This window comes from Salvia splendens, chromosome 18 (genome assembly GCF_004379255.2).
Source record: "Salvia splendens isolate huo1 chromosome 18, SspV2, whole genome shotgun sequence".
NCBI lineage: Eukaryota > Viridiplantae > Streptophyta > Magnoliopsida > Lamiales > Lamiaceae > Salvia > Salvia splendens.
The window spans coordinates 20,403,802-20,547,980 of NC_056049.1; the positions used below are offsets into that span (position 1 = coordinate 20,403,802).

The 144,179-nt window shown below is 38.6% G+C and overlaps 9 protein-coding genes, 1 non-coding gene and 1 pseudogene across 15 annotated transcripts; 3 read left to right on the forward strand and 8 right to left on the reverse strand.

Moving 5' to 3' along the window:
* Positions 1-6,841: 6,841 nt before the first annotated feature.
* LOC121777918 (protein ENHANCED DISEASE RESISTANCE 4-like) lies at positions 6,842-12,396 on the reverse strand. Of its 2 annotated transcripts, XM_042175250.1 has the most exons (6): positions 11,614-12,396; positions 9,260-11,468; positions 9,128-9,188; positions 8,809-9,032; positions 8,482-8,583; positions 6,842-7,270 (listed from the first exon to the last, which is right to left on the reverse strand). In XM_042175250.1, the coding sequence occupies exons 1-5, from the start codon at positions 11,726-11,728 to the stop codon at positions 8,529-8,531; spliced, it is 2,664 nt and encodes an 887-aa protein (XP_042031184.1). In that variant the 5' UTR covers positions 11,729-12,396; the 3' UTR covers positions 6,842-7,270; positions 8,482-8,528. The 2 variants fall into 2 exon arrangements, with proteins under 2 accessions (XP_042031184.1, XP_042031183.1); XM_042175249.1 differs by lacking the exon at positions 6,842-7,270 and having other exon boundaries at positions 8,228-8,583.
* A 9,361-nt stretch (positions 12,397-21,757) lies between these two features.
* On the reverse strand, positions 21,758-23,586 carry LOC121776882 (protein FAR1-RELATED SEQUENCE 5-like). Its single transcript, XM_042174035.1, has 3 exons — positions 23,379-23,586; positions 22,079-22,810; positions 21,758-21,876 (listed from the first exon to the last, which is right to left on the reverse strand). The coding sequence occupies exons 1-3, from the start codon at positions 23,584-23,586 to the stop codon at positions 21,758-21,760; spliced, it is 1,059 nt and encodes a 352-aa protein (XP_042029969.1).
* A 20,972-nt stretch (positions 23,587-44,558) lies between these two features.
* On the forward strand, positions 44,559-44,657 carry LOC121778020. Its single transcript, XR_006045593.1, has one exon. It is a non-coding gene; the product is annotated as a U6 spliceosomal RNA (small nuclear RNA).
* Positions 44,658-45,820: 1,163 nt separating this feature from the next.
* Positions 45,821-49,568, reverse strand: LOC121777678 (jasmonoyl--L-amino acid synthetase JAR4-like). Of its 2 annotated transcripts, none has more exons than XM_042175016.1 (5): positions 49,206-49,568; positions 48,321-48,639; positions 48,127-48,228; positions 47,168-47,961; positions 45,821-46,461 (listed from the first exon to the last, which is right to left on the reverse strand). In XM_042175016.1, the coding sequence occupies exons 2-5, from the start codon at positions 48,614-48,616 to the stop codon at positions 45,923-45,925; spliced, it is 1,731 nt and encodes a 576-aa protein (XP_042030950.1). In that variant the 5' UTR covers positions 48,617-48,639; positions 49,206-49,568; the 3' UTR covers positions 45,821-45,922. The 2 variants fall into 2 exon arrangements, with proteins under 2 accessions (XP_042030950.1, XP_042030951.1); XM_042175017.1 differs by lacking the exon at positions 49,206-49,568 and adding an exon at positions 48,720-48,740.
* A 5,726-nt stretch (positions 49,569-55,294) lies between these two features.
* On the reverse strand, positions 55,295-57,508 carry LOC121776565 (light-sensor Protein kinase-like). The gene is made up of 2 exons (XM_042173755.1): positions 55,614-57,508; positions 55,295-55,530 (listed from the first exon to the last, which is right to left on the reverse strand). The coding sequence occupies exons 1-2, from the start codon at positions 57,382-57,384 to the stop codon at positions 55,406-55,408; spliced, it is 1,896 nt and encodes a 631-aa protein (XP_042029689.1). The 5' UTR covers positions 57,385-57,508; the 3' UTR covers positions 55,295-55,405.
* Positions 57,509-58,345: 837 nt separating this feature from the next.
* On the forward strand, positions 58,346-72,618 carry LOC121776883 (annotated as a pseudogene).
* Positions 72,619-84,868: 12,250 nt separating this feature from the next.
* On the reverse strand, positions 84,869-85,760 carry LOC121776562 (pathogenesis-related genes transcriptional activator PTI6-like). Its single transcript, XM_042173752.1, has one exon. It carries the CDS (start codon positions 85,701-85,703, stop codon positions 84,906-84,908), a length of 798 nt encoding a protein of 265 aa, XP_042029686.1. The 5' UTR covers positions 85,704-85,760; the 3' UTR covers positions 84,869-84,905.
* A 6,467-nt stretch (positions 85,761-92,227) lies between these two features.
* LOC121777731 (ubiquitin-conjugating enzyme E2 28-like) lies at positions 92,228-94,960 on the reverse strand. The gene is made up of 4 exons (XM_042175077.1): positions 94,804-94,960; positions 93,773-93,900; positions 93,134-93,238; positions 92,228-92,631 (listed from the first exon to the last, which is right to left on the reverse strand). Exons 1-4 carry the CDS (start codon positions 94,871-94,873, stop codon positions 92,488-92,490), a joined length of 447 nt encoding a protein of 148 aa, XP_042031011.1. The 5' UTR covers positions 94,874-94,960; the 3' UTR covers positions 92,228-92,487.
* A 7,103-nt stretch (positions 94,961-102,063) lies between these two features.
* On the reverse strand, positions 102,064-105,542 carry LOC121775918 (putative glucose-6-phosphate 1-epimerase). 2 transcript variants are annotated; one of them, XM_042173009.1, is made up of 9 exons: positions 104,675-105,542; positions 104,461-104,572; positions 104,282-104,356; positions 103,487-103,543; positions 103,225-103,388; positions 102,984-103,118; positions 102,783-102,885; positions 102,590-102,689; positions 102,064-102,505 (listed from the first exon to the last, which is right to left on the reverse strand). In XM_042173009.1, the coding sequence occupies exons 2-9, from the start codon at positions 104,569-104,571 to the stop codon at positions 102,297-102,299; spliced, it is 954 nt and encodes a 317-aa protein (XP_042028943.1). In that variant the 5' UTR covers position 104,572; positions 104,675-105,542; the 3' UTR covers positions 102,064-102,296. The 2 variants fall into 2 exon arrangements, with proteins under 2 accessions (XP_042028943.1, XP_042028942.1); XM_042173008.1 differs by having other exon boundaries at positions 104,461-105,542.
* An 8,653-nt stretch (positions 105,543-114,195) lies between these two features.
* LOC121777460 (common plant regulatory factor 1-like) lies at positions 114,196-118,691 on the reverse strand. 3 transcript variants are annotated; one of them, XM_042174726.1, is made up of 12 exons: positions 118,497-118,691; positions 116,978-117,078; positions 116,803-116,847; positions 116,604-116,699; positions 116,424-116,504; positions 116,073-116,236; positions 115,864-115,912; positions 115,706-115,754; positions 115,351-115,553; positions 115,193-115,270; positions 114,964-115,089; positions 114,196-114,880 (listed from the first exon to the last, which is right to left on the reverse strand). In XM_042174726.1, exons 1-12 carry the CDS (start codon positions 118,573-118,575, stop codon positions 114,656-114,658), a joined length of 1,296 nt encoding a protein of 431 aa, XP_042030660.1. In that variant the 5' UTR covers positions 118,576-118,691; the 3' UTR covers positions 114,196-114,655. The 3 variants fall into 3 exon arrangements, with proteins under 3 accessions (XP_042030660.1, XP_042030659.1, XP_042030661.1); XM_042174725.1 differs by having other exon boundaries at positions 115,351-115,556; positions 118,497-118,690; XM_042174727.1 differs by having other exon boundaries at positions 115,351-115,556; positions 116,978-117,115; positions 118,497-118,653.
* Positions 118,692-138,638: 19,947 nt separating this feature from the next.
* Positions 138,639-141,268, forward strand: LOC121775877 (GDSL esterase/lipase At4g01130-like). The gene is made up of 5 exons (XM_042172956.1): positions 138,639-139,451; positions 139,815-140,027; positions 140,105-140,262; positions 140,341-140,611; positions 140,688-141,268. The coding sequence occupies exons 1-5, from the start codon at positions 139,211-139,213 to the stop codon at positions 140,954-140,956; spliced, it is 1,152 nt and encodes a 383-aa protein (XP_042028890.1). The 5' UTR covers positions 138,639-139,210; the 3' UTR covers positions 140,957-141,268.
* The last annotated feature ends 2,911 nt before the right edge of the window (positions 141,269-144,179 follow it).

The following is a 144,179-nucleotide window of genomic DNA, read 5'->3' on the forward strand; positions in this document are numbered from 1 at the left end:
ACGCCCAACTCGCCGATTGTGCGAGTGGGCGTCGATTTAGGCTATTTTTAATTATTTTATTTTAAAAAAATCTGAATAAAAAATAAATAAATTTTGACCATTTTTTTACCGTTTCTTTTACATTTTTTTAATTTTTTTTCTTTTTTTACCACATTCATCTATAAATAACACTACACACACAATTTCCCCATTATTTTAAATTATGTCTTTTTTATTTTTTTAGGATTTTAATTATGTTTTTTTTATTTTCTTAGGATTTTAATTATGTATTTTTTTTTAAGATTTTAAATTGTAATTTTCTTTTATTTAATGAAGTGCGTTTTTATTAATTGAATTTGTTGGAAATAAAAATAAAAAATGAAATTGAATGAATAGTTAAAAGATAAAATGATTAAGAGATTGATACATGCAGGTTAAGAGATGGGATAAAAAATGCAGTGGGGGCTATGAACCGTGAACGGATGAGAGAACGACTCAATTCAGCATCACAGCAATTGAAGCAATCAATGTGATAGAACCTTGTTCTATCGGGATTGAGCACACACGTTTGTAACAAGAACAAAAGGAAGATAAACCCTAGTTGAGGTGCTAGGGGGCGATTTCCGCCAGAACCGGAATGAGAACAAGTTTATACTTTATTTCTCAATGATTCAAAATACTAGAGAATTCTATAATTTATAGAATTCTAAACCCTAAACATATCTTGCTAATCAAGAAAGATAATTAAAATAAAAGATTACAAAAGATATTGAAAATAAATAAAGATAAGTAACTAAAATAAAAGATACGCTAAAATATTCTAGATGATCTTCGACGAGATTCACAAGATCGAGGGCCCTATCAACTCTCCCGCCGTTGATAACCACCTTGCCCTCAAGGTGGGTGATGAAATAAGAGCACGAGTGTCTCGTCCAAGGTGAAAGTACTCTCAAAATCTCCAGGATCAAAAATACGAACTCTTTTCATCGCACCAAAGTAGGACACTAATTCTCTTCCGTCATAGCTATCATTGTACCCAATAAGGATCTCCTTCCAACCGAATTGCTTGACAATTGTTGCATCAACGAAGTAACCACCCACAATCGTCTCTGGATAATCATAGAAAACGTTCTCTGATCCATCCTTTGTGCTAGCCACCTCTCTCACCAATGCATCAACTCCTTTAAGAGCTACTAACTTCCTTATAAAACCACGAGAATCACTCCAATAAGAACACGAGTGACTCCTTCTCAAGGTGGATGTACTCTGAAAATCTCCTGGGTCGAAAACACGCACTCCTTTCTTCTCGCCAAACTGAAGAAGTTCACGTCCCCATCGTGTTGAAGCAGTAGAGAGAGTCGACGACATCGGCCATGTTAAGTAAATATCAGAATGCCTCCAGAATGCTCCTGGGTCTCGGCCTGAATAAGACAAGGATACTTCGTGACCCAATCTGGACTTGCGTGCACATCCGACGGAGTTCACAGCTGACTCGCGGCTTTTGCGCGTGTTTGGAGCAGCGACAGCGGCTGAAGTTACTCGCAACAGTGACTGCTGATCCGTGACAGCAGTGCTGATCCGTGACAGCAGCGAGTCCACGGCAGAAGCATTAGCAGCACGGCTGGAGCAGGTCGTTCGGTCAGGCGGCAAACCTATAGTAATGTTTCTGCCCAAATGCAACGTATCATCGCACGACAGAAATGAGTGGGTATCAGCAGCGAAAGCTTCAGTTAAATTATAAGATATATTATGCCCCGCTACACCCACACGTTGTTTTCCTAGAGCAGCTGCTGCATCGTCCTTTCCATAATCATTTTCATGAAACCTCTTGTTACATCCCGCCTCCATAGTCTTGTAAACCATCAAATCCTCAAGATTCGGTGGAATAGAGGATGCGTAAGCATGCTTCCTGTACTCCTCCATATTCTGTCGAGCCATCTTTTCATCAAGAAAAATGCTAGAGTCCAATATGCAATATGCACCTACATAAACTGGTTCACTCGTAGCAGTCGTTGAATTCTCAATAATATAGGGGATCCCAAGATTGACCTGATCAAATACACAAGAACCTGCCTCCTCAAAGAATGCCGAAGCAAATACCTCCTCGGTAATAGTTTCCGAATTCTCATAGCAATTTATTGTATCAAAACCAATTCCATTAGAAATAATATTGTTGGTCGAATCCCTAGTTGGAGGCTGATCAACCAACTGATCATCATCAACAACATGTGAAACCTCATCCTCTAATTCGGGAGCAAAGTGGGTAGTCTCCACACCTACGTTATATGCTTCCGAAATCGTATCACACGAGACATCATCAACGCTGCAGAAAGGAGGAGCTGCATCAGTTATTGAAGAATCCAACATGACTTCTTTCGGTGCATCAACAATAGGCTCACAGTGATGGACATCGTCCACCATATGTGAATCACCCTCAAGTAACTCCGGAGTAAAACGATGATAGACCGCCACCAAGAAATCCTCCCACGAACCATCAATGTCAGTTTTTTGATAATTATGAAACCAATCGGTCGCCGGCGGATCGAACAAGTATTTCGTAAGATAAAGACGATCATCGAGCGGAGTGTAGTGGTGGTTGTAATACTCTTGGACCTTACAGATCCAATCCAGGGCCTTCTCTCCGTCGAAACGTGGTGGTTCGAGGCGGAGGCGTGGTAGGGCATGGGGGTTGATACCACGCGGTGCTTTTGTGACCGACGGCGGAAGAAACCAGCCCCGCTGAGGTGCCGCGACCGGCTGTTGGTCCGGAGGCCGAGTATGCCACAGCTGATGTGGAGGTGAGCGCCCGGCAAGGCCGTCCAGAGCCTCCTCGGTCATCGTTTGCTGATCGAAATAGGCCGTCACGGCTTTATCTCGAGAGTTGATCATTTGGCGTAATTCCAAGATCATCTCATCGATGGTTGGGTGGTGTTGTCGTGATTCCTTGAGAAAAGACATGGAAAATATGATTGCTTTTCCAACAAGAACTACTCCCAGACAAAGAATAAATTCTGGGGTTTTGAGAAAAAACCCTAATTTGCCGTGAATTTTGAGAGAATAGTTTGGGAAAAATTTTGGAGAGAGATTGGTGAGTTGAGTATTGAGGGAGAAGAGCTCTCAACGAGAGCACCAATTGATAGAACCTTGTTCTATCGGGATTGAGCACACACGTTTGTAACAAGAACAAAAGGAAGATAAACCCTAGTTGAGGTGCTAGGGGGCGATTTCCGCCAGAACCGGAATGAGAACAAGTTTATACTTTATTTCTCAATGATTCAAAATACTAGAGAATTCTATAATTTATAGAATTCTAAACCCTAAACATATCTTGCTAATCAAGAAAGATAATTAAAATAAAAGATTACAAAAGATATTGAAAATAAATAAAGATAAGTAACTAAAATAAAAGATATGCTAAAATATTCTAGATGATCTTCGACGAGATTCACAAGATCGAGGGCCCTATCACAATGCTGTAAAGAATTTAATAGCATTAAATTATTGTGAGGAAATCGACCTCATCTCTTTATCTCTCATTTATTTAAAGTGTCATCGACGGAGTAATATTTTTTTTCCGTTTTTGGCTTTTGGCAATCAAATAACCCCCCCATTCCATTTTAGTAGTAATTCATTTTTTTTAATATGGAATTTTTAAAAATTGGTGCTTGAAGATTAATGAAATTAAAATAAAGTATGAAATAAAATAAAATAATAGAGAAGAAAATAGACGAGAAAATAAAGTTTTTATCAAGATAAAATAGAAAAAATAAATTATATAGCTTGGGATGATCAAAATAGAATACTGTTCATTGAGATGGTCCCACCAACTTTTTGGGATGAGACATTGAGAGTATACAGTTCATTTTGGGATGAGACATTGAGAGTAAACAGTTCATTTTTCCAGTTCTATAGATTTAGATGGTCCCACCAACTATTTTTTACTTATCTGGAATACCCACTTTATTATATGCCCTATAAGACCATCCACAATAGGAATAACCCAGTAATAGCTCAGCCATAGTTCAGCCATAGCCTAGCCACTGCCACATCATCAGCATTAAAAATCCTCCTGCCACATCATCAAAACAAGCAAATAGCCCAGCAATAGCCCAGCCATAGCCTAGCCACGTAATATCCACATCACTATTAACAAATATATACAAAATGAAATAATTAACAATCACACAATATACGGAATTAAATTTACGACACAAAAATAAGAAAATTCACTAATATTAATAAAATTTAAAAAGTACATTAATTAAAAAAAACTACATAATTAAAAAAAACTAACGGCGGTCAATCCTCCGCGCCCATAACTCTTCAATTAAATCATTTTGGAGTCGAATATGAGCCGTCGTTTGGCGCATGTCGGCATGTGCTTGTAGGAGGCCGGCTTCATCGTGAGGTACCCCACTCCGTACGTTGGGGGCGGCCACGCCGTGGCTTGGACCGGCTTCATTATCGTCGTTGACCCAATTGGTCAGTTCGCCACCTTCATCTTCGACAATCATGTTGTGCATGATAATACAGGCGTACATTATATCAGCAATGCATTGGACATTCCACAAACGCGTTGGACCCTTAATTGCCGCCCATCGAGACTGGAGCACACCAAATGCGCGCTCCACGTCCTTGCGCGCCGACTCCTGCCGTGCCGCAAAGTAGGCCTTCTTCTCATCTCCTGGGCATCAGATCGTCTTCACAAAGACGGGCCACCTAGGGTATATCTCATCCGCCAAGTAGTAGCCAATATCATATTGGTTGCCGTTGGCGACAAAACTGATGGCCGGACCGACGCCCTGGCACTGCTCGTTGAAAAGTGGCGACGAGTTGAGGACGTTGAGGTCGTTGTTCGAACCAGCTATCCCAAAATACGCGTGCCAAATCCAAAGCCGGTAATCAGCTACGGCCTCCAGGATCATCGTGGGATTCTTTCCCTTGTAGCCGGACGTGTAGAACCCCTTCCAGGCTGCGGGACAGTTCTTCCACTCCTAATGCATACAATCTATGCTGCCTAACATACCTGGGAACCCATGCTGACTCCCGTGCATCCGCAACAGATCTTGGCAGTCTTCGGGGGTAGGCGTTCGGAGATACTGATCACCGAATACTTCTATCACTCCCAGACAGAAATTCTTCAGACATTGCAGGGCAGTCGTCTCACCGATGTGGAGATACTCGTCCCACATGTCTGTCGCGCCTCCGTAGGCCAACTGTCGGATTGCCGCAGTGCACTTTTGAATAGGTGTGTGGCCGGGTCTGCCAGCCGCATCGTGCCTGAAGCGGAAATACAGATATCGAGACTCCAATGCGTTGACAATACGCATAAACAGGTCCCTGCTCATCCTAAAACGATGCCTGAAAAGGTTGGCGTTGAACCGAGGCTCCTGTGCGAAGTAGTCTTCGTATAGGCGCTGATGTGCAGCTACGTGATCACACTGCGGCGGTGGACCACTGGGGGAGGTCGAGGTATCGCCGGCTGCAAGGCCCTTTCCATCCATTGGTTTATCGCGTTGGTCGTATAGGCGTCCAACGCTTCGGCCATTCGACGTTCGTACTCCTCAGCATCCCCTCCGCTACCACCACTACCACCACCAGCGTTACTCATTTCGCGTTGTTGCTCTTGTACAGAAATTAAGATAGAGAGAGTACTCGTTAAAACAAGTGGTGCGAATGAAAATGACGAGCAAAGCGCGTATATATAGTGTTTCGAAAAAAAAATTTAAATTTCGCGCTAGGCGGTGCGCTGGGCGATCCGGGCGCTGCAATAGCGCCGAGCGGATCGCCCAGCGCACCGCCCAGCGCCACGCGACCGCCCAGCGCTGCGCGGTTTCTCTCTCCATTCGGCCGCTGGGCGACTGCAATAGACCGCCCAGCGAACCGCCCAGCGCCGGCGCTCGGCTGGGTGGTCGGCTGGGCGGCATTGTGGATGGTCTAATTAGAGAATAAAGAGTTGGGAAAAAGTATAATTTTCTGATTCCCCTAATATTATTATAAACTAATTCAGGAATAAAGAGGGGAAAGTAATCCATTTTCTGAATCCACCCTCTCATCTCTGTTTGTCTTGTTCCTTAAAGCATGGCCACTTACACATTTTTTTTACTTTTGTTTCTACTTAATTTCCTTTTTCTTCTATCAGTTTCTCACCAAAGTAGTGGCAATTTAGCCTTTTGATGAGACCACTAGTCGAAAATGATCATACAACGTCCTGTGGAATTTTGATGCCAAATCTAGTAAGTCAAGATAAAATGCTCCTCAAAATGAGGTGTGTTCAATATAATTCAATGCAATGTAGTATATAATTGTGGTAGTATATTGCTTTGTTGTCACACTTATTTTGAAATTTTCTCAAAATTTTGCAGGCCATCCAATGCAATGTTGTTCATGAGGCCTAATTGTTCCATTTGTTCTATTTCAAGTCCTCTAACATCTTTTAATTATAAATATATACTTCAATCTTCGCCATCAGCCCATTATGATAATGGTACACACAAACACAAGTAAACAACCGATTGTAAAATTAAATAAAAATATAAACAATCGCGAAATATATATTAGTTGGATTATTCGCTCTATTTGAGGTATACAGAGTATATAAAAAACCCTAAAATATATAAATAACTCATTCAAAAAAATATTTACAAATAAATCATAAAAATTGTCAAATTCTGATCTGTTTCATATTTTTTATACAAAATAAATAATAAAGTTTGAAATTTTCTCAATTCTATCACATTCTTCTCTTTCCCAGCAAATTATACTCCCTCTGTCCCAGCGTGTTAGACTCGTATACCATTTTGGGGTGTCCCAACATACTTGACCACTTTCTATTTATGGTAAAAAATTAAAGAATTTAAGTAACACCCTTATTACAATTAGGATTAAAATATTGTTAATTAATCCAATGTTAATTGAATGGAAATCGGTACCCAACCCACCAACATCATTTCATTTTTATGTCTTCTCTCTCTTCCAGACTCAAACCCTCATTCTCTCTCCACGCCTCTTCCAAAAAAAACCTAGATCTAACATTTTCTCTCAAACTCACGCATCCATGGCTTCCAACGACGAAATATGTGAGCCTAATCCAAGCGATGATGGGTGGGTTAACCCCCGACGCCCCCTTACTCGCTCGCCGTGGTGGTCTGCTGGCAGTGGCGGTGGCGGAGGAAAATCACTCGTCGTGGTGCAAGGAAAGAGGAAAGCTCAAAGTTTTTCAACCTCCTGCCCCCCGTTGTGCCGTCTGTTGAGTCCGCCGAGAAAGCTCCGGTTGCCGACGCCACCACCCCTGCCGTAAAGAAGTTCAAGAGCGGTCAGCTGAAATTAAAAGATCTGAAAGCTGTGTTTTGAAAATTTCAATTAGGCGCTAAATGTGAATCAAAGTGAATCAAAATTTCAATTTAGTTTTGATCTTTTCCTAGTCATTGATTATTTTAATGTTTGCAATACATATTGTTTGAAATATGCTCAATTTGAACTTGACGTCGTATTTAGCATTCATTAAATATGGATACTTTTAATATGAGTAAAGTTAATTAGAAATATGCTTTGAAATATCAGTAAGTTAAATGCATGCATACAAAAAATTAATTATTCCATTTATTTTAAATTTAAAAATAAAAATACAACATATTACCTAATCTACTTTATTACCAACTTCATTTACACCACTAAACACCACCTCCTAAATTCCTGTGCCCAAAAGAAATGAGTCTAATACTCTGGGACGGAGGGAGTACAATAATCTGGCAATTGATTTAAATCATATGGATAAACGAGGTTTAAAATTTAATTAGATTTTGTTTTTTTTTAATCCAAAGTGATTCTATCCTTTTAAACTCAACTTCGTAAACGACGACTCCTTTCTCTGTCTTGTTGGGCAAAATAGTTTAAGCAATGACTATCCTTTTTTGTTTTGTTTATCTCCATTTAATTTCCTATTTCTTTTTAAATTTATCACCAAAGTAGTGGCTACTAAAGAGAATAAAACGCACTATTTTCCTACTCTTTTAGTACATTTTATAGGAGTGGATTGCCCAACTACGAAATCTCTATAAGATAATGCTCAATAATTTAACAATCATTATAAATTACAACTTTTTTTCTTCTGTCCCAACAAGTAAAAAGTTAAACACACATCCCATTCAATCATTATGAACTGCAAGATAAATGGAGTATAAGAAATTCAAACACTTCATACAATTGCTTGTTCCTTTTCCCATGATTCAAAATAATTCTTATGCACTTGATCAATTCTTTTTTTTAAACAAGGAAACAAAATAAAATCAATCTTTTACATTTACAAGGTAAGAAACTAAAAGGGAAAGGGATATTACATACAACATCAAAAACTCTTGCAAGACTGCCAAAATACACATTTCTTGCATGTTAACCAATCACTCAAACATAAACAGCAACAGCATGAACTATGTTTCTCAATCTTAACCTTTTCTCAATCAAAACAAGTTTTTTTAAAAAAAAGACAATGGTAGTCCGTACCAGAGGCGAGCGATCGAGCATTTGATGAGTCCACAACTCGAAAACGATCATGCAACGACCTGTGGAATTTTCATGCCAAATCCGCGCTTCACCCTCTCCATGCTGTCGAAGTTATCAAGTTAGTAAAGATAAATGCACCTTAAAATGAAATGGATGTAAATATGTAATATAGTATAATTCATTGCAATGTAGCATCAAATCTAGAGAATTTAGTGATATTTAGAGGGTTGGCTGAAAGAATTGCAATTATCTCGAACGGACATCAAGTGATTATCATGCACGAGTCATCAACATACGAAGCCAATAATACAATATATGTATACTCACGTTGGAGCAAGTTTTCCGAGGCTTTCCAACTCCTCGCCAGTGTCCTCGTCCAGGACTCTGCCGGATATCTCTACAATGTAGGATCTATCTGTCTCCCTCGGGAGACCTCTGCCTACCAGCAGATTAAGATCTTTGTGGTTCAGCTCTCTGCCATTAACATATATTTGTGTGTTCCCACCTGCACAATGCTCTGGCATAGGGTAGTTGAACTCTTCAATAAACGGCTGCAACAACACGACCACACCAGTTGGTTAAACGAGGAAGAATTAGGCGTTCGAGTTGATCTTTTCCACAACAAAAATGGTAAAAAAAATCTTACAGGAATTATGCCAAGGCAAGACCCTCCAATAGCACCCCAGAATCCAGCTCTATAATCGTACCTAAATCGTCGTACAGACTTAATTAGTTGGATGCAATATATGAAGGGAGACGAGTGTAAGAGAAGGCATACCAATAATGGCCGGGTTGGATCGGTCCAGCTATTTTTTCTGCTTTTTTGATCAACCGGTCTGGTATTAGATGGCCGTTGACAGTCACGCTAGCAGATTCTTCGGGTCGATGTGGATCCTTGAAGCTCCCCATAATGCCAGCAAAGAATGAGCCAGCTCCTCTACCGCCCCTGCTCGCTCCACTCGATTCAAAGGTAGACCCCGTGTTGGAGAACTCGTTCGATGATATATCTATCTCAGTAGCTGTGGACTCTTTCCTCAAAATCTGCTTAGCGCCCGTCTTGCTTGGTAAAGATCTGTCAACAACACCGCGTTCAGAGCGCCCGCTCCTGTTTCCTTCGCCAGATTCCTTCACCACACGATGCTTGTTCGAATGGGAATCGGAGAATTCATTACTGTCTAAGTAAGGCTGCTCAAAGTAATCTTGAAGAGTGGAGCCTGTAGGAGGTTGAGGCCCTTTATCAGCTGCTGAGGAGAAGTCTTGTGCTTCTTCCTCGGCATCAGAAGCGTACGCGGATGTAGAATGACGAAGCCTGGTCTCGATAGGCTTGCTATCTCTCCCCGGACGAGACACTTCTCTATCCATGGAGTGGAAATCGTAACCGGAGCTATCATAATCCTCAGATGAAAAGGCTGTCCTAGTTTGGCTCGGATGAGTGTCGCCTCGTCTTGAAGGCACACCACGGGTGTTGGTAGTTGTTGGTCTTGAAGGCACAGCACAAGCGTTGTCAGCTTTTGGAGGGCCGTTCTTGGCCTCCATGTCGAGTGAGACGATCAAGTTCTTGCCCGAAACGACGAAAGCAATGAGAGAAGAGCACGCCCCACATCTGAGCCTCTTCCTGCTGCTATTCTTGCTCACGGCTTTCATAGGCAGCATTAACACCTCGAAACAACTGTTGCACGTCAATAAAGGGGCGCCACCGGCTAAAGGGCTGCAGCGTTTTCCGCTACCAACCAAATGGGCTCTAGCAGGGCGACGACATGTGAAACCATCCACCTCAGAGTTCACATCACTAGGCCATCTCGCATGACTTTGAGTGGCACGAGGCCTCAATGGAGGCTGATCGTGAACTCTCGGGTTGTAGTTATCTCTTGTACCAAACGAGCCACGATCATCCAACATATTGGAGTATTTACCACTATACGCAGCTTGCATCGTTGGGTTAGAAACTGGTCCCTTGGCACGACAATGGTGGCACGAGCAAGATGGATGGTGCCGGTTGAAATCAGCAGGATACGGTTCCATGTGATCCATATACGCCACACCATCATCTGCGTAAGGTCCAGACACATAGCCACGCGCAGGTGGCATCTGAAACCCTCCTTGAGCATCGGAAGGGCGCTGATGAGGCCTCGATGGATTCCCATATCCTTGAACATGACTTGGACCATACCTCGGAGGATAAAAGCCATTCTCCCCCATTTCCTGCCTACGCATCAAATGAGGCGGCTCGGTGTACTGATTCTGAAAAGGCGGCCTTTTCAACGAGCTTTGCATCATCACTGCTTCATTCTCAGACGCGTATGGATCTTGAGAACGCATCCTCCTATCGAGGGGCGCCTTCTCTTTCCCCTTGTCGCTGAGATTACCCGAAAGACTCAGCTTATACTTAAGCTCGTCTAACTGCCTCAAGAGCTCGGCCCGATCATCTTCAACAAATTCAGCATTGCTCAATCCATCCACCACACCAGCACCCCTACTCCTAGATGGATCATCAAAATCATAACTAGACGCGGATAGACGATCAAACGAGCCATCTTTTGCACGCCTCCCAGCCTCGGGATCCACTCGTTGAGCCCTCCAAACACCCTCCATCTCATCACTCCTCTCCCCAACCCTTCTCAACCCGGCCTCATTGTCACGAAACAACGCAGGATCCTCAAAATCCCGAGCCATTTTCGCCTGCTGGACTCCACCAAACCTCCTATCTCTCATCACATCACCATCAACATCCCAGTTCTCCACCTTGCCTAAACCATTCCTACCGATTTCAGCCCTCTCGCGAGCTCTCCTCCTCTCACCCCGGCTCGAAGAACTAACGTTGGACCTCACATCAGACTCAGAGCCATCACTCACCATCTCCATTACTCTCCTCTCAGAAACATTCACCATTTTCTCATATCTATCAGAAAGCTTTTCCATATTACCACCAACCATTTCCTCAGTAGACTTATCCGAGAATGTGTCCAAGTCAACACCTTTGTTCTTGCCTGATCAAGTCAACCATACATCAAAAAAGGAGAAATTAATCAATCAATTTGAATCAACCAAACATTTCTCTATCATTAACTGTAGAAAATCAATCAGATTCAGACATATACTAAACAAAGCACAAATCTTCCCCACAAAACATACATCTTAGGATAGCTCCACAACCGCCACATTGATAAACAGAGAAATCAGTGACCTCCGGCAGTAAATTCTCACACTTGGGGCAACGAACTAAACGAACTTTAGCAGTTTCAGACATTTTCTCTACAAATTTCAAGCAATCTTTAATACTAACAAGCCATGAAGCAAATGAAACATGCAAAATGCAGAAAGATTGAATCTTGGAGAGGAATGGCGAGAGGGCATGGAGAAATTTCCCAGAAATCGAAAAGCATGGGAGTGGAAAGGAAACAATAATGTTGAAAGAGAAGAATTGCAGGAAATAATTGAGTGTTAAAACGGAAAGCAGAGAAATTCGTTTCTTTTTTTTTTCAGAGGAAAAATCTAAGGTTTCTGAATCAACATGAGTGGAAAGCGAGCACGAACTGATTGTGCTTTGGGGTTTTTTGTTTTTGGCTGAATATGTTTGTGCGTTTTGTGTGTGTACGGTTACAGTTTTGAAGAGAGAGAGAGAGAGAGAGATGGGAATCTGTATGAATTTGGGATACTGTGATTTTACACTTTCTGAAACACGAAGACTGGAAATTAGAGTCAGAATTTTTTAGCCTCCAATAAGATTAACTGCGATTTATTTTAAAAAAAAAATTCATCACTATTATTCGAGAAATTACTTATGATTTACACATGGCTTTCGATTTGAATACAGCTTTCTTTCTAATTTGACTAATATTGTTTGGACAGAAATGAAGCAGGGAATTCATATGAAAATCTGGCATGAAAAAACTACTCCTCATAGACTTTTCAGAGGGATGGGTTGAATGAAAAAGAGTGATTGTACAAAAACTCTGACAAATTTTTCATTCTCTCTCCACATAAATGCGTATAGAGAGAGAAAGAGAGAGGTACTTGCATCACACACCTACCACCCTGAATAGGCATGCACAAGGGTCGTAAACCGCCGGTTCCGGGCCCGAACCGGCGGTTCAAGGGTCGAGAAATTGCCGAACCTGAACCGGCCCGCCTAGCTCCCGGCGGTTCCGGTTCCGGTTCAAAAAACCAGCGGGTTACGCGGCGGTTCAAAACCGCCGGTTCCGGGCCGGTTCGGCGGTTCGACGAATTTTTTTTTTTTTTTTTTTTTGCATTTTTCAACTTTTCAATTTTAATCAAATTAAATTACACTTTTCAAGTTTGTTTTTGTATGCAATGTGAGTAAATAAAATTGAAAAAAATACGGCTAAAGTTGCAATTTTATTGAAATTGCATGTTTACAAATTACACGTTACAAGTAACAACAATTACAAATTGAAAACATATGGCGGTTTTGAAGTCTTAAACAAAATTTAAATACAAATGAGACTGCTAGTGAAGAACTAATTACAAATGACAAGAAATGACGTTGAAGTTCTTAAACGTATAAGTGTATTATATATATACTCTTAACCGGCGAAGAAGATCTTTCTACATAACTAAATTAAGGACACCTTTAGCAATTCAACTTTAAATGTTGAGTTTCGTCTAACAATCAACAATTATAGTAGAATTGTCAAAAGTTTCCCTCATTTAGCCGTATAGAGAAATATACTTCATCGACTAGAGTATATACAAATACAATTATGTAATTGTATTTGCATATTTTTAAAGTAGGAATTAATGGGAAAAAAAGAAATAAAAGAAAAAGGACTTGAGCTCAACTTAAATTAAAAAATTTAAGTTGAGGTGCCTACGTATCTCAATTGCTCATTTGCATTAGGGAATCAAAGTCCACGTAGTTCTCTTACCTTACTTACCTATTTGGCTTGGCCGGCGGCGGTTGACGGTTGGCCTAATCTTCATCCCCGGTGAATTCATCTTGTGATCCCTCTTGACGATCATTCAAATCATTTTCTTGTTCTCGGACGTCAGCTTTGGCCCAATCATCAAGTAACATCACGGCTTCCATATTTTTCGCCGAGAGCTTACTTCTTGATTCATCCAAAACGCGCGAGCCAACACTAAAAGCGGACTCGACGGCGACGGTGGAAGCCGGAACAGAAAAAATCTCCTTGGCCATTGAAGCAAGGATGAGAAAATCTTTCTCGTGGGTTCCCCACCAATCGAGGACGTCGATTTGGGCGGGAGGAGTAGGACCTTCATCACCAAAGGAAAAGAGTGATTCAAAATATAAACTTGCGCAATTAGAGAGAATGAGGAGAGAATAGAGAAATGGAGATTGAGAATGAAATCCTTGTTAACACAAGATTGGGGTAAGGAAATATGAAGGAGAAGTGGGGTGTTTATAGGAGTAAAATTGGAAGAAATAAAAAAAAAATTCAAATTTCAAATTTTCAAATTTTCGGCCGAACCGCCGGTTTACCGCCTGAACCGGCGGTTCAACCACAAAACCGGCGGTTTTTCCACAAAACCGGCGGGTTGGTCCACGGTTTTCCGACACAAACAGCCGGTTTCTGACCTCACCTAGCCCCTACGCCTGAAAAGCTTCCGGAACCGGCGGAAACCGGTCGGAACCGCCGGTTCAAACCGGCGGTTTTCGCCCAAAACCGGCGAACCTCCGGTTCATACCAATCCCTACTTTGAACCCCTACGAACCCTATGTCGTTCGACCCTTTGAACCGGCGGTTCGAACCGCCGAACCGCCGGTTTTGAACCGCCGGTTCACGGTTCAAGATCTTGCCGAACCTGAACCGGCCCTTATGACCCTGCGACCCTTCTGCCGGTTCAACCCGCCGGTTCCGGCCCGGTTCCGGTTCATGAACCGGCGGTTCCGAACCGCCGGTTAACCGCCGGGCCGGGTCGGTTTGTGCATGCCTAACCCTGAATACCTTATTTTTAATTTTGTCGGAGTAATCATGTTAGTTGGTAAATTATTTATTATTATTATTATTATTATAGTGGTAAAAAAAACTACTTATTTATTCACTCTATTTCATGTTTCATAGTAGTAAAGTCATTTCTAATTTTAGTAAAAGTTAACCCATTTCTTTTCACTTACTTTACCCTCTTTTACTTTATTCTCTTTTCATCTCTCTACATTTTTCATTCAACTTTATTCTTCCTTTACTTAACCACTTAACACAATTTTTCTTAAACGCCTTCATTATTATGGAACAGAGCGAGTATAATCTTTTTACCTAAATACTCCATTCGTTCCACAATAGGAGTAACATTTAGTGTAGGCACAAATTTTAAGAAATGTATGAATAGTGAGTTAGAAAAAGTTAGTGGAATATGAAACCCACTTTTTTATATTGCTTTTATAATAAAACGTGAGTGAAGTGAGTTAGTGGAATGTGAGACCTACTTATCATTTATGATAAAAGTGAAATGTAACTCTTATTGTAGGATGGACTGAAATGACAAAATATGACTCTTATTATGGAACGGATGGAGTACAATAATACCAAAACTGCAAAACATATGAGATGATGGGGTTGATATTGTTGAACATAAAGATTGAAATGGATATAATTTGATTTTGCTATTGTGTGTCATAATTGTTTGTGATTATTAGGCATAACACTTATTAACACATGCGATTAACCAGAATAATGGTAATTGAAAAACAAAAAAGTAAAAGAGTAAACAGAAAGTATCATGTCTAAGATCTTCCATAATTTTTCACTGCTCCTTTCAAAATAAGCAGTAGATAAAAAAATCGCACTATTCAACGAGCATATGAAATATTCGTTGGTTATTGAAGTACTCCTACTATATTAAATGAGGTATTCTGGTTAAGACAGTGATGATGTTCTTAAATTTGATGATTGTACCCTTGCTTTCATAATATAGAGTTTCTTTTTAAGAAAAACTCGGAAATAATTTAATCTGGACAAATATCGACACATGGGCTCACATATAATTTTGTGACATTCATTAGTTCAAAAATAACTTTTGTAAGATTAGTATTCAAGAATTAGAAGAATATTACTATTAATTGACGACCAATCAAATTTATGGTTTCTTTTATTTGTAGTATTGCATCATACCTCATCTTATCACATTTGATGACATCTCCCACTAATCCCACAAAAAATCCTATCACCAAAATTCCTAAACTCTGGTTCTAAAACATACCTACAAAATTATTATTGAATTAATAATAAATGTGCCATTTAAAGTTAAAATAACGATGTAGTAATAAAAGAAAGTTTATATTACGAAAATAGTTTCGAATAAAGGGTCGAACTCGAATATTGTAAGTTTTGTGTATGGAAGGGGTATTTTTCTGGAGTAGTTTATTACCAATTGTCAATGAAGTTTGGAACGTCGTGCTGTTAATCCTATGTTCCGATGATTTATTATTATTATTATTATTATTATTATTATTATTATTATTATTATTATTATTATTATTATTATTATTATTATTATTATTATTATTATTATTATTATTATTATTATATAGAGAGGGGTGTGATCAAATACAAATCCCCATCTATAAGGGCATCCACTACGCGGCGCGCCACCGTCCCGATCCCGTCCCGCGGCCCGTGCCTGCGAGACACGGGACGGGCTGTCACGCCACGCACCGTGGCGACGTGGCGCACCCCTGCGCCATGCGTGACGCCCACTCACCGGCCCGCGAGTGGGCGTCGTCACGCTGCCGCAATAAATCAATTTTTTTTAAAAAATCGAATTTTAAAAAAAATACTTTTTATTTATAAAAATTGTTCTTATATTTAAAAACAATTTTTACAAATAAATAAATACAAGAAATTCGTAATAGCCCACATATATTTGATGGGCTTGCGAATTTATGAAACTCATTCTTGTTTGCTTCTCTTTTATAGAGACAACCTTGAATGTTTTATGTTCCACTTTAGATGTGGGACAAAGTCATTCTTGGTTGCTTCTCTTTTATAGAGACAACCTTGAATGTTTTATGTTCCACTTTCGATGTGGGACAAAGTCATTCTTGGTTGCTTCTCTTTTATAGAGACAACCTTGAATGTTTTATGTTCCACTTTTGATGTGGGACAAAGTCATTCTTGGTTGTTCTTCTTTTATAGAGACATCCTTGAATGTTTTATGTTTCACTTTCGATGTGGGACAAAATCATTCTTGGTTGTTTCTCTTTTATAGAGACATCCAAGGATGATTTTGTCCCACATCGAAAGTGAAACATAAAACATTCAAGGATGTCCATATAAAATTGTATTTTAAATTATGTCATTTTTATTTTTTTAAGATTTTAATTATGTTTAAAAAAAAAATTAAGTTGTATTTTTATTTTATGCTGTAATGTTATTTTAATTTTAATGAAGTGTGTTTGTTTTAATTGAATTGTGTTGGAAAAAAATAAAAAATGAAATTGAATGAATAGTAATTTAAGGGACGGAATAAGGGACGGTTAAGGGACGGAGCGTTGCAGGCTCCGTCCCTTAGTTAAGGGATGGAGGAATAAAGTACAATGGGGCCCTCAAACAGTAGTTTAAGGGACGGTTAAGGGACGGTGGGGGGACATCGTAGTTGATGCTCTAATACAAACTACAAACTTTAATCCTACACACTCCTTGTAAGTAATCAACGGTTAGCAATGAGATTCATATGTCAATGTCAACGCCTAATACAAATTATGTCACTGGGGGAATGTCAATGTCAACGCCTAATACAAATTCTATCACTGGGGGAATGTCAATGTCAACGCCTAATACAAATTCTGTCACTGGGGGAATGTCAACAACGCCTAAAGTTTGTATAGTTTGTATTATAGAGGGTTTGTATAGGGTTGTCTTATATACAAAACAATCTAATGTGTATAACCTAGAACTACAAAACAATCAAATTTCATACATAATCACAATGCATCGGTTATAACCACCCCACTAACCACCCCACTAATCATGTTTTCAATCCAAATTTGGCATTGGTTCTACATTTAAGAATGGTTCTATCTTGATCTCAACCCTATATATATATATATATATATATATATATATATATATATATAGGGTTTTGATCTATGCAAAACTATATTTAAATACAGAAACGCAGAACAATATCATAATTATGTCACTTTTAGGTCATAATTAGGTAATTTTTAGGTCATGCTAACAAAGCATGACCTAAAACGATCTTAGCATGACATTAAACCCAAATATTATAATATGACCTAAAATTGCTTAATTATGACCTTCCGTATTTTTGGTTAATTATTGACCATTAGATCATCTAATCCTAGGGCCAAGATTTGGTCTGCATTTCTGGATTTAAACACATACTTATTTTGATCATCTCCCTATATATATATATATATATATATATATATATATATAGTCCCATTATTCACAAATCTAGTCTTAAAGACCGAACTAGAGACCAAATTAGGGCCCTTAGATCTAGTTTTTAGTGGATGAGATGAGATGATGTAGTGAAAATTTCCGTAGTTCATTACATACACAAATTACTTCAACACGGGGGTATTTAAGTCATTTTATAATTAGGGTAAAATTTAGAATTCGTAGATCACAAAAAATTCACTCATTTCATACCCCGCCTCTTCTTCTCTCAAAACCTCTCTGAAAACCTCTCTGAAAAATCAAGGATTCTTCATCTTCATCGATCATCTCTGACCGATTCAACTGAAATCGGAGACAACCATCCCCGATTCAGCATCTCCATCAGTCGATTCAACATATCCATCGATCATCTCCGGCCGATTTCAACTGAAATCGACAACAATCATCCCCGATTCAACATCTCCATCAGCCGATTCAGAAATCTCCATCCGCCCGAGATCGACATCTCTTCAGCCTAACCTGAAATCGGCGTCAATTCGAAATGGTTGACACACGCAAATCGTCGACCGAAGGTGAAGGACGCCTATTACATTCTGGTCGTACGTCTGGTTCAGGTAATACACATTTGATTTTTAGCTTTGATTTTTCTTTAGGAGAGATTACTTCAACATTTGATTGTTGCATAAATCGATTACTTTAGGATAGATTACTTCACATTACTTCTCTGATATTTAAGAGAAATATATCAAAAAGTGTGGCTACAGAAATCATCAATTTAGTTCATTTCATGAGGATATTACTTCATTTCATGAGGTTATTACATCATTTTATGAGGCTACTAATTTAGTGTTTGATTTTTCATTTTTTTCGAATTTATGTGGTTAATGTGTGCTTCTAGCTCATTTCTGGACTCATTTGAATTATGTGGCATAAAATGATATGCATCTTCTAAATGTGATTTATTACTTTATAATTTGGAAACATTGCTTCATAATTCAGATTTCAAAGCACAATACTTTAGCCGCTGATTTTAATGGTTGACACAAGAAAATCGTCGATGGAAGGTGAACGACGGTGATTGCGTTCTGGAAGAACGTCTGCCTCAAATAATACACCCTTTTGAAGCTTTATAGTTTTTGAAATTCTAATTTACTTCATCTGTTTGTAATTTGGTTTCTGATTTTCGTCCAATTATTTCATGAAGCAGAGCGGAGGAAGGTCAACGTAGGCGTCAAATATACTTGTAGGTCAGTAGCTAAATCACAACCGGTGGATAAATCAAAACACAAGAAAAGTTCGTTTGGTGTTCAGTATTGCAAGCCAAATAAATCCATATGCCAGAAGGTAAAAATAAATTTATGACCTAGTCCTAATTCATGAGATGAAGTTAATTGTGTTGGATGAATTTTATTAACTGTGTTATATGCATATTTTGTGAAGAAATAACAGTTGAATGAACTAACTAACCTATTTGATGAAGTAATAACCTCATGAAATGAAGTAATATAAACTAACGTGTTTTGTATGCATATTTTGCTAGGAAATAAGATTGAATGAACTAACTAACTAATTTGATGAAGTAATAACCTAATGAAATGAAGTAATATAAACTGACTTGTTTTGTATGCATATTTTGCTTTATAATTACATTGAATGAACTAAATAACTTATTTGATGAAGTAATAACCACATGAAATGAAGTAATATAAACTGACATGTTTTGTATCTATATTTAGCTGGGAAGTATACTTGTAATGAACTAAAGAACCTAATGATAATGTTACAAACTATTTTAATGATGATATAAACTATGTTTCGAATGTTGAATTGTTGTTATGTGTTTCTTATATATAGGTGAAGATAACACAGGGGAAAATCCTCTAACTCACAACGGGGTGAAAAATCAAATCGGAGGAAAGGGATGAAGAGTTTCGGAAGATGTAGTTGAGGCATGGTGACATGGTGATAAGGACATTTGTGCAATCACTGGATGGGTCGTCCCCACGCCCTAACAAATGGGTGGTGCCCAGAATCACGGCTCAGCCCATTGAGATGAGTTGGTGTGTCAAATTTGGATGATTTCTTGTATTGGACAAGTTTGTATTTTTTTTTCTTTTTTCAAATGGAGAGTTTGTATTTGGTTATGGGGTTTATACAGTGAGGATGGTGTGGTTTACCAACTTTCTCCTACAGTGGAAATAGTTGACTATTTTGGAGAAAATTCAAACGATTTTATTCACCATAGTAGTTTAATGAATAATAAACTACTACAATGATGTAATGAACCTCCTGGGATGAACAATAAATACTAATAAATATTTGATTACTAAAACACTTTACACAATCTATTCAATTTAAAGTTTGCCAAAAATTTAAACAAATTCAAATTCAGAGTGTGATGAAGTAATAAAACACATGGAATGAAGTAAATAAATACAATAATGAAGTACGAAACCTTTTTACAAAATTTGAATTACTTCATTTCAATAGTTAATTACTTCATTCCAATAGATTATTACTTCATTCCATTTTGAATTTGAATTTGTTTAACCTTTTTACAAAATTTAAAGCGAATAGACTGTTTGAAGTGTTTTCAGTTTATTACTTCATTCCTATAGTTAATTACTTCATTCCAATAAATTATTACTTCATTCCACTTTGAATTTGAATTTGTTTAACTTTTTACAAAATTTAAAGCGAATAGACTGTGTGAAGTGTTTTCAGTTTATTACTTCATCCAGTAGATTAATTACTTCATTCTAATAGTTAATTACTTCAATTTAATAGTTAATTACTTCATTTTAATAGTTAATTACTTCATTCCAATAGTTAATTACTATAGTTAATTACTTCATTTCAATAGATTATTACTTCATTCCACTTTGAATTTGAATTTGTTTAACATTTTTCAAAATTTAAAGCGAATAGACTGTGTGAAGTGTTTTCAGTTTATTATTTCATCCAGTAGATTAATTACTTCATTCCTATAGTTAATTACTTCATTCCAATAGATTATTACTTCATTCCACTTTGAATTTGAATTTGTTTAACTTTTTTTACAAAATTTAAAGCGAATAGACTGTGTGAAGTGTTTTCAGTTTATTACTTCATCCAGTAGATTAATTACTTCATTCTAATAGTTAATTACTTCAATTTAATAGTTAATTACTTCATTTTAATAGTTAATTACTTCATTCCAATAGTTAATTACTATAGTTAATTACTTCATTTCAATAGATTATTACTTCATTCCACTTTCAATTTGAATTTGTTTAACCTTTTTCAAAATTTAAAGCGAATAGACTGTGTGAAGTGTTTTCAGTTTATTATTTCATCCAGTAGATTAATTACTTCATTCCTATAGTTAATTACTCCATTCCAATAGATTATTACTTCATTCCACTTTGAATTTGAATTTGTTTAACCTTTTTACAAAATTTAAAGCGAATAGACTGTGTGAAGTGTTTCAGTTTATTACTTCATCCAGTAGATTAATTACTTCATTCCACTTTGAATTTGAATTTGTTTAACCTTTTTAAAAAATTTAAAGCGAATAGACTGTGTGAAATGTTTTCAGTTTATTACTTCATTCAGTAGATTAATTACTTCATTCTAATAGTTAATTACTTCATTTAATAGATTATTACTTCATTCCACTTTGAATTTGAATTTGTTTAACCTTTTTACAAAATTTAAAGCGAATAGACTGAGTGAAGTGTTTTCAAAATGAAGTATTTATTCTTTATTATGATGTATGTCAATGTTGATGAAGTTATAACCTCATTTAATAAGGTTAATGGACTAAAGTAATAACTCAATTGAAGTTCAATGAAGTAAAATCCTATTGGGATGAATTGGCATAGTTGTTGAATGAAATAAATCAATATCATCACTTTTCACTTACTTTCAAGCAGTCGCTCAAATATTCTAAGTCAACAAATAAAATGATTGTCACTTTCGCTAATTTCTGAAAATAGAAAATCCATGGCCACTACCGGAACTGCAGCATTCGCCGCCGGTATCTGTCCGTTGACCACCCGCTGCGATGACCCTGAGAATCAGTCAAATCCTCAAATCCCAATAAGAATTCTGAATACTTCTGCACTCACATCATCCAAATGAACTATTAATTCATTATTGACTATTACTAGTACATTCTGTTGAGTTATTGCATTAATTCAGTAAATGTTTCATGCATATGCAAGTTGATCACATCAATAATCATTCCATTATAAACAACATACTGTTCGTACCTATAAGTTGAATAGGTTGTGCCAACGATACTATATCACCGTAGAGATGGAAATTCTTCTTAGCAATGAGATCACACCAGAAAAGATGAGTGAGCCTATCCTTAGAGTTCACCTCAAAATCATAGGTGAATGCTGGACAATTCTCGTTCTTTCGGCTCATCCCATTAAGTACCATTTGTGCATCTGCCCCACTAGTATATGCTCTCAAGTCGCGCCTATAGTTTCTAACTTCTACAACCGTGCAACCAACATAATCCAGCCCAGCAAGAACTTCATTCAGCAACTTAAAAGTCAATGTAGGGCGTATGTTTGCACTTGCACAATCTAGTATAAATTTCTGATGCAATAGGTCAATGTTGCGATTCAGCCTCATGAATCGCTTATGGCGTAACTCCACCATATCATGATTATGTATTTCATCAAATTGATTGACAACATAACCAATTCCTTTACAAAAATTAAAAGCAATTTTAGCCTTGAAAAAATACTTCCTAGAAGAACGTCTACGCTTTGACTCATGCCCTTGCATTTTCATTTTCCTCTGACCTTCTCTACTGCACACAACATACAACCATGTGACATGATCCCCCTTCTTTTTTGATCCATGTTTACGAGTGACAAACCCAACATATCGTGCACACTTATTATAGAACTCAATAGCATCATCAAGTCTAAGAAAAATCTGTCCAATGTAAGGCTTCAGCTCGGATGGACAATCAGGTAAGTATGACACTATTATAAACCATTCAAACTTCTGTTAGTGGAAAATTTAAACAAAACAAAACAAAAAATATTCATTCAACAAGCATATAAGTTCATTCGGTTGTATTACAACTTCATTATAACCTGAAATTAGTTCCTTATGTGTCGTATTGATCGCATATAAACTACTGCTAGTGGAAAAAGAAAACTGAACAAAACATATTCATTCAACAAGCATATAACTTCATTCGGATGTATTACTACTTCATTAAAATCCCATATTAGTTCATTATGGTTCATATTGATAGCATACAAAACTAATGTCGCATACAACCTACTGTTAGTGGAAAATAAAAACAAAACAAAATATATTCATTCAATAAGAATATAAGTTCATTCATCTGTATTACTACTTCATTATATTTAAATATTAGTTCATTATGAGTCGTATTTATCGCATACAATATAAAGCATGTCAGCATATCATATTACGATAAAAATACTTCATTAGTGTATTTTTTTACCGCATTAATTCGACCTTTTTACTTCATTATGAATCTGTTTACACTATAGAATGAAAAAATAAAAAATTACAAACCTTCAACTGAGTTACTTTCTTCTTCTAACTCTAAATCTGAATCTGTATCGAATAGAGTGCCTCCTTGATATTGTAGATCATCCAGAATTGATCCAATACTAGCTTCTTCATTATTGGTCGATGAAGATCCATCTTCAACCGCAGAATTTGTCGGTGTTTTCCCTACTCCATCGAGATGCTGGTGAATTTCACGTGTGGAATTCTCCATGGATGACAATTGAGTCAGATTGTGAATTGAAGGAATTGCGAAAACTGAGGCAGATCAATCGGGAATTTGATGCAGATTGCGATTGATCGACGATGCAGCAATTGCAAAATGATCGTGAATTAAGGAAGCAAAACCCGATGGAGTTGAAGCATTCGTATGCTGCATCGATCAGCAAGGTAGTGAATCAGCAAACGATCGTGAATTGAAGGATTGAGACAGATCGCGATTGACAACAATTGCAGCAATTGCAAAACGATCGTGAATTACGGATTGAGACAGGTCGCAATTGAGGTAGATCGTGGAGATCGATGCAGATTGAAGAAGAATATACATCTAACGTAAATTGTGAGAAAATTGATGAAGATTGCGTAAAAATTGATGAAGATTGCGTGAAGATTGTATGAATTGAGAGAAGGAAAGAGATTCACGTTTTTTATGAAGATTAATAAACTAATTTCCGAAAATACCCCTCAGTATGTTTTAATTGAATAAATAATTAAATTAATTGTAAATTAATCATAACCACAAGATTAAAAAATGGAGGGCCCTAATTTGGTCTCTAGTTCGGCCCTTAAGAATGGTTCGACATTGATCACATCCCTATATATATATATATATATATATATAGTCCCATTATTCACAAATCCACTCTTAAAGACCGAACCACCGAACCATACCAAATTAGGGTTTTTATATCTAGTTTTTTATGGATGAGAGACACAAATTTATCAATTATTTTCGCCTTCATCACGAGCCTATTTTAATTCATCCGAAGGTAAATAAGTCATACTAACATGTTACGAAGATTTAACTTCATTCTAGTAGGTTTTTACTTCATTCCAGTAGGTATTTACTTCATTCCAGTAGGATTATTACTTCATTCCAGTACGTAAATGCGGTTTCGCTGTCGCGTGCCGTTCTTTCTCTCTACAATATCTATCACCACCGCCACAACGCTGATATGGTGTAATAAACACATGAAATGATGTAATAAATTATTTGAATGAAGTATGTGTAGAAACATTTGAAATCCTACTGGAATGAAGTAAAAACCTTATCCAATGAAGTAATAACGTTTCTGAATGAAGTAATAAACGCACTTGAATAAATTGCATTTTTTAATGTAAATAAAGTAAAAACTCAGGTCAATGAATTCAAATGAAACATATAATGAATCATTTCAAAACCTACTGGAAGAAAGTAAAAACATGTTGTAGTTTCAAGGTATTACGTACGAAATGAAGTAATAAACCTATACAATGAAGTAAAATGGGCTTGTAATGAAGACCGAAAAATTTACACAGCAGCACATCTCATCAAAAAAACTAGATCTAATGGCCTAGATTTGGTCTCTAGTTCGATCTTTAAAATTGGTTCGACATTGATCACAACTCTATATATATATAAATAATATGTTACGTACTAATAGGTGGACCAAAAATTGTACTCCTCTGAACTAATTTTAAGTTTAAAAATTTAAAGTTGCAAGTACTATAGTACTATATTTTTTTTATGATGATAGAGATTTTTATAGTATAATGATTTTTACGGAATATAAATTATTAGAAATTTAATGGTATTATAAGAATAAAAAAAGTAAATTTTTTGACTTGGACTTTGGGAGAGTTAAATAAATCGTAGTACATGTATCCGCCAATGTGTATTAAAATGATCAACGTCAGAAATTAACGCGCAAGAGGTTATATAAAAGTTTTCGAAATACATTTGTTATCTCTCTGTTGCATAGTAGTTGAATCATTTTCTCACGTTAGTATTTTTTATAGTAGTGAAGTCATTTCACTTTTTAATAAAAGTCAACACATTTTTTCTCACTTATTTTATTCTCTCTTATTTTATTTTTTTTTTCATATCTCTGCCTTTTTCATTTGCTACTTTATTTTTTCTTTACTTAATTCACTTAACACATATTTTTTTAATCTTTATGCCGGAAAGAAATATCTCTATTACTCCGTCAACTATAATATATAGCTGTTATTTTACCTAGTACTAGTATATTACTCCTACTAAAGAGAGCATAGACGACTTGTAGCTGTTCCATCAACCTACATAATCAAATAATGACGAGAATCAAGGGATATAGTACGATCTAATTTTACAATTTAATGGAAAAAGTCAATGATTATGCAACTAAAATGGTTTATCTATATTTATAGTTGTTCTAATCAAGACATGGATGCCAAACAGTGAGGTTATGCCTTAAAAAAATGGAGTTCCAGTGTGTTGGTGGGATATTATTAATCATGAAAAGCATATACAATGGTTATTAAAATATATATTAATGATTAATTCCGTTATCAAAATAGTTGACTTGACCTAGCAAAAATAATTGTGTCACAATCACGCAATGCCTTCTTCACGCCTGGTTAGTGGACGTGGAGGGCCAAATCCTCTACTACAAAAATCATGTTTTAAATGTATTATTACGACTTAATTGATACAGTTGTCGATCTCATAATCATAATCATAATCATAATCATAATTATAGTATACTGTAATTTTTGGTTCTTACCGGATTGTATTTTTTAAATAACTCGTCAATATTTTTAACATATTATTTATAATTGGTGAATATGCAGAGGACATCGAATATTTATCGGTAAGCCTAAACATTTTAACACATTATATTGGACTAACAATTTACGCCATAAAACTTCACCGATATAAGCCTTTTGGACCCATTGCTATTTGCCGTGGTAAATCAATAAAATTGGTGAGTCTGAAGTACTAAATAAAAATTAACAAGATTAAGATGCATCTGAGTTCACTACAAAAAAAGGCGCCTTTACCTAGCACCGAAATGCTAGGAAACCCCCGAAAGTGCTAGAAAAAATAGAGGTTTCCAAGCACATTTGCAAGCACATAGGGTGCTAGTCATTTGCTCCCTCGGAATTATCTCCTAGAACCCGAAAAGTGCTCGGAAACATGGTCAACTCCTTTTTGAGATGTCCGAGCACCAGAAGTGCTCGGAATTTCCAAGTACGATACCTGACTGCTCTTTCTAGCACCTGCGTGTGCTCGGAAATAATGCAATTCAGAGAATCCTAGCACAACCAAGGTGTGCTAGGAAGGGACATTTCGGCCATGTAATATTCCGAGCACATAAGTGCTCGGAGTTCTATGATTTTTTTCATATTTTTCATTATTTTATTATTATTATTTCAGGTTCATTTTAAATTGTTGATTCAATGAAATTAAAATGGCATTAAACTAAAAGTAGGAATAAAATAAATAAATTAAAATACCCAATGGATTGCGAGAATAAAATTGTTTCACAAAGTCATTCCAAAATGCTAGTCTATATCTACATCTAAATTGTTCACCCAATTTTTTCACTAAATAGGTTCCTTAACTTGTTCTTGCATCTATTCCTTCATCGATTCCATTTTCTTATCTGACGCTTCTTGTAACTTTCTAACCTCCTCTACCATTCGGGCTTCCATATGGGCTTCTAATCGCTCACGCTCTTCTTGAAGACGTTGCTCGTAGAGCTCGTCCATCTTGCGAGGGTCGCTGTCTGTCGAGCGTACAGATGCATGCATATGCTGAAGTAGCTAATGGGAAGTATATTTTTGTTGCACTTCCTGCACCGGGAATCTGCTTTCTCTTCTTCACCTTCCCATGAAGCTCCAAGAAGATAGCATCTAAATCCGGATTGTGTTAAGGAGATTCCCCTCAACACAACTATGGTCGACGAGGCGTCGGAGATGAATCAACGAACGTGGACGTCTCAAGCTCTCCTTGAGATCAGCTCCAATTTGTGTAACTTGCGTAAAAAGAAAAGACGAAACTAGGGTAAAAAGATGATGTTATTTCTCATAATGTAATTCATAACATTCTCCCCTTTTATATCTAAAGACCCTAGACGATTCGACTCTCTTTTGCGATCCGGGAAAGAATCGACAAGAAAACCCGGAAAGGAGCTTATTGGGCTCGACTCAATAAAACCAAAATCATGCGTCCAAAACTAAATAATAATATCCAAAAATAACTCAAAAACTAATTAAGCAAAACTAACAAAAAGAAAGACTCGTCCCCTGCTTCTTCAACGCGAGACGTAGTCGGCATATCTGGCTACGGGCTTTGGCTGTCTCCGGGGTCGCTCGCTGCGCTTTGGCACCTCTTCTACTACCTCCTCGGCTGCTACTCCCTCGACTGCAGTAGCCTCGGACTCCTCTGCGTTGTCGCCCGGTGGTCTGTTATCTGCATGCATCTCCACCGTCGGAGACGTGGTGATCTCCGTATCAACTCCCCCTCCGTTAAGAACCTCCTTGTCCACAAGGAGGGACGGGAAATGCTTCACGATCATAGACATCGGCTCCCATGTTGGCGAAGCGCCTCCGTCGTCACTCCACTGCAAAAGACCCTCCTCCTGAGCTACGCCGTCGCACAACACGACTCTCTTCTCCAACATAGCAGTCGGCCGAGCGATAGGATGGCCTCTCGCAAACACTACTGGAAATTCTGGCGACCCTGTACGCGATCCCTCCACAAAAGGACGCAATAAATTAACATGGAACACGTCGTGGATACGACTCCCCTCCGGCAGCTGCAGACGGTAAGCCACCGGCCCGATGCGTTCCAGAACTTCGAACGGGCCATAAAATCGACGCGATAGCTTCGCAGAAATCGGACGAGCGACAGAGTGCTGGCGGTACTGCCTCAATTTCAATAACACCCTATCCCCCACGTTAAACTCCAAATGTCTCCTGTGCTTGTTCGCCGCAGCTCGCATCCTCTGCTGAGCCTTCTCCAAGTTCCGTCGCAGTTCGACTATTAATTCCCCACGCTGCTGGATGTCGCGGGCCACGTCCGGCGGTGTCGTTGATGCTGGTGGCGCCGCGACTAAAGGCGGTGGTTCGCGTCCATATAATGCCTGGAACGGTGAGGTACCCAAGCCCTCATGGTAGAAACAATTTAACGACAACTCCGCCAATGGCAAAAAATTCGCCCACTTCGCAGGGCGATCCGCTACAAACGACCGCAGATACTGTTCCAGCCCGCGATTCCTGACCTCCGTCTGGCCATCCGATTGGGGATGATAAGCCGTGGTGAAATGTAATTTGGTGCCACTTAGTTTCAACATATGCTCCCACACTTCACTCAAAAATATGGGATCCCTGTCCGATACAAGCGTCTTCGGTAAACCATGGTGTTTGACGACGGTGTCAATGAAAAGCCTAGCCACACGCCAAGCATCGAACCTCGTCGGAAGCGGAGCAAAGTGTGCGTACTTAGAAAGGCGATCCACCGCCACCAAAATAGTAGTGTATCCGCGAGACTGAGGTAAACAAGTAATGAAATCCATTGAAACATCTTCCCACACTTGAAACGGTATGGGTAACGGCTGTAGCAGGCCCGCCGGCTTCTGGGTTGAATATTTAGTTGTCTGGCACTCGAAACACGCTTCAACGAAGCGTTTCACATCCTTGCGCATGTGTCGCCAAAAGAAGGATGCCGCCAAGCGCCGAAATGTCCGTTCTACTCCCGGATGACCCGCCAATGGCGTACTATGGTGCTCGTACAATAGCGCTTCCTTTGCTGTGGATGCCACGGCGACCACAATGCGCCTATCAAAGTAAACCATGTCATTAGCCACCGAGAAATGGGGGCTCGCCGTCCCATTTTTAATGGCGATATGCAGTTCCAACAATTCTGCCAGAGTCCGATTCTCCTCCCGTAGTATCTCCATAATATCAGGGATCGGATGACTCACGATGGACAGTAGGCGGGCGTCCCCCTCGTCCACCTCCATATCTCGGCGAGACAGTGCATCCGCCGCTTTGTTTGAAGCCCCAGTCTTATATTCAATACGGAACTTGTACCCCATCAACTTACGCACGTACAACTGCTGATCTGGAGTCTGTATCACCTGTTGCAATAGCTCCTTCAAGCTCTTCTGGTCACTCCTGATCACAAACTCACGGCCCAATAAATACTGCCTCCACTTCTGCACCGCCTCAACAATAGCGTACAGTTCCTTATGATAGGTCGACGTCACCCGGCGCCTAGGCCCGAGCTTCTTACTGAAGAAGGCCAAAGGATGTCCGTCTTGGAGTAAGACCGCTCCCACGCCAAAATCTGAGGCGTCTGTCTCTAAGTAAAATGTCCTGGTGAAATCAGGTAACCGCAAAACCGGTGCTGATGTCATAGCCGCTTTCAAAGCGACAAAACTCTCCTCCGCTCGGGGCGACCACTCGAATGCGTCTTTCCGTAATAACTCTGTCAGTGGAGCCGCGATGGCTGCATAACCCGCGATAAAACGCCTGTAATAACCGGTGAGTCCCAAAAACCCACGTAACTGCTTGATCGTAGTGGGGATCGGCCACGATACCATTGCCTCGATTTTCCCTGGGTCCGCACGCAACTTCCCATCCTCTATGATATGACCCAAATAATCCACCGTGGCACAACAAAACGTGCACTTCGACAACTTCACAAAGAAACAGTGCGAGGCTAGGATAGATAATACCTCTTGCAAATGCGTAGCGTGACTCTCCATGGATGGGCTATAGATGAGGATATCATCGAAAAACACAATGACTGAGTGGCGGAGCAGAGGTCGGAAAATATCATTCATTGCGGCCTGAAAAGTTGAGGGTGCATTAGTTAAACCAAATGGCATTACCATGAATTCAAAGTGGCCGTCATGTGTACGAAACGCCGTCTTGAAGACGTCCTCCGAGTGCATGCGAATCTGATGGTACCCCGCCCGAAGATCCAGTTTGGTGAACACACGGGCTGCTCCCAACTCATCAAATAACTCATCCGTCGTTGGGATAGGAAAGTGGTCCGGTACTGTCGCTGCGTTAAGGGCCCTGTAATCGATACAGAATCGAAAGGAGCCATCCTTCTTCCGTATGAGTAGCACCGGAGATGAAAAGGGGCTGTGACTTCGCTGTATAATGCCTGACTCAAGCATCTCCTTCACCTGGCGCTCAATCTCCGTCTTCTGGAAATATGGATAACGGTAGGGCCGAACATTAACTGGCTTCGAGTTAGGCAACAGGTGGATCCTATGATCGAACGGCCGCGACGGGGGTATCCCTGTCGGAATATGGAAGACCGTGCGATTGCCTTCCAAGACGGCGAGGATTTCAGGTGGAAGATTTGCCGGAAACTCCCCCTCGGCCGGCGTTATCTCTGACGCAGGAGGTAACTGTACCAACTCGAAAGCATGAGCTTCCTCCGCCTGTAACAGCAAAAGGGACGCCGACTGACGGGACACCTCCTTCGGCTCGGATGGAGCCACCCTGAGACAAACCGGCGCTCCCTCCCGCGAGAACTCAATCGTACCTGCCACAAAATCATTAGTCACACGCTTCAACGAATGCAGCCAATCCAACCCCAACACCACATCTGGTCCATGTATAGGCAAAATGTGTAAGGCAATCGAGAAAGTCTCTTGCTGAATTTTTAACTCTGTGGCTACACTGGCGAATGAACACAACAAAGAGGCTCCATTTCCCACATAAACCCTGAACGGTCGTATAGCAGTGAGGGGTAACTTCAACTTCTCGGCCACCCTCGGATGCAAAAAATCATGCGAGCTGCCCGTATCCACCATAACCTGAACTGGCTCCGTCCCAATCTGTCCCTGGAGAAGCATGGATCCGGCGCGCAACTTCCCTTTCATCGCATAAATATGTGAGAGATCCGCGGTGACAAGATCCTCAGACGGATGCTCCTCTTCCACCACCTCCGGAGCGTCCTCATCTGCGCTCATATAAGCCAGGAATGTCTTCTTACAGACGTGACCCGGTGCCCATTTCTCAGGACAGTACCAGCACATACCCTTCCTCGTACGCTCAGCCTTCTCCGCTCCCAACAATCTAATTACCGGAATCCCCACGAAATCCGACGAGTTGGGGGGATTGACGCGGTTTGGGGGTGCCTCCGCCCCCTGCTGCCCGGTTACCGGACCGGGAATGACTCCCGTGGGTAGTCTGGACTCTCGAGGCTGCCACTGGCGTCTCTGCGGGGCAGGTTGCGTTGGCGGCCTCTCAATAGCTGCATCAAACTCCACAGCAAGTGCTATCGCAGCTGCCACTGACGGGGGGTATTGAAATTTTACCTGATTTCGGACCGGCTGTTGCAAGCCTTCGACATATAGTGTAATCAATCTGCCTTCCGGCACGCCACGGACCCTATTCAGCATTCCCTCGAACTCAGCATTATACTCTGCCAATAATCCTGTCTGACGTAACTTCGCGATCACTCCGAAGTAATCCACAAAGCATTTGGGGTCAAAACGCCGACGGACATCCTCTAGAAACTCATTCCAACGCGCTGTCGGATTGCCTTCGCGGTAGTTAAACACCCATTCAGCCACAGGGGGATCAAAGAGCATGACAGCGTAATGAAGACGCTGATCCTCCGGAAGCATAAAGTGATCAAAGTAAAATTGCACTCTCGAAATCCAACTCACGACGTTTGAACCGTCGAACCTCGGGGGTTTCATAGGCAACCCAGAGGGTTTGTCTCCGAATGGAAGAGAAGCTTGGTTACGTTGCCCAGGCGGATCCCACGATGAACGGCCTCCACTGCCATTGTGATCGCCGAATCGATTTCCCCACGCGTCCCACGCCCCTGTGGGTCGCAACGTGTGCGGAAGATCCCAAGAAGATTGTTGTTCCTGCAGCGCTAAACGATGAGCCGGGCCAGGCCTCCAAGAAGACGTCGGCCCAGTAGGGTTGTTGCGCCTCCCGTCACCAAACCCTAGGAAAGCCCCACTCGATGGCTGGGGCTGTGTCGCGACGTGCACCGCCGTATACGGAGGTAGCATCGGCATGTTCACCTCCACCGATCGCGGAAGGGCTCGACTGTACGACGGATCAGGCTCTGGTCACTGCGACTGACGCGACGACGACGGACGACGGTCGTAATCGTCCATTCTTGATTCGACCCTAGCGACGCTGGCCACCAGATGTTCAAGTATCGTGCGAATCGGGTCCAAGGGTGATGAATCAGCCGCCGGCGAAAGAACTGGATCCGTGATCGTAGGCAACGAACACATCGGTTCCGTGCGGCCCACACCAGACTGAAAATCTGCCATGAATTCAACAATGAAAGCACCAATTTGTTAAGGAGATTCCCCTCAACACAACTATGGTCGACGAGGCGTCGGAGATGAATCAACGAACGTGGACGTCTCAAGCTCTCCTTGAGATCAGCTCCAATTTGTGTAACTTGCGTAAAAAGAAAAGACGAAACTAGGGTAAAAAGATGATGTTATTTCTCATAATGTAATTCATAACATTCTCCCCTTTTATATCTAAAGACCCTAGACGATTCGACTCTCTTTTGCGATCCGGGAAAGAATCGACAAGAAAACCCGGAAAGGAGCTTATTGGGCTCGACTCAATAAAACCAAAATCATGCGTCCAAAACTAAATAATAATATCCAAAAATAACTCAAAAACTAATTAAGCAAAACTAACAAAAAGAAAGACTCGTCCCCTGCTTCTTCAACGCGAGACGTAGTCGGCATATCTGGCTACGGGCTTTGGCTGTCTCCGGGGTCGCTCGCTGCGCTTTGGCACCTCTTCTACTACCTCCTCGGCTGCTACTCCCTCGACTGCAGTAGCCTCGGACTCCTCTGCGTTGTCGCCCGGTGGTCTGTTATCTGCATGCATCTCCACCGTCGGAGACGTGGTGATCTCCGTATCAACTCCCCCTCCGTTAAGAACCTCCTTGTCCACAAGGAGGGACGGGAAATGCTTCACGATCATAGACATCGGCTCCCATGTTGGCGAAGCGCCTCCGTCGTCACTCCACTGCAAAAGACCCTCCTCCTGAGCTACGCCGTCGCACAACACGACTCTCTTCTCCAACATAGCAGTCGGCCGAGCGATAGGATGGCCTCTCGCAAACACTACTGGAAATTCTGGCGACCCTGTACGCGATCCCTCCACAAAAGGACGCAATAAATTAACATGGAACACGTCGTGGATACGACTCCCCTCCGGCAGCTGCAGACGGTAAGCCACCGGCCCGATGCGTTCCAGAACTTCGAACGGGCCATAAAATCGACGCGATAGCTTCGCAGAAATCGGACGAGCGACAGAGTGCTGGCGGTACTGCCTCAATTTCAATAACACCCTATCCCCCACGTTAAACTCCAAATGTCTCCTGTGCTTGTTCGCCGCAGCTCGCATCCTCTGCTGAGCCTTCTCCAAGTTCCGTCGCAGTTCGACTATTAATTCCCCACGCTGCTGGATGTCGCGGGCCACGTCCGGCGGTGTCGTTGATGCTGGTGGCGCCGCGACTAAAGGCGGTGGTTCGCGTCCATATAATGCCTGGAACGGTGAGGTACCCAAGCCCTCATGGTAGAAACAATTTAACGACAACTCCGCCCATGGCAAAAAATTCGCCCACTTCGCAGGGCGATCCGCTACAAACGACCGCAGATACTGTTCCAGCCCGCGATTCCTGACCTCCGTCTGGCCATCCGATTGGGGATGATAAGCCGTGGTGAAATGTAATTTGGTGCCACTTAGTTTCAACATATGCTCCCACACTTCACTCAAAAATATGGGATCCCTGTCCGATACAAGCGTCTTCGGGAAACCATGGTGTTTGACGACGGTGTCAATGAAAAGCCTAGCCACACGCCAAGCATCGAACCTCGTCGGAAGCGGAGCAAAGTGTGCGTACTTAGAAAGGCGATCCACCGCCACCAAAATAGTAGTGTATCCGCGAGACTGAGGTAAACAAGTAATGAAATCCATTGAAACATCTTCCCACACTTGAAACGGTATGGGTAACGGCTGTAGCAGGCCCGCCGGCTTCTGGGTTGAATATTTAGTTGTCTGGCACTCGAAACACGCTTCAACGAAGCGTTTCACATCCTTGCGCATGTGTCGCCAAAAGAAGGATGCCGCCAAGCGCCGAAATGTCCGTTCTACTCCCGGATGACCCGCCAATGGCGTACTATGGTGCTCGTACAATAGCGCTTCCTTTGCTGTGGATGCCACGGCGACCACAATGCGCCTATCAAAGTAAACCATGTCATTAGCCACCGAGAAATGGGGGCTCGCCGTCCCATTTTTAATGGCGATATGCAGTTCCAACAATTCTGCCAGAGTCCGATTCTCCTCCCGTAGTATCTCCATAATATCAGGGATCGGATGACTCACGATGGACAGTAGGCGGGCGTCCCCCTCGTCCACCTCCATATCTCGGCGAGACAGTGCATCCGCCGCTTTGTTTGAAGCCCCAGTCTTATATTCAATACGGAACTTGTACCCCATCAACTTACGCACGTACAACTGCTGATCTGGAGTCTGTATCACCTGTTGCAATAGCTCCTTCAAGCTCTTCTGGTCACTCCTGATCACAAACTCACGGCCCAATAAATACTGCCTCCACTTCTGCACCGCCTCAACAATAGCGTACAGTTCCTTATGATAGGTCGACGTCACCCGGCGCCTAGGCCCGAGCTTCTTACTGAAGAAGGCCAAAGGATGTCCGTCTTGGAGTAAGACCGCTCCCACGCCAAAATCTGAGGCGTCTGTCTCTAAGTAAAATGTCCTGGTGAAATCAGGTAACCGCAAAACCGGTGCTGATGTCATAGCCGCTTTCAAAGCGACAAAACTCTCCTCCGCTCGGGGCGACCACTCGAATGCGTCTTTCCGTAATAACTCTGTCAGTGGAGCCGCGATGGCTGCATAACCCGCGATAAAACGCCTGTAATAACCGGTGAGTCCCAAAAACCCACGTAACTGCTTGATCGTAGTGGGGATCGGCCACGATACCACGAACGTGGACGTCTCAAGCTCTCCTTGAGATCAGCTCCAATTTGTGTAACTTGCGTAAAAAGAAAAGACGAAACTAGGGTAAAAAGATGATGTTATTTCTCATAATGTAATTCATAACATTCTCCCCTTTTATATCTAAAGACCCTAGACGATTCGACTCTCTTTTGCGATCCGGGAAAGAATCGACAAGTAAACCCGGAAAGGAGCTTATTGGGCTCGACTCAATAAAACCAAAATCATGCGTCCAAAACTAAATAATAATATCCAAAAATAACTCAAAAACTAATTAAGCAAAACTAACAAAAAGAAAGACTCGTCCCCTGCTTCTTCAACGCGAGACGTAGTCGGCATATCTGGCTACGGGCTTTGGCTGTCTCCGGGGTCGCTCGCTGCGCTTTGGCACCTCTTCTACTACCTCCTCGGCTGCTACTCCCTCGACTGCAGTAGCCTCGGACTCCTCTGCGTTGTCGCCCGGTGGTCTGTTATCTGCATGCATCTCCACCGTCGGAGACGTGGTGATCTCCGTATCAGATTGTCTATCCCTTCGGCTCTTAATTCTTCAGCCCTTCTCACAGTGGCGGATCCAGGATTTTTATTTCGGGGGTACGACTTTTATATTGATTTAGATTATTAAAATTCGATCGATGATTTTTCTTTCGTTATATTAGTTGTGACTCGTGAATATCTTATATCAATATTAATTGTGAATGAATTATATATGTATACATAAAAATATAATGACTACAAAATAGATAGAAACATATAGCTATGAAATAGAGAGAAGAAAAAACAAAATGGAGCAATAATTATAAATAGCAAAACATAAAAATAATATTAATTTTGAATGAATTATATATGCATACATAAAAATATAATGACTATAAAATAGATAGAAGAAACATATAGCTATGAAATAGAGAGAAGAAAAAACAAAATGGAGCAGTAATTATAAATAGCAAAGCATAAAAACAAAAGGAACAAAAACATAAAAACAATATTAATTGTGAATGAATTATATATGCATACATAAAAATATAATGACTACAAAATAGATAGAAACATATAGCTATAAAATAGAGAGAAGAAAAAACAAAATGGAGCAATAATTATAAATAGCAAAGCATAAAAACAAAAGGAACAAAAAATCAAAAGCAGACGCCACCGCTGGGATTCGAACTCGGATTCTTTCATGGAATTAAGGAGTATTCTACCACTGGGATAAATTATGTATACAGTCAATGTATAAGAACTAATATTAAAGAAGTCAAGATTTGGGGGTACAGTGGTATCCCTTGATCTACACTGGATCAGCCGGTGCCTTCTCATAATATCATCCTTCCAACAAGCAAACACAAATTGGATACTACCATAAGCATGCGAACAAACAAACAGTCATGCAAAAGTAGCTAGGGCTCTTTGATGAAGTATTATTGTCCTCAATTCTTCAACTCGCGATGTTCAAACCTCTAATTTTCATTAATAACAAATGCTTCATTCTATGAGGAAAATGTCCAACGAACCATCCATGGTTCTCTAGAAATTAAAGAGGAGTGAGAGAAAAGAGAAGGTGTGAGGTAAGGAAAGAGACAAAGAGGCAGGTAATAGGGGTGAATCCAAACCGAACTAAAATTGAAATTGTATAAGATTTCAAAAAACTAAAAAATTTAAAATTGAAAAACCGAAAAAATACAAAACCATAACGTGGATGCATGATTAAATTAGAATATATCTATATTTAAATATATATATATATATACATATAAATTAAAATATAATTTGATATTTTGAGCGTTCGGTTTTTGGTTCGGTGTTTTGCCCAAACCGACTGTAACCGAAAAACATATTTAGTAGAAAATCTAAATCGAAATCGAAAATCAAACCACAAAAATCAAACTAAACCAAAATAATAGAGAATTAAACTAAACAAAAAAAAACTAAATGAATATAATTTTTATTGGTTCTCAAAATTCAAACTAAACCAAAAGAATATAATTTCGGTTATGGATTAAAGTTTGTCTAGTTTTTCCCATAACTCCTTTATAGCTTTACTATAACAAACTTTAATCCATTATTTCCACTCATCGAGAATCGGATTTGAGAAAATTAATATAGAATGGTCATTGATGAGGCTCGTTTCGTGCATGTGTTCCGTGGCAAAACTGCACTCAAATCCATGAACTAACATCTATTTTTGAGTCAGGTGTTTGTGAAATCCGCCATTTTCAGAAGAAAGAACAAATCAGTTGGGCGGAAGCACTAAGCAAGAAACGAAGGCAAAAACTGCGGCATTGAGTGGATCAAGTCAGAAATTAAACGGAGCCAGCAGGAGTTCCACATGAAGATAGAGCGAGAGATCGCACTACAAAATGTGAAGGGCAGTAATGACATTTCAGAGAAGACGATACCCTAGGGATCAGAGCCTTACGTGTCTCTATATAAGGAAAGCAACACAAGAAATGGAGGTCCCAGAAAGTGGTGAAAGGGGGGTCTCACATTCATTCGAAGTCAGAATGTCTTTTGGAAATTCAGCTCTCTTCTGGGCTGAACTTGGAGCTCTTTACTTCTTGTTTCTTATTTTCGCTGCACACACACACTTGGTTTAGCTAGTCTAGTTTAGTTGGCACTTGATGGCAGTTTTCGTCACTGTTATCTTTCTGTTCTTGCTATTCCACTCCGAAAAGGGGTGATGAAACAATTTCCTGCTTTTGTAGTTCATTTTTGGATATTATTGACTGTTGTTGTTTTGATTTGAAGTTATAATTTCATTTGTAGCTGATGTGTTCTGTTTCATGCATGATACTTTTGATCTGTTCTGATTTATATTCCCCAATGCATATCCTTGCTCGAATGTTTTGTTTCATGTTGATTTGATCAGATCTGATGTTTTACTTCTGAGTTGCCTTGAGATGACTAGATCTGGTAGCTACTATTATATTTCGGCATGAGTATGTGTTAGTTTCTTGTTTACATAGTTGCAGTTCAGATCTTAGGAGTGGATTCAAGTCTATGAGTTGTTTTGATGTTTCGTCTACCGTAGCTTTTCCATTTTGTTCTTTGCTCTGTTTTTCATGTTGATTCTGTGAAGAAGATGAAGTTGTTAAAAAGTTTTTACTTTATCGTACACTTTGCAGGGGACTGACAGTCCCCCGTTTATTATGTTTGTTCATTTATGGAAGGTTCAGTTAAGTTGGTCAAGTAGACTAGTTAAGCTTTTGCGAGTTGATCAGTTTAGTTTTAATTTCTCAAGTCCAGTAGTTTAACTTAACACATCCCTAGAAAACGTGGCAGCAGCCATCCCCTTTTCGTGTTTCGCAAGCAAATGTCAAACACACCATCTCTGTGGGATCGATCCTTAGGCCATCCACAACGCTGTTCCTATACCGTTCCTAAACCGTTCCTTAAACCACTATTTGAGGGCCCCACTGTACTTTTTTACTCCATTCCTTAACTAAGGAACGGAACCTGCAACCCTCGTTCCTTAACCGTTCCTTAACCGTTCCTTAAATTACTATTCATTCAATTTCATTTTTTTTTAATTTCAACTCAATTCAATTAAAAAAACAAACACATTTTATTAAAAAACACACAACATTAAAACAAAGTTACAACTTAAACTTAAAAAAATAAAAAGCACACAATTAAAATCATAAAAAAATAAAAGTACACAATTTTAATAATTTCATCCGCCAAAGTTTGCCCAAATGTGCTCAATTAGATCATGTTGGAGTTGGGTGTGCTCAATTAGATCATGTCGCGGCGGCTTCCTCCCGGTTACGATGGATGTACGTACGGGAGCGACGTTGGGGCGGAGCGGCTTCTTCCGCCTCCCGTCGTCGATCTTCTTCAAGTGATTGTTCCAATATTTGACGCATTTGTTCATAAGGATCCATTAGTTTGATTAAATTTGGGAGAAGGAAAATAGAGTTGATTTGAGATGAAAATTGGGGTGGAAATAGAGAGAAATAGATGTGTGTTTGTGATTGAAATGAGTATGAAATAGGAGTATTTATAGAGTAAATAAATAAATAATAAAAAAAAACCAAACGGCTATAAAATTAACGGTCTCATTACCGTTAATAAAAAAAAAATTTATTTTTTTTTATTAAATTCGAAATTTTTTTTAAAAAAAATGAATTATTGCGTCATCGGGACGAAGCCCACTCGCGGGGCAGCGAGTGGGCTTCACGCGTCGAATGGGAGTCCGCCACGTCGCCTCGGCGCGTGGCGGAACGTTTCGTTCCGCGTTCCGGAGGAACGAAACGCGGCACGGCATGGGAACGGTGGCGGCACGGAATGGCGACGGAACGCACGCTGCAACGCGTGCCGCCGCGAAACCGTTCCTCCGGAACGGCATAGGAACGGCGACGGCACCGCGTTGCGGGTGCTCTTACTTCTCTATACTAGTTAATAGTATTGTGGGTTAAGGTTTTGAAAACACGCTTCTGCACTCCTTTTTATCTCACTTGAGTAGGAGTAGATCAAATTGATCAGGCCAGATCTTTACTGGATCGCTATCCTGTCCTCACAGGTAAAAGGGCACGCAATTGGCTAGCCGAATCAGTTCGACAACCCAACTTGAGCAAGCCACAACGACAATAGAGATTTTTAGAAGAAGGGTAGACAGAAAGCGCGAAACTTTCAGTCATCTACTTGGAACGTAGATTGACGCTGCATTTCGTAAAATTAAATATTTCGTCACATTTATTATTGATCAAAGTTCTTTGACCAAACTTGATTCCAACAGTATAAGCATGAGGTTGAGCACATGCATGTTGCACTAGTCACAATGAGCAGTTGCGCATTATGAATCAACTAGTGTTACCACCCGTGCTATGCATGTGGCAAAATAATTTTAAATAATAATGATCTATTAACTTAAAATAAAGAATATAGAGTATAAAAATATATTTACAGCCAAGAATTCATTAAAATAAGTATTTGTAATTTTATAAACAATTAAAAATATTATAAACAACAACAAAAAGATATTTGTACTTTTCTCAACTCACTCTCAATGAAACATTTCATATTTCAGCAGATGATTTTATACTATTTTAATATTTGATGTAGTAGTATAAAATAAAAGAAATAACAAAAGAGGAGATGTGTGGATGAAATAGAATAAGTACAAATAAAGAAAAATGTAATACTATTACAAAAGAAAAAAAAACAAACTATTTGAATGAATAAATAGTTCACCAGTTTCAATTAACAAAATATAAGTATTCACAAATGCAAACAAAAACATAAGAAAAACAATAACAATAACATAAGTATGCGTGACTCAAATTCTGTTAATTTGATATTATGAATAAATTAAATAAAATAAAAATAACATTATTAGATACTGTAAAACAAGGAAATAAAAAATGTATTATAGTGACAATATGTTCAAAAAATTATAAATATCAAATTAATAAGTGATCAATTAAACCAACATGAAGATATTTATTAATTACAACACTTATTAGGTCTCTACAACAAAGAATATATTGTCATTAATAACATTCACACTTCAATACTAAAATACTATCAATATTATATCAATCTGAAATATTAAAAATACAATAAAAAAATATCATGAGGGCAATGATATCGCCTTAAAAGATAAAATGATGAACTACAAAACAAATAGAAACGCATATACAAACATCAGAATAATAAAACAATAATTCGTACTATGAAAAAAATTATTTGTAAACAACCTTAATAGTAGGAGTACAATAATAAGAATAGCAAAATAAATAAAAAGAAATAGAAAAGCACAAATCTCAATCTACAATTACTTTGCCTCAACCTTATTTTCCTCCTTAATCTCCAAATTGATGATTTATACATTTGCGAGTAAACAATATCAAATTTTATGTTCTTTGTTTTCTTTGCTTCATTTTGCCACTTCGTTGGCTTTGGGTGTTCTTTGCATAAAAAATATGGAAGTGACGAAGTTAGCGACGAATATGCAAAGTTGTAGCTTCAAAATATTATAGAAAGTTAGTTAGCTTATGTGATTTCTAATGAAAAAAGAATTTCTATAAGCTATATTAGACAAAAAAATATTTAAATAAAACTAACAAAAATAAAATAAATTGATATTAAAAAAAGCTTAAATATGAACTAACACCAATGAAATAGAGAATGCTCAAAATAGGATTTAAAAGTGTTATTTTCCTTTCACCATTTCTCACACGATTCTCTATCCACAACCTCCAACTCGCATCTTTGGCTCTTTGCCTTTCACTCTTTCTTACAGAATTATATCTTCACCACCTCCGTCTCCGTCTCCGTCTCCATCTCCATTTATCGTTGCAGGAGAACCCTTGTTGCAGGCCGCTAATGTTGAATCCTTTGAGAAAGCGATAATAAAATTTATTGTTGTATAAAAATAGATACTTCCACAATGAAATAAAAATATATTTATAGATAAATATTAGAGTTACCAACAAATTCTAAAACCTTTCAATTGTCACTATACATTAAATGCATTTATCTAGCTAATCAATAATAATTAATTGATAATTTAAGTAAAAAAACGTTTAGAGAAATTAATGATATAATCATATTAATTCCATGCTCTTAATTGATTTAATTATTATATAATTAATTTAGCAGTTTTACATGCTCTAAACCCTAAATCTAAAGATCCATGCGTTTTTTACATATAAATTTTCATGGCAGTTACTACAAATATTTAAATTTATTGACAGTTTTACATATAAATATTCACAATATAGTACTCCATAAAACTCATAAATATTCAAAATTTAGTTCAAAACTCATAAATATTTAAATTCATGCCCAAAACTTATCAATATTCAAAATAGAGATCAAAACTCACCTTTTATATATGTATAGATTTCAAAAGATCAAATTATAGACGTGAAAGAATGAGCGTAAAATGAAACTTACTTTAATAAAGAGTAGAATTATAAGTTTACAAATAATTTACAAAAAAATCATGTCATTTTATGTTTTCTTTCTCCAAAAATGACATTTTGCATAGTAAGTAGGGTGGAGTCGTAGTATTTTGTCAGACTCAAAGAAAAATTAGATCAAATATAAATCTAGGACTATATTCATTGATTATAATATATTTTATAAAAAATACTCCCTTCATCCCGTTTAAGATGTCCATATTTTTTTTTAATTTGTTCCACTTAAGATGTCTATAGTGGGCTGGGCCAGCCCAGCCAAGATCCACCGAGACCCACCTATAGTGAGGCCTAGCCTAGCCCAGGCTCATATCTGAGGTGGGTTGTGTCAGGCTTTGTTTAAATTTTTTTATTCATGTATCTTAAAGAGATGCTAAAAATATTTTAAAGCAAAAATAAAACATATATATACTCCAACTTAAATAACGTGTTTAAGTTCATTTACTGACTTTGTATTAATATGATTTTTCATGTTTTTATTTTATCTAAAAGTAAGTGCATAACTAAAGGTGTAACCAATATTGTTACTTTTGTTAGTAGATGATAGCGTATGAGTTAATGTAGTATTTTTAAAACTAGAAGAATATGATTATGAACTAACTAACAAATTTAAAGAATTCTATAATTATTCATCCAATATTGAGGTTTGAATACATAATATTTTTAAACATAAACATTAAACCATCCTTTTTTACATTTTGGATAAAAATATATAAGAAAAAAATTGGATGTAGTCAAGATTGAATATTGCATTCATGATTTAGTTGGAAACTTGTGTAGATATTGGACTAGTGTTGCCCACGGTTCGCAAACCGGCGGTTCCGGTTCGGAACCGCCGGTTCCGGTTTTGGCGGAGGCGGAACCGGAACCGGACCGTGAGGCTATTTCACGGTTCCGGTTCCGGTTCCGGTTCGAAAACCGGCGGTTCCGGTTCCGGTTCGGAACCGCCGGTTTTCCGGCGGTTTTGGCGGTTCCGGTTTTCGAACCGGCGGTTTTCGCGGTTCAATTATTATTATTATTATTATTTTTATTTGAAATTTGGCTTTATACAACAAATCGGAACAAGACAATGCATAATTCAAGCACAAATAAGACGAATAAGGAGAAAATGAAATAAATTTTATTGATTTTGAGTTGTAACGGACAACGATACATTACAATTTACAATACATAAGTATACAATACAACAATATACAATAATGTAATATAATTTACAAGTGTCGTCGCCTCGTCGGACTCGGAAGGTAAATAAAAAAAACATGAAATGGGGGGGAAAAGGAAAATTTGAAAAGGAAAAAACATGAACAATAATGTAATGTAATTCAAAATTAATTAAATTAGTAGATAATAAATATTAACCTGCCACTCATCCATGTTCATTTAAGAAATTTCATCAATAACGGATCTCCGAGATGGCCTCTTGGCCTTTCCCTTTCCCTTATCAACACGACCTTCTCGGGATGAAGACATATTGCTATGTAGAAATGTAGAAATATGGAATAATATATTTTTTTTTTGTTTTAGCAATTGAGAAAGGAAGACAGCTTATAGAACTACGGGAACAAGTATAAGTGTATAACAATGCGTAATAAGAGTAGCACTTGCGTAATTAAATGGAAGCACAATAGCACAAATGAGAAATTTGAGACAAAGAGAGAGAATTGGGAGATTGAAGAGAGAAACTCTTATTAACACAAGAGTGGGTGAATGTAAATGAGGATAGAGGGGGGTATTTATAGATAAAAATGGGGGGGGGGGGGGAATGGAAGAATTCGAATTTGAAATTTGAAAAAAAAAAATTTTAAATTTTCGGAAAACCGGCGGTTTTTGGCGGAAAACCGCCGGAACCGCCGGTTTCCGGGACAAAACCGCCGGTTCGGTCAACGAAACCGTCTGCAAAAGCTGCGCAATGTCTCCTCGTGTCTCGCGCCGCAACCGGATACCACTGAACCGGCGGTTAACCGCCGGTTCATGTCCCAAAAACCGCCGGTTTTTCAGCTAAAAAGCTGCCGCCGTCGGCCCCATCCCCATGCCTTGGTATATGCGCCCGAACCGGCGGTTCCGCCGGTTAACCGCCGGTTCGGTGACGGTTCCGGTTCGAAATATTTTAAACCTGAACCGGACCGCGACCCGAATTCCGACGGTTCCGGTTCGGGAAAATGGCCACGGTTCCGGTTCGGAACCGGAACCGCCGGTTCCGATTCGGCGGTTAACCGCCGGAACCGGAACCGGTGGGCATCTCTATATTGGACTATATACTATTTGAGTCCATTCGGAGACATCCAACAAATTGGAACGACATAGAAAGATTAGCATGTCTCATGCACAAGATGACATGCATAAGAGAGAAATATAGAGTATTATTAGCGGTTAAATACTTAATTACTTAAAAAAAAGTAATTATAAAAGTGGCCTCTGATGGGCTTGCGCCGTTCCTGGTTTTATCCTTGGCATGGGTTTACAAGATGGCCCAATTGGAGCTCATTTCAACCAATGAGCCCAACACATGCCCGCTTCGTTTCACTGGTGGGCCTAGCATGGGCCGAGCTAGGTCTGCCTGGCCCGACCCAGTTGACAACTCTATGTTCACTTTCTATATTTGGAAATAAATTTTCAAAAACTATAAATTTATTTTAACTAAGAAATAAAAAAAACAATATGATTAAAGTAGTCAAGTTTAGATATCAAAAGTTAAGGGATTAACAAAACAAAAGAGATTTTTTTATGTGTATGAAATAAGAATTAATATAAATTACATAAAAATGGAAAATTTGGTATACATAAATAAGATGTAATGTGGATTAATAAAATAAAATTGGGAAATAAATTGATTCCACTAGAAAATATTAGTACAAGTTCAGCTCTCACAAAATAAAAATTGAGAAATTTTAGTAAACTCCTACTAAGATTTGAACCAGGGGCCTTTGATGTTGATTAGAAAGTTAACCACTAGACACTGAACTATGTATATATACATTGGCCCGCAGGGGCGTAGCGCACTTGGCAACGGAGGCGCAGATCTTGTTGTAATGAGCCTAGGTCCGAATCCCACTGCTGTCGTGTAGTTGCTTCCATCTCTCAGGCACAAGTGTGAGGCATTGAGAGATGGGCTTCCGGCAGCCAGTGGGTTAAAGCCTCTCCCTTAACGGGCTACTGCATACCTTGATTGAACCCCTCACATGATGTCGGGCCGGAGTGTGGGGGCCGCCAATGCGACTGAATCGCCTTTTTTGCTGCAATGTATATATACATTGAAAACAAATATATATCTATACATAATTACTGTCATGGTATATTTTTTTACTCGACTCTAAAGGACAATTAAGCTCTCCGGACAGTCTAGAAAGTTTGGAGTAGCCGATCACCCTAATTCCGCTACTAGCAATGTGCCCTAAAACTTTTGGCTGCGTCCGGCTTGGATGCAGTTCAGACCATGTGGCATTGTGTCTTGGCACAATGGGATAACAAATTGCTCTTACCAATCAAGTTATACTAAAATAAAAGGTACTAGAAATTAAAGGGAAGAGCTAGGACTACAACAGTTGATATATCATACAATTAAACTTATAAGTGTTCTTATTAGTACATTCCCTACAACAATCAAATTTATGCTACACAAAACCAAACAAACTAATACGCAGTGCTGAAGTAGCTCCTGCTGGAATTCACAGACACGATCTGCAGCACGGTGTTGTTCGTGGGCCCCACGCACCGCGGCGTCTTGAACTGGCTGACAGCAGCCCCGAGCCCGACGTAGTGGTCCAGTATCTTGTGGAAGGTCCCCTTCCTCACGATCCGGAGCTCCAGCGCCCCGATGGAGCGGACCTTGCGCGAGCTCAGGTACCCTGCATCCACGAACGATCTGTCGAGGCAGTTGCAGCATTCCTGGAGGAGCTCGTCCTGTGGGTCCCCGCTGATCTCCCAGAAGACCACGTAGTGGCCGGGATCCATCGACAGATCCACTCGGCTGGTGAAATCCACGACCTCTAGCTTCTCCGCCGCTAGCAGCTGGGCCGCTGCTTCCACCGCGAGCTGCAGATCCTTCTCGGTGTTCTTGTCGATGTTGATCGTGAGCAGGAGATTCCTCCTGCAGATGAACTGGAGCTCCGGAGTCGAGTTGTGGAAGCCTTTAACCTTCACCACGTCGCCTAGCCTATAACGGTACAGCCCTGCAACGACACACGAGTGTCAGAATGCAACAAACACAAAAGAATCGAACAAAGATAGGATTATCGTGTGATAATCCATAGCAAAAAGGCCAACGCATAGCTTCTATCTCGGTCGGGCTAGCCAAAAAACAATTGTACAAGTGAAACAACGGTTCAATACATCAATTGTAGCAACCATCGAGTCAGGAACGCGTTCAGACATCGACTACATACACAAAACGACTATGCATCACAACATTTTTTCTCTTAGTATTCCAAAAAAAGGCACCTAACATGAACATTGTTTATATTGTCAGAAAACAAAAATAGTCAACAAATGGAAATGGAAATGCAAATTCAGCATCATTTATGAAATAAGTACTGTGTCTGAGGCATAACACATCCAGCTGGTTATATCACGTGACACCAATTAATATCTAAATCAAATTAATTCAATGATTTCAGAGTAGAGGAAACAACTAAACCTGCAGAAACTTATAAAGACAATGTCCAAATTTCCAACAACCACATGCCAAAGCATTGAAGCCAGTTTGAAAATTACCAACTTTATATTGAATCTTTCAGTGTAGTATCAAGAAGAGTAAAAGAGCTTGATTAGTGGCTAAAGTACTAGCAAACATACACATAATACGACGATATGAGATGAGAAGCAAGCACGGTTTCAAGAATTGAATTGCATGATTAATTTGAATGAATGTTTGTGTACCTGCAAAACTGGTGACTAATATCTCATACTCCTCGCCTATCTTGACATCGGTGAGCCCTACCGGCTCCGCCTCTTGCCCTTGGCTGTTTAGATCCTCTCTCAACGGGATGAACTCGAAGTAGCCAATATTAGGAAGCACGGCAAATGTGGCCACCTCTGGCGTGAGCTTGGGGTTGACGTTCGCACCGATCCATCCCTCGGAGGATCCGTAATCTGCGCTCAACAAAGGTAGCTCACCGGCATAATGCCTCAATTTTTTCAGATACGGCTCCATGGATCCGGTCATGATCCCGTATATGTACTTGGTGCTAGGAAACAGCTCTTGGATTAGGCCGTACCAATTGCTTAGCCCTGAGATCTTGCTGTAAATGGTATCCGCTAGTTCAGGATCTGGCTCGAGCAGCTTTGCCATAGCTGCTCGGATTGGTGGGACGGTAATCCGGCTGCTCAAGGTCCCTTCGCGGATATCACTCACGAGTTCTTCCCAGACTTGTTCGAAGGTCCGGAAAGCGTGGACTATGCTGTGCGCGAACGTGGACGAGACGACCTGGACCTCGTCTCTGAAGATCAGTCCGCATAGAAGATGACAGTACAACGACTGGTGGAAATCTGGTCCGAATATGACCTCATCCGGGCTGCAGCAAGGGGTCTGCATTGCCCTCATCATTTTCTTGAACTGTGCATTGCGGTAGACGTTGGTCGTGGCAGTTCCAGCAGCTAGCCCGCCTTTCGTCTTGAACTGCTTGCTGCCATAGATGAACTGCAACGCCTTCCCGTCCCCAATCGGATACTCCCTTAAAAACCAAACCGTTCCACACAGTCACTACAACACTAATCATCTCAATACACTTCTCACAAACAACACAACCACAACAGCATTACAATAATCATGATTTCATCAATGCAAGGGATGATTAACCATAACTACATAAAAACAAACCACACCATTAGATTTTTACCTATTCCTATAAGAAAACGACGTCTTGCATATCTGCATCGTGCTCTCCATCAATTCGTCGTTGAAAGGCACAAGCTTCGGCTTCCCTTGAGTGGTACCAGAGCTGCAACAAAAGCAACAACATCAATTTGCAATTCAAAACCATTACTTTCAAGAATTAGCTGTAAAATACAGTTTATTAATTGAAGGCTCCACCTCAAGGAGATGGTGGTGATTGGCTTTCCAGTGAGGCAGCAGGGGCTGTTGCCATCCGCGATTCGCTGAATGTAAGGCTCCAAGTCGCTGTGGGAGACAATGGGGACACAATCCTTGAAGCTATGAGAATCAGTCCTCCCATTGAGACCCCATCTCTGCAAATACTCTGTTCCACCATTTTCATCCAAGATTTTCCGCAGAGTCTCCCTCTGAACCCTCCCCGCATCTCTCGACAACGACTCGAACTCCTCAATCACTGCTTCAGGATCAAATCTGTCCTCCATTTTCTCCAGCATCTTCACCAATTCAATCAACAAAGCTGCAATTTTTCATAACAAAATCATGATCTCGAACAAGAACAAAGCTAAGTAAGACACTAATAAGCCTAAATCTATATACCTATAGATTAAATTGAGAAACAAATGGTCAATCATTGAAGTGCAAGAAATATATAGCTTTATTAGGCGAAAAAGGTGTTCATATTTAGACGCAGGTCAACTGAAAGAGGAAAAAGAAAAACATGAGAAATTAAAGTGTAGCATGAAAGCAAGATCCGTATTTCTTTTTGGTGAGGAAAAACAATTATATATGGTAAAATAATAACTAAACTAGCAGATTATTTTTTCCAGATAAAGAAAATTCAGATTCAAAATCTAGGAAAGCTTCCAAGTCACATTTAATGCATGAAAAAAAAGTAAAAAAAAAATCGAAACTTGAGATTCATCATTTTAATAAATGAAAAACACCTGAAAATTGAAATCCCATTTTTCCTCCATCAAAAATCGAATAAAGTGACTTTCTTCAAGAAAAAAAAGAGAAATTCATCATGTTATTTCTATCCACCAAAGAAATGATAAAAAAAACAGCAGACAAGGAAAAACCAACCTAGAAAAGCGAAATCCCACCGACCAAATATTGAGATGGAAGCATAGATCAGAGGGAGAGAGAGAGTGATGAAGCAGAAGCAGAAGCAGAAGCAGAAGCAGGAAGAAAAGGGAAGCGGGTGAATCGATGCAATAACGGTTTAGATGAAAGTGGTGATCACAGTAATTAAGAGAGTGTCAGTGCGATAGAGAGTAGGAGAGAGGGTGGGATTTTATAGAGGAAAGATTGGATTTTTATGGGAGGTGAGGTGTTGTGTGGGAAGGGATTCGGCTAATGACAGAATGAGACAACAAGAATTGGAGAAAATTTGGTGAATGGAAGATACTTTTTTCATTGCCGAGTGGGAGATAGAGACACTGCTGGCATCTCAGATTCATAACTCACTCGTAGTCATAGGTCCTCCCTCTTATTCATTTTCATTTTCATTTTAATAAAACTCCAACACATTTCTTCTTACTTACTTTACTCTATCTTATTTTATTTTTCTTTTTTATCTCTTTGTCTTTTCATTTCTTCTATTATTTAATCCACTTAACACGATTTTATTAAATTCATACAGAAAAGACGCATCCACTACTATAAAACAAAGGAGTAATAAAGTAAATTCTAGTACTTCCTTAGTCCCATAAAAGTATAAACTTTAGAAAAAACAGGAATTTTAATGCGAAATTAGTAAAGTACGAGAAACATAAAAAGATAATATGATTAAAGTATTATTAATAAAGAATAAGACCCGCCTTATAAAAGAGAAAAAAGTTGACAAAAATAAAAAATGATTATTTTTATAGGACGAACCAAAATATAAAAAAAATTTATTTTTATGGAACGAGAGGAGTATGAAAATAAACTCAATTTGCCTATTTTGATCCATCCAGTATAAATGGTTATTTTTATTTTTGGTAATAGGTTTCTCTCTATCTAATTGAGTGAGCTATAACTTTTTCTTTATAATGTTTATACAACTATAGTACTAATTATGTGGTAGTATTACAATTTTTGTGATTATGCTATTTTAATGAGATGGAATAATTATTACTATTCCCTCAGTTTCATAGTAGTAAAGTCATTTTGATACGTTGCATAATAGTGGAGACATTCTCTTTTTAGTAAAAATCAATACAATTTTTCCCACTTACTTTTCTTTCTCTTTTATTTTCTTTTCTCTATTTTTTCCTCTCTCGTACTTTATTATCTTTTTATTTAATATATTACACATCTTTTTCTTAATTTGTGCGCCAAAAACAAATATCTCTACTATTATAGAATGGAGGGAGCTATTTTTATCGAAATTTAGGTGGAGAAGCTCTCTACTTCAATAGTCTTTAAATTATTTTAAAATCTTTTCCTCGTAAATCGTAATAATTCCAGTTTATAAGTCCAATTTAAGTAGTAGGAGTATAAATTATTCGATGGTCAAAATCATTCAATTGGAGTCTATTTAAACTTTCTAAATAACAAGCCCACCATTTAGTTCAGGATATGGATAAAATTATAATATTTTAGTAATTTTTTCATCAAAGTTGGTTCAATATCTTATTTTCACGTGCTGTAATTGCATCAAAAGTCCATAACTAATAGTAGTAGTCAGATATAATATAAAACAGTAAAAGTAGAGTGATTAATCAGTAATGTAGTCTTTTAACACAAAAAGTAGAATATTAGCTTAGAATTTGGTAAACAATAATATCTGATATAGGCATTCATGACATGCTTTTGTACTTGGTAAATTGTTAGGATAAATTTGGACCGACAACTAACAGTATTCATTTACATACCATACATACTCATTTCTTATTCGATTGATTCTTTATCAAGAATACAACTTTTATCGTTTTCTTTTCTATAATAAAAGATTATTTGCTTTTTAAATATTTTTAAGGGGCTTTCAAACTACAGCAAGAAAAAATATCTATTGCATAATATTCCTTAATTCAGTTCTATTATTAAAAGAGTCATATTTATTTAATTTATATTTTATTATAAAATTAATATATATAAGTGGTAAATTAAATATAACTGCTATTGTGTGACGGAGAGAATAAATTTTAAAAGAGCGAATGAACAATTTTCAAGCAGGAATGTCAGCACTTGTTTGTATCTGTGTTTATATAATGGTTGCATATTTTTAAATATTAAAATTTAGGTTGGAATTTGAAAGCTCTTGGTTAATTAAATCTTTTGAATGCTTTTTCAGGGGCAGATTTTATCTACTGATGTGGCGCCATTTTTCTTGTTAGTAATGAAAACTTTGTTATGTTCCATTAATTTAATGAGATGCAACATATATGCTTTGTTATGCGCCATTTTTTATCAATGAGAGGAAGCAACTTATGCTTAATTAATAAAATAGTTAAAGAAAGGCATCATTAACAATTTGTTCTGAAAATAATTACACTGTAGATAGGCTGGACATAGTGAGTATTTTGTTAAACTGGGTCAGATTGTGGAACTTTACTAATTTTTGTTAATATAGGCGATTAACTAATCTTAGAAAAAATAACATGTGGTCACATATTTTATTATAACAATAATTAAGTAAAAATACTATAAATCTATATCCAAATGTAATCAAATGCAAACTCTAAATATTATACAAACTCCAAACTATGATATGGATAGTTAGAAAATGTATATAGATGACAAAATAATAACAACAAAAACGATTAATGTTGTGTTGACATTTTTTATTACTGTTTATTTGTCATCAGTTGACATTTTCTAACGGTTCAAATCTTAGTTTGAAGTTTATATAATATTTAAAGTTTGTATTTTACCACTACCCGATCTCGATCATTTCAAAGTATGTATAATCCCATATATATGGAGGTTTAAATTGCGAATGATGGGTTTGTTTGGAAATAAAATAGAGTACGGGGGTCAATCAGCAATAAATAGATAATAAACGGGTCTTAATTTGCATTAATTATGAGCTGTATGTATAATCCCATATATATGGAGGTTTAAATTGCGAATGATGGGTTTGTTTGGAAATAAAATAGAGTACGGGGGTCAATCAGCAATAAATAGATAATAAACGGGTCTTAATTTGCATTAATTATGAGCTGTTGCTATCTTGCTGTATAGCTCCAAAACTTATGACTCTTCACTCTTTATAAATGTTATATTGGACAAATTATTGAAAAATAATAAAAATAAGAAAAAATTTATGGTTTCTATTTCGGATTTTAATGTTGCAAGAGGAACCAAAATTTAACCAAATTAAAATTCATTGTTTTTTGGGCAATTTATCCTTTAATGTTTTTATTTCTCGTTTATCTAGCTAGTCTAAATTAGAGGTTATATATTGATGGGATTATAATGGTCCCCAAAATTTCAACAGAGAAATTAGAAACATTTTCAATGAACACATTTAATTGGATTTGAAATAAAGATAAGGAGGTGGTCCAATGTATTTGTCAATGATATCAATTAGTTGAAGCTGCATCTAATTAACTATATTTATTTATAATATGTGGATATTAAATTTTGGTTTAGATTTGCATGCCGACATGCATAACTGTATTATACACGTACGTAAATTTGAATAAAATGTGGCATATGTTCATCTTATTTAGTTGTGAACAGCAAAAATCTGACTTTGAAATATAAACCACTATTTCCATATCTAGGAGTATATGCATTTATTCTGAAATTAATATAATATAATACGTGACGTGTGCCTATTTCAGTTATAAATTTATAATTTTAATTGGGAATTTCCGGATATCATAATACAACCTTTTAAACTTCACTTTTTGCTTAGTAAAATTTAGGAACAGTAGGGATCAATAATAGAAATACTAATAAGTTCTCAATAAAGTTGGATAAATGAATTTCTTAATTCGGAAGAGTTTGAAAAATAACTATGAGAAGCACGTAAAAACATAACGGTGTGCTATTTTTTATAGTATTGGCATCATAATATTTATAAACTTATAATATGGTGGTTTTGAATTATATAAATTTTGTTAATTTAATCACGATCCCACTAATAATTTATGCACTAGTATTAAAACAAATTAAACTCAGTATTTTTTTGCATTGTTTGTTTTTTCTGAACCCTCGAAATCTTAGAATTAGATTGAACCCTATAACTACCATGCTATCTTGTATTTATTGAAACCTCGTCTATTTTTGTTTTCCCTTTTTAGGTGTATTGGATAAATCGAAAGTAATGACAATAAATATTTTTTTTTGTAGTTTACGATAAATATCTGCTCTTATATATACAAGGACGAATGAGCTATCTTACACGTGCATAAAATATGGAAAAAATATCAATTGGAATGGTCCTCTTAACTCTTGAAAATGTCTAAATATTATCCAACGCCATCTTCAACATGGAGTAATGAATTAACATATCTTCTTTCATTAATTATAAGTTGGCACAAATGATAAATGGATTGATAGTCCATCTTAGCAAGAAATATAATGCAAAATTTAGACTTTTGTTCATTTATAAATCACTATATAATTCGAGCAAACCAACATATAGTATTTCACTTTCTATTGAGAATAGTCGCAATTGACTATTGTGCAGTAACTAAACTTTTTTCAAATTTTCTGTGTGGTTGTGGTTAACCATCAATCATTTATATAGTTCAATCTTAATTAAACATCTTGTCAATGTAATTTTCATTTATGCATATACTAATTAAATTCTAGATAAATACTCAGAATACCAATATCTGTCATCCCGCTGGGGTGTTGTCTCATCCCGTCAGGAGGGGATGGCGATGGGATGCCGTTGCATGTGTCTCGTCCTGGAGAGCCTCCGGCTCTAAGGGGTTGAGCCCTTATTTAAGGGACAATCGGACGTATTATTCTATAATCAAATAATTTATGACAATTTTAAAATACTTAATTAATTGCTATTATTTATAACAAGTTAACGATAAAATATAATTTACATTTCTCATTCATCAATAGATTAATGTTACACAAAGAATCAATTAACCACCTGACAAATTACTACTATAAAATTTACAAATTCCACATCATTTAAAAAGCTGTTGTGCCGTAAAATGCAACATTTTGCATCAATCGTCAGCTGCCATTAATTTGCTACCAAAAATCTATACGAAAATTTTCAACAAAAAATTACTTCTAAAAAAATTAATTAGTGACGAAACGAATGATGTGGCTTTGATTCCCACTCCCACTTCGTTTATTATTTTCTTCTTTTGGCCTTTGCTCTTTTGAATGAGTGGAAATTACGACTTAAACACGTGTCGTGGTGTTCAAAATTGACCAAAGTTAATTAGAATATTTACCAAACAAAATGTCATCCAAAAGATAAGAAAAATAAGAGTAAAGTTCAAGTTTTAAATATAAATTCCTGTCTCAAATAGGGAGATACGATTAATCATTTGTAACCACAAAAATACATATTTTAATTGTTATGGACTCATGCAATAACTTTTTACACTTGCAACATATTTTCTACTTAGACAAAAAATGCAAAGGCAGCGCGCCGCAAATATAAATAGAATATTTCAAACGATTGCCGAATTTGGTACCTAAAAGAAAAGGACTTTATAGTCGGTGTCTAAATAATAATTTTAATCGAACCTATCGAACAATATTATCTTTGATATAGGAAATTTAAATTATTATGCTAGGAACTTCAACTCGTATTTCACTAATTTTAAAGCTAAATAAAATCTGAAATTTTATTTGTCCTCTGCAAATACATGTCCATATGCGTTGTATGATTGTAGAATAAAACAACGATGGCTTGAATTTTAAATAGTAGTAGTTGTAGTAATGGGTAAAACGAATATTTTGTCACGCAAAACCAAAAAAAGGGTCACTATTGATTGGAGGCATCAAACATGTTTATTTGGTGCCAATTGCAATTTATTATTCAAAATGATATTAATTCAAATATACAAAAGTCACAGTCCGTTAGCTTTATTCAGTTTATTGAATGTATATGATGACTTTGTCAAAATGAAAGACACACTGTTTCTACTTTCTAGTGTAAGAAGATTAGATTAAAAACACACAAATAAAATTAGATTAAAAATAAAAATAAAAAAATTGTATAAATTAGGCTGTTGGTACACATAATAACCGATACTATGCATCTTCGACTCAGATCGTTGGTAAATTTAGACTGTCACAAAACTTAATATACGATACAATTATACAAATCATAGTATATCTTGCTAGATTATTAGCTACACATTGCGATGAAATTAGCTCTCTTGATCCGTCCGACTTTTCTTTCTTGTAACAAGTTTGCTATCTGAATTAATCCTCACCGGCCGCCCTACCGGCGACTGCGGCGGCCTCACCATTCTTGCCCTCGCCGTCGCCGTCCCTGTCACCAAACCAATTAATAATATCATCAATTACACTCTATTAATTCAAATTAAAAAATGCTTTAATTTATTAATATCAAACCTGCAAGCTTCTTCTTGATATCCAAAGACTTGCTTAATGTTGAGAGTTTGGTAGCCACATTGTCCATGGAAGGCACTGGCCTCATTCTCTTCTCTTCCACCACCAATGCAGCCGCCGTCTCTTCGACCCCATCGCTACCAGACTCCGTCTCACTCTCCCTCTCAGCAATCCTGTAACCAAAAATCTCGTACGGTATCTGCCACACCATTTGATGCTTATCCGCACCACCCACACACCTTGCCACGAAGGCCGTCTCCACCTCACTGAAGTCCAATGGAGACAGAGGCGCCGCTTCCTCCTGCTGCTCATACTCGGGATTCATAGCCAAGAAACGCTTCGTGTAGCGCATCATCCTACATATCGACGAGAAACTAGGCCTCTGTCCTGGCTCCGTATGCCAACATTTCTTGATCAGATTCGTCAAGAACTTTGGCGTATGAGACGGGAACAACGGCCTCTCCCCTGCCCTAATGTTCCTGCTCATCTTATCCCCTTGCAGATGAGCATCCTCAAACGGCACCTTCCCCGTCAACATCTCAAAACACACCATCCCGAAACTATACACATCACATTTCTCAACACTACTCCCCTCTGTCATTGCCTCCTGACCTAAAACCTCGGGCGCATGCCAGATATACGACAGCTGCCCTGAATCCGCAGGCCCACTCTGAGTGAGCCTGCGGACAGAGGCATCCAGGCCAAAACCTGCAATCTTGGCCTGGATGACCCCTTCCGTCCTGATCAGGATGTTGGAGGGATTGAGCTCTCCATGTGGGATTTTTCTCGAGTGCAGATACTCCATCCCTCTCGCCACCTGCAGCATCAGGTCGGCGGCTGCAGGGATGGAAAACGGGACGACCCGTTTCTTGGCCCCACAAAGCTCCTTGATATAAGTGGAGAGGTCCTTATGCATCAACTCCATGACCAAATAATACTCCTTCTTGCCCTCATCAAAGAAGCCACACAGAGTGTGCATTATGTTGGGATGGGAGAGGCCGATATCGGCCGCGATCTCCTTCTCCACAGCCCCGGCCTCCGCGTGGAAATGGCGAAGAGCGAAGCTCTCCCCAAGCCACTGAATCTCCTTGAACTGCTTCCCGGCCCCGAGCCTCCTCCGAACCCTGTAGTCCTTGGCGTTCAGGAGGATCGCGCTGGGAAGCAGGGCATCGGAGATCTTCAACCCCGAGCCACGATCCCGAACATTCTTGAGAATGAACAGCCTGTCCTCGGCGAAGACAGACTCCATCCTGGCGCAGAAATCATGAGACACTAAATAGCTATGTCCGAACATCAACTGGAAGAGCCTCGGATCGTTCAATCCTCGGTTGTATTTGAAAGCGGAGACAGTTTTCTTCCGCTGCATATCTTCCTGGTCGTTGCCGGCGACGTGGCCGGCCAATTCGATGGACTCGAGGGCGGCGGGGAGGCAGGAGAGGAGGTTGTGAATGTGGAGATGGACGCAGTCGGAGTTGTGATACAATGTGATGGATTTGGCCAGGAAATCCCTTGTGTCGAGGGAAGTCTTGACGTAGGATTCGCATTCCTTGTACACTCGGAGAAGCTCCTTCAACGGCTGCTCCATCGCCTTCCATTTCGAATTCCGCTCCTTGTATTTGAGGTTGGTTTTCATCATCTCTGCAATCGTGGCGTAGCCGTGGGAGAGCATGTCTACCAGGAGAGAGCATTGCTTGCGGTTGCAGAGGTTGTTTTGGAACACCATTAATGCGTTCAAGCTTCCCACAACCTCTCCTATTTGTCGGAATTGCTCCATTTCTTCAAATTTAAATTTGATGAATTTGGCATGCAACAATGTTGATGCAATGAATTTGATGATTGATTGTGAGGAAGATGGATCCAAGAGAAAATCTTTCTTCTCTTGGATGGATTTGAGTTGGAAAAAGAAATTCTTGGAATTTTTTTCCCAATGATTTTTTTTTGACTTCCAACAATTCGGCAACATGTTTCCTTGTATATGCGTGAGGTCGATTATGCCACTTTTATCGCAAGCTCGATTTTATATTTTTGCGACGAGGAGAAATCCACGTATTGGATATTTCATTGTGTTGTGTTATATTGCCATAGTATATCTTAAAACAAAATTAGTCATTTATGTACACCATATAATATTCTAGGTAAAGATACATGCCCAGGGTTTACCGTTCTGGATTAACAGCGAAACATAACCGGAGGTTATGGTTCTGTCGATTTTAGAACAGTGATTCGGTTCAGGTTCTAAAATTTCAGAACCCAACCGCAACCGAATCGTCGGTTCAGGGCGGTTCCAAATCGAAACCATGAAAAACCGCCTAAAAATCATGAAACTGAGCTAGAACCGCAAAAAACAGCTAGAAACTGGCGGTTCAGAACCGTGAAAAACCGTAAAAAAACCACCGTTCGGAACCGAAATCGAAACCAACGGTTTTGGAACAGTAATTGCGAAACACCCTCGCAATTCGAGTCTGGTTCGATCCAAAACCGAAACCGGCAGTTCGGAACCGTAACACCGGTTCCGGAACCGTGGCATCTCTAATTCTAGGGTATTTTTAAAATTGAAAAAAGAAAAGGGAGTTACTCCATTATATCGTCGCTTATTCGTAATTATGCAAAATAAAGGGGTTTCTTTCGGAAGTCTCAAATCAAAGGGGCACAATCACAATTCTTCACTGGAGATCAAATCGGCTCTGAATCGTGATGTACAAGTGAGCAATTTCATAGTGTAAAGGGAGAAGAAGATGCAGTGGTACATCGTCGCTTCATTTCTCACCATTCTCAGAAGCTCCCAGGTTCACTCTCCCTCACAGCTCAAACTTTGAATGTAGACTTAATTTGCTCATATGCGAATGTACTGTGTTAAAATTCATAATTCTTGTCTCACATCGACTTGGTAACGATCCTAGCTCACCTATATAAGTGTGGATAACCCTGAGAAAATTGGGTTTATAGGCTACTTTGCCTTTAAAATAACGAAAATGTACCCATTTTGTTAACTCTTCCATAAATGGGAAAAACGTCATCCGCATTGGCGTGTCTATAAGTAAAGACGCCAGCATAGTTGGCGTTTTATAATGTCGTCGTATTTTACTCGTATTTTCTTCAAATACAGTTAAGTTAAAACACGCCAACTAGGTTAGCGTGTATAATTAAAAAACGCCTTTTCGGTTGGCGTGTTTAGTAAATTAGAAACGCCAAAGGAAATGGCGTGTTTAGATAAAGATGCTGTCACGGATGGCGTTTTATAATTGAAAAATGCCAACATGAGTGGCGTGTTTATACAGACTGATATAGCAGCCTCGTCTCCACCAAATCGCGAAAAACTCACACCACACACTTCGCGAATTTATCTAAAGCAGTGCCCCTCGTCGCGAATTCGCCCTCCTCTCCGTGATTTCGCACTCCATTCATCAATCGGTGCTATTCTTCTCCAAATTCGTATATTTTTTTCAGTTAGTATGCTTATCTTTTACATTATTAGAGTAATTGTTGGATAGTTAGCTGGGGTTTGTAATGAGTTATGAATTGAGTTGAAATATTGTGTTGAATTATTATTTAGCATATTGGATTGTTTGAATGACGTTATTGTTGATTAATAGTTGAGATATTGGTGTTTAGTTAGGGTATAAATTTGGATTAAAAACCTAAACCCTAATGTTGTTCTAGCTTAAAAATTGGGCAACTTATTTTGGTTTATATGGGTTTTAAAGTGTATTGTATTATTTGGGTTCAATAGTGACAAATTATTGAAATTGATTAGGTTGATGTATATTGTTTAGTTTGTTTTGTGTAATATCGTGTAGGTGAATTATTATTAATTTTGTGTAACTTTGTGTAGGTGATTTTGTGCAATGTTATGTAGGTGAATTTGTGTATTGTGCATTATTTGATATTGGTGTTCCATTTTGTGTATCTAATTATTGAAATTGTTTAGGTTTGTTTATTGTTTAATTTGAATTGTGAATGGTATGTAGGTAAATTATGGCACCATCTTCTACTTCTCGCCGCCGGCTCTTATGTGGTCTTGCAGATCCTTCTATATTGTATCTTCAGAGACAACACGTCTCTAATAATATATGGGCAGGAGTTCCATCAGAAGACGTCCGATGCCGAAGATATGAATGAATCATTTGGGATGTTCCCATACATCCCCGTGTTTTAGCAGTAGTGGACCAGATAGGGTTCGGCGGTATATTGAGGTGTGGTCAACCAAAGGACATTGACCACCATCTTATCACCGCTTTGATTGAACGTTGGAGGCCAGAGACTCACACGTTTCACTTTCCAGTCGGTGAAGCGACTGTGACATTGGAAGATGTGGAGGTCTTATGGGGCCTCAAAGTTGACGGAGAAGCTGTGACGGGTTACATCCCCACGAAGGATGTGGGATATTGGAAGCAACTGTGTCTGGATTATCAAGGATTTGTACCAGACGCATCTGAGTTGAAAGAAATGGTTTCGAAGCAGACAAGCTTATCAAATCAATTGAGGATTGAGCTGAGTGATGATCACGACCACTACATATATGTTACTCGTATTTATTGCCTGCTATTACTTGGTGGTCTGATGATCCCGAACGCCTCAGGAAATAAAATTCCGTTCTTCTACGTGCAATTTTTCATGGATGTAGAACGGTGTTCTACCTATAGATGGGGTGGTGCGACGCTTGCTTGCTTGTACCACAATTTATGTGAAGCTGCCGTTGGTAGGAGGACCGATATCGGGGGAGCTTTGACTTTGTTACATCTGTGGGCTTGGGAGAGAATCCCAAATATTAGACCGAGGATGTTAAATCCCGAGCATAGGGACTACGCACCATGTGCATTCGCGTAAGTTGTTCACTAATTCATTTTTTAAGCATAATTTTCATCAATTTCCGTGTTATTCGTTCATAATTTAAATTTTTTAGATGGAATGGGCCGGCGTCATATGTCAAAGCACCCGGGCATTGCATTGAGAACTTCTGAGATCAGTTCTCCAGAATGCACGGCAATCAAGTAATTTATATAACTTAAATTGTTTTTTGTTTGTTGTTTTTGAGTGAATTTATTTTGAGTAAATTTGTTTCACATGTAGTTTATTTGGAGGCCATATGTCCAGCGGACCTTGCCGGAATGTTGTGTTAACGGTCGTCCTATATGGACGTCGATAACAACTCTTATTTGCTGGAATATGGTTGAGCCACACTTGCCACAACGAGTATTGCGACAATTTGGGATTGTCCAACCGTATGTCTCGCTCGTCAACCAGTTCCACAGTTCTGATTTTACAAAACAGGATCGCCGTGGAAAAGCTGGTTGGAATTGGTTGATTACCACGCCCATCATATACAGGAGTGGGACAATAGGCACAACTTGGTGTGGACTGATCTGGAATACACTATGGAGCCTATTGCAACCGATGAATATATGAATTGGTTTCGCCAAATAACTGTGGTGTATTTAACCAAACCTGGCGTGCATGCTGAAGAGGGCTTCCATAAAACGGCATCTTCTCATAACTTCGCGGTAAATTGAAAAAACTATTAATTATTTAAATTCATATGATGATATGTAATTAACTTTGAAAATTGTAGGTGGAGACACTTAACAACATACGCCACTTTCTAAGTGGCCAAGATATGACAGAACATCCGGCTTTGGTAACCATTTCGAGGATGGTTGAAGATGGGCTGCAGATATCTGGGGAGGCTGAGCTGATGGACTACCATCCTTCCCAGCGCTCTGCGCTGGACATGGACATGCCCGTGAGGCAAAAGGGAAAACGACGAACCAAGAAGAAAACTGCCTGCGGAGAGACGTCATCTTCAAGGATGGATGCTCAGTTGGTAGATGACTCCGATGACGATTTTTTGGATCCACCTCCACCTAGATCTGCAGTTCGAGGTCATCATTCTGTCAGCCAAACCGGTGGTACCGGAGAAGATATTGGCCTCAGTGATGTCCACGCTTTTCCACCGCGGTCGTCTGTGCGAGATGATTTTTTTGGGGTGGATCTAGAGAATGTTGTAGTTCAAGATACTCCTCCCTCTAGACTCCCTACTTCCAGAATCGGGAAGGGGATATGGGGCCTGTTTATGCGTAAACGACGAGATGATTAAACTAAACCCCAACTATTTGTATTTGTTGATGCAATTGAAATTCGTGTTTGTTCATTGAGCTGCACTCTTTATATTGATAAATTTATAACTCCTCTTTTTATACTTATGTATATTTTTGATGTGGGAATGGTTACAACAGTTTGAATAAGCGGGGTAATTAGTAAGATAATTGGCTGGAAAAACGAAAGCCTACAATTTCATGCAACCAGTCTGAATAAAAACGCCATCAAAATTGTCATTGTCCCCTAAATGCACGCCTCCAAAATCAAAATCTTGTGTTGCAGCGAAACATGGTTCTTGGCCTCTCGTAGACGTACCAACATCAAAATCTTGTGTTGCAGCGAAACATGGTTCTTGGTCTCTCGTAGACGTACCAACATCATAACATATGAGATGATGACTATTTTGTTAAGTAATTGCCGAATACTCAACATATAATTCAATTTGACCTTCTGTAGCCATACTCTCACTAAACATTAGTGGCATGCATACTTCTTCTAGTAGAATACCTATAAATGTGACTGAAGATCCATAGAATATATTACGTTTCCATACTCTTTGAACTTTGTTTTCAAATATGTTTATCCTCGTCCTTTCACAAATTGTTTCCACAAGCTGATCGTAAGAAATACTTTCATCCAACATAATGAATCCTTTTGCAAAAGGAGGATCATATGAAATAACTGGTCTGGGAATTATCTTTCCACCCCAAGATAAATTGACACACCACGTCATACTATCTGCAATCATGTGAAACACAAATAAATATGTTTTATTTTCACATTCATCATTATGTAGAGTGAGCTAAAAATTGGTCAAAATATTTCTATTAAGTACATGACAATATATACTATCATAACAATCTATCAAATATTGGTAAAAAATTAGATATACTACAACATATAATACCATAACAATTTGTCAAAATATTTCTATTCATTACACTACAACATATAATACCATAACAATCCATCAAATAATTATATAAATTACACTACAATATATACTATCATAACAAACCATCAAATATTGGTAGACTAATGTTTGGAAGATTATGTCAAAAATTAGACATACTAACCAAATAGAAAGACTAATGTTTGGAAGAATGAGCCAAAACGAAATTTCCACGCTCAAATCCACCACCGGGTCGACCCGAGCAAAGGTTTCTGAGTTTTCGCCTTGGGGAGGGTTTTTCGCATTTGGGGGAGGGAAAGTGATTAGGGTTCGCGCTTGTGGGAGAGTTCCCAATGATATCTGGTTCAAGCCAAACAAGCCGACGGGGTAGGCGTGTTTGAGTAGGAGACGCCAACTCCATAGGCGTCTTTAGGCATAAAACACGCCTGCGCCTGTGGCGTTTTTAGGCATAAAACACGCAGACGTCTGTGGCGTGTTTTAGGTAACACGCCAACCCCGTCGGCGTTTTTTGACTTACCTATACTTACATAAAATACGACGACATACGGTTCTAAATTGTAAAATGTCAGTGCGTGTGGCGTCTTCACTTATAAACACGCCAAAGTGAGTGGCGTTTTTCTCATATATGGAAGAGATAACAAAATGGGTACATTTATGTTATTTTAAACGTAAAGTACCCTATAAGCGCGATTTTCACGGATAACCCTCCTCTTATGAGGTCTTTTAAGGGGTGAGTGACCCATTTCTAATATGCTATCAGAGCAGGCCCAAGTCGATGCTGGAGTTTATCTCTTTATTCCTACCCACGTGATGGAAGTCCGATTTGTCATTTCGGCTCTTTATCTCTTCTCTTGCCTACCCACGTGATGAAAGTCCGATGTGTCATTCCGGCCCACACGTGAGGGGGCTGTTAAAATTCATAATTCTTGTCCCACATCGACTGGGTAACGATCCTAGCTCACCTATATAAGTGTGGATAACCCTCCCCCATATAAGTGTGGGTGTTAAAATTCCCACGTGATGGAAGTTCGATGTGTCATTCAGGCCCACACGTGAGGGGGCTGTTAAAATTCATAATTCTTGTCCCACATCGACTTGGTAACGATCCTAGCTCACCTATATAAGTGTGAATAACCCTCCCACGTGATGGAAGTCTGATGTGTCATTCCGGCCCACACGTGAGGGGGCGTGTTAAAATTCATAATTCTTGTCCCACATCGACTTGGTAATGATCCTAGTTCACCTATATAAGTGTAGGTGTTAAAATTCATAATTCTTGTCCAACATCGACTTACTGGTAACGATCCTAGCTCACCTATATAAGTGTGGATAACCCCCCCCCCCATATAAGTGTGGGTGTTAAAATTCATAATTCTTGTCCCACATCGACTTACCGGTAACGATCCTAGCTCACTTATATAAGTGTGGATAACCCTCCCCCTTATGAGGGCTTCCCTTATGAGGCATTCCACACGTGAGGGGGCGTGTTAAAATACCTATATAAGTGTGGGTGTTAAAATTCATAATTCTTGTCCCACATCGACTTCCACACGTGAGGGGGCGTGTTAAAATACATATATAAGTGTGGGTGTTAAAATTCATAATTCTGGTCCCACGTTGACTTGGTAACGATCCTAGCTCACCTATATAACTGTGGATAACCCTCCCCCTTATGAGGTCTTCCCTACGTGAGGGGGCGTGTTAAAATTCATAATTCTTGTCCCACATCGATTTGGTAACGATCCTAGCTCACCTATATAAGTGTGGGTGTTAAAATTCATAATTCTTGTCCCACATCGACTTACCGGTAACGATCCTAGCTCACCTATATAAGTGTGGATAACCCTCCCTCATATAAGTGTGGGTGTTATAATTCATAATTCTTGTCCTACATCGACTTACCGGTAACGATCCTAGCTTACCTATATAAGTGTGGATAACCATCCCCCTTATGAGGCCTTCCCTTATGAGGCCTTCCACACGTGAGGGGGCGTGTTAAAATACCTATATAAGTGTGGGTATTAAAATTCATAATTCTTGTCCCACATCGACTTGGTAACGATCCTAGCTCACCTATATAAGTGTGGATAACCCTCCCCCTTATGAGGCCTTTTAAAGGGTGAGTGGTCAATTTCTAATATACTGTTTCATAATTGTCCCCCAAAATGTGATTTTGGAATGAGGGTTCCTTCGTTTTGGTTGAATTTCACAGGGAATATTGACGGCATTATCTCAGAGCAACGGGGGCTACAAGTATGACTATGCCACCGTACCTTTTCTTGCTGAAGTTTTTAAGGTGAGTGCATTCATTCTTCAAAATGTATGGTTACTTCTGTTTAGCTTCAAACTTTACTCCATCTTTCGAGTTTTTCCTATTTATTAAGTCAAAGAAGCCTAAGTGTTAGCATTGAAGGGAGCTGATCTATGTAACTATCTGTCTTGCTTTTTCATGAGTTCAGTTTTGTTTCGATCTTATTGGTTACCTAATTCTGACATAGACATGCTTTCTTGTTGTTGGTGGGAGGAAGTTTAACAGAAATTTAAGAGATTGGAAGATCATAATACTTTCTATAATTGTATCTGTGTTGATTTGTGAAGTATCATGTATTTGTTTGGATGCAGCTCATTGTGTCTAGTATGATGCTGTGGAGAGAATGTCAGACGTCAACTTCTCCTAAAGTCCCGACCGACTGGAGAAGTGTTCGGTTATATCCAATTCCTTCTGTCATATACCTCATTCACAATAATGTGCAGTTTGCTACATTGACCTATGTTGATACCTTCACTCATTCGTGTTGGTTTGTAATTCCGTATTAGACTGAAGAGTTCTCTAGATGACCATTGGCTACATGCACAGATAGCTTTTCGTGTAACTATAACTAGTCCTTGCCAATGTGCATTATGGTTCATTTAAACTGAGTCATTATTTGTCACGACCGCACTTCCTAAGGATAGAAAGCACGGTGGGTCGCGACTAATGGGGGAATTAAGAAGCGGGGAAGAAGGGGGAAAACTATCAAAGGGGTACAACATGTAGATCGGCAGTCGAAACTTCATTATCAAATCATAGTTTTAGATCACGAAGCAACATAGTTCGAACAAAAATAGTCCAACGAATTATAGAAAAATATAGGAGTTCGTAAAACTTAGAGTAGCGGAAGCAATTGAGAGTTAGCTACTACTATGTATGAAGACACAATAACAACTGAAACATTTATTGAATATGGTCTTGGTTAAATGCTCAACATCCTCCGCCTCCCGTCCACGCTCAACCTGCACATAGGGAAAACATATGCAGGGGCCGAGTACTTGATGCACTCAGTGAACTCATGCCCGAAATACATTTATCGATAAAATTATATCAAGCCATCATTGAGTGAAACTCGGGTTTTACTTTAAAAGGCCGAGAAACACTAAAATCATTCCTTAAATAAAATAGTGTCCGCGCGGACAATGTCATCGTCATCCTCCATCATATACCATATCTGAACCATCATGTGAAACGAGAATGTGGCCACAAACTCGATCACTGGACCGGCCGACCTAAGGGACGGCTCACGATCCCCATCAGTGCACTAGCCTAAGTAGGGCTTAGACCCTAGTTAGACCCGAATTCGTTAACCATCAAAGTCTAGTAGAACATTATTCTAGTAGACAATCAGATAGGCAATTCAAAACATAAAGTACGGCATGACATAATATTTAAACCACCCTTATTTCACCTTAAACATATCATTTGCAAATAAAGAGTTTAAGCAATAAAGCCCACCTCAAAAGCTTAGAAATTTCCTTAAATAGCTTCTCGTTCCGACTTTAGCGGGCGTGCGAACCACCTTTTCGGAACAAAATACATAAAGTACACATCAATCTCAATAACGAAGACATTTAGAATGCATGCACTCTAATTAAAGTCTTTTATTTTGTTTTCTCGGTTTTCATGCATTTCCGATTATTCGGTGGTCGCCCAAGGCGTCACGTGCGACTTCGGTCGGCCGCTTACGCCCATTCTTTCCTCCGGTAGTCGGCCTAAAACATAATTATTTCCCCATCTTATCTCTTCTATTTAATTAATAAGCACCATCAAAATAAAAGAGAGCCCAAACTTTAAATAAGCTTTGAATTAAATTATAGGGCCCAAATAAAAAAACAAAGGCCCAACTAACTAGAAACAAACAAAGGCCCAAGTCCTACTCTACCCTCTCCACACCTCTCTCCCTCTCTATCCTTCTCTCTCTCTTTTCTCCTCCCAAATCCCGTCGACAAAAATCGGGGAATTGAGGATTCTCCTCCTTCGTCTTCCATCTCACCACGGAATCGTCGGCTCAATTCCACCGAGGGATCCGTCGCGTTGACGTCGCCGCTGGAGTCGCCGGTCGCTGCTGGAGTCGCCGGACAGCACAACTGCTGTCGCCGGCTCCCTCCCTTCCGCCAGCCGCCGTTAGCAACGGGGTCCAGCCCCCCCGGTAGTCAGCCCCTGCTGTCGCCACCGCCCCGAACCACTCCGATTTGACCCGAAACAACTCCGGTCAGCCCCGCACTCCACCCGAACTGCCCCGAAACAACCCGCAAGGTACGTTTTTATTACAAAGTTAAGTTCTTTCGCGGTTTCGATTAAGTGAGGCGATGTTCGATTGGTTTTTAGTTGTTGAAATGTTTGAATTACTTGTGGGAGGTGAATTATGAGATGATATAAATATATATATATATATATATATATAAAATTCATGCTTTGGGGATTGAAAAGAGATTATACCTCAAGAAGGATTGAACTTGGTGGTGGAGGAGCAAGAATGGTAGCAAATCCTACTTCATTCTCTTTCGACTCTCACTCTATCTCTCGGCCCTCTCTCTCAATTTTTTTTCTTTCTTGAGATGTTGAAGTAGAAGAGTAGTGGAAGATAAATAAGTTTAACTCTTGGGTGACTCTTGATTTCTTTGTAGAGTTAATTGAGGAAGATGGAAGGTGAAGAGAGTTGGAGGTGGAGAGTCTCCACGGAAGCATTCGGCCGAGAGGGGAATGAAAGAAGGAAGAAGAAAAGAATTATTAGGCTTGCTCCCATTTGTTTGGAATGAATTGGGCTCCCAAATTAATTGGACTGTTTTGGGCTCAATTGATTGTAAGCCCAAGTTTGTATAATATTATCAATTGGTTTAGACTTTTAAATTGTTATGGCCCAAAGCCATTTTTATATATAAACATTTGGTCTCTAATTTAATTGAGAAGCCCAAATATATATATATATATACTTTGCATTCTCGCATTTCTCTCAATAATTAAAATTCACGGAACCTTATTTAATTTCGTTATCTTGTTCTTCACAAAGATTAAAAATCGCCTGGCGTCACAATTTATATGTGGTGTTGTTCCAAATATAAATTCCTCGACCGTTCCTTGGTCCACGCGCGTCGTTCTCTAAAAGATCCATCTCAGCCATCTCATTCATTATGCTAAGTATAGCAATATCGTCACCATTACTTTAAGGAGACATTCACACGTCTCCTAAAGTTCCACAATTACATAAAAAGGACGTCTCAAAATCACATCATCACATAAATACCATACTTCATTCCCAAGCACATTAACGAGAAACATAGCATGCATAATTAAAATTTTATTAATTATTTCATGACATGCTTTAATTTAGTACTTAAAAGTACGGGTGTTACATTATTCTTATGTCAACACAGGTCAAAGGTTGTGGAGAAACTTCTTGTGAGTCGCTTTTCTCGTCTCCAATTGAAGGATACATTATCTGCTTGTGTCTCTGCATTGGCCGGTGTTTACACAGAATTCTTGATGAAAAAGAACAATGACAGCTTATATTGGCAAAATATTCAATTATACACGTGAGCTTCCTTCTTTGGTATTAATTAATGTGTTTCTACTTTACATGAGATCAATATAATTACTCAATATGAACTGCCCTAGTAAACTGGCCACATCTTCATATATGAATCAACCATGACTTTTCCTGGGAGAACAGGGGAAAGAGGGTTTCTTATTTATTTTTTATTTCTTCGTTTGTTGTGTATTGACTTGGATTAGGAGCCTGTTAAGGCTATTTATTTATTGATGCAATGTAGCTAAATCCCTCCCAGATTTGGTGCAATGTTCAACATGGCTAAACTTACCACTGATGATTTTAGAAGTGGATTCGAGAATGGTCCATTGTGGCGACATCTTTTCAATGGATATAGTTCAACAACTTGGCTGGTAGTGCTAAATCTTGGTTCGACTGGGCTGTTAGTATCATGGTTGATGAAGTATGCAGATAACATCGTTAAGGTGCAATTAGTCTTGAGAATATGGGGGCAGTATAATACTTGGATTCCTTTTTTTTCTTCTAGTATGGCATGAAGTTAATGGATGGAATCTGTCATCCTTACAAACAGGTGTATTCCACATCGATGGCCATGTTATTGACAATGCTGGTATCTGTGTACATTTTCAATTTCAAACCGACTCTTCAGGTGAGTAGTACATTCTATCTAATTTTCTTCAAATCCGGTGCTTCCCACTTTCGTCTTACATAATGAATGCATGCAACTCTTTTTGGAGTTCTTTCTATTTTTGTTATAGGACACTAATGGAATTCCATTTTAATGAAGGAGTGTAGATTTATTCCGACTTAGGGAGTGACACATAACGCTTATGCGTCGTTATTAATGAAACGCATAACCCTTATGCGTCTTTGATTAATGATGCACAACCATTATGCGTCGTTAAAAGACGCATAACCATTATGCGTCACTCCCTAATGACGCATAACCCTTATGCGTCACTCTTTAATGACGCATAACCCTTATTTGCCATCTTCAAATATTAAGGGTTGCACCAAACTATTCTCTACACTTATGGAATTTATTTTAATGGGGGCCTCCCACACTCATTTACAAAATGCATGCCTATATCAACCCTAAACAATTATGGGTCCCCACTAACACAAATTGCACGTTTAGTTATCATTTATAAAATCTAATTACACAACATATATGGTTGGATAGAGATGTGGTCACATGCAAACTCTATATATTGTATAAGGTGTTGTGTTGACATTGTATTGACAAGGTATTGACATCAAAATCTTGAACTTTTATACTATGTTGACATTCTGTTAATGTTGTGTTGACATTGTATTGAAGAGTTTGGAGTTTGTACAATAAATAGAGTTTGCATTTTATCACTATCCGAGTGGGATATATCTCTCATTCTATTAGAAATATCAAACGAGCCAATTTATTGAATTTCGGATCAGTCCTTTTTTGATTGCAAGTTAATTTGGTTGATATTTTTTCGCATTGAAGTTGTCAATCTAAAACGTTCAAGTTTTATACTATCTTTTATTGTTAATCAGACTAGAATCCAACGATGAAAATTAATCTATATATGCATATTTCATTCTTAATAATTCAAGACGAGTAATTTTAAGTTTTTGGAATATAGTAGGAATGATAGATTTGTTAGGCACTAATGTGTCAAAATCGAAAAGACGCACAACTCTTATGCGTCTTTGGTTAATGACGCACAACCATTATGCATCGTTAAAAGACGCATAACCCTTATGCGTCACTCCTTAATGACGCATAACCCTTATGCGTCACTAAATAAAGATGCATGATGGTTATGCATCTCTCTATTAACGACGCATAATGGTTAGGCCATCACAAACGCGTCTCGCGCCGGGCTCGCGTCTCGTCTCGGAGAGACGAGACCCCCGCGAGACGCATTGCAGCGGCCATCTCGTCTCCAGCTCGCGACCGTCTCGTCGCGTAGCTCGTCTCGGAGAGACACGAGACGAGCTGTCTCGCCACGCGCCCGAGACACGTGGCACGTCCCCATGCGTGCGTGACGCCCACTCGCTGGCCCGCGAGTGGGCGTCGTCACTGATGACGCAATAATTAATTTTTTTTTTTTTTAAATCGATTTTTAATAAAAAAATTTTTTTTTTTTTTCAAACGGTAATATTACCGTTAAATATTTATTTTCATTTTTTAAATTTTTAATTTTTTTACTCTATAAATAATTCTATTCCATACTCATTTCAAACACAAACACACATCTATTCCTCTCAAATCCTCTCTATCACTCCAATTTCCATCTTCAATCAACTCAAACAAATGGATCCTTTTGAGCAAATGCGCCAATTAATGGAACAATCACTCGAAGAAGATCGACGACGAGAGGCGGAGGAAGCCGCAACACCCCCACGACGCTCCCGGAAGTACATCAATCGGAACCGGGAGGAAGCCGCCGCACGGTTAGTACGCGACTACTTCTGCGATAACCCGATTTGGGGAGATACCTATTTCCGTCGCCGTTTCCGCATGCGGAAACCGCTATTTCTCCACATAGCGAATACTTTGGCGGCCAGGGAGGAGTTCTTCCGAGAAGGGTTCGACGCGGTCGGTCGTCCCAGCCACACGACGCTGCAGAAATGTACTGCAGCCATCCGGCAGCTTGCGACTGGACAAACGGCCGACATATTCGACGAATACCTGCACATCGGAGACAGTACTGGGCGCTTGTGCTTGCTCAACTTCTGCAGAGGCGTCCGGGCAGCCTTCAGTGACGAATTTCTCCGGAGGCCAACCACGGAGGATTGTCAGTTCCTCCTCAACCTGCACGAACAAGTGCACGGATTCCCCGGGATGCTTGGCAGTGTCGATTGCATGCACTGGCAATGGAAGAATTGCCCGGTGGCTTGGAGGGGTTCCTACACGAGCGGCCACAAAGGCACCCACCCAACCGTTGTACTCGAGGCCGTTGCCGACTACCGACTTTGGATCTGGCACGCGTACTTCGGGGTCCCTGGCTCGAACAACGACGTAAACGTGCTCCAACAGTCCGACCTCTTTACCGAAGTTTTGGATGGTAAAGCGCCGGCCATCAACTTCGTCGCCAACAACCGACGGTATAAAATGGGGTACTATCTCGCCGACGGCATCTACCCGAAGTGGCCGACCTTCGTGAAGACGTGCGGCAGGCCAGCGAACCCAAAGCAGGCTCTTTTTGCGCAGAAGCAGGAGGCTGCGCGCAAGGATGTGGAGAGGGCGTTCGGGGTTCTCCAAGCGCGCTTCAACATCATCAAAGCCCCGGCTCGTTCGTGGTTCATGGAGAGCATGGTCGACATCATGTATACGTGCATAATCTTGCACAATATGATTGTCCGAGACGAAGGACCCGATGCCGGAAATTGGTTCGACCCCGAATCCCCCGGAAGCTCAACTGCAAGTAGTCCGCCGCGAAGTGGAGCGCATCCATCTATACAAGAACGGTTGGCTATTCGGGCAAGGACACGCGACTCTAGCGCCCACACCCAACTCCAAGAGGATCTAATTGAGCACATTTGGGAAAACTTTGGCGGAGAATATTAAATTATGTCATTTTTATTTTTTTAGAATTTTAATTATGTCTTCGCTTTTTTAATGTTAAGTTGTAATATTGTTTTAATTTTAATAAAGTGTGTTTGTTTAAATTGAATTGGGTTTTAAAAAAATTATAAATTAAATTGAATGAATAGTAATTAAGAGACGGTATAGAGACGGTTAAGAGACGGAGCGTTGCAGCCTCCGTCTCTTAGTTAAGAGATGGATGAAAAAAGGACAGTGGGGCCCTCAAATAGTGCTCAAATAGTAGTTAAGAGACGGTTTAAGAGACGGTATAGAGACAGCGTTGTGGATGGCCTTATGCGTCACTCCCTGAGTCGGAATACAACTAAAACGCTTCATTAAAATGGAATTCCATTAACATGCATTACTAAAAAAGAATTTTTCTGCTCTTTTTGGGAATCATTATCTGCATGATGTCGCTGCACATGTATTTTGCCCCTGACAGCAAAAGCATCACCTGAAAGTCTAGACGAAGTTTCTGTTGATCAAAAAACAACTTCCTATAGCGCACATGTGAGCCTCAGTCCTTTTTTACACTTGGGAAATTGCAAAGAGGAATATTTTCCGATCCTCAGAAACATGGAACTAAGACGTAATCACCACAGTTAGGATGCACGGGGTGATTTCTCCGTCAAGTGCCATCACCGACAACGAGAGATGTGAGGGTGCCTACTTTTTTCTCACAGAAAATTGTTGTTGCATTATCAATGGCCTACCCAAGTCGTGTAGTGCTTAATTTTTTTGAATCCTTATACGGCAGCAAGTATATTGATGATTCCGCGAATTTTTGATGATGATAAATGCTCGTAAAAATAAATTACGACACAGAGAATTTTACGTGGTTCGATTTACTGAGGTAAATCTACGTCCACGGGGAGAAATGGGGGCAGGTTTGTATTGCTTGATCTGCGAATTACAGCTTACAACACAGACTTGCTATATGATTATTTCTCTAGAGAGATTCTAACCCTTTTCTATCAGATCTAAGTTCTATTTATACATTGAACTAAGATCGTGGCTTACATCATCACTCTAGGTCGTGGAGGTCGTGTAGGTCATGGCCTAAGATCGTGGCCTGAGTTGACGCCACGTGGTAGTGGGTGTGTTGGAAGTTGTGGAAATCCTGCATGGGTCCACTAACTCCTTGTTCGGTCGAAAACTGAGACCGAACTGCTTTGGTTGCCGATCTGAGAGTAGAGCTTGATGCCGACCTATGAGCAGAGCTTGATTGGTTGGCTTTTGCCGAGCTGTAGGCTGAGGCCGAACTCTTACTGAGACCGAACTGCTTTGGTTGCCGATCTGAGAGTAGAGCTTGATGCCGACCTAAGAGCAGAGCTTGATTGGTTGGCTTTTACCGAGCTGTAGGCTGAGGCCGAACTCTTTGGTAATGCCGAACTCCTCCGAACTCTTTGGTAATGCCAAACTCATACTCTTCCTTGGGCTTTGGGCTGATGGGTCGTCACTGCTGCTGGGTTTGTTTAGTTCGTAGCCCAAGGAAGAGTATGAGTTTGGCATTACCAAAGAGTTCGGAGGAGTTCGGCATTACCAAAGAGTTCGGCCTCAGCCTACAGCTCGGTAAAAGCCAACCAATCAAGCTCTGCTCTTAGGTCGGCATCAAGCTCTACTCTCAGATCGGCAACCAAAGCAGTTCGGTCTCAGTAAGAGTTCGGCCTCAGCCTACAGCTCGGCAAAAGCCAACCAATCAAGCTCTGCTCATAGGTCGGCATCAAGCTCTACTCTCAGATCGGCAACCAAAGCAGTTCGGTCTCAGTTTTCGACCGAACAAGGAGTTAGTGGACCCATGCAGGATTTCCACAACTTCCAACACACCCACTACCACGTGGCGTCAACTCAGGCCACGATCTTAGGCCATGACCTACACGACCTCCACGACCTAGAGTGATGATGTAAGCCACGATCTTAGTTCAATGTATAAATAGAACTTAGATCTGATAGAAAAGGGTTAGAATCTCTCTAGAGAAATAATCATATAGCAAGTCTGTGTTGTAAGCTGTAATTCGCAGATCAAGCAATACAAACCTGCCCCCATTTCTCCCCGTGGACGTAGATTTACCTCAGTAAATCGAACCACGTAAAATTCTCTGTGTCGTAATTTATTTTTACGAGCATTTATCATCATCAAAAATTCGCGGAATCATCACTGGCGCCGTCTGTGGGAAACAGAGAACCAAATTTGTGATAAAGCGAATTTTTGACCATTTTTTCAACCCAAAAAATGCATACCAGATCGCAGAGTACCCGTATTCCTGCCCGTGAGAACCAGGAGGAAGCCAATCCATCCCATAGGTCGGGAAAACAGCCTAGGGATAAATCCACCACCAGTTCTCATGGTGGAGGAACAAGCCGCTCCAAAAGCCGTCACACCGAGTCTTCCCAGCAGCCCGATTTGAACGAGGCTGTCAAGCTGTTTTTGGCGGAAAAGCAGGAGGAATTCTTAACCTTCCTGCAAAAAAGCCAAAAGCAGCCGGGGACAAAAACGGCGGATTCTCCCTCTCCCTCCATACGAGACAGTCACTACCGCAGTAGTGTCATGTCTTCCAGAAGAAAGAATCCTCGGTACCGGAATCACAGGAGAACTCCATCTCCTCCATACCGAAGAAATGTCGGGTTCGCCATGTACGGAGCATTGAGGACTCCGTTCTCGGACGATATTACCCGAACTCCCCTTCCACAGAACTACCGAACTCCGTCGATAACCTATGACGGACTCGTGGATCCTCATGACTTCCTGGGACGCTATCAGTATAATATGGCGAACCAAGGTCTCAATGAGGTCCATATGTGCAAGCTGTTCCCCGAGCTGCTCATCGGGAACGCCAGAAGGTGGTTCGACAGCCTTCCTCAAGGCAGCATTAGATCCTACCGAGATCTGATGGATGCTTTCCACAGGAGGTTCTTTCAGAAAGCGGAAGCCCGAAATACTTCGGCTCAGCTGCTTTCTATACGTCAAGGTCGCGACGAAAAGATCAGCGACTTCCTGACGAGATTCCATAAGGAATGCCTACAGGTAGATAATCTCAATGATCTACTTGTCATTTCGGCATTCCAAAATGGAATCCTGCCCGGAGCTCTCTACAGAAAGCTCGTGGAGTGCGGTCCGCAAACAGCTCAAGAGATGTGGGACATTGCGGACAAGTTTTCTCGTGCCGATGAGGCAGACCGTCGAAAACGGTCTTTAGACAGCTCATCTAGAGAAGACAAAAGAAGCCCGGTCATAGCGATCAGAGGCATCCTCGCCGAACACCTTCTCCACTAAAGGAGAGATAGCGGTCATCCGAGGTGATCGAAAAAGAGCAAGTGTGTTCGCAGATTGCGCTTAAAAGTGCCGAGCAATCAGTTCGGCACCATCAAGCATAGCCATCACAGCAGCCGGAATCAGAGGCCGGCGAAATGACCGAAGTCACACCGGAGCCGAACTCGATGGTGTACGGCACTGAAGCCGTGATTCCGGTTGAGATCGGCATATCCAGTCCCCGAACTCAATTTCTCCTCAGAAATGAATGGTGACGGACTAAGAGCCGAACTACATCTGGCCGAAGAAAGAAGAGAATTGGCCTGCATAAAAGCAGCCAAGTACAAGGAGCAAGTAGCCCGGTATTATAACCAAAGGGTAAAAAAAAGCTGCAATTTCAAGTGGGAGATCTCATCTTGAGAAACAACGAAGTAAGCCGAGCAGAAAAGCTGGGCGAACTCGAACCCACATGGGAAGTTCCATATCGGGTGTCAGAAGTCCTCGGCAAAGGGTCTTACAAATTGACTCACGTGTCAAGAGCACAAGTACCCCGAACATGGTACGTTTCCAACCTCAAAAAGTTCCATTTGTAAGAGACAGTCCGGTCAATGTGCTTTCTTTGGTTTGCTTGGTTTTTGTTCGTCTCTATGTGCTTTTTATTTGTCTATATGCGTCTTGTCTGTCTATGTGCGTGTCGTCTCTTACAAATGTTACTGAGGTATCTTGTTCTTCGAAGGCTGATCCCCTTCTTAGAACATATACAAGCTAAACGATTGTGAGTCAAAGCTTCTACAGAAGATACAAGACCACAATTCAGCTTAAACAAGCGGTTCGTCCGAAACGAGCTGCAACAAGCCCACGATTGTGCGTCAAAGCTTCTAAAGAGGATACAAGACCACAATTCAGCTTAAACAAGCAGTTCGTCTGAAACGAGCTGCAACAAGCCCACGATTGTGTGTCAAAGCTTCTAAAGAGGATACAAGACCACAATTCAGCTTAAACAAGCGGTTCGTCCGAAACGAGCTGCAACAAGCCCACGATTGTGCGTCAAAGCTTCTAAAGAGGATACAAGACCACAATTCAGCTTAAACAAGCAGTTCGTCTGAAACGAGCTGCAACAAGCCCACGATTGTGTGTCAAAGCTTCTAAAGAGGATACAAGACCACAATTCAGCTTAAACAAGCGGTTCGTCCGAAACGAGCTGCAACAAGCCCACGATTGTGCGTCAAAGCTTCTAAAGAGGATACAAGACCACAATTCAGCTTAAACAAGCAGTTCGTCTGAAACGAGCTGCAACAAGCCCACGATTGTGTGTCAAAGCTTCTAAAGAGGATACAAGACCACAATTCTGCTTAAGAATCAAGCACTTCGTCTGAAACGAACTGCAACAAAAGTCCGATTCTCGCGATAAAACTTGCCTGAATTAGGACAAGGGAAAGTCCAATCCACGCGATAAAACTCGCCGAATTAGGACGACCAAGTTCGGTCAAAGCAGTTTACCTCATAAGACCGAGGACGACCATGTCTAGTCAAAGAGGTTTACTGCATAAGACCACTTCGGTTAACTGGGAAAGTCCGATCCACGCGATAAAACTCGCCGAATTAGGACAAGGGAAAGTTCGATCCCGGCGACGAAAATCGCCAAATTAGAACACAAAGACGAGTCCGGTCAAAAGATGTTTATTTCATCAGACCAAAGACGAGTCCGGTCAAAGATGTTTATTTCATCAGACCAAAGACGAGTCCGGTCAAAGATGTTTATTTCATCAGACCAAAGACGAGTTCAGTCAAAGATGTTTATTTCATCAGACCAAAGACGAGTCCGGTCAAAGATGTTTATTTCATCAGACCAAAGACGAGTCCGGTCAAAGATGTTTATTTCATCAGACCAAAGACGAGTTCGGTCAAAGATGTTTATTTCATCAGACCAAAGACGAGTCCGGTCAAAGATGTTTATTTCATCAGACCAAAGACGAGTCCGGTCAAAGATGTTTATTTCATCAGACCAAAGACGAGTCCGGTCAAAGATGTTTATTTCATCAGACCAAAGACGAGTCCGGTCAAAGATGTTTATTTCATCAGACCAAAGACGAGTCCGGTCAAAGATGTTTATTTCATCAGACCAAAGACGAGTCCGGTCAAAGATGTTTATTTCATCAGACCAAAGACGAGTCCGGTCAAAGATGTTTATTTCATCAGACCAAAGACGAGTCCGGTCAAAGATGTTTATTTCATCAGACCAAAGACAAGTCCGGTCAAAGAAGTTTACTTCATAAGACCGAGGACAAGTACGATGAAATTTTTTCGCTAAGCTGTAAATACACAGTGTTAGAAGCGAAAACAAAAACAAAATTTCATTTTCAAATCTTGTTCGGCACACAACTCCGCTACCCTACAAGATGGCGTTACGCTATTACAAAGGACTATTCTACTGTCCAGGGTTGCTAAAGTTGAGCCATCTATTCACAAAATCCTCGTGAAGCTGAGTTCGAGCGTTCCAGGCAGCTGCAGAATAAGCAGGTCGACGAGATGCTCTAATCGACCTGCCACCTCTTCTCTGAGCCCGGGAAGCCCTAGCACCTCGGCGGCGAAGAGTCTCTTCACGAAGCATTTGTCGATCTTGCTCACTCTTAATCACAGCTCCTCTACGAACTTCAGCCTGTTCTCGTCTTGACGTTTCCGGCTGTTCCAGAGTTCGTTGCTGACTTGGAGTACGGTTTTGAGCAAGTGAATCAAAGGTTTGATCTGGAGTGCGAGCATCTGTTGGCACGATATGCCGAAGGAATCTTTCTATGGAGGGGCGCCGAGAAAGAACAATGTTGTACCGAGAAGCCCAGCGCCGCAATGATGTCACGACTTGTTGGCAAGCCGAGCTCTCCAGCGCATTGTTCCTCCGGAGTACATTATATTCCTCCCACAGTTCGTCAACTCGACTCTGAACATCTGATATGGTCATTCCCCCGCGCACACGGATGTAATCCTCGTACGCAGTCCTCTCAGCAATGGTCGTGTTCAGCTCGGCCTCCAGATCATTCTTATCGGACTCTAAGTCCTTATTATCGGCATCCAGCTTCACTAAACGAGCCAGAAGCTCGTCATTCTTCGTCTGATCGGCTATAGCTCTTTTCTCAGCTTCGTCTAAAGCCGAAGAGTACAGCCGCTTCCAGTGAAGTACCTCCAGCTCCTTGAGAGTTAAGAATACAAAGCAGCTACGTCAGTTCGGCATTTCAGCTTACCGAGCAGGTAGTAAACCACAACAGGAGTAAGAGAGTACGAAAGGCTATACGAAGACACAAGAGCAGAAAGAAGAATTTTTTCATTCATAAGAAAAAAAATTTTTCTATACAAGGAGGGCTTCAAGGCCATTTTACATAAAGGAAGAAACTAAACTAAGAGAAGGGAGACGAAATCATACTTCGCTAGCTTCGTCTCCACCTTCTCGGTGAGGTTCAGCTTCCTTCTCCTTATCTGCTTCAGCTTCAGCCTCTGCCTCCTTGCTCTCCTCAGCCTGCTCGGCGCCACCGTAGCCGATCTGCTGCGTCTCCTGATCGGCTTCCTTCTCCGGATGCCCGGCTCGCTCGACTTCGGCCTCCCGCTCCAGCGGCTCGGCCTCACCCTCTCCGTTGTAAGTCGAAGCGGGTGAAACGGGTCCCACGGAGGCAAAGATAGCCTCCAGGTTCTCGTCCCGATCAGCTCGACAACTCCGGACTCGGTCTGCAGAAAGCAGGACCGAAGATGAAGCGAGCTCCTCAAGGAGCGGCAGATTCTGAAGCCGAGCTGCTATCTCTCGGCTGTACAGAGGCAGTACGACGTCGGCCCCCTGCTCGCCCTTATCGGCAATTAGCCTTACCAGACTACCGACAAAAGCCGAGAACTGGCTACTCAAAAAGAGTTTCTCCGTGTAAACACGGAGAGCCTCCCCCTGGGCAACCACGGCGGCAGCATCATACATATATATTCCTTACATTCAAAATCAATCTCATCAAATAATTTGTACCAATTCTTGCTTTTGTCCATATAATTATTGCACTTTACTAAGATTTTTCAACCTTATCAAGAAAGGTCACCTATTGGCTATTGCTATCCTAATTTTCATTTAGGTTTTTTTAGGTTGAAATATTGATTGTTTAGGAAATAAAGAAATCTAACTTTACATTTCTGGATTTATGCGTGTCATAACTCCTATACTAATATGTCATTTGACATAGACTTTAGTTCGATTTCACTATTACAACATTTCACAACACTTCATCAAAAAACTCACAATTTATGAAAAAGAAAATACAAATTTCAAAAATATGAATTAATTCAAAAAAAGAAAAGAGAGGAAGAATACTAGAATAGGGATCCTCAGAGGCGAGACAATATTCTCTTATTGGAATGGGCAAGCATTAAATTTACGAGTTTCCATTTAAGTGCTGGAGAAATTAGGTTTGGGATTTGGATTTCATGCTATGCTCAGGGTGTGCTGTTAGCTGTTCCACACAACACATTATTTAAATAAAAATGAAATGAATATTTTAATGTTATTATTTATGAATTATAAGGTTAAAAATTTTAAGCCTTACCTTCTTTATTTATTCCCTAAAAGACTTTTTTTTTTATATCAACGGTTTGGAGGTTAGGGTATGAATTAGAATGGTATAACTCATAATTTATACTAAAATCCTATATGAATTTGTTTATAAAGTGATTTATAATGTCTTGAAAGTTGCGCCTCTAATTTATGGAGTATTTTACGAGCCAATGTTTTGATTAAAATGGATGAGTTATACTAATAATATACTCCTCATGTCTCAGTGAAGATGACCTTTTTCTTTTTTGCACTTCTTTTGAAAAAATGACAATAAATAGTTAAAAAGGTCTATTCTGCATTATTTTGTCTATTATTTTAATTTTTCTCCATTTTAACTATTTATTGTCATTTTTTAAAATAAGTACGAAAAAGAAAGAGGTCATCTTAACTAGGACGGGAAATTCCCCACCTTAAGTTAGCTGGGAAAAATATTAAATACCCAAATGAAGTTGGGCCGAAATATGTATCTAATAGAAACTGACATACAACCCAATACAAAGTAGAGCCCAGGAAAAACATAATTTCCATGTTAAATTTACATATATAAAAAATTTAGACGGTCAAGTCACTATGAGGAAATCAATTGTAACTAATAACCATTTATTGTAAAATTTAAACTATCAACTCGAGGCAAAAAATAGAAAAACTATAAAGTTTAATTTCTATTTCCCAATTGAATTAAGAACAAGGGATGTTATGTTACATTTAAAAAAAAACAAACTATCACACACACAAAAACTCAGCCTCTCCCACACAAAACATCTAAATGAACGTCAGTGTCACCATTGAACTGTGTCTGCATTCTTGAATCATCCATACCTCCATTCCTGTGCTTCCTCGCAAACTCGAAACTCATGTAAATCGTGGCAAAAACAACCGAAAATTCCAATCCGAATCTCGCTGTTCTAACCAAAAATCTATAGATTCCATTCACACTCCTCTTCTGCTGAATCTTGTCATCCATTTCCCACAAAAATCCATCACTCTCTTCACCATCTCCTACCAATTCAATCACCTCCGCAATAACACCCTCCTCTTTCGAGCATCGCCTCGCTCTCTCCCTCACCACCTCTTTGCTCTTCTTGATCCGGCCTAATGCTTCATCCCTTTGCTTCTTGTGATTCGATCTCACTCTCTACATTCAAATTTTAAACGTTCAAAAACGCGCGGTGCTTGTTTACATAAAGAGGTAGTATAGTTGGTTACCTCTAGAGAAAGAATGAGGGTGTGGAGCTCTTTGAGAGAATCGCTTATGGCGATCAGCCTCGCTCTCTCGTCCGGGCTGCTGCAGTAGCGGCCATGGCTCGAGCAGTGGCCGCACAAGTTGAAGCTATGTTCATTGATTAAGCTGTTGATTTTCTGATGCAAGCCTAATGTTTTGTCACCGAGAATATGTAGCTTGTCATGATTCTTCAATTCCATTGTAAGAAATAAAAGGGAAAGAAAGGAAAAAGAAACAAGTTTGATGATGGTTTTGTTTCTTTAATTTCTCTTTTATATTTTCGACCAATTACTTCTTTTTCAAGGATTTGATCTGAGCCCTGTGAATTTTTTTTTTTTGAATTATTAATTTGTCATTATATTTTGGATGGAGCCAAGCTTTTGCTTTTGTGGTATGCATTTGGTGGTGAGTGTATAGCACCTTTTCTTTGTCTTTATAATTTGCTAGTATTTTTCTTGTGGTATTTGGTTTGACTCAAAGATAAGTTTTGTTTAGCTAGCATGATCGATTTGTCATTTAAATTTTATAAAATATGAAACAATTGAGAATTTAATCAAAATTCATAGTTGTAGCAATTAACTCAAAAGTTTTTATTGCAAATAACTAGAGTTGACACAAATATTTATCTGGTTCAATTTGTACAAATCAATGCAACGCCGTTACCTGAAATAAATAGAAATCAAGACGTTACACTAATACTCCTACTACTTAAACTTTTGATTTCCAATTCCACCACTTTTACTTTTTTGCTGCTGCTTAATTTCCTTAAAATTTTCATTTCTTTAATTTTTTAATTACAGCGCATGAATAATTAATTTTGGGCAGTTGAAAGGAATACAATGAAATCGAAAAGTACAACTGACAGAAACGGAGTAACGGACAAATATACATAAATAAATCATTTTGGGTAAATTTTTATGCTTGGGGCAAAAAGCCCTTTTGATTCTATCATTTATTTCAATTTTAACGATACATTATTTGATTTGATTTTATATCTCATCAGACGTCAATGTAACGTTTATCTAAGCATCCATTGATATAGAGTTTTAATAAGATAATGAATGCTCTGGTTATTTTAAGAATACTGTATTCGTTGAAATGTTGACTTCAAACCCTGCCACCCGTTGGGAGACTTTCGGCTTTAATCTGCAAATCCGGTCGAGCAGGATTAGTCGGATTCGGCCAAAGGCGGTGGTCAAATCCAAAATAAAAAAATTATATCATACTTTTGTTTTATTATTCTCTTTAGCAAAATCACAATGTTTTAAGTCATATACTATATAACACACATGACTAAAATAGAAACGTACTTAATAGTTAAGTTTCTATTAGAGATAAGGTATAAAAATACAATATTAAATTAACAAATAAACTATATTTTATATTATCAAAAAAACATTCATACTTTCAAGTTAAATTTGGATGCCTTTTTGAAAGGGGTTTATGGATAGACATTTGGTGGAGGCTCAGTTTGATAGAGAAGATAAATAAATAAAGTATGATAAAATATATTTTAAGTTATTTTTAATTATGTAATAGTAAAATGGATGAATTATTTATCCTATTAAACTTCCTTTCTAAGAGCTCAGAGATCTGGTTTTATTGCTAACATTCGAATTTGAATCCATAGCATCTTGTCTATTGAACTTTGGGGCATATTTTTTATGAGCTACAACTTGCTATTTCCATTACAGGTGGAGAATGATAATTTTGTTTGGAGACGATCAATGATCATGGCGTTATATATTGTCTCTATTAGTTATCGATTCATATTACATAAGATGTACTTTATAATTTACTCCATGATTTTAACTTAGTAAAGTGTATTTTGTTATGTGTAGAGAAGATAAATTTACTATTATTTTATCGCATTTTATTTATGATTTTCGTAAAAAGCTTATATAGCTACTTTAAAGACATGTCCTGAGTCTCAACATTTGGTTGTTGAATGATAAATTAAGTAGTTTTCTTATTTTAGTTAAGTAGCTATAATTGGCATAACCTTGTCTAATCATACATAGTTTTCAAATTACACATTATAATTTAATAACGAAAAGAATAAAAAAATAGTAAAATCATACGTAGTTTTGAAATTGGACACTAAATCATAGTCTACAAATTACACATTTTATAATATATTTAATTTGTTATATAGGGCTCTTTTATTCCCCATCTTTACTCAGTAAGCACAGCAGCAATGATACATTCATAGTAATCTACGAACTTATTGGTCGTCAAAATATCGATGTGTGGGCCCCGTTATTCAGACTCATTATTTGTTCTCAGGTTATTGTCTCTTGCATAAAAGTGAGTAGGTGCTTTGAATATTTTCTATACATAGTACTCCCTCCGTCCCGCACTACTCGCACTTATTTCCTTTTTAGGCGTCTCAAGTTACTTGCACTCTTTCCATTTTTAGTAAAAAAATTCACCTACAGCCGTCATTTTTGACTTTCCTATACACTCATTCCTTAATCTCCGAGCCGAAAAGGAAATGAGCGAGTAGCCCGGGACGGAGGGAGTATTTTTTTATTATATTCATTAATTTAATCAGTTTTAGCTTCTCATCTACCTAAAATTAAATATTTCATTTTTTCTCATTATGAATACCTTACTCGTAAAATGTAAAAATGAAGAGAAGCTAAGCAGCCGAATGCAGAACAAAATTTAAACCATTTAACTGTTACCAAAGACTCCACATTTCCCGCCTTAATTACTCCATAAATACAATAATAAATAAGGAAAAAATAAATTTACATAAATTCTAACTTTATATTTTGACCTTTTGTATCCTACATTTAAACCCTTTTCATGGATATTGCTTATTTTTATAAAATGAATTAATGTAGTACACTACATATGTATTAGGAAGGGATTACATTTCCAAATCATATTTGCAATCGTGCGTGAAGATATACATAAATCATAAATCTTCCCGTACTTATAGATACTATACTACTACATATTTTTTCCAAAAATTATTCAACTGAATCTCCTAAATTAGCTTAGTATGTTCAAATAACGTAATGTGATTAAATGCAAACTCTAAATATTATACAAACTCCAAACTATGATCACTGTTAGAAAATGTCAACATGTGATAAAATAATAGCAACAGAAATGTCAACACAGTGTCAACGGTTGATATTGTGTTGACATTGTGTAAACATTTTTTGTTTCTACTATTTTGTCATCTGTTGATATTTTTTAACAGTCCAGATCATAGTTTGGAGTTTGTACAATATATTAGTTTGAATTTTATCACTACCCTATAATTGTCAAATTAAAAATGTACGAAAATTTATATACACAGTTACAATTTTCACTTCAAAAATACATTATTCAGTAAACTATTCAAAACGCATACCAAAATAAATTATGTTAAAATCTTTGCTTTGATATTACTATATCTTTTACCTTCAATTTGATACGTGATTTTGAAAGACAGCTTAAAATAAAAAACTTACTCTCATTTTAAATCAGAGATGAACTTGAAAAATTATTTGTGTATATAAATAAATGGAACATATAAATTTCGCGCAGCAATTTCAAACGTTCAAATCTTATTATCTCTAAAGATTATTTCAGATCTTTATTCGCACAAACGAAAAAATCAATACCTATTTTCCAGTAGATATCTTATAGTAAGGGAATATACAATTACTAAGCAAATCTAAAGTTGGATTCAAAATTCAAGCTGCATTTACGATTTATGTAGATTTATTACTACGCTAGTAGTAAATTACAGGGAAATCTCATGAAATTGAAAAAAATACTACTCCTAACTGATAAACATTTATTACTATACTCCATATTTTTTTTAATTGAGGTACATATTTTGTTTTTCAAATTAAGGAGCCAAAATCCCAAGCTAAGGATCCGAAATCGTCGATTTCTAGTTTAGATACACTAATATCGTCGCATATCAACGGCAAATCATCGAAATCGAAATGCTCCATCAACGAATCATAGTAATCATCATCCACCGCCAGGCATTCCTCCATCGAAACCTCGTACTCATTCTTCACATCATTTCCGTACAATCCCAGCACCGATACCGGCGACCTTCCGCCGCCTATGATTTCCACATTTCCGGAATATTCCGTGCTCTCCGGCGGCGCTCTCGTGAAATTCGTGACGGCGTTGTGGCCGCGTATCTCGATCGCCGCCTTGTCGTACGCCATCGCCGCCTCCTCCGCCGTCCCGAACGTCCCCAGCCAAACCCTCGCCCGCCGCGCCGGATCCCGAATCTCCGCCGACCATTTCCCCCACGGCCGCCGCCGCACGCCGCGGAATTTCCTCCCCTCTCCACTCTCCGCCGCCGTCGCCGGAGCCGGCCGTTGCGCCGGCGGCCGCTTGTTTTTCTTCTTCACGCCGGCGTTTTCTCCGGCGGAGGCTCGGCGGCGGAGCGGCGCCTGGTGGCCGCAGTGGTGGGTCCTCTCCAGGCGAATCTCGTTGATGTGGCGGCGGACCTGGCGGCCGGATGTGTGGTCGCACTCGTCGCCGGAGGAGTCGGTGGCGTCGCCGTCCGTCACGAAGATCCTGACCACGCGCGGCACGGCGGCGGCGGCGCTGCATGGTAGGCGCTTTGTGGTGACATTTTTATGTTCCGAATATTTGATGGGTAAATATTTTGAACTCATTGTGAAACATAGAATTGAGAAAATAAGAAATTGTTTGTAACTGATGAAGATTTAAGAGGAATTAAGAAGCAATTTGGAAATGAAGAGTGAGAGTGAGATTCTGTGTAGTATTTATATAGAATCCTAACTCATGGAGTCAATTAATTTTACCTTTTCTTTAGCAGAAAATTAGTATCTTTGCAACTGAATCAATTTGAATTTGAAGGATTCAATTAATTCATTTTACTCGATTTAACTGTTGATCAGATCTACACAGTCCACGTTACTGATATTTTTTAGTTTAATTTGGCAAAGTTTATTTGAAGCCATTAAATTAGGAGTATTCAATTCAATTTTGCATGTCACGGTCAATTCCAATCATTTCTGTAATATAATTATGCATATATTTTGTGTTCAAATCGGGTAAAATATTATGCCAGATTAGTATAAATGACTATTATCATGTATATAGGAACTAATAAAGGAATACATATCATTTTATTTACATCCCTATATTTGGTGACATCTAAAATACTCTAATACGGATTGATTAAGACCATCCACAACGGGACTCGCCGGCGTCTCGCGTCTCGTCTCAGCGAGACGAGACCCCAGCGAGACGCGTTGCAGCCTCCAGGGGCGGACGCAGAAAATTTTGTTGGTAGGGGCTCTACTATACTACTCGTTTTGTGCTTAAAAAAGTCTCTTTTAGCTATTTTGGTTGATCGAACAAAATTAGTTCAGTTTGACAGTTAAACCTGTAATGCTCCCAAAATCTATGTATTTAAGAGATAAAAAAGTACTCCATTCGTCGCATTCAAGATGTCCACATTCTTGAGGATATGAGATTTTGGGAAGTATTATTAGGTGGAACAAGTAGAGGGAAAAAGGTAGTTGAATATTTTAATTAGGAAGAAGAGAAAAATAGAAAGATTTATTTCCAAATATAGAAAGTAATCAATTTTAATGGACAAACTGAACAAGAAATAAAGGAAATATAAATATAGAAATATATAATCTCTCTTGTGTCCATTAAAAAGGAAAGAAAAGGTGGAGAACCTATCATTTATTAAAATTTTGTGTCCAACTCCCTAAATACAAAATAATACACGGCGCATATAAAATAAAGAAACGTCTTGTTTTAAGCAAAAAGATTTTAACATTTAAAAAGTACTAAAACAGTTTATAATATGAACCAATAAATGAACAACACCTCATTTCAAGGTGGTCAATGTTCTCACTATTCACACATAAGCATTAAAATATTATTAAACTATTAATACTACACGTTTGTGTTTTAAAAAAGCGGGCCATCGTCTTCCTCAACCACATACAACCATTTTTGCTCCATTTTATCTCTGTATGTTTTGTTTTCTTGATTCAATTCAGCCATTTTTACATTTCTAATTCAGATCATTTAGTTGTCTGGTGCAATAATTTAGTAAGGGCTAAAGATCATTTTTAAAAATTCTAGAAATTTTAGAAGTAGAAAAACTAAGAAAATGAAATTTTGGGTGAGGGCTTAAGCCCTCCCCTCATTACACGTGTGTCCGCCTCTGGCAGCCTCCATCTCGTCTCGTCTCGTCGCGCGTCTCGTCGCGCGACTCGACTAGCCGAGCCAGGAGACGAGCTGGCTCGCCACGCGCCTCGGCGACGTGGCGCAGCCCGGCGTCGTGCGTGACGCCCACTCGCCGGCCCGCGAGTAGGCGTCGTCACGTGCTGACGCAATAAATATTTTTTTTAAAAAAAAATTCGAATTTAAATAAATAAAAAAATTTTTGTAACGGTATTATTACCGTTTTTTTGTTTTTTTTTTTATATTTTTTTTGTTTTTTATTAAATTTTTTACTCTATAAATACTCCTAAACCCATCCTCATTTACACACAACTACACATCTATTCTTCATATCATCTAAATTTTCTCTCAAATTTTCGCTGAAATTTTCATAACCCAACTCAAGATGTCCGGCGACGGCGAGGGCAACTATGGCGGCTCCGGCTCCGGCGGGTGGGATCTCAACTCATTCGGCGATTGGGAGAACATGATCAACACATTGGGCGGTGGAGGTTCGTCAACGCCGGGGACCCAGGGTTCGGCGACGCCGGGGGGGTACCAACCACCCAATTTTGACCTTGATGCATATGTTCGTCCCAACGTCCCGCGGTTTTCGCAGGGATTATCCCAGATCCGGGAGGATTTTCCAGTTGATCCCACGCCGGGAGTAGGCCGAGGCGGTGGAGGTGGGCGAGGCGGTGGAGGTGGGCGAGGCGGTGTACAACCCCAGACGGGCGAGGACGAGGAGGAAGAAGAGGAAGAGGAAGAGGATCTTGGCCGACATCCGTACAACAACCTCGAAACGATGGCGGTGTACAACGCCTGGATCACGGTCTCGTACGATCCCATCGTCGGGAATCAACAAACCCGGAAGTGTTTCTGGGAAAAGGTTGTTGAGGTCTACCACCAAATAAAGCCGAACCGCTCCCGCAAGCGCACAGTTAAAATGATCCGCTGTCACTTTGACCGAGTCGACCGACAGGTCAAAAAATTCTGCGGCATCTACTCGGCGGAAGAGGCGCGCTACCAAAGCGGCGCCACGGCCACCGACATTTTGACGTCCGCTTTGAGCGCCTACTACCAGGACGAGGGACATCAATTCAGATTTGTTGATGTTTGGCGCGCCATCAAGGACGAGGAACGATGGGCCGGCGGTTTCCGCTCCAGCTCGGGCTCAAACTCGAAGCGCACGAAGCATACGGCGAGTGGCCAATACTCGTCTAGTGCTGGTGCGTCTGGTGGTGACACTGCTGAAGGCATCAGCCAACATGATGCTGAATCCCAGGAGTTTGCGGGTACGGTCGGCGATGCAGGAGGATCCGCGAGTAGGCGCCGTCGGCCGCAAGGGACGAAGGCGGCGAAAGCGGCTAGAGCAAGGAAGGGCCGAGGCGAATCAAGTCAGCCGGCCTCAGGATCGGGCTCGCGAGGAGGCTCGGACACACTTATGGTGGCGTACATGACCGCCACAATGGCGGACACTTCCCGCTTCTCGCACTCCCAATACGCGGCCTGGTGGAACGGAATTGTGCATATGGCAGCACAACTTGGCCTTCCGACTCCCCCTCAACCTCGACCGCCTCCGGAGGATGATTAGCCCTTCCGATTAATTTTTTTTTATTTTGTGTGTTTTTTTATTTTGTGTGTTTTTTTTATTTTGTGTGTTTTTTTATTTTGTGTGTTTTTTAATTTTGTTTTAATTTTAATAAAGTGTGTTTGTTTAAATTGAATTGGGTTTTAAAAAAATTATAAATTAAATTGAATGAATAGTAATTAAGAGACGGTATAGAGACGGTTAAGAGACGGAGCGTTGCAGCCTCCGTCTCTTAGTTAAGAGATGGAGGAAAAAAGGACAGTGGGGCCCTCAAATAGTGCTCAAATAGTAGTTAAGAGACGGTTTAAGAGACGGTATAGAGACAGCGTTGTGGATGGCCTAAGATTTTGTGATATGCTTGCATCCCAAGTTCTTTAGGCTCGATAATTTAGGTAGATAACATCTTTTCAATGTTTAATCTTTCCAAATTCCATATATGCAAAAAGACATAATCATTATTTTTCAACCAAATCACCGTGCACATCTTTTCAATGTTCAATTTTCTGTTATTGAAGAATCACTAAGGTTGGTTGAATAGTACTACTAATATTTTCACTACTGAAATATAAAGGAATCTGATAATTATTTCTGCAGGAAATTTGCAGTATTTTGAAATAATTTGTAGAGAGTAAATAAATATACTCCATCCATCCCTAATAATTTGTTACCATTTGATCCGGCACGAATTTTAAGAAATATAATATAGAAATTGAATTGAAAAGGTTAGTGAGATGTGAGTAATATTTTTATATATTAATTTTATAAATAAAATGTGATTGAGGATAAGTTAGTGGAAGGTGGATTCCACTATAAAAAAAATATAATAAAAGTAAAAAATGATCGTAGTAACTTTTTAGGAAATGACTAAAATAAAAATAAGTGACAATTTTTTTTAAAAAAAATAATATTGTTATAAAATAAAAAGGAAGTCAAAGAGGTGTAGTAATAAGTGTGAGCAGTGTAAACTTGAGCTTGAAGCAAAAGAAAGAAAGACACATCGTCAGCCACAATAAATATGTTGATTTTGTACATATTTGAATTTTGGAAAATATTAATTATATGCCTGCCATATTCTTGTCTATTCCGTACTAATTAATAGTACTTCACTGACTGTACCTTTGTAGGGGTAGTAAATATTAGTATTATATCTTAAAATTTGTAGCACTCTTTTTAATAACGCTACGTAAAAATTTATGATATCTAAAGCACACTTGTTATATAAATAAAACCATAATCATTCCTTTATCTATTCTTATGGTTTTTTTTAACCTACTTTTGTGATGGCTGGAATCCATGATCTATTCAGTAGAGGAGAATCGTCTTACCAACTGAACTATTCATCATCAAACACATTTATTGAATTTGCGGTTATAGTTTTATTATGGATTTAATAGTGATATAATAACTAAATTTAGTAAAATTCTAATCACTTGTTTAAGATTTGAAAATGAAATACTAACGAATTTCCAGATCCTCATAATGTTCTTATAAAACACTATTTTCTGGTCTTGTTCAAAACGGCATTTCATTAAATAAGAGTATTTTTTATCTATCTTCTCACTTCAATGAAAATACTTTGTTTTGAACATAAAAAAAATGCAATTTGTATATGAATGTGAAAATTGAAACCTTGTAATAAAATGTCCTGGTTTGAAACTTTATATGATTTGATCAGAATTTCAATATCATGATTTAAATAGCTATTATCTTCTTTATATTAGCGTACAAACCCGTTGAGGCAAGTAGTTGGGTTAGTTCTCATAATGATTGGCTTAAGTTAATTGAGATGATGATGAGACTTCCTCACCAGTTGATATTAAAAAAATAAATAAATGAAGAGTGATGAAAATGTCCGAAACACTGTCTGTTTTAAACTTAATTTGATTCCATCAAGATTAAAAAATAAATAAATGAAGAGTGATGAAAATGAAGAGTGATGAAACACGCCATTAAAAGTCGCCGCTTCTTACATTAGAAGCATGTTTTAGATAACTATCTATTTTCACTAATTTAAGATTCTGCTATATTATTCCTTATACATTTTCTAGAATTAAAATTTCAGTGCATGTATATGAAGTGAGTTGACATATATATTTTTAATGAAAAGCTCACATAGTATATATTGGTCAACTTAGGAGAATTAAATGGTCATGATCCTATTTATGTATAGATTTTTTACATACTACAAAATGCTCAGTCAAACTAATAACCAATATAGAATATAAGTATGCATAACAATAAAAATTTCATCGTGGTGCTATCCATCCATCCTTCACCTTTAGAGTAGTTATCTTACAACAACCTTAAACTGAAATTGAGATTCTGATATTAAATCCAAAACAATTATTGAGTATTGTTTACCGAGACATGAAATATGGGCGAGGGGGGTCGTCTACCCAAACATAAACTAATAAAACGATCTCTAACAACTATAGATAAGCGTAAAATTAGAGACAAAAACTCATACTAAAAACACACAAAAATAAATCAAATTTAAAAAACGTCTTATGTTGTGACAATTTATCTGAGTGACACCTAAAATTAGATACCGGCATGTCTAAATGTGTTGATGCACGAAGCACTTGTGATTTAGCCAATATATGTGAGTGATACCTAAAATTAAGATATCGACATATCTAAATGTGTTGTCGCATGAAGCAAATGTGATTTAGCCAATTTATGTGAGTGATACCTAAAATTGAGATATCGTCATATCTGAATGTGTTGATGCACGAAGCAAATGTGATTTAGCCAATTTATGTGAGTGATACCTAAAATTGAGATATCGTCATATCTGAATGTGTTGATGCACGAAGCAAATGTGATTTAGCCAATTTATCTGAGTGATACCTAAAATTGAGATATCGTCATATCTGAATGTGTTGATGCACGAAGCAAATGTGATTTAGCCAATTTGTGTGAGTGATACCTAAAATTGAGATATCATCATATCTGAATGTGTTGACGCACGGCCTGGTGCATATCGAGAGGTGATGTTGGCAGTAATTGCCCCCTTTTCTTATACCATCAGTTTTCACAATTTCTCAACATTTTTTGCGTAGCTCCATCAATGGTCATTGGTAAAGTTGTCATTGTCCCCACTCCATTTTGCAATGGCTAAGCCTATAAAGGTGAAGGAGGAGGTGGCGACGTCATGGTTGTCCGCCCTCGACACCGGGCAAGCTTTGCGATAACCAGATCTGCGGCAGCACCCGTGTACTTGATCGTCCACATCAAGGCAGGAGAATTATACTCATAAAAAAAACATTATGTGGAAAAAAAAAGTGGATACAAAAGGATAGGTTGATAAGCTCGACAAAGAAAGGCACAAGTATAACTGGAAATGAATGACATTTGAATGAAAAACTAATGCCCATCAACATCAAATAAGAACTGAGGTTCACAAAGATAATAGTATTATAGTGTAGATAAATAGTATATTGATCAAACAAGATCAATAAACAAATCCAGTTTCAGCCAAAAAACAAGATCAATTGACAAAATCCAGTCATTCTTGAATAGAGATTCATACAAACAATTCAAACCATCATTGCTTGTAAGTTCCAAGCTCTTCTTACAAGGGTCAGAACCGAGAAGATGGCCAAGAACAATACAATTTGTACATAAAGGCATATCTAAGCCATCGGGGGAATGCAAGACTAACCCATGGCGTACTTCTGGGTCCAGCTCCTAGCAGTCTGCTCGTACTTAGACCTGTCTGTCTTGTACATGTGTGCGATTTCTGGCACCAGGGGGTCGTCGGGGTTAGGGTCCGTCAAAAGTGAGCAGATTGAGAGCAGCACCTGAAAGTATACATATAATTAACTCACATAGAAATAAAGGGAAGTCCGCAGACTGCAGGTTGTGACACAGATCCAAAGACTATGTTCGGGAGTAGGCTTTCGAGTTTCTCAAGTGTCACACTTAAAGATGAGATAAAAACATATTCGATGCAAGAAAAATGAATTGTGCTGCACTCAGCCACAGAGCAGCAGGACTATGAAAACAAAGAAGATTTAACTTATAATCAAACTCTCCCACAGTCAAACAGATTATTCATGAGAGAAAGAAGATGCGGTTTTTTGTCAAATCCAGTGGTAGAAGAAGTCAACGTTGGTTCTTGCTTGACAGAGAATGATAATGTCTAGCACATTCAACAACTTTTTATGAAACATATCTGTTTACTATCACGTTCATGACAATAAGGAAACAAATGTTGTATGAGATGATGGATAGTTAATTATTGGAATAGGGAAGAGTGCATATTAGGGTGTTAATTGCCGTTATGGTATTTATCATCTGTACCTTGGAAATTGTCAAGGCGGGGCTCCACTGTTCTTTCAAGATATCAAGGCAAATGCTCCCATTGCTGTTAATATTGGGATGAAAAACTTTGGTTCTGAATGCTACCTGCAAAACACAACAAAGAAAAGTTCAGAGACATGTTTACTTCAAGATCCCAAATTGATTGCTATCATTCTAAAATGTGTTCTAGAAACCATGGAGAAGTGAGAAGGTAGAGTATAAATCCTGAAATCTAAAGCCTATATAGAATTTAGGAACACATCAAAGGGGGAAAAATAACAACTTTCCACTATACCTCTGTTCAGGTTCCAATAAATAATAACAAGAATCTGTGAACAAGAGGCAATATTTCGATAGCTCACTCAATTATTTCTAGCAATTACTAGACATGGCATATCACTATTGTTCTGTGATGATTACTTAAGATCGATTTCTGATGAAAACGATTGCTCTTACACTACAGTCAGATGAAGTTATACGAAATCTTTGTTCAGTTTGTGTCACCTAATACCAAGTGGAATCCATCAGAATTAATATTCCAGGGAAACAAGAAAATCACTTGACAAGAACAAACAGTTTTAAAACAACTAAATCAATAAGAAATTCGCTTTCCTAATTAATTATTCAAAGATGCCATACCTTTGGAGGTTTGAATGGGTAATCAGGGGGGAAATGAATGGTGACTAAAAACACCCCTCCTGCATAAGGACTATCTTGTGGACCCATTATGGTGGCTTGCCAGTGAAACATGTCTTCACCAACAGGTCCTGTCGACAGAAGAAAGGAAGCTTAAGATAGCTATAAACTGAAAGAGATGACACACAGTTGCAAGTGAAAAGCATAAGCATGGTCTTGCCTGAAAAACAATTGTTTAAAATACAGCTGGTATAAAGTCGAAGCTAGAAAACAAGGAATGCCAGAGGAAAATCTGAATACACATCATAACCAAATGAGTACACTTATGAGAGGGTAGTAAAATGGTTGGAACACTGAAGAAGACAATTGCGAAAAGCAAGAAAATGAATCCGAGAAATGCCCAATCCATTGACATAGAAGTTATGAAGATTAACATAGCTCTAGCTTGCTAGCTTTCCAGTCTAGGTACGGTATGCACCATAGTTCTTGCAGCATTTCGTATGATTATTGAGATGTGAAAATACAAAATATGCAAATACTTTAATTCGTAAAAGTTATGCAACATGATATGATTTAACCTAACACGTTGCTAGCATATACTACTATACATCAACCGTGCACAATTACACCGGACAATTAGCATGATATCCCCCAAATCTCTATCAAAATCTCAATTAGCAGAAAATTACGTTCTTTTTAGCCATCACTAATCATTTCGCACAAAGGAAGAACTAACCACTCAAATCGTTATACTGAATTAAATAAACTTTTTTCTTGGTAACTTCCAATTCGTGTCAAAATAAACTTGCAAAACCAATACTAATCGAGATGCTGGCCAACAAATTAGCACGGAGAAGACTGAATTAACTACCCACAAAAATCGATCGAAGCAACAAAATCCGACAAACCCAAATGAAATATATTCGTCTACCATCTACAAACACGTATATATCCTTATTTCGTAGATCAACAAACACACGATGAAAAAACTAAAGCAAATTGAAAAAATTAACAAAGATTAACCGAAAAAATACCTGCGCTGCAGGAAGTCGGGGGATCTTTTTGCAAATCCTTAAGCTCCTTCAAGATCCGTTTCGAAGCCATCGCGGAAGAATCAGATCTGCCGAATTGAATTGAAGGGCAAAAATCGAAGCCCACAAATAAGGATGAGATATTTAAGACAACCCTGCAAATAAAACGTTGCGTATATAAACGAGCGATCGAATTTTTGGAAAGAAAAGGAGAGAGAAAAAAAATTTACTTTGTTTTTTACTTTTTCCAAAAGGAGAGAGAAAAAAAAAATTACTTTATTTTTTACTTTTTCTCCCCCTAATTTCTTCTGGTTCAGGCAGGCATGCACATAGTTCGAAAACCGCCGGTTCCGATGGTTTGAAAACCGCCGGTTGGTTCAATATTTCCTTGAACCTGAACCGGCCTGCCAAGGTCCCCGGCGGTTCCGATTCCGGCGGCGGCTCATAATTTTTTTTGCATTTTTTTATTTATTTATCTATAAAATGTGCGTAAATAAAATTCAAAAAATCACGATGAAAATTACAATTTTATTGAAATTACAAGTTACAACAATTACAAATCACAAAAAACTTGAAGTCTTGAACAAAAATTTAAGTACAACGAGGATACTAGTCTACAACGAAGCTAATTACAAATTACAAAAAAGACTTGAAGTTTTGAACAATAAATTTATAAGTATATATACTCTTAGTCGACGAAGGAAATGTTTCTACATAACTAAATTGATGACACTTTTAGCAATTCAACCTTAAATGTTGAGTTTAGTCTAATAATCAACAATTATAGTAGAATTGTCAAAAGTTTCCCGGATTTAGCCTTATAGAGAAATCTATTTCACCGACTAGAGTATATACAAATACAATTATTTAATTGTATTTGCATATTTTTAAAGTAGAAACAAATGGAAAAAAAATAAAGGAAAAAGGACTTGAGCTCAACTTAAATTTAAAATTTAAGTTGAGGTGCGTACGTATCCCCAATGCTCATTTGCAATATGGAATCAAAGCCCACGTAGTTCTCTTACCTTACTTATTTGGGTTGGACGGCGGTTGACGGTTGGCCTACGATTCATCCCCGGTGAATTCTTCTTGTGATTCCTCCTGACGATCATCCAAATCATTTTCTTGTTCTCTGACGCCTGCTTTGGCCCAATCATCAAGTAATATCACGACTTCCATATTTTTCGTGGAGAGCTTACTTCTTGATTTATCCAACACACGTGTTCCAACACTGAAAGCGAACTCGACGGCGACAGTGGAAGCCGGAACCGAAAAAATCGCCTTGGCCATTGACGCAAGTATGGGAAAATCTTTCTCGTGTGTTCCCCACCAATCGAGGACGTCGATTAGGGCGGGAGGAGTAAGACCTTCATCACCAAAGGAAAAGAGTGAATCGAAATATAAATCTAACTCACTTACCATACCTGAGGATGACCTTCCGCCGGTGTTGTAGCTGTATAGGTCGGCTAATTGGGATTGCGCATCGGGGTCATCATAATCGGTTTGAAATGCGAAGCCAAAGTTATGTTGTTGAGGAGGGGTAGGTCTTCTGACTTGGTGGGTATTGTTATACTTGGTTTCATATTCTGTGTAGAGAGCACGCAAGTTAAACTCGAAGGTTTGTTGGATAATTGACCGGTCCGGGAGGTTTATTTGAAATGTTTCGATTAGGTTTACTCTCCAGTGGTCATTGGTATCCGTTTGCAATGCTTAAAGTGGAACAAGATCAATAGAACTCAAATTGTTATAATAAAAATCTAAAATCCTGGAGGTACCGGCTAATTTCCATTTTGGATCCAAGACCTTTGCAATCAAAAACACCGTTGGAATCTCACTGAAATACTTAAGCCATTTTTCAATCGTATAATATAAAACACACATCAATTCAGGAGAAGAGGAAGCATTTTTCATCGCATTTTTAAAACCAAGTGATATATACATTCAATGCTCTAAAACACGAACAACAATGCAATAATAAACACCCGATAATTCAACAGTCACATTTTTGAAATATTTGAACAATTTAAATAAAGTCACGCTATGATTCCAACAACTATGCGACAGATATAAATCAGAAACGGGATAGGTTCTAAAAAAATCACACAAAGAATCTTTATGCGTCAAAGTAGAATTCAGACAATCATATGTCGAATTCCATCTATAAGACACATCCATGGTAAAATTTGTATATCTTACCTTCTTTTGATGGCAATACTTCTTCCAAGCTTTGCCAATAGGCGGCTTTTGATGGATTAATCTAATTGTAGTTCTAATAGGGCTAACATGCTTTTGGCATAATTCAAGCGCATCTTGTACACATAAATTCAAAATATGACATATGCATCTTTGATGAAAATACTTACCACCAATAACCGGAGCACAAGCTGCAATCAAGTCATTAATACCTGCAGTGTTAGCAGTTGCATTATCAAAACCAATAGAAAATATTTTATTGCATAATTGAAATTCATTCAAAACTTGAATAATTAAAGAAGCAATTTCGGGTGCAGTGTGTGGTGTCTCAAATTCTCTAAAACCTATCAAACGCTTGTTCAAAGTCCAACTATTATCCACAAAGTGAACCGTAATGCTCATGTATGAATGTCTATTAAAACAATCAATCCATACATCTGAGCAAATGTTCACTTTGTGTCCCAAGTTGAGTAAATAACGTGATAATTCAACTTTTTTCTCTAAACATTGTCGAACAGTAGATCGTTGAACGGTCATTCGACCTACTCTTTTGACAGCTACGTTCAAACCACTTTGCATAGTAACCTCAAATTTTTTGTCATCATAAACATTAAAAGGAAAATGCTTCATTGCAGCTTATCTAGTCATAACGTCAGCAAAATTTTTAGGATCGTATTTAAAAAGAGGCGTACCTGACGAACCTGAGCCACCGGGTTGGAAGTTTAGTTGGGTTTGGGTAGAGGCAATGCCACATTGTACCGGATGCTTTGTCACCAAACGACGACAGAGGGTGCCATATCCCCCACCACTCGCAAATTTGTAGACTTTATCACAATAGTTACAATATGCATGAAACGCAGATGTCTCTTCTTGAGAGAGCGAATCATTAGGACTTGGAATTACCACCGGGACCTTCTTGTAATATTTAACAAAAATATCAGATTTCAATGCTTTTTAGTGGGTGGAGGGGGAGGCATGTCCTCATTTCCGCCGGTGCTAGATGGAATATGAGAATGAGATCTATCATCATTGTTGTCCAAGTCCGACGATATAGACACGTCGTACTCTTCATCTTGTTGTTGGGAACTACCACCGCCCCTCCCCCCACTTTGATGCATTTCAGCGAGTAGCATGGCCATCCTATCATCTTCTTCTATCTATAAATATTATATAAGTTGAAGTTTTAATTAGGAACACAAAAAAAAATTAAAAACTCAATCTTATGAAATTATGAATTGTAAGAATAATTTTATTTTTTAAAACTTACTTGCATGCGTTCAACCGCCACTCGCGAAACCTCTTCCATAACTTCTCGACGACTAGGTCGCTTTGATCTTTGGGGACGACTACTTTGATCTTGGGCAATTCCTTTGCCCCGATCACCACGTCCCGGTCCACCACGAGAAGAAGACATAATACAAAATGAAAGTAATATGGAATATGGAGTATTGAACAAATGGTACATTACGAACACAACAACAAATATAGTGGTAGACAACTTGAGCAATTAGAGAGAATGAGGATAGAGAATAGAGAAATTGAGATTGAGAAGGAAATCCTTGTTAACACAAGAATGTGGTGAGTGAAAATGATGGGGGGAGTGGGGTATTTACTGGAGTAAAATTGAAAGAAATAAAAAAAATTCAAATTTCAAATTTCGGCCGGTTTACCGCCTGAACCGGCGGTTCAGTCCACGGTTTCTGATGGAAATAGCCGGTTTCTGGCCGAAAACTGGCGGTTTCTGACTGGTTTTCAGGCCTATACACTGGCACCTGGAAAAGGTCCTGAACCGTCGGAAACTGGCGGTTTTCGGAGAAACCACCGGTTTCTGACGTAAACCGCCGGTTTTTCTGTACACCTAGCCGGAATCCTACCGTTGGAACCGCTGAACCGCCGATTCAAATAAAGTTATAATAGGATATTATAAGAACTAGTACACGAATATAAGAACTTCAAACAATATATGCAAAATATAATAAATATATATAAAGTAAGAATCCAAAACAATGGGATGATTCTAAAAAATAGAAATGTATTTATATAGAAACAGGAATGACGGGCTCCGGCCTTGGAATAGCCGTTGGTTTCCTATTTTCTTCTAAAATTTGGTAGTTGTCCTCCCGAATTTGGGACAACGATTGCATTGGGTAGCTTGGCATCGACCCGACAACGTTGATCCGTACTGCATGTGGAGCACGTGCACCATATAGTGTCGGTAGACATCCTCATATGGATTCTACGGCCTCTGGTAGTTCGGCGTCGCCGAGCCTTTTGTACCCAGTGTCGGATAATCCGACGACGGCACATTCTCATTGTTGAGATTGGGTCCCCACAAATTCCAGTTCGATGGTGGTCGATCGGCCATATTTGCATAATTGAGAACTAAATTTTGATGAGAAAAATGAGTGAGAATGAAATTGAAGAGAGTTTTTATGTGAAAAAAATTATATATGAATAAGTATTTACGGATCATGTTGGGATGAATCGAATGATAAAAAAATATAAAAAATAGGTAAAAAGGTAATAAATTTTTAGGGAAGTGGAATAGTTTTATAAAGTATTATTTTTTTGAAATAGTTGAGAAAATTTTCAACGGCTATTTCACAACGCTTACTCGCGGGCCGGCGAGTAACTGTCACTGCCCAATGAAAGTGTACCACGTGGTGGGAGGGGCGTGGCGCGATATCTTGATACTTCACTTTACCCCAATTGCTCAAAGTTCTACCGGACAAGACACTTGCAACAGTGCCTCGCCAATGACTAGTCTCGGCGCTATGAGACCGAGCCTTTTGCGAGCTACTGTTGCAAGTGCTCTAAAGTACGTGTTTTATTTTTCATACTTGACACAACTAAATCAATATGATTATACATAGTTTTCTTGTCACAAACTTAAAAAGTGGTCTAAAATATAATACACATTTCACACGATTGCCCATGTAGAATAATTTTTTGCCGAAAAAAAATCTTCTTTGTGTCGATATGGGAAATAACAAACAGAATGTAAAGTTTGTAGTAATATAGTTTAGATCAATTTTATTTTTGTTGTGAAATTCCAGAATTTAACCAAAATATTTTATGTGGATGAGTTATTGTGAAATTTTGAACAAATTGTGACATATTATTCGTATATCAATTTGTTCAAACGTTCATGAATTTTAGTAAATTATAGTAGTAGTTTTATTATGTAACAAATTTGTTAAAGACATATATACTTTATGATTGATATAATATATTCCATTTCAAAAAATAATGTCTCATTTTAGAGTTATTTTTGCATTTTGGATAAATGAATCATGTATTAAGCGAAATCGTTACACTCATAAATTGTTCCACTACTTTTTATGAAAATGTAATCATGGACCTCTACAAAGAGCTCAAGTAAATGCTCAGTTAAGAAAATTTGAGACAGAAAGAAAGAGACACTCTAGTTTTAATGATCAGCAACTCTCCCTTACAGCTTATCTAAGTAGCATTGTTATGGAAATGTAACATATTTACATGTAATAGGGATATCAAAGAGGCAAGGACCTCTACCAAGAACTCAAGTTAATGATGTCACTTTTTCCTCAGGTGACCTTATTACCTGTTTAACTATCTATATATGCATATAGAAATTAAAGAAGAGCAACAAAGCTGGTGAATTCGAAGTAAATCTTCACAAGTCCAGCGAAGCCATCTGGTCGATAGAATTCCAGAGGGGCTACAGTTTGCTGACATATAAACAATCAAATTATACTATTTGTTAGCATCAATGCCAAATAAAACTACCTAGCTAGCTAGTAGAGCATATGCATACAATTGGCATGATTTGTATAACAAATATCACACAAACTTTTACCTGATCTATTTCATCAACATCATAGACCAAGTTTGAGTAATCAATGTTTAATTTAGGCTATCACGTCAATATTTTTCATAGATGTTTACCTACTAAGATATTTTTCAGATAAACATCATAAATGATGATAACAAATAAACCCTTTAATCTAGATTATAGGATTCATTACTTATCACTACACAAATTTTGTGTTTTAAACAATTCTATTAGTTGGTCATGAAAATACACAAACTTCACTCTTTTGTGATTCGTGGAGGCCGAAACTTAATTACGTGGCATTGCAGCCGATAGCTGAACCTCTGAGTCTCGTATTCACAAAAAAAGACATTGTTTTATCCATTGCATCCGCAAACACTTGTAAGAGTGTCCACTATAGGGGGCGGACAACCCCCTCCCACCGCCGCCCCCCGAATCGAACCGCCGCGCCGCCGCGTCAGCCGCGGCTATAGCCCCACTCCTTCTCTCTCCAGCCACCCTCAGCCGCGTCCTCGCCCCGCTCGCGGCGATTCCGCGTCCGCCGCCCCTCCCCCCACCCGCCGCGTCCACCCCCGCGGCGGACACCCCCTCCACTATAATAGCCGCGCCTACCGCCACGCTTCCGCCCCGCTCGCGGCTATAGCCGCGTCCACCTTATAGTGGACGCTCTAAGCATTCTTGTGGGCAATTACAAACTTCAAAATTCCATAAAACTAGTGATATTCAAGAACAGCTGACAAGTAAAAACAACAAAAAAAATCAAAACAACAAATAGATACTATAACTTTAGGATTAGCAACCGCCAATTGCCATTGGTGACAGAAAATTCGGAATACTGGTCTCAATTCACTGACCTTTCGAAATTTAGGATTAAATTCATTGATCTTTCAAAATATGAGATCAATGCGTGCGAATTTATCAGAATAAGAGTTATTATAGATTTTTCTCTTTTTTTATTATCATTTTTCTCACAAAATATATGAATGAACCATCTTCTCCATCTCCTTCTCCCTCTCTCTCTTCCCCTTTCTTCATTTCCATCCGGTTAACTTCATCTCCTTCCTGTAAACTCGAATTCTCACTATTATGGAAGTTACCCAATGTCAAAAATAGTTCATAAATCTCCATCATCTTAAATATTTATTATAAACAGCCTTAAGATTTTTGGATTTTGGTAGATCAACTCATTGATTTATTGAGCATTAGAAATTATAACTTGGAATTTATATAGAAATTCATTTTTTGACAAATGTTAATGCTTAAGTGTAGAATTGATTCCACAACCTGTGTCTGAATATCATCACTTCACAAATAACAAACTAGATATTTTCAGATTCAGAGTGCATCGAAGCACAGTGATTAACTAAAAAAGGCAAATTATATGCCTCAAAATCCCTACACAACCAAACTTTTTCTCAGCCATTTCTAAAAAACCACAGGCTTCGATAAAATTGAGTAAACGAAGGAATGAACGATCACAAGCCGAACATCAAAAGTAGTCGAGATGAGGTTCAAGTTCGTCGCAGCAGAAGCTTGAAGGCACAGCAGCAAGCTCGATTCTCCCCGTCCACTCCTCTCCTGGTTTCAGGGTGATGTTCTTCTCTATAGCTGCTGCATTCACACATAGCATCTGCTTATATTCTTCATCGCCAAAATCTGCCATTGCTTTCGACTTCTTCTCCCATGGATTCCACACGACTACATGGAAAAACAATTTCTGTGTATTAGGCCACAAACTGGAGGTTGTTGGCATTCGAGGAAAAAGATAATGGTGATACATACCCATATCAGGCAGCCCCTCCTTTCTGATAACATATGTCCGTTTCTTCTCGTGATCAAGAACAGCGACACACTTGGGTGAGCTTAGGTAAACACGGTCTATCTGAAAACCGGGAAACATAAAAGTGCAATGGTTTAGAATATCATTACTTAAAACAGTCAAACTGCAACATTTTGGAAGTGGAAGAAGATTTACCTCAGATTCGAATGTTAGGGCGTCACCTTGCTCCGTGAATCGTTCCCTTTGGGAGAGGTTGTCGAGGTAGTCCAGCGTCTCTAAACCTTCTATCCTCACTTCGCTGTTGGAAGTGAAAATGGGCAAACAGATTTAAAAAATTAAAGTTTCAATGATGATTTATAAAAAGAATGAACAAATCTAAAAAAATTGGATATTTACCTAATGTCAGAAACAGAGAAATGTGTATGATAGGCCAAAGAGAAACTGAAAGGTTTCCCATTTATATTCCTGATGCGCGATATCAGTATCAAGTTTCCATCCGATGAGAGAGAAACTCGTAGGCGAAACTCAAAGCTGAGAGAAAGCCAGAGACAGAGAGAGAGTGTGTACAAAGACTGCTAAGACGACTGAGGAACATAACATTTCCTAATAAAAATGCTCGAATACATGAAATTTTTACCTGTGAGGCCAGAACTTCAGATCTTCTTCAATGGGTTTGAGTAGCAAATCAACAAAGGATTTACCAAGAGAGTCATTTGGATGAAGTGGAGGAGGATCATCCTCGATTGTCCAAATCTTGTTCCTGGCAAATCCATGCTGCTCGAGCGAATGACAGTTCCCAAACTGAAGCATGGATGAAATATGAAGTGAGATACATATATGTTTAAAGATTCACAAAGTCATGAAATAACAGCAAAATAAAAGAATAATAGATAGTGTACCTGTGGAAAGCAAATAGAGATGCCTCCTCGCATTGCTTTTGGAGACTTAAAGATGGCCTACAAAGGTTTTGAAGGTCAATACACAGCGTTTTATTAGCTAATAAGCATCGAATTACATTAACAGAAATGAAATATTGAATCAAGCATTGGAGGTCAAGTGGTCAACTATAATGAAATCGTACAAAATTCAACTAAACTGAACTGTGTAAACTTTGCAGCATCAGCAAAAATGGTTTCTCTAGTCGAGCAAAAAAGTGTCGAAAAATTTTTCTTGTCATAATTCCAATATGCATAACTTGAAAAAATCTGCATTACTGGATGATTTCTACCCTCGCAGTATTAGTGGGCCGATTAAGCATTGCGAACAAGTAGTATTCCATAACAGAATTACATCACCAGTTCTACCTATAATGATCACTACTCATCCAATTCCTACAGTGGCTGATTTCAGATTTTTAGTATAAGCACAAGCATAGAGTAAACTTTATCTAGTATAAACTGACCTCAATATATGCACATTTGACAGCTTCATTTTAAGGTCACTGAATCATGTTTTAATTCTAATAGCACAGAATCTAAGATGATACAACATGAAAGTATTTTTCTAGTATACATGACACTGCACCTTCTCTTTCGATTAAATTGGTATGAGGCCAAACAACAAAATTTTCATTAGTTCATATATATAAATGTGTATACAGTATTTACTTACTGGAATTTAATGAAAATGCTAAACCACAATTGAGAAAGATGAAGATACACATCATATCTTATAAATTAGGATAAAAACCACACCTTACTAGTAGTGAAAAGAAGCTCTTCGCCTCTATCGTTCCTCCATGAGATAACTTGTGCTCCATGCAGGCTCACCTGCATATTTTCACAAATCATAAATGGAAGCATTCCAAGAATCACACAGATCTACTCAAAGACCCCATTTCTGCACCAAGAATGGTAAAATAATAGAAACTCACTCGTGCAGAAGCCCCACGAGGGTTCCGAAGCACAACCTGATCGATTCCATTCCAGTCCTTGGTCAATTCAAGAGAAGCTCTATGGTCCCAAACTGCTGCAGAATGCCCCATTCTTTACACCCAAAAGAAGAAAAAGATAAACTTGTTTCCTCCCAAGTCACCAAACAATACCTAGAATCCTTATAAACTCCTCGAATCCGAATAACTCCCTTACCAGAAACAAAAGGAAACCAACGTTGCTACGACAGCTAATTATCGACTTCTCCTCTCAACACCACCGTTGTGATAGTCTTCTCAGCTACTGAACCAAATTTATAACCAACTTTTCACCAAATTTAAATGCTGCACTCCTCACACACCCTGGGATTCAGGAAATCCCATTGACTCAAAATAAACTCTTATCCCTTTACCACCGCAGCAATCTCACCAATATGTTCAACATTTGGCATAATTCCTCCAACCAAAATCCTAAGGCAATCCCATACGACACTCCCCCAAATCAAAATATGAGGTAATCCAATAAAAAGTGCCTAACTTCAAAATCAGCAATCCAAACAAACCACAACAATTGACGAGGTGAAATCTCCTCCCCTCGAATACTACAAAATCTTGAATTGACAGGTAAAATCTACTTCCCAAAAAATGTTACAAAATCTTGGGAAATTGAAATCCCAATTCAAAATTAACCCCAAAACCGCAACAATTCCAAGAAATGGAATAAATCTCAATAGGAAAGTTTCTCGAATATCAAGCAAAAAAAAAACAATTTGAGCACAATAGTAATAACGGGAGTAACTGACCAATAAAGTTGTAATCTTTCACATGAAGCATTGAGAATCAAGAAAGCCCATTACTTGAAAACAAACGGACAATCTAAGAAAACACTGAGAAACAATGATGGAAACGTTGAAGAATATATAGTAGTGCAGAGTCCATTAAAATGAAGTGTGATGCAATCTTGAACCTAATCAAGCATTAATTTAAGTCTAGTCTAGATTCAAAAACAAACAATTGCAGGAAGTAACGTAAACCTGAGGTAGCAAGCAGGAATGTGGAAACATGGGATGTTTTGAAATAAATTAATGGCCATTCATGTGATGCAATTAAAGAATGTAATTTTTTTATAAATAATTTACGTACATTGAGTTGTGTACATACAAACGGTAGCTAGAATGCGCCGGATCTGAAGTACAAGGTAACGTACCACCAATCTCGTGTTGTCATGTGACACATTGTCCTGCAATATTTATTAGTATGCATTTTAGATGGATTGTAGTAAAAATTGTTGAGTATTGCATTATTGTCTGTAATGCAAAATAGTTGTATATAAAAGTAAGCAGTTTATATAAATAATACAAATTAAACATTTTATGTCTATAATGTTATACTCAACAATCTACACTGGAATCCACATATTACTATCATGCAATCTGTAGAAATCCATCTAAAACGCCTTAATATATTGCATAATAACGTGCCACATGGCAGAATGAGATTAGTGATACGTTGTCACTCTGAGAAGGATTGTCACCTTAATATATCCCCTGAATTATATCACAAATTAGTTTTGTTATCAGTAGTTAAGTAGTATATTATTATATATGATAAATTTATAACAAATTTCACATGATTTATTCATCTCCTGAATTATATCAAAAATTAGTTTTGTTATCAGTAGTTAAGTATATTATTATATATGATAAATTTATTACAAATTTCACATGATTTATTCGATATAATTATACAGTATAATATTCAATTAAAATGATATGTTTTTAAAATTTTGTTGGTGTATAATTTGAGATTTAAATAATTTTCTAAATTTTTATGGAATAATCAACATGTACTCCCCGCATCCCAATGAAGATCGTCCCCTTTCTTGGCTGGCACGAAATTCTATGTAAATTAATTTTGTGCGTAGGGTAGAGAAGATAAAGTAAAAGAGAGAATAAAGTAGAGATAAATGTGTTTTCATTTTTTGTAGTAATGGATCATTTTGATTATGCCAAATCAAAAAGTAAAGTGGGTTATGTTTGGTGGGACGGAAAGAATGATATAGTTTGTAAAGTTCGATTATGTATAATATACTACTACTCCAATTAATTTATATTTATCAAGAATAAGGTTAGCAGGTACAGCACCTCCAAAATAGGCACATCCCATAAAATTAACTGTAATAATTATTGGTTTGTACGAATATATGATAGGTCAAAAGTTGTTAAACATCTTGATTTCAAATTTTGAACTTTTATTGGTGTAATAGCAAATAGAAATAGCATCGAACTAATCTACACAAAAAGTTTAAATAATTGAGGGAAAAGTACTGCACTATAGAATTTGATTCAAAATATTGGGCATCTTGTTTTATTAGCCCCACAACACTTAGTTACAAATATGACAAAATATTTTTGATAATTTGTAACACTGGAATTTCAGACATTGAATACTTGTGTAATGAAATGGGGGTACCAATTTTGAATGCAAAATGGAGGGAAATATATATTGCATCATAATACATTGGGGATTACAACTATCAAATATGTAATCTAATTTCACCAATAAACTTTTTATATTTACTATTTTTATTCATCTACGAATAAACTTCATATTTACTTTTTACTTTGGGTAATGGTCCTCACACTCCACAAATTTTATTTCATTCACATTTTCCTATAAAATTAATATTGGAATATACTCTCTCTCCCACAATAAGAATCACATTTCATTTTTACCATAAACGATAAGTATGTCTCACATTCCACTAACTTACTTCATACACATTTTATTATAAAACCAATATAAAAAGGTGGGTCCACATTCCACTAACTTTTCCAACTCACTATTATTTACATTTCTTACAACTCGTGCCCACAAAAGAGTGACTCATATTGTGAGACGGATGGAGTATAAAAATAGGACACACCTTCTATTAACCTTTTCAATCAACTTTTTGCTACATATATTAAGGGCACCCGCAATGGGGCGCCCGATGGCGTCCATCGTCCTCGGGCGCGGACGATGCCCACATTGTGGGTGCCCGCCATCGTCCGCGCCCTACGTCAGCGCCCGATGCATCGTCCGCGCCATTGTGGGCTCGGAGGACGATGGCGCGGACGATAGGTCATCGTTCGCGACATCGGGCGCCCCATTGCGGGATCAGCGGACGATGGTCGCGGACGATGACACGCGTTTTTGATTTTTTGTATAAATACCCCTACTCCACCTTCATTTGTAATGTTTCATTTCACGATTTCACTCTCGAAACTCACATTTTTATTATTACTATGAAATGGATTCAAGTCTCAAGAGTCCGATGTTTGGGGAGGAGAGTTGGCCAGGTACAGAACCCGCCGAATATCGGTCGTTCGACGCCAACACGCAGTACGATCCCGAATTTAGCACGGAATCGTACGGTTTGTCTGACATGGAGCCGTCACCAAACCGACCCGTCGCCCCCTCTCGCCGCGCCGCCGCCGAGGCCGCCCACGCCAAAAAGAAGCGGACCCGGCACCGCGCGCAGAAGTTACCACCTCCAGGAAATTGTGAAGAGTACGCCCCCGGCCGTACGAACTACCAGCCGGAAGAAACCCTCATATTGGCGAGGTGTTGGGTGGACATATCGGAGGACCCAATATTCGCGAACAACCAGAGGCAGGTAGCGTACTGGGAGCGCATCGTCGAGCGCTACAATGCGGCGAAGCTGCCGAGCGCGTACAAGCACTAACGGGAGCAGCTCCACAAGCACTGGGACCAGGTGAAGAAGCAAATCAACATGTTCTCGTCGGAGTACGAGAAGTGCACGAGGGAACAGGGGAGCGGCGAGAGCTTGAGCGACGTGCGCTCCAAAGCGCTGTTGTCGTACCAGTCCCTGTACGGCGAGTTCAAACACGAGGCCATCTGGGCGCTCTTGAGGGACAAGTAGAAGTTCCAAGGCTGGATTCTGCACACCGGGGTGACAAAGAGGACGAAGACCACCGAAGCTGGTGGTTACACGAGCAGCGAAAGCGGAACTCGTCCGGTGGACCTCAACCGGACGTACGAGGACATTGAGAGTTCCGGCACACCGATGTCCTCTCGGCGTCCCATAGGCGTCAAGGCTGCGAAGGCCAAGGGGAAGGCGGCGGCGACATCATCCTCGACCGCCGCCGCCCCATTGCCGATCCCGGTCCCGCTCCCGACCCCAAACCCGATGGCCGCCACGTACGAGCAGTTGGCAACAGCCTCGATGGCGAAGACGTTGTTGCAGACGCACAAGGCCCTCAAGAAGTGTACGGACCCCGCTGAAGCCGAATATCTCCGGGGTTGATCGATGAGCTGCACCGGAAGTTGAGAATTGCATAGATTATCCAACTTGAATCGTGTAACTTTTGTTTAATGTATGCAAACTTCGCCGGTTTTTAGTTAATCGTTGTGTTTTTTAATTTGGTTTGCATTACATATTTGAAAATATTTAATTAATTAACAAAACAATAGTATAACATATAGGGCGCGCCATAGGGCGCCCCATTGCTAATGGCCTAAGGCCATCCACAATATGAATAGCTCAGCAATAGCCCAGCCATAGCCTAGCCACATCATAAATAGCCCAGCCACATCAATAGCCACATCACTCAAGATTATATAAAACAAATAATTAACAATCACACAAAATACGCAATTTAATTTACGAGACATATACTAGAAAATTCAATAATATTATTAAAATTTAAAAAGTACATTAATTAAAAAAAATTACATAATTAACAAAAAAAAACTACTGTCGTGCAGTCCTCCGCGCCCATAACTCTTCAATTAAATCCTTTTGGAGTCGAATATGAGCCTCCGTTTGGCGCATGTCAGCATGTGCTTGGAGGCGGCCGTCTTCATCGTGAGGTACCCCACTCCGTACGTTAGGGGCGGCCACGCCGTGGCTTGGACCGACTTCATTATCATCGTTGGCCCAATCAGTCAGTTGTACACCTTCATCTTCGACAATCATGCTGTGCATGATAATACAGGCGTACATTATATCAGCAATGCATTCGACATGCCACAAACGCGTTGGCCCCTTAACTGCCGCCCATCGAGACTGGAGCACACCAAATCGCGCTCCACGTCCTTGCGTGCCGACTCCTGCCTTGCCGCAAAGTAGGCCTTCCTCTCATCTGATGCGCATCGGATCGTCTTCACAAAGACGGGCCACCTGGGGTATATCCCATCCGCCAAGTAGTAGCCCATATCATGCCGGTTGCCGTTGGTGACAAAACTGATGGCCGGACCAACACCCTGACACTGCTCGTTGAAAAGTGGTATCCATTGATCAATCTCACGGTTCGTATGGGCCTCTAGCGCTTCGTTCATTATACGCTCGTACTCCTCAGCATCCCCACCACTACTACCACCGGCGTTACTCATTTCTAGGTATTGATCTTTTACAGAAATTAAGATAGAGAGAGTACTCGTTAAAATAAGTGGTGTGAATGAAAATGACGTATCTGGCGCGTATATATAGTGTTTCGAAAAAAAAATCGCGCTAAGCGATCCGGACGCTACAATAGCGCCGAGCGGATCGCCCAGCGCACAGCCTAGCGCCACGGAACCGCCGAGCGCTAGGCGGTTTTTAATTACAGAAATGGCTGGGCGGTTGCAATAGATCGCCTAGTGCCGACGCTCGGCTAAGCGGTGCGCTAGGCGCTATTGTGGATGGCCTAACACTTAAGCTCGGTCAAATGTGCACTTTTATTGATGGACGAAGTGAGTAACATTTCTGCCTTTCTAGAAATGGCATTTTCCTAAACAATTAGGAGTATAAAAGTAAAAGGGAATGGTTTTTTTTGGTCCGCGAACTTTGTCAAGTAATCTGTTTTGGTCCTTAACACTTCTGAGATCCATTACCTTCAACGTAATATCGTTTGAGCAACTTTTTTACTATTTCAAACTATTATTCGACGAAATACCACCCTCGGTACGAAAGGGCATTTCAAGCATCTTAGAAGGTCGTTTTAAATTGGTACCCCTATTTATATTGTTACTTGAGATGAAAAGAGAATAAGAAATGGATAAGAAGAGAAAATTAAAAAATGGAAAAGAAGATAGAAAAAAGAAGGAAGAATGGGGAAAAAAGATTTAGATATATAAATCAGTATTTTATGAAGAAGAGAGAGTAAATAGACTTGAGGGTATTTTTGTCTAAAAAAATTTGAAACAGTGAAAAAGTAGCTCTAATGATATAACATCGAAGTTAATGTATCTCAGAAGATATTTTCAATTGTTATAGACCAAAATTGATACTTTAACAAAGTTCGTAGACTAAAAAAAATGTTCCCCTCTAAAAGTAATGTATGATAAATTAACAGTTAAATAGTGCTAAAACGATTTAACATAAAATTATTTACTCGTAAAAACATGAACTTTCAACATTTTATGATGTTTCTTCTAAATTCAAATTAAGAATATATCTAATTGATATTGTATGAAGTATTGTAGCGGATGTTGCACTAGAAATGCAATATGTTTATGATATAGTGTTATAAATAAGTGCTAATGAGTTGTGCAAGAAAAATTATTTTTGCAGTGGTCAAATTTTTAGATGAGAAATTCCATTAATATCATTAAATGTGTGCAATATTGGATTTTGATTGGTGGACATGCTGTAATAATTTAAATTCTAGTTTGGGAAACTAGAGACAACTAGACCACCCTGATTTATGGGCTATACTTCTTATCTTTTATGAATATGGACTGTGTATCTCAATTCTATGAAAGTAATTTGAAATATACACAATGCAGATTTGCAGTGTGTGCAAATTTTAGTGATTGGAGATGGTGGAATAATGGAAATATTTCGCATGTAACAAAAGCATTTCAACAACTGAGGAAAGAAAAAAAATACAATTACTATTCTATGGTGAGAAATTTGTCACGTGAGGAAGAGTGGCCAAGTTGATGAAGGTCACGTGATGGGAGGGACAGAGGGGCGCGCCATGTTTTGGGCTTTTGCACCATCTTCAACATCACCTTTGACTTTGCTCACCAATCAAAAATCTCTTTTACTATTCTCTTTCAATCTTCATGTGGTATTGCATCCGTTCACGATTGAAAAATAGTTGAAAGGTTAGGTGAAAAAAAAAGACATGACTATTTTCTATGGACGAAGTAAAATTCAAATATAAATTCATACTCTATCCGTTAACAAAAAATAGACAAAATTATAAATAGTAATACGGATTTTAATGCATAATTGGTAAAGTAAGAAATATGAAGGAAAAATGTGGTGGTGTAGTGTTAGTGAATTGTAGGGTCCGTATTTAGAATGAAGAGCGTGATTAATATTGGTTTAAAACTTTTCATTTTTAGAGTGAGTTAGTCTAATTTTTTGGTGCACGCCCCGAAATGATAAAAATCGACTATTTTTTGTGGATGGGAGGAGTACTATTTAAAAAATTATTTATTACTATTAAAATTTATAGTTACGAAAATGTGAATCAAGATTGGAATCTTATAAGGGTTCATAAAGATATTATGAAACAATGTAGGCGTCTTTTGACTATATTAACAAATTCTAATTAACTCATTATTTATATTAGTTACATTTATATTTTAAAATTATACTCCATGTTTCTTCATAGTTGAGGCAAAAAATTTCGGCATGAAGTTTAAGAAATGAATATTTAGTGTGTTCAATAAATAGATAATAAAGTAAGAGAGAGAAAAAAGTAGAAAGAATATACTCCCTCCATCCCCAAAGAGTATGAACTTTGGGTTCGGCATGAGTTTTAATGCATTATTGGTAAAGTAAGATAGTGAGATAGTGAAAGTTTTTTAAGTATTGTTAGTGGAGAATGAGTCACACCTCATTAGAGAGAATAGACTTTCCAAAATTGAAATGTTCGTACTCTTTCGGGACGGACGAAAAAAAATAGTGCATACTCTTCAGCAGTGGCGTATCCAGAGTTTTTGATTCGGGGGTACGAATTATATGACAAATAATTATTATAAATAAAATATATTGATTATAAAAATAATTTAAATAGTAAGAATTTTTTTACATGAAGTATGAGTTGTACTAAAAATAATATTCCATCAATCCCACTTTAGGAGTCCCGATTTACCATTTTAGTCCGTCTCACATTAGGAGTTTCGGTTAAAATATTCCATAAAATGAAAAGGAGATTGCATAACAAAAATGAAAATGATGAGTTTAGAAATTGTAAGGTAGTTTTCATAAATCAAAAAGAAAAAGAAAAAGAAAAGGAGTAGGAGAATATAAGTTAAAACCTGCTCCGGTCAAGAGGAGAATATAAGTTAAAAATTGCTCCAACCAAGAATCGAACTCAGAGCAGCGGAGAGACATTATGAGCGACAGACCACTGGGGCACCAAGCTTTGTTGTAAATTACCAATAAATGTAGTATTAATATCATGAACTTTGGGGGTACAGTTGTACCCCCTTGTTTCCACTTGCATACGCCACTGCTCTTCAGATGCGGAAGGAGTAGTAGAAAGTGAATAAAGTAGAGAGAATAAAGTAAGAGAGAGTAAAGTAAGAGTGCGAAAAAGTATTACCATATATAGACATGACTCAACTATGAGAGAACTTCCAAAAATAGAAAAATCGACTCGATTACAAGGGAACAAAAGGAGTACTGATTATTATAGATGTATGCCCTCGTGATAATTCCTCATTTGCTCGTGCAACCTATAGGTATTTCACTAGGACCAAAAATGCCTTTATGGTAGAGACGAAGGACATGACAAGCAAAAGCATAAAGAAAATTGCTCATAAAATTATGACTTTTGTGAAATGATGGACGGTCTCGTACCTTTCAAATTTTGAATGGCAGTTACAAAACAAACGTATCAACAACTTCAACAAAATAGCAATGTCGACTACATCACTGACACCCATATCCAGAACCCTCGTTCTAGCTAGTCCGATTGTGTAGTGAAACGACATATTAGAAGTTGACGTAAAGCCTCATATCAACCAATTATTGTAAAAGAAACTCTGAAAGTCATCCTCGATTGTTGTCTTTGTGACTTCAAAATCAGAAATGATGTGATTCATTGCAATCAATCATCATTCTCACCTATTTCATGCTTGTTGATTCGCTGCTACCACTCTCTTAGAGAGAAAGAGTGGAGAATAAAAGAAATGAGAAAAAACATGCTCCTTCTTTCCTTGAAAATAAAATTTTTTAGGGACGAATAAATTGATTAGGTTTGAAAGAGATGAAAAGAAAACTTGATTGGAATGTTAGCGTGAGGAATAAGAACGAGAAATTTCGGAATAAGGGGTTAAATTCGCTGACCTTTCGTAATTAGGGATTCAATTCGCTGACCTTTCGCAATTTGAGATCGAGGCATGCGTATTCTTCAGAATAAAGGATTTATGATATTTTATCTTATTTATGTTCTTATTTAATATTATTTCCCTCTAACCATTTATCAATTACCTAAATTACCCCATCCCATAACAAAGAAAAGTTTTGCTAAAAATAAAAATTACGATTAATTTTATGGAATAGACTGAATTTTTTTTTTTAAAATCTTTTAAAAATGAATGGAGTACGAAAGATTAAATGAAACGTGCCATTATAATGTCGTTTCACTTAACACTAGTGGCAAGTGAGCTTCAATATCCCTTCAATTTATGGATGTACAATTGCAAATTTTTGACACTTTGATTTAACATGCAATTTCTGAAAGATACAGGCAACACCAGAATTAACAAGCAATTAATAATCCTAAAAAAAAGTAGTTAAATATATGTTGTATTTCTTGGCAACAACAATATACATCGTCTCCTTGACCGAGTCGAAGAACCTCAATTTATCACAATCATCTCTAAAAAAACCAAAACCAAATCCATTATATCCACTATTAATTATTAGAATCTCATCTAAAGTTTGAAAACTCATACATGCTACACACCCTTTTAAAATACACTTTGTTTTCCTCGTAGAATTTCGAAAACGTTGCGAAGCAAAAGCGCATCGACTAATATTATGTAGTGTATGTGTATCCCAGCAATCTGAACATTTAAAACACGTTCCAGCTTTGCCGATATAATCAGTTGCAATGAAATTAGACTTGCTGAATTCTGACCATTACTTACCACACACTATAACTGTTGTTAGAGGTAACTCTCGACGTATTTCTGCGAAAAGTTTCCGGATCAAATAAAGTCAAGGAGGGATGAAAGCTCAGTTGGAGTGTCAACCGGCAGCCACAGCGTCAGTCCTGGGACTACTGTCGAGAAGCTGATGGAGTTTAGCTCCAGGACGACTACTGTTGTCGTACGAGTCGCTACTGTCCTCGTTCCTAACGTCGGAGGATTCCGAGTTGTTGACTCTGGCAAGTAGGTTTGCTGTGCCTACAGGTTTCAGCCTCCTCAGATCATCAATATTGTGAATATTTAATTGAGCCTCTTTTAGTTTCTCCTACAAATTCCAGTCATTTATGAGACGATAAAATAATTAAAATTAGCGACAAGCTACTAGCGAAATAAGACGTGGCAACGTACCATTAGTGCAGCGTTTTCAAGCTTTAGTTTCCCAGAGCTTTCCATTAGTGCATTTATTTCGGATTTGAGGCTCATGTTCTCAGAAGTTAGTGCTTGAACTTTGACAGCTAGTTCTTCAGTCTCAGCCTGTGTGAAACGAAGATGACCACATACGAAGAAAGGCTATAAGAAACTCAATAGTTTACGAGGACTCCTCCATTGGATTGTAATGTATTGTGGTGAGTCATACCTGTTTCCTCAGTCTTGATCGCCTTGCTGACTCCCGGTTTGACTGTTTCCTCCTCTCTCTTTTCAGTTCTCGTTCATTCTGCAATCAAATATCACATTGAGAAACTAACACAAATGTATTCCCAATCCAATTAAAGATGCCTAGATGAGCGCACACACCTGCATCCAGCTTTCATTAGGAATAGAGTGGAGTGGAACACTAGTTGGACTGGAAATTGCACTCGGGGAAGGTTCCTTCACTTCCAATGCAACGTTCATGTCTTTCACTGGCTTATTAGCAGGAGGAATCACGTCCATCGTCTTCTCAGAAGCTTGGCCAACTTCAACAGTTGTTAAACTGCTTTTTTTAAGAGCTTTCCCATCTTCTAATTAAAAGCATCAAACACAACAGATCAGATCAAAATAAATTGAGAACACACGCTCAAGCATTTGTGATAGAAAGTTGCCCAGGCTCAAAAGATACGTATGCACGACTTGGTCTGCACATTTACCACGATGAAGAAAAAGGTATTACCTCTCTCGGGAGATCCTTCTCCATTTCTCTTCTTGCCATTCTGATTAGCCTATAAACGAATCACAGAATATAATTATAAGCAATACTTTCAGACAACACGCAACTAGTATCGAACAAAAGAACAGGAAATCTCTCGTCTAGTAAGATAGATCCGTTACCCCTGGAGCAACTCCATTACTTCCATCACTGGAACCATCAGTCTCGTCGCTGTTCATATAACCAAACTAGAGTATTTAGCCAATACATTAATCAAATAAGCAGAAAAACATAACAATTCATTCCTGAATTTCAACTACTGAATGATGACATACGTTATAAGTACTAAGCAATTTACAGTATATTGCTATGTCTCTGAATCTACACAAACCTGTCTGTTGACTTTCTTCGGTCAGTTTCATTTTCAGTACCATCACCATTTCCATTGCCTATTGATATAGCAAGCCCATCAAATTCTTTCAACTTCTTCACAAAGCCTCCATCTGTGTTCCCTGATGACTTGGCTGCTGTTTCCACGCTCGCAGCAGTACCAGTCTACATGTAAAAGAACAAATAGTAATTAAATCTGGCTTTCAGACACTCAAGAGTTCATCTGTTAATTGTATATCGAAATTGACAAATTGACCATTTTCAGTAGAACTCGAAATTGACCATTCTTGGCTTTTGCTCATAGCAAAGGGAGTAGACCTCTTGTTTGCTTAAAGCTTCACTATAAACTTACCATAGGAACTCCCTGGTGTGCGTAAACTCCTCCGTGAGCATAGAAGGCAGCATACGGAGCTCCATAAGGAGGAATCATCGACTGAGAAAATTAATGTTTGGTGTTATGGACTTTCTATACATTCGAATCCCACTAATATATGAAACCAGGCCAATTCAATGCTTACAAAAACTGCAATACCTGTGGTGGACCCCACATATAGGGGGGCGGTGCATGCGGAGAAGGAACAGCCGAATTGATATATGGTGGAACAGCAAATCGGGGACCATAGTAAGCCTGATAGAGAACCATCCAATAACCATGAAAAAGATCTTGAATATTCTTTCTACCTCACAAGTACTTTTTAGGTAGACGAAAAATTTGTGACGACGTAACTAACCTGCATTGCTGCCCAGTCAGGATACATCTGTATGTTATTCTGATCCTGCCAATTGTAACGCTATTTAAAACTTCCACAGGCACGAAGATATAATGATGATCGAGGAAAAATGGAACAACAAATAAAGCTAGCTGGCTCGAGAATATTTATATAGAATGCAGTTCTATGTACTAACCACTGCTGGCACGGCAGGTGGAGGTGATTTTTCCAACTTGGTACACTTTCCTTCTTCATTGTTTCCCATGATGTGTTCGGGAACGACTCTTGATACTCTGCCTAGTGATGGTCGAGCAATATGACAAGTTTCAGTGATCTGCCATAATAGACAATTTTAACTAATATTTCAAATCAACACGATCGACCCATATATCAAATACAAATTAAACTGTGATCAATAACGTAAGAAGATCAAACAAAGCAGACTTGTTCCAAAAGTACGATGCAAGATTTAAGACATTGAGCTATATATATGGAACTAAGAACACACCAAGATCAGCTACAACCATAAAGAATGCTGAGTCATGAAAGTTAAAGAATGAAAATGAAAGTAAAGCCTTGAAAAGAATTTCCATATACTATAGTACTATGCAATAAAACAAAAAGTCAATGTGGAAAAACACAAGTGCCTATTAACAACGAAATTACAAAAAAGCAAAGGGGTTCTGACTTTATGACCTTGATTAGTTCAAATATGACAAGGATGGGATTATATCTTGGTATTATACATTTTTAAGCACTGTAACACAACTCTGAAAATTTGTACATATTTTCACTTTGGGGAATTGTGTGCAAGAATCAAGATTTTATTGTAAACCAAAATTTGTGGTATATACTATTATTAAGGTCAATATCAATAGAAGGAAAAAAATCCTAAAAAGTAGTCATAAAACAGGGTCAGTGTAAAGTTATAACTGATTCAGTTTGGTATGACAAAACCACACAGTTCCAAAGAGGAAGAAAAGCCAGGGGCTTTATCGTCCTTTCAATCACCCCATCCCGACCCAAATATAATCTAATGACGGCAGTCCAAGCACAAACTGGTATGAAATGACAAATCTACCCTCCCCAACAACCTAAAATTCCATAACTGAAAACCATGAAAAACTCATTCACTCCAATTTGGCCACCTGAGATTTTAAAAAATAACAGGCTATTAGAAATGGGACAAGATCACGTGGGTAGATAAAATCCACTATCGACTTGGATCCGCTCTAATATCATATTACAAATGGGTCACTCACCCCTTAAAAGGCCTTATAAGAGGGAGAGTTATCTATACTTTTATAGGTGAGCTAAGATCGTTACCAAGTCGACGTGGGACAGGATATTAAGAATTTTAACACCGGCAAAACAAAAATTGAAATGCTCGAATTCTCGTGATTTTTACGCACCATCATCCAAAAATACCAAATTTAATAGCTTCTACTATCACTTAACAGTTACAAGTCTAAATTCCGATTTCCATTTCATCTAAATTTGCAAACAACGCCCAGAACTGGATGGGAAAAGTTTGCTTTTTTGTTTTTCACCCAAAAAATTCAGCAGATTTAATTATTCTAAGTGAACATGAAAAAAAAAGAATAATAATTAATCAGAAAACAAAGTGAAAATTCAGTGAGATCAGCAAGCATACAACCGAAAATAGATAAATTTCAGCTGGCGCTGAAATTTAGTAAACGCAGAAATGAACGTACCTGGGAAAATGAGAGTTTGGAGTGATGGAGGGGAAATTGAGATTTGGACAGTCAGTTTATGCTTGAAAACTGATAGCATTCAATTTTCTCTCTCAACAGATGTGTTTTTGGCACAGTGAATCTTTAGAGAGAGAAAGGGAGAGGAAGAAGGAAGAAAGAGCAAAGAAAGAGGAAGAAAGCCAAGGCAACAATCCACGTCACGAAACACGTGTCTCTTTTACAAAATATTGGTCTCAAAAAAACACTTCTAAATGGGAAAAGATATGCAATTTGTATTTAATGCGTCATTCCAATTCTTTAAATTCGGGTCAGAATTATTCATCATTATTAGCTCGTTTTCGGAAATTTATTTTCATCCGTCTATTATTCAAAATTTTATAAAAAAATTTATTTAATATGAATTTCAGTTTTATATAATAATTTTATAATAAATAATATACTAGTACTACTAATTGGAGTACAATAATTTAATAGGAGAAACTATATAAAGGTTCTTAAATTGTAGATGCATCAAAATTACACATTGGGTTATTACATAGACAAAAAAAAAGGTTGTACTATCTGGTGGTGCATTGTCACATAAATATTTGTTGTGCTCACTCTGTCGACTATTTATAATTTTGATAGTTGTTCATATTAATTTGATGCAATATTTGTAAATTAGAATAGAGATACAGTACCAAATAGTATGTGCTAAAAAACATCCTTTACAATAACAAAAGTCTATGTACTTTTCTCTCTTTTTTTAACTATCAAATGAAGTACTAATAACTTTTCTAAAACTGAGTGTTTAGAAAAACGTCTGACTTATAGAAGAGTGAAGGAGAACAAAATTTATAAATTAAAATATCACTTTAAAGGAAAAAATGTTAAATAGTTATTAATGAAAAATGAATTGCTCAATATTCTTTACAGTGAGAAATTTAAAAAATGGAAGACGGTTAATTTTATGGATGAATTAAAATGAAAAATATATAATTGTTAGTTTTGGATGGATGAAATATTTGCTTATTCCTTTAGTCTTTATCTTGGGCAGGCTTTGAAAAATCTTTTAGTTATATTTTCTAACTTAAAAAAATCAGCTAATTTATAGGATAATCAATGATAATTAATTTTATATTAACTGGAGCAAAATCCAGATAAGTTTCTACAAAATAAGCAATTGGTTTGGCAGGGTATACGTATCAGTCCTTTTTTATTTTTTATTTTTTATCATGATAATTTTTTATCATTATTAGTACTTCCAGAAACAATCAGTAGTATATATACAATAATAATTATCGAACTTCAACTCTTAATCCAAAATTTAAATGCTTCTCATTTCACAAAGTCACGTGCAAATCATCTTATTTATGAAAATAGTTATCAAATTGAACTACTCCCAACCAAATACAGTTCGTGGACAGAATCATATTATTATACCATTTCTAATTATTCACCAAAATTTATTTTTAGTGTTGAAATTTTTTTCAATCATAGCTAAATTCTAATTGTTTTTTTGGTTTTTCTCGTACAACAATACCAAATATGGTGTTATTGTAAAGAAATTATGAGACATATACTAAAGAAAATTTTATAAATTTTGAATTTTGTGTAAATAGTTGAAGTTAAACTACTTTTTAATATGGTAGTATTAAAAAATGAGTTTGAATTTAATGTAATGATGGGAGATGACATAAAAAAAAGAATTATAATCAGTTTTAATGTTTCAGATTTTAAGAATTAAAATGAGTTTTTAATGTTTCACTATAAAACCTGCTCTCCAAATACTTGAAACCCAAAAAAAAAAATTAAAATGAAAAACAACAATACCAGGGCTCCAATTTTGACGGAATTTTAAAAATATATACTATAAAACATACTTTTATTAATTTTCTGAAATTAAAAACGGAGTGTAGTCTCATTATCTATTAGTATCTTATAGCCATAAATCATATCACATCACATCACACTCCTATTAAAAGTAAACTTTTTCCCCTTTTAATGTACTCCTACTCCTTAATCCAATTTACCGACATTCGAAATTGACATTTTAAATTAGTACAAAAGGATCCCACATCTATTTTGGTATCCAAATACACTAAATATTTCCCTTAATTTAGTATGAAATGTGAAATGGAGGTAGGGACAAAATCAAATTTGGTCCTATAATTAAAAATGGATGTACCAAAATTCCAAATTTTTTTCTATTTAGTTAGTAATTGTTATGGATATGTGGAATCCACCCAACATGTAGTATAGCGATTGTCAATTATAATGATTTTTGTAAAACAAAATAACGATTTGTTTAAAGGGACACTGTCCAGATTTCAATTTCTAAATAAGGTTTAGGATTCTACAAAATGCAATTATTAGATTAGCTCATAAATTGCTTTGCTGGCGAAATCACACGTATTTGAATTAATAAATTAATTAACATATTTGTGTATATATATGAAGTTGAAACCGAGATGTCACAGAAGACAATGGGTATAAATTAGTTGGAGGGTGGGGTGAGCTGGCGTTAAAAATATTGCGCTGGCTGAAAAAAATTATATATTCCGAGTGGATCTCCAACCGTACACGTGTTCGCTGAGGATTCATCTACGCACATGTGGGTGACGTGTTTACTCTACCTTTCTCCGTCGCGAATTAATTTAATGCCTTTAAACAAAACTCTTGGGAAATTAACTGTATTTGATGGAGCTTTTGGAATCCGGGGACGGTTCATTGCCCCTATGACCATCTCCAAACATACTCCAAAAAATGAGTTTTGATGTAGAAATCTTCGTGAATCATATACTCCCTCTGTCCTATTAGAAATGAAATGTTTTCCTTTTTGGTCTATCCCATTAAAAATGAAATGTTTCTAAAAATGAAAACAATACTCTCTCTACTTTTTCTTCTCATTTATTTTACTCTCTCTTCATTAACTCACAAAACAACATTACATAAAATCCTGTGTAGAAAAGCAAATGTTGCATATTTAATGGGACGGAGGAGTACCAAAAAAACTCATTTTTGATATTTTTTCTGAAATAACACCAAATATGATGTTACTGCAAAAAATTTGTGAGACAAAAATATAAAAATGGTATAAATTTTAAATTTGATGTAAGTAATTGGAGAAAAACTACTTTTTGATTTGACGTATAATCAAAAATAAGTTTGAGTTTGATGTAAATGGTGGGAGAGTCTACCTTGTCATGCCCTGTTTGGTTGGAACAGATATTGCTTCTTTTCTCTGGTCACAGAAGTGAAAGACTGTTTTGCCCTTGCTTTTGCAAGTGATGTGGCCATAGTGATTTTTTGGAGTCGTGTCGTGTGTTGTGAGTGAGTAATCCCCATCGTTGGTTTTTCTTCTTTTTTGCTAAGTTTAATTTATTCTAATTGTATTAACTAAAAATTTAATTAATTTGAAATTTTTGTAAATTAATTTTGTTAAATGGAAATATTAAGCTTTAAATTTTTTTCATATAAATTTAATTTTATCAAATTAAATTGTTTATAGAATTTAAATGGGAGTACTAATTTCAACAAATTTGGACAACTAACAATTCTCTCCTGTTTTTAGATATATGGTGATGACATCTATCTCAAGATTTCAAATATAATACTTCCTTAATTCCTAAAAAGTATATCTTTATTTCATTAAAAATAATCCATTTCCGTTTTTTAACTTATCTAAATTAAGATGACTCATTACTAAAAATAAAATAAAAAATATTTATTTCCATTTTATTCACTCCTTCATACTTTATTATCTCTACTTAACATATAAAATAAAGTTACATAAAATCTTGTGTCGCTTAATGATGGGGTCTCTTTCTTGGGAGGAGGTATGAACTCCATCCTACTTTAAGAGTCCCGGTTGAGTGAGCACATGTTCTAAAAGAGTGTTTGAGTTTGTAATAAATAAATATTGTAGTGGATATTGAGATCCACTTTTAATACTTTTTAAATTGAATTGTAAGCATTTTTTATTAGTTTACTATAACCGGGACTCCTAAAGCGGTACGCACAAAATTGATCAACCGGGACTCCTAAAGCAGGGGCGGAAGGAGTAATATATTACTCATACTTTATTTTATTTACAACTTATATAATCACACTACACTATTAATGTGGAGCTCACTCTTTACTAATACCATACTTTATTAATTATATATTAAAAATTTATTTTTAAATTAAATACTTATATTTTTTTTAAGACGGTACTAAGTACTTCCTCTGTCTTATTAGAAATGAAACGTTTTCCTTTTTAGTTTGTCCCATTAAAAATGAAACGTTTCTATAAATAGAAACAATACTCTCTCTATTTTTTCTTCTTTCTTACTTTACTCTCTCTTCATTAACTCACAAAACAACACTACATAAAATCCCATGCCGAAAAATAAATGTTGCATATTTAGTGGGACGGAGGGAGTAATAGTTGTATTTAATAGAGTTTCATTTGAATCTTAAAATACCATAAATTCATAGCTAAATTTTTAGCATGATGTGTCATCTTGAAAGACGAGACAATTTAAACATCACATAATACTACCTCTCACATCTTAATATGATCTCATACTAATTTATAACTCATAAATAGTTTATAAAATATTATCTCATCGAAAACTTAGAAACACTATAACCAAGCTTACAAAACTACTTTATTGGTTCAAACATTTTATGATATTATTTTACTCTATTTATCTCATAAAAATATAAATATTTAAAACTAAAAAAAATTAATAAATAATTAATAAAGTAAGATAAATAAGAAAAAATATAGTTAAAATAATATTAATAAACAATAGAATCCATATTATTATTAGTAATATTTAATGAGATAAATAAATTGATATATTGGTAATGAGTTATGGTCAATTTTTCATATATGAAAATGCTCATATTTTTATAGGAGGAATAAAAATGAAAAATGAAAAGTGCATAAATTTTTAGGACGGAGGGAGTAATTTTTCCCAATCAAGTTGAGTCACGTCCTTTTTTGATAAAAAACAATATACTTCCTCCGTCCTCCAAATTTTGTCACAGTTTGATCGGACACGAATTTTAAGAAATACTATAATGGAAAGTGGATTGAAAAGTTGGTAGGTTGTGCGTCCTACTTTAAAGTATTAGTATTTTATTTCTCACCTATTTTTTAACATAATTTCTTAATTTTACCGATGAAGTATTTTATTTGTCTCTCCTATTTTTTTACATAATTTTTTAATGTTCGTGCACAAAAATTTTGCTTAAATTTTGTTAATGTTGATGAATGAAAAATTTATGATAAGTGATGCAAGGATGACATTTGCGTGCATAAGGCCATCCACAATAGGAATAGCCCAGCAATAGCCCAGCCACTGCCACATCATCAGCACTAAAAATCCTCCTGCCACATCATAAATAGCCCAGCCATAGCCTAGCCACATCATAAATAGCCCAGCCACATCAATAGCCATATCACTAATAACAATTATATAAAATGACATAATTAACAATCACACAATATATGAAATTTAATTTACGAGACATATACGGGAAAAGTTTAATAATACTATTAAAATTTAAAAAAGTACAATAATTTAAAAAAAGTACATTAATTTTAAAAAAAAATACATTAATAAAAAAGAGTGACAATTCACTCCTCGTCTTCGTCGTCGTCGCCTCCGTCGCCACCATCGCCGCCGCCACCATCGCCGTCACCTCCGCCGCCTACGCCGCCGCCGCCGCCACCGGTCTCCCTCCGTATAGCCTCCAACTCGTCCTGCAGGCTCATGAGCAAGGTTTGAAGCACGCTCTTCTCCACGGGATCCGTCGCCACCCGCCATTCGGCCATCGTCTTGATCAACTGAGCGCGCGTTTGGGCGCGAGCGAAGAATTTGAGCTCCTGGGTGGATTGGCCAAGGGGGGATGCCGACTGGACCTCCTGGGAAGCTCCGGCGTTCCCTCTCGCCGCCTGCTGAGCGCGCTTGCGCCCAATCGGGCGAGGTCGGCCACCGACCGAACGCGGCGTGGGGAACTCCTGCGTCGTCTCGGGGAGGTCGTGGGAACCTCCGCTGCTGCCGCTGTAATCGCCGGTGTAGTTCAGTCGTTGCTTCTTCGGCCAGCCAGAGTCGACACCTACTCGGAACTTCTCGGACTCGCTCAGTACAAGATAGCAGTTCCAGTAGGTGAAGTCCTTGTATAAACCCTTCAGTGGGAAGGCTTTCTCCGCTATTCTCCTGCAGTCATCCTCCGTTTGGCCACTGCTCATCATGCGGAGTGCGTTGGTGTACAAACCCGAAAATCGGGAGACCGCCGCCCTGATTCGGTTCCAGCCCTTCCGGCAATCCTCCCCGTTGCGGGGCCTCCCCTCCGGGCAAAATCTCTGGTAGGCTGCTGCTATCTTGCCCCACATGTTGACGATCCTTTGCTCGTTCGAAACGAGAGGATCGTCGCAAACACTCACCCACGCCTTGCTGAGAGCGACGTTCTCGTCGTCCGTCCACCTCCTCCGTACCTCCTCCTCACCCGGCTGCGACGACTCGCCGACCTTCTTCTTGCCCTTCTTCTTTGGGGCGCCACGCCCCGGCACTGCCCCCCCTGAACTAGAGTCTCCGGAGCTCCGAGAGTATCAAACCCCAACTCATCCAAGGAGAAACTATCAAACCCCAAGGGTGTTTGGGTCGATGTGTGTGAAGACCCAGTCGAAAAATCAAAACTAGGGCGATAGACATCCCCCGCCGTCGCCGGGGACCCCCCAGGAGTCCCCTGTGTAGCCGGTACGACCCCCGGAGTCCACTGTGTCGCCGGTACGACCCCCGGAGTCCACTGTGTCGCCGGTGCTCCCCCGGGCATCATCTGCATCCCGGGTACCCACCCCGGTATCGGCGGAAACCCCCCCGGCGGACTCCCCCCCATTGGGGCCCCGGGCATCATCTGCTGCCATGGGTACATGTTGTAGTACCCGGGCACCTGACCCCATCCACTTCCCACAGGGATCGACGGAGTTTGTGACCCGCTACTCCCGGAACTAGGCTCGTTGTTGAGATCCATTTCCCGTTGTTGATCTTGAACAGAAAGAAAGATAGAGAGTGTACTCGTTAAAACAAGTGGTGCGAATGAAAATGACGAGCAAAGCGCGTATATATAGTGTTTCGGAAAAAAAAAAAATTAATTTTCGCGCTGGGCGGTGCGCTGGGCGATCCGGGAGCTGCAATAGCGCCGAAAGGACCGCCCAGCCGACCGCCCAGCGCTGCGCGGTTTCTCTCTCCAGTCAGCGGCTGGGCGGCTGCAATAGACCGCCCAGCGAACCGCCCAGCGCCGGCGCTCGGCTGGGCGGTCGCTGGGCGGTTATTGTGGATGGTCTAAAGGAGCCGATTTTATGGGCGTGTTGAAACCACACGACCTCGGATTGCGCAACTGATTTCCATTATCCCATTCTGTAATCCCAAACGCAGCCTCTGCTGACGAGGACCACGTGTCAAAACAGGGGCTCATCCACCATAATCAATTCATTCTTTCGTGCCCACTTCTTACTAAACCTGTGTTTGGTTGGACGTACCAAACGTGTGTGATGCTTCAACATAATATGGAATTAAATATCAACAAATCTTTACATCTACCCATAAATAATAACCAGATGAGCTCCCATCATTTATATTAAATTCATACTCATTTTAGTGTAAATATCACATCAAATATGATTTTATTTTAACCATTTACATTAAACTCAAACTTAAAAAATATTCTATATATTAAGCTTTTTTTACTCACAAAATTTGAAAAACTTTTAAGTTTTGGTTTAGTGTAAACCTAAATATAGGTTTTTTTTCTCAAAAACCAAAAATGAGATTGGTTTTTGAGTACTATTAGAGCTAATTACCTATCTTATTTTAGGTTTTAATGTACCCGTCTAACCTAAACTAAAACTAAAACTAAAACTAAAACTAAAACTAAATGGTGTTTTATTGCATCCACAAATGATACTCACTACAAATTATACCATTCTAATTATAAATAAATGTTATGTTGAGATTAATTTGACCACAGAAATCATATAAACTTATTTTAGAGAGTTTACACATTTCAACAATAATTCAATAGCTTATAGGCTGTTAAAGTGCTTGTATATTTGAGCTTATAAACTTATGGTTTATACTGAAAATAACAAATCCTGATACAATTATTATGAAATTGACTATGGAACTTATTGTTTTAAGAGATTAATTTTTCATCTTAGAAATCATTCAAATTTTTTGAATATTTTTATTATTACAAAAGGTTTCATTTTGAAGCCCAACGTGTAGAGTGTAAACATGTATGACAATCATAACTAAAAAATTGCACTATTCATTTACAATTAAACCTGAACATCTTTTATCAAATCCAACTATTCATAATTGATGATACCCTAAAATATTAACGGTTGCAATTGAATGCTGCAACGAGAACAACACCACTAACTAGAAATTAACTTTCAATAAAGTAGCATGTGCTACTTTATTTAAATGTAAATTTTAGATAATGTTAAAACTTAAAATGAACGACTAATTGTCATAAAATATCTCACGGTCAACATGACATGGCAGAGAGGTTAGTTTATCAAAGCTCTCCAAATTAAATAAATATTTAAAAAGAAAAAAAAGGAAAAGGTTGGTGCGCGCATCGTGGCCGTGACTTGGATGGCCTATCCAATGGCGGCAGATGAAAATGTGATCCGACGGCTGCGATTAATCTAGGATGGTGGTCGACGGCTCCACCGTTTAACAAACAAGCTGACAAAAGGAATCGGAAGTCGCGGCACGTACTCGAGCGGGTGGGCCCCACGCCACCATCACATGGGATGACGTGTCTGTCCCACAACCACTTCTGATTTATTTTCAGGTGGTCCCCCCGCACGCGTGATCCAGCTCACCACCTCTCGGCTTTCTAGATGCTTAGCCACGTATCTTCCACCTAGGCTTCTGCTCAGTTTTTTATACTCCCTCCGTCCCGCACTACTCGCACGTATTTCCTTTTTGGGCGTCCCAAGTTACTTGCACTCTTTCCATTTTTAGTAAAAATTTTCACCTACAGCCGTCATTTTTGACTTTCCTATACACTCATTCCTTAATCTCCGTGCCGAAAAGGAAATGAGCGAGTAGCTCGGGACGGATGGAGTATTTATTTAAATTGCTATATTTGTTAAAGAAAAAAAAACTAAGACCAAAAATTGAAAGAAAAGAAAAAGAGTTAATAGTGTTTATTAAGTTCCTACCAATTGGTTGTTCAACGTGTTTATTGATCCACTGAGTTCGGTGGACGCCAACTACAATACGCAGGCAAAGACTAGTGACAAATAATTTCAGTCAGTTGTGGGCTGAGTTCAACGATGGCAAAGTTAGTTGTTTGTTGAGTTATTCATAGTCTTCCGATTGTGGCAAAGATTTGAAGATTTGACTGAAGATTCGACGGTAGACCCTATATTTCACTAACTCATTTATACTCACATTTTATTATAAAATTAATAAATAAAAATAGGACCTGTGTGCTATCAATTTTTTCGAACCTATTTTCTATTACATTTCTTAAAACCTATGACGGATCAAATGGTGACGAATTATTAGGGAATTATTAGGGACGGAGAGAATATTTCACTAGAAAAAAACACTTTTGATCAGTAACACCGAAATATTTGAGACTCTTGTGTGAGATCTTAAGATTTGGTTGGAGTTACAATATATGATATGCTTTAACCGGCCCTTAGTGTAATCAATAACTTAGGTTATCCGAAAGGAGGGTCAGAATATGTCACTGACCATCTTGGTAAATCTAGAGTCAGCCATAAGATATCAGAGTAGTACTCCCTCCGTCCATGAAATATTGTCCATTTGGTCCATCTATTTTCGGTAAATGGTCTCCACTTTCCACTTTATTTACACTCACATTCTATTATAAAACTAATGTTGGAAATATTGAAGCCTTTTAGACGGGCAAACTCTTGTTATTAGAAAATAACCAAAAACTGAAAGGTAAGTAAAACAAAGTAAATACTATAAAAGGAACAAGATGCAAACTATATTCTTCTTCAAGTCGAGTCGAGGTGACCCTCTCTCTGCAAGACGAAATACGCCCCGGCTAGTGCTCACGGATTGGCGTAATGTCCCCAAAGATGAAATGACTTTCCTCCTATCGAGTTGAAGCACCTCAAACTCGTAGGCTCCGGCGAACTTGAATTGGAGGCGAGAACCGAGCAATGCAATGCTCTTAATGCGAACTAGAATGCTTAGAGCATCCACAACCGTGCTCTTGCCAGCGGCACGGTTGTGGGCCCGGGCGGTACTATTCATGTCTGCTCTCTGGCAAGAGCACAACACCCACAACTGTGCTCTTCCGCAAGGACGAGCACAATTAATATAAAATTCAATTAAACAATAACATTTCCATAATATTAAAATCCATTTAAAAACCATAATAAATATTACAAATTACAAATAAAATTAAAAAATACATAATTAAAATCCTAAAAATTAAAAATTACATAATTAAACTCCTTAAAATTAAAAATTACATAATTAAAATCCTAAAAATTAAAAATTACATAATTAAACTCCTAATAAGACTACGCATCCGGCGGGATCAACCCCAATTGTTTTTGGAGACCTTTTATCATGGTCTCGTGTGTTTCAAGTTCCGTGGGGGTCATAGATGACCTATCGGCCATTTTGAGTTGGCTTAAGAGCATCCACAGCGAGTTGTTCGGGGGTGGAGGTGGCACATAGGGAGCGGGAGCGGCTTCGGGAGTGGCTTCGGGAGTCGAGCCGCGACGACGGTTGGCCGCCGCCTTCTTCCTTCCTTGGGGGCGGCGTTGGGAACCGCTCGGTCCGGCGTCGGGGCTACCTAAGTTAGCTCCGGCGAGTTGGCTAGCCACTTCTTCCGAGCCGGAGTCGGATAGGGCTACCGACCTTGATCGTTTGGAGGAGCCGCTAGAGGAGGATGTTATGCCTCACTTATACTTCGGGTGCGTCCGCGTCTCCTGCCAAACGTTAAGATATTTGAACGACTTACCGTTCATGGATTGGTAGGTGCTCAGCGCGGCGGTGATGATGTCGACCTCGCTTCGGCCGCTCCCGGCATTCCGGGACTCCTGGATGAAATAGCCGTTGAACTTGCCAATTTCTTCGTTGGCTAGGCCGATGCAGTTGCGCACCATACTCTCGTTGCGCTCGATCGTTCCGGGCGGCCGGTTTGCATTGTACCGGCTAGAGACGCGCCACCAAAAGTGATCGCCGGATTGGTTCGTTCCAACCACCGCATCTTCGGAGATTTCCAAGTACGCCTTGAACAATCTTTCCATCTCCGCCGGTGAGTACGGTGTGCGGACACCGGCGCGAGATGGAGGAATCGGCATTTGGGAAGGGGCGCGAGGCCTAGGCTCCGGTGTCCACCCGTAGCGCCCTTCGGAGGCACCTTGGTCGTCGATTGGGTATGGACGGTAGCCACCCGGAACGGCCGAATCTTGGGTTTGAGGAGGGGCCGAATATTCCATTTCCGGACTAGGAAACGGTTGTGAACCGAACCATTCGGGGTTCCAACCGTGGGAGCCCGAAGGGTTATCGTCTTGACCGGACATAGTGATGTTGTAGGGTATGAGAGAATGAAGATGAAAATGGATATGAGAGAATGGAGATGAGAATGGATATTGGAGAATGATGATGAGAGTTGTGTAGTTTGATGTGAATTTTTGGGGTGAAATTGGGGGTATTTATAGATGAAAGTGTGTATTTTTGGGGTAAAAAAAATGAAAAAAAATTTAAAAAGGTGTAAAAAACGGTTATAAACCGATATATTTTTTTGGGGAAGTGAAATTTTTTTTTTAATTTTTTATCGGTTTTTTTAATAAAAAACCGATTTTTTTTAAAAAAAATATAAAAATGTTTAAATGCAACGGTCGAGCCGTTGACGAATGGGAGCGCGCCACGTGTGCGTCCGCTGGCACGGACGTGCTCGATACATCGAGCAGCGTCCGTGCCAGCGGCGCGGACGGCGGTGGCGACGGACGCCACCGCTGCGCATGCTATTAAGCTAGAGAGAAGAGAAAGTGATTTGTTTTGTTGTCTTCTCTTCTCCTAAAACCCATCTATTTATAGGAGGGGGGAGGCCACCTCAAAGGTCTTGGAATTAAGGGAAACCATAAAACATGAAAGGCCAAAAGACTTGAAAGTGAAAAGCTAGAAGCCTTTCATATTATCACACGTTTTCGACAATCCCCCACATTGGTTAGAGCGCTGCAAGCTCAAACCAACACCAGACACAAATGCATGTATGCAGACTCTTTTGCTCAGTTCTCAAGAAACGATACTGTATTTGAAGAGGTAACTTGTGGTTTTGAACCTTCCATAGTCAACACTATCGGACATACCGGCGGGCTAGTGGACGCGATGCCTTGAACTATTCCTCCTTGGTGTATGCCTAGTCAATAGCATCAACACAATATTGTCTCAACTCCATCAGTTCTCACGTTTGTGTCCGTTTTGGCCGTGGAACACCTCTTTGGAATTCATAAGTGACTCACACACACGAAGAGGCCCCACTTCTCACTTACATAGGTGATTCTTTCATGAGTATCCTGCCATACTGCATCTCCTTGAGATTTCAAGAATCATTAAAAGTCAAAAGACTTAACCTCTTACCACGTGCATGTTACAACACTCAATGCTTTCTAAAGAATGGGCGAAGATTAAAATCTTCTGAGTGTTACAGCTAGATTTGTATAGCTTCGTTTTCCCTTTGAACCAATCCCATGGGATCTCCAATCGTATGGTTGGGTTACCACTATACTCATCTTTTAATATGTGGTTTTCAGTCTCATTCCTTTTAGCAATTTATGCATTTGATCACGGTTTAAACCTTTTGTTAACGGATCCGCTAAGTTATCCACTGACTTTACATAGTCAACTGAGATAATGCCACTTGTGATCAACTGCCTTACGGTATTATGTCGCAGACGAATATGTCGAGACTTACTATTATAAAAGCCACTTTGTGCTCTACCTATAGCTGCTTTGTTATCACAGTGTATCAATACTGCGGGCACTGGCTTCTTCCAACATGGAATACATTCTAGGAAATTTCTGAGCCACTCGGCTTCTTCCCCTGCTTTATCCAAAGCGATAAACTCAGATTCCATGGTGGAACGAGCAATACAGGTCTGTTTCGTTGATTTCCACGAGACAACACCACCCCCCACAGTGAACACATACCCACTTGTCGAAAATGAGTCTTTTGAATCAGAGATCCAATTTGCATCACAGTACCCTTCAAGTACTTGGGGATATCTTGTGTAATGCAACCCAAAGTTAAGAGTATACTTCAAGTATCTCAAAACTCTACACAGAGCTTTCCAATGTTCCTTACTTGGGTTACTCGTAAATCGGCTCAACTTGTTTACAGGACAAGCAAGATCAGGTCGAGTACAGTTTGTGATAAAAATCAAACTTCCTATGACCTTTGCATACTCTTCTTGAGCAACAGAATCACCCATATTCTTGCTCAGATGGACATTGAGCTCCAAAGGAGTCTTTGCTGGCTTACAGTCAAACGAGTTGAATTTCTTAAGCATTTTCTCAACATAATGAGATTGCGTTAAGGCAATTCCCTCATTAGTCCTCAATATTTTGATTCCGAGAATCACATAAGCTAGACCCATATCTTTCATATTGAAAATTCTTTTCAACATGTTTTTTTGTCTCGTTAATAATGGCACTATCGCTGCCCATTATCAACATATCATCAACATACAGACACACAATAACAAACCCGTTATCTGTGTTCTTAATGTAAACACACTTATCACACTCATTGATAGTGAATCTATTTGCCAACATCACATTGTCAAATTTCAAATGCCATTGTAATGGTGCTTGCTTCAACCTATATAATGACTTTACCAGTTTGCATACTTTACGCTCTTGCCCAGGCACAACAAACCCTTCGGGTTGTTCCATATATATTTTTTCTTCCAGATCACCATTCAGAAATGCAGTTTTCACATCCATTTGGTGAATCTCAAGATTGTGCAAAGCAGCAATCGCTAGAAGCACCCGAATGGAAGTGATTCTCGTAACAGGTGAATAGGTATCAAAAAAGTCATACCCTTCTTTCTGCTTAAAGCCTTGGACAACTAGGCGAGCTTTGTACTTATCTATAGTACCATCGGGCTTATATTTCATTTTCAGAATCCACTTGCACCCTAAAGGCTTACAGCCTTCAGGCAAGTCTACTAACACCCAAGTGTTATTTCTCATGATGGATTCAATTTCACTGTTGATAGCTTCTTGCCACCACGCCGCGTCTGGGCCAGACAGAGCTTCCGCCAATAACTTTGGTTCATCATCCAACATAAAAGTTATGAAGTCAGGACCAAATGTTTTAGCAACTTTAACTCTTTTACCACGTCTTGGTTCAACATCCTCAGGACTTGACCTCGTCCTTTTTGAAGGATTAGAACTAGTGGATTCATCCATCATTCTTTCACTAGAACGATCATCTTGCCTCTTGCAAGGGTAAACATTCTCAAAGAATATAGCATTCCTTGACTCAATCGTTGTTCCTTCAGCCACGCCAGGCACAACTGACCTATGGACTAGGAAACGATAGGCACTACTATTAAGTGCATGGCCAATAAAGATGCAATCGACTGTTTTAGGGCCTATTGCAACTTGTTTCGGAGGTGGCACTTCTACCTTCGCTAAACACCCCCACACTTTGAGGTATAAATATGAAGGTTTCTTCCCTTTCCACAACTCATAAGGAGTCACATCCCTATTTTTTAGTGGAATTTTATTCAGGATATGATTCGCTGTTAACACAGCCTCCCCCCACATGTTCTGGGATAAACCAGAATTAATCAACAGAGCATTCATCATCTCTTTAAGTGTTCGATTTTTTCGTTCAGCAACTCCATTTGACTGGGGAGAATATGGAGCCGTTGTTTGGTGAATTATACCGCTTGCATGACTTAATTGTGCAAACGGGGCTACATACTCACCGCCTCTATCACTTCGAACACACTTAATTCGACAATTAAGTTGATTTTCGGCTTCATTTTTGAAGTCTTTAAACGCTTCAATTGCCTCATCTTTACTTCTTAACAAGTAAAGGTAACAATACCTTGTGCAATCATCTATAAATGTGATGAAGTACTTTTTACCACCTCTAGTTTGCACAAATTTTAAATCACATACGTCTGTATGGATTAACTCTAGAGGTTTTGTGCTTCGTTCTACCGAGCGAAACGGTAGCTTGGTCATTTTTGCTTCAACACAGACTTCACATTTTTCTTATGAGTTAAACTAATCTATTTTTAGTAAATTAAGATTTACTAATCTTTTTATAACATTTAGATTTACATGTCCCAATCTTTTATGCCATAAATCAGAGCACTCAAGCAAATAAGAGGATGTGTCATCTTCCTTATTTCTTAATCCTTTTCCACGGTGAATGACCGTAACATTCAGCTCAAAAAGCCCATTCACTAGGTGACCTTCACCTATGAACTTTTCATACTTGGTCAATATAACCTTGTCACACTTAAATTCTAGTGAAAATCCATGATTTACTAGAAGTGAGCCTGACACCAAATTATTTCGGATGTCTGGGACATGCAGCACATCCTTGAGGGTAAGAACCTTTCCGGATCCTAATTTTAGGAACACATTACCCACACCAACCACCTCGGAAGAGGCTTGGTTTCCCATACGTACTTTTCTACCTCCAACAGATTTGTAAGTAGAAAAAACGCTTCTCTCGTAGCACACATGACATGTGGCACCCGTATCAACAAACCATTCATTTGGATTATTACCATGGTCCACGTCGGAGACCACTGCGATCACCTCGTGATCTTTGTTGTTTATATCAACACGTTCAAATAATTTGTACAGTATTGTTTCCAACAATAAGTAGACAATTATATTGAACCAAATGTGCATTGGCATATTCATCAACCCATGCATCCCAATTACTACTACCAAATCTAAATTGGTCTTGCTTGTCAAATGACAAACGATAAACATCATTCTCAAGAGAATAGATCTCAAGGAATTAACCACTCCATAGCGCATCGACATTGCGACGGTTCGTTGCTTTATTCCAGCTTTGAATTTCATGTTTCCTCCAGCTTCGGTCGACATGATTTCAACAAGAGTACAATATTTCGTCTTGCGATTGTTGGAAATATTGAAGCCTTTTAGACGGGCAAACTCTTGTTATTACAAAAGAACCAAAAACTGGAAGGTAAGTAAAACAAAGTAAATACAATAAAAGGAACAAGAGGCAAACTATATTCTTCTTCAAGTCGAGTCGAGGTGACCCTCTCTCCGCAAGACGAAATACGCCCCGGCTACTGCTCACGGATTGGCGTAATATCCCCAAAGATGAAACGACTTTCCTCGTATCGAGTTGAAACACCTCAAACTCATAGGCTCCGGCGAACTTGAATTGGAGGCGTGAACCGAGCAATGCAATGCTCTTAATGCGAACTAGAATGCTTAAGCTAGAGAGAAGAGAGAGTGATTTGTTTTGTTGTCTTCTCTTCTCCTAAAACCCATCTATTTATAGGAGAGGGGAGGCCACCTCAAAGGTCTTGTAATTAAGGGAAACCATAAAACATGAAAGGCCAAAAGACTTGAAAGTGAAAAGCTAGAAGCCTTTCATATTATCACACGTTTTCATCAACTAATATATAAATGTGGGACCTTTATTCCACTAACTTTTTCAACTCAATTTTCTTCACATTTCTTAAAACCCGTGGCGAGTCAAAGTTGGACAATATTTCATTGACGGAGGGAGTTATTAATTAAATGAGTTACTGAAATGAATATCGAAGCGACTCCATATTTTACGATTGTTCAGAGGTAACTATCGGGGAGAATAGAACTAGAGTCTCAGTTTTCATCCAATACTCATCAATCTAGCTGCGGCAATGAAAGGAAATCTAAACTTTATGTTGTCACTGACGAAAGAGATCCGTCCCATGAGGACTAAAGCAGTCAGGAGGAAGGATAAGGAAAAAATGTATGAGCACTGAAGTTGAAGAGGAACCTTACTTGCATTGTACGATGAGAACGTGAGCATGATCGGAAATGCAATGCTTATCAAAAGATATCCGACAATGCTAGCATGAGACACATCATTGATTGTCGAGGAGAAAGAACTATTGCATCACGATATTTTTAGAGAACTTAGACAGAAAAATACTCCATCCAGCCCTAAACAATATGAACTCTCTAATTTTAGAAATTAATTTTCTTTTTGACGAGGTGAGACCCATTCTCCACTAAAAATAATATAAAAAAATTTCTTTCTATTTTTTCTTACTTTTCCAACTGTGCCGAACTAAATGTTCATATTCTTTAGGAATAGAGATAATTGTATTTTCATAAATAAATTAGGATTTTATAATAAGGTCATTTAGTTGTTTTAATTTTTTTCATTTTTGAATTAAGTATTGTATTGAAGTTATATTTTTTTTATTGAGGTATGATTTGATGTTTGATTATGGATATGAGATGATTAGAGTTCTAATCTAATGTAGAATACGAATGAAATGATTATGTAGAGTTCCAGGGCGACTTAGGGCATTGACGAGTAGGTTAAGAGCCTTTATAACGAACAATACATAGGGCTCCCTATAGCCCACTCTATACTGCTCCTTAGTCCTTCCATCTTTAAAAAATATATACTTTGGATTCAACATGAATTTTAATGTAAAATTATAAATTAAAAGAGATGTAAAGAGAAAAAGTAATTAAAATATTGTTAGTGGAGAATGAGCCCCACTTTATTATAGAGAAAATAGTTTTCAAAATTGGATAGTGTATATTATTGTGAGACAGACTAAAAAGGAAAGAGTGCATATACTTGTGGAACATAGGGAGTACTTTATAGTCCTTCACATCAGCATTCTATAGTTCTACCTTTTCACCTTCAGGAGGTGGACTATAGCGCTCCCTATAACCCGCCCCATCTTTTAACAACCATTTGTATTTATTTTTAAAATTTTTTAATATAATAAAATAATCAAATATATATAAATATAAAACCACAATATGAAAAAATTCGTTTGATTAAAAAGCCGAAAAAGTACATCGCAAAATAAAAAAAAGTAAAATTTCAATGGTTACGAGACCAAATTTCTTCGATGAAAAGTGAGTTGGGGAAAGAGATTTGAAGGCGTGAGAAATGAGGATAAAATGTGGTGTATTTAGGAATGTCAATGCATTTCGCAACACGTTGGCTGACCCGAATAGCCCGTTAAATTTATAGGATTAGGGTTGAAAATTTATAGCTCGATAAAACTACAACCCAATTAGCCCACAACCCGGCCAGATCCGAAACCTGAGAAAATTTCTATTGTTCTATTTGTTTGACTCTTAATTTGACAATTCATTGATTATTTATAATATAGATAACTATAAAAATGAATTTTTAATTTTATATTTAATATACAAATTATATATTAAATTTTTATCAACATAATAATAGATAAATAAATATTTCAAATTTCAAATTCATTAAATAAATATTTAAATTTTTAAAACACACTTTAAAATTTCTCAAAATATATTTTTATGTTTTATTTTGTACAAATATCAAATATTTGAATTTGATCATGTTTATTTTTGATTTTAAGCTTAGATCTCAAATTTATCATAATTAAATATTGTATATTTTGTAAACATAACTAATTTTTATCATTATCTACTGGGTTATCGCATGTTAATGTTATCAGTATCAACCCGAAACCCGAGCCTTTTAGACTTGGACCAAAATACAACCAGATTAGCCCGCAATCAGCTGGGCCGTGCCTATTAACATCCGTAGGTGTATTTATAGAGGAAAAAAATATGATAAAAAAATGTTAGAAAACCATAATCCGGGTGACCACGGTGGACAGACTATAGCCCAGACTATATCCAAACTATACATAATCTGCAGACTATACATAGTCCGGGTGACCACGGTGGACAGACTATAGCCCAGACTATGTCCAGACTATATATAGTCTGCGGACTATGCATAGAGCGAGTGTATGAAGAGAGGTTTAGTGTGGCCGTTTGTAACGGCGGACTATAACGCGGATTATGATGTAGTCCGAGCTATGGTCCGCCCAATGTGTTATGCGGATGCTCTTAGTGAATCACGGCGACGTAAGCAAAGGTCTTATACGCATAGTGATAGCCGTTAGATGAAGTTGAATAGATAAATAGAGGTGCGTGATCTGCGGTGGAGGGAGAGAGGACGTGGCGGAAAACGAATCGTGGGAGATGGTGGTGACGTGTCCCGCATCTTGGAATGGTCGCATGTGATTGTGTCGCCGTATATGGTTGACGTGGACTTCAATCCTTGATGTGATTTATTGGATATGATTTTAATGGAATTTTTCAAATTTTCTTGTTGGTTGGCCACTCAATTAACATATTTGGATGAGATCCTCTTTTTTTTTTTAATCACAACTCTTAGTAGCCGTTATTTCATTTAGTAGTAGTTATCTTCCAGTGAAAATCTACTCAAGATGTTTGAACTTGAACCATTTTGACTATAGAAACACCCACCCCACCCCACCCCTAGAATTATTTGTTAAAAGGAAAAAATGATGTGGTATTACCAATAAAAATACTATCGATTAGTAATAGCCTCCCATTGGAAAATAAATCTTTTTGTGTTTTGAAGTAATTATCTTCGTTATTGAAGAACAAATCAATTTACAAAGCAGAGTCAGTTTCATTAATATTTCAGTTTAAGATTACTATTCAACCGTTAATGATATCTTCTTCTAGATCCAAAGTGGAAATTTCTAAAAATCTATGTGAAGAAAATTAAAATGTAACTGGGTAACAGGCCAGTAATATCAAGACACAGAAATTAATGGGCTTATAGCTCTTGTAGCCCAAATCGGATCTCAGATTGCTTTTGAGTATATTTATGGAGTACTATATTTTTATTTTTGTTTTCATTTAATATAAAAGTAAAATGTATTCTTTCCTAATGTATTAAAGTAAAGAGTAGAGAAAAAAAATGACAAATTGTATGGAAAAAGTAGAACAAGTTTCAAAATTTGCAACATGGTAGCCATTTTCTCCCCATTTTGACTCTTATTGATAGCCCATAAACAGATTATGGCATAGTGGTTGCAAATTGAATGGAAACACACCAACTTTTTCAAGAGTCCAGTTTCCTTTTCAATAAAAAAAACCAGGATTTGTTTTGCTCATGCATCAGCCAAATTTGATTCATCCAACAAGTTTGAATTGGATAACCACTGAATCTCATAACCACTATATTTTAGTGCCAAGATGCACTCTTTATTCTGTCACAACCTCAAAATCTCATACTAATTGAATCTTGATTTGCATATTTATGTTCCTTTGATGTTTTTTTCATAAGCCTAATCAATAGTTTTAAGAGCCAAGTTACAAACTTTTTGTGTTGTCACAACCTTAAAATCTCCATAACTCACAAGTCACAACCATGATTATCATTAATTCTGTTTGTCTTTGATGCATTTTCTTAGGCCTAATAACAACATTTGATCTATTTCAGGGCTGCAGAATGGAACCACTGCTTTGATTGTCCCATGTGGTCGGTTACATCTTCAATAGTCTTTCTTGTATTCTACTGTTATATATATATATATAGGTCTAAAGAGTGTACATTTTGGCACACATACATAAGTACTATCCTCCAACTCCCTGAAAGGGTAACTCAGAGAGTCAAGAATGAATCTTGAAGTTAGTAGGAAAAGGATAGTGGTTTTTGCAGTGATTGTGGCAATGTCAGCTGCAAGAATCCATGGTGAAAAATGTGGTTTTGAGGCCATCTTCAACTTCGGAGATTCAAACTCCGACACCGGAGGATTCTACGCTGCTTTTCCGGCAGAGAGGCTGCCCTTCGGCATGACATACTTCCACAAACCAGCCGGTCGAGCCACAGATGGCAGGGTCGTTGTCGATTTTCTAGGTATTCATTTTTATTCCTCAAGTATTCAATATTATCTGATTTTGCATGATTGAGTTATGTTAAAAAAAGGAAAGCATCTCGTGACTATATTATTGATCCATGATTAGGCCCTTAAAATTTAGGAATAATACAAAAAATCTTAGTTAAGTGACAAAACATCATAGCTGGCAAGAGTGGAGGTTTCTTGGACATAATCAAGAAAAATCCAAGAATTGTGGATTTGCACATTTTAACAACTGATACAGATACAGTGACACCAAGTGACATAAACTGGACTCTATTTTTCACCAATTCTGATAAAATGAAATGCAAAATTTTAGTTTAGGAGATTTTCTGTTACAATTTGTGTTTGAAACAATGCAGCACAAGCTCTGGGGATACCATTCTTGAGCCCCTATCTGCAGTCAATAGGATCAGATTTCAGGCATGGTGCCAATTTTGCAACATTGGCATCGACGGTTTGTTTGCCACAGACTTCACTATTTGTCACAGGAGTTAGCCCCTTTTCTCTTGCTATCCAGCTCAATCAAATGAAGCAATTTAAGGCCAAAGTTGATCAACTTCACTCTTCATCAGGTATATATATATATTCTAACATCATTCAACGCATAGTTTGATTATCTTTATGTAGCTAAAAATCATTTCTTTTGTAGGAGAAGAAAGGCTTCCACCACCTACTGTTTTTGGAAAATCTCTCTACACATTCTACATTGGCCAAAATGATTTCACTGGGAACTTAGCATCCATTGGCATAAATGGGGTGAAACAGTATCTCCCTCAAGTAGTGTCACAAATTGCTAGCACTATTAAGGTGATTATGCAGCTATTTTATTCTCATCCAACAAGGGCTAATGATGCTAAACTATGATAATTTGTGTCAAAATTTTAGGAGATTTATGCAATAGGTGGGAGAGATTTCTTGGTGCTGAATCTTGCACCAATAGGTTGCTACCCTGCATTCTTGGTGGAGCTGCCTCAGAATGCCTCGGACATCGACTCATTCGGATGCTTGACCTCTTACAACAATGCTGTGGTAGACTACAACACTATGTTGGAGGAAGCATTGAAGCAGACAAGAAGAGAGATTGGTGATGCAAATGTTGTGTATACAGACATACATTCTGTTATGCTAGAGCTTTTCCACCATCCCACTTCTCATGGTAATAATATTGCTTCTCTAAATTCAAGAAAACACACACACACATACACACACACTGATGTTGGGATATTGGGCAGGGATGAAGTATGGGACCAAGGCATGCTGTGGATATGGTGGTGGTGCATACAATTTTGATAAGAGAGTTTACTGTGGGAATGAGAAGGTGATCAACGGCCGGACCTTGGTTGCGACCGGGTGTGGTGATCCATATAACTATGTGAGCTGGGATGGGATTCATGCCACTGATGCAGCTAACAAGATTGTTGCTCATGCTATGGTCAATGGCTATATTTTTAGGCCACCATTTTCACTCCATAAATTTTTCGATATTCAAGGAATTGATTAACACCTTTTTCACTCCCTCACTCACTCAAATGTTGGAGGGATATTCAAACATGTGACTTGCTTTGCATTTGAATATTTTGAACAGCTGAATGTGTGATGCATGTTGATGATTAATGGGATTTGTCAAAATTCAAAATTAGAGAGAAATCAACAATCATGTCTAGTCATGCTCATGCACGGTTAAATCAAAACCACTTGTTCGTATTGAACGGATGGACAATCTTTAGAATTGTAGCCGATACTACCTATTAAGTTTAAGTTAATAGTATAACATTTGGATGATCAATGAAACTGGCGTGGTATAGTACTGAAAGAATTTACGGTGAGATAAGTTTTTCTTGGTCATTACTGAAGGATGAAGTCTCAAGAATATATATTTTTAATATTTGTATATAACAATAAGAATACGGCCTTAAATTTAGGTTGTTTTGACTTGTCAACCGTGAGAGTTTTTTTTGCTATCCAAAATCTTTGACATTTTGAGTCATGGTAATTAATGGATAGGCAATGTTATGAGTGTTGTCGCATTGAATTGTCTCCTAATAGATGTCATATTGACAATATCCTAATTTATTGAAAAATATTTTATTATGCAGAAAACTAGCCAATTGAATTTATTCCAATCCAAATTCACTCAGAGCATCCACAATGGCACCTAGCGCACCGCCTAGCAGAGCGCCGGCGCTAGGCGGTCGCTAGGCGAACCATTGGAGGAGCCGAAAACCGCCAGCGGTTTTCCGGAAATCAATTTCGCCTAGCGCTAGGCGGTCAAAATCCGCTGGGCTATGCGCTGGGCAATCCTCTCGGCTCCATTGCAGTGCCCGGATTGCCCAGCGCATAGCCCAGCGGATTTTTTATTTTTTATTTTTAATTTTCGAAACACTATATATATGCGATTTGCACTTCATTTTCATTCGCACCTCTTGTATTAACGAGTACTCTCTCTATCTTAATTTCTGTACAAGATCAACACCGAGAAATGGATCTGAACAACGAGCCTAGTTCAGGGACGAGCGGTTCTCAAACTCCCCCAATCCCCGTTGGAGGCGGATGGAATCAGATGCCCGGGTACTACAACATGTACCCATGGCAGCAGATGCTACCCGGGATGCCGACCGGAGGGAGTCCGCCGGGGGGGTTCCCGACGATTTTGAATGTAATTTTTTTTATTAATGTACTTTTTTAAAATTTTTGTACTTTTTTTAATTTATTGTACTTTTTTTTAAAAATTAAATAGTATTATTAATGTTTCTCGTATATGTCTCGTAAATTAAATTTCGTATATTGTGTTATTAGTGATGTGGCTATTGATGTGGCTGGGCTATTTATGATATGACTAGGGTATAGCTGGGCTATTTCTGATGTGCCAGGAGGATTTTTAATATTGATGATGTGGCAGGAAGAATTTGTGACTAGGCTATGACTGGGCTATTGCTGGGCTATAACTGCTGTGGATACTATCACAAAACAAAACCGTTCATGGTTTTTGAACCGATAGCATCACTAGTTTTGTCTAGTTGTACATTTTTGGTAGAGGATGTGACGGCTCTGGCTGTCCGATGTATAAACATTTGGAAGCTTTGATTAAATAGAAATAAGAAAGATATTTTGGTATGCATATCATGATATCTATATACTTTTATTCATTTATGATGATTGTCTGAGCTGCTATTGTTTATATATTCACACACATCTGTCAATACTTTTATTTCAAGAGAAAGCAATATCCTAACAACCAATTGGCCTAATGACTTTGTCTTCAAATTCATAATTATTTTCCCACACACTATAGACAAATCTTCAGTGGTTCATTTCTGTATTCCATCAAATTATACAAATAGATTTTTCATGTTTATTGCAATTTATGGTCCACTCTTTCAAGGGCCACCAATATTTTTTTTTGAAAAATAAAATAAATAGCCAACTTGTTCCTCATCAAATAATATGCTTCCGGCGCGAAATACATACTTAATCAACCAAGTCAAATGTCCGTCCTAATATTTATATACATTACTTTTGTATCTTTTTTTCTCCCTCTTACCATAGCTCCACTAATTCTAAAAAGATTTAATTAAACGTAAAATCATAAGTTCAGTCAAATTCAAATTCGAATTTTGTGTTTTTGAAAATATAAATTTCAAATCACAAAGTTTCAAAAATTTTAAATTGTCCCATGCTGATTTTTTCCAAGCAAATTCGACTAAAATAATACAAAACATGTAAAATTTTGGTGATGCAGATGAATAATAGAGTAAACATGTATTATGTGTAATGTTATCAAATACGCGACTCAATCTTGCTATCACAACAAGATCGATTCCGGAACAAGAAGAACAAACACTCGATATGAAAATGAATAAAGCTAAGAACAACTCTCGGAGAATTAATGGAAATCTTGTATTCAATTTCTTGTGGAAGATTACAAACTGATGGATGAAAAACTTTTTCTCTCACTCTGCTTGCACAGCTCGGTTATTCACTCTATTTGACTAACACTAATCTAACAACCAAAACAAATCCAACGGCTGTCATTTAAGCTAACTAACTAATCGCATCCGACGGCTCACGTTTGTCTATGCATCAGTTAATAACAACGGCCAACACCGAACTCGACTAAGTTCGGCCAACACCGAACTCGACTAAGTTCGGCTAATACCGAGCACCAGCAAGCTCGGCTAATCACCGAGCACGATTAAGCTCGGCTAACACCGAGCTGCAATCAATCACCTAACAGTATATCAGTCCCTGCCGAGCACGATTAAGCTCGGCTAACACCGAGCTTGACTGATTGTGCAGTTTTGCCCCAATCCTCATAACAAATCTCCACCTTGGGACACAACTGGACAATCCACAGAGCATATCCATCTTCCACAATCACTCCAGCTGAATCAGATTCACCAAATCCATGCAATACTTCAACTTAAGTCCGGGTAACACCTTTGTTAGCATATCAGCAGCATTGTGCTCAGTAGCTACTTTCTCAATCTTTACTGAGCCCTTTTCAACTTCATCCCTCACAAAATGAAGCTTGACATCCACATGCTTGCTCCTCTCATGGAATGTCTGATGTTTTGATAGACATATGGCACTATTTGAATCACATAATACAGTCACAGCTTCTTGATCGACTCCAAAATCCGAGCAGATTCCTTTCAGCCACATGCTCTCCTTTACAGCCTCAGCCATGGAAATATATTCTGCCTCAGTTGTTGAGAGTGCCACCA

Bases quoted from the DNA above. Each gene is read 5' to 3' on its own strand.
- LOC121777918 (XM_042175250.1), bottom strand. From the start codon at position 11,728: ATGTCTGAAACTGCTAAAGTTCGTTTAGTTCGTTGCCCCAAGTGTGAG. The intron at 9,189-9,259 runs GTATGCCTTCTC...ACGACGATTTAG, and splicing joins ATCCAACCCGGCCATTATTG to GTACGATTATAGAGCTGGAT. The intron at 8,584-8,808 runs GTGAGTATACAT...TAACTTCGACAG, and splicing joins CTCGGAAAACTTGCTCCAAC to CATGGAGAGGGTGAAGCGCG.
- LOC121776882 (XM_042174035.1), bottom strand. From the start codon at position 23,586: ATGGAGAATTCCACACGTGAAATTCACCAGCATCTCGATGGAGTAGGG. The intron at 22,811-23,378 runs GTTTGTAATTTT...GGTTTATAATAG, and splicing joins AGAAAGTAACTCAGTTGAAG to TGTCATACTTACCTGATTGT. The intron at 21,877-22,078 runs GTACGAACAGTA...ACTGATTCTCAG, and splicing joins ACAACCTATTCAACTTATAG to GGTCATCGCAGCGGGTGGTC.
- LOC121777678 (XM_042175016.1), bottom strand. From the start codon at position 48,616: ATGCTGGAGAAAATGGAGGACAGATTTGATCCTGAAGCAGTGATTGAG. The intron at 47,962-48,126 runs GTAAAAATCTAA...TTGGTTTTTAAG, and splicing joins TCGTTTTCTTATAGGAATAG to GGAGTATCCGATTGGGGACG. The intron at 46,462-47,167 runs GTACACAAACAT...GTGTCGTTGCAG, and splicing joins ATTAGTCACCAGTTTTGCAG to GGCTGTACCGTTATAGGCTA.
- LOC121776565 (XM_042173755.1), bottom strand. From the start codon at position 57,384: ATGGAGCAATTCCGACAAATAGGAGAGGTTGTGGGAAGCTTGAACGCA. The intron at 55,531-55,613 runs GTTTGATATTAA...GTTTGGTGACAG, and splicing joins TATCAAGAAGAAGCTTGCAG to GGACGGCGACGGCGAGGGCA.
- LOC121776562 (XM_042173752.1), bottom strand. From the start codon at position 85,703: ATGAGTTCAAAATATTTACCCATCAAATATTCGGAACATAAAAATGTC.
- LOC121777731 (XM_042175077.1), bottom strand. From the start codon at position 94,873: ATGGCTTCGAAACGGATCTTGAAGGAGCTTAAGGATTTGCAAAAAGAT. The intron at 93,239-93,772 runs GTATGGCATCTT...TGTGTTTTGCAG, and splicing joins ACCCATTCAAACCTCCAAAG to GTAGCATTCAGAACCAAAGT. The intron at 92,632-93,133 runs GTACAGATGATA...GTATACTTTCAG, and splicing joins CCGCCTTGACAATTTCCAAG to GTGCTGCTCTCAATCTGCTC.
- LOC121775918 (XM_042173009.1), bottom strand. From the start codon at position 104,571: ATGGGGCATTCTGCAGCAGTTTGGGACCATAGAGCTTCTCTTGAATTG. The intron at 104,357-104,460 runs GTGAGTTTCTAT...GAAAATATGCAG, and splicing joins CTCGTGGGGCTTCTGCACGA to GTGAGCCTGCATGGAGCACA. The intron at 102,690-102,782 runs GTAAATCTTCTT...CCCGGTTTTCAG, and splicing joins CCCTAACATTCGAATCTGAG to ATAGACCGTGTTTACCTAAG.
- LOC121777460 (XM_042174725.1), bottom strand. From the start codon at position 118,575: ATGCTATCAGTTTTCAAGCATAAACTGACTGTCCAAATCTCAATTTCC. The intron at 116,505-116,603 runs GTATTGCAGTTT...TAATTTTCTCAG, and splicing joins ATATGTGGGGTCCACCACAG to TCGATGATTCCTCCTTATGG. The intron at 116,237-116,423 runs GTAAGTTTATAG...TTTTACATGTAG, and splicing joins CACACCAGGGAGTTCCTATG to ACTGGTACTGCTGCGAGCGT.
- LOC121775877 (XM_042172956.1), top strand. From the start codon at position 139,211: ATGAATCTTGAAGTTAGTAGGAAAAGGATAGTGGTTTTTGCAGTGATT. The intron at 140,028-140,104 runs GTATATATATAT...TTTCTTTTGTAG, and splicing joins TCAACTTCACTCTTCATCAG to GAGAAGAAAGGCTTCCACCA. The intron at 140,612-140,687 runs GTAATAATATTG...GATATTGGGCAG, and splicing joins CCACCATCCCACTTCTCATG to GGATGAAGTATGGGACCAAG.